Source organism: Mus musculus, chromosome 3 (assembly GCF_000001635.26).
Source record: "Mus musculus strain C57BL/6J chromosome 3, GRCm38.p6 C57BL/6J".
Lineage (NCBI taxonomy): Eukaryota > Metazoa > Chordata > Mammalia > Rodentia > Muridae > Mus > Mus musculus.
This window is the reverse complement of record NC_000069.6, coordinates 134,816,064-134,960,242: the sequence shown is the minus strand read 5'-3', so window position 1 is coordinate 134,960,242 and position 144,179 is coordinate 134,816,064. Positions and strand designations below refer to the sequence as shown.

General features: G+C 38.4%; 1 protein-coding gene across 1 annotated transcript; it reads right to left on the bottom strand.

Moving 5' to 3' along the window:
• Positions 1 to 25,661: 25,661 nt before the first annotated feature.
• On the bottom strand, positions 25,662 to 131,236 carry Tacr3 (tachykinin receptor 3). The gene is made up of 5 exons (NM_021382.6): positions 130,462 to 131,236; positions 105,244 to 105,432; positions 99,027 to 99,177; positions 30,161 to 30,357; positions 25,662 to 28,113 (listed from the first exon to the last, which is right to left on the bottom strand). Exons 1-5 carry the CDS (start codon positions 130,968 to 130,970, stop codon positions 27,801 to 27,803), a joined length of 1,359 nt encoding a protein of 452 aa, NP_067357.1. The 5' UTR covers positions 130,971 to 131,236; the 3' UTR covers positions 25,662 to 27,800.
• Positions 131,237 to 144,179: the final 12,943 nt, after the last annotated feature.

Genomic DNA, 144,179 nt, shown 5'->3' with positions numbered 1-144,179 from the left:
CGATTTGCATTCTTCTACATGCTGACCACCAGTTGAACCAGAACCATTTGTTGAAAATGCTTTTTCCCCCCACAGGATGGTTTTAGCTCCTTTGTCAAAGATCAAGTGACCATAGGTGTGTGGGTTCATTTCTGGATCTTCAATTCTATTCCATTGATCTACCTGTCTGTGATTGTACCAATACCATGCAGTTTTTATCACAGTTGCTCTGTAGTATACCTTGAGTTCAGGAATGGTGATTCCACCAGAAGTCCTTTTATTGTTGAGAATAGTTTTTGCTCTCCTGGGTTTTTGTTATTCCAGATGAATTTGCAAATTGCCCTTTCTAACTTGATGAATTGAGTTGGAATTTTGATGGAATTGCATTGAATCTGTAGATTTCTTTCAGCAAGATGGCCATTTTTACTATATTAATCCTGCCAATCCATGAGCATGGAAGATCTTCTTTGATTTCTTTCTTCAGAGACTTGAAATTCTTATCATACAAATCTTTCATTTGCTTAGTTAGAGTCACACCAAGGTATTTTGCATTATGTGTGACTATTATAAAGGGTGTAGTTTCACTAATTTCTTTCTCATCCTGTTTATCCTTTGTGTAGAGAATGGCCACTGATTTGTTTAAGTTTATATCTAGCTACTTTGCTGAAGTTATTTACCAGGTTTAGGAGTTCTTGTGTGGAATTTTTGGTGTCACTTAAGTATACTATCATATCATCTGCAAATAGTGATAGTTTGACTTCTTCTTTCCAATTTGTAGCCTTTTGATCTCCTTTTGTTGTCTAATTGTTCTGTCTAGTACTTTAATGAATAGGTAGGGAGAGAGAGGACAGTCTTGTCTAGTCCCTGATTTTAGCAGGATTGCCTCAAGTTTCTCTCCATTTAGCTTGATGTTGACTATTGGTTTGCTATATATTGCTTTTATTGTGTTTAGATATGGGCCTTGAATTCCTGATCTTTCCAAGACTTTTTATCATGAAGGGGTGTTGGATTTTGTCAAACCCTTTATCAGCATCTAATGAGATGATTTTATGTTTTATTTTCCTTTCAGTTTGTTTATATAGTGGATTACATTGATGGATTTCTGTATATTAAATCATCCCTGCATCCCTGGGATGAAGCCAACTTCGTCATGTGGATGATCGTTTTGATGTGTTCTTGGAATCAGTTTGCAAGAATTTTATTGAGTATTTTTGTATCGATATTCATAAGGGAAATTGTTCTGAATTTGTCTTTCTTTGTTGGGTCTTTGTGTGGTTTAGGAATCAGAGTAATTGTGACTTTATAGAATGAATTGGGAAGACTACATTCCTTTTCTATTTTGTGGAATAGATTGAATTAGGTCTTCTTTGAAGGTCTGATAGAACTCTGCAAGAAACCCACCTGGTCCTGTGCATTTTTTTTTTTTTTGGTTGGGAGACTATTAATGACTGTTTTTATTTCTTTAGGGAATATGGGAGTGTTTATATCATTCATATGATCTTGACTTAACTTTGGTACCTGGTATCTGTCTAGAAAATTGTCCATTTCATTCAGGTTTTCCAGTTTTGTTGAGTATAGCCTTTTGTAGTAGGATCTGATGATGTTTTGGATTTCCTCATGTTCTGTTGTTATGTCTCCCTTTTCATTTCCGATTTTGTTAATTAGGATACTGTCCCTGTGCTCTCTAGTGAGTCTGGCTAAGGGTTTATCTATCTTCTTGATTTTCTCAAAGAACCAGCTCCTCATTTGGTTGCTTCTTTATTTGTTCTTTTTTTGTCCATTTGGTTGATTTCAGCCCTGAGTTTGATTATTTCCTGCATCTACTTCTCTTTTGTGCATTTGCTTCTTTTTGTTCTAGAGCTTTCTGATGTGCTGTGAAGACGCTAGTGTATGCTCTCTCCAGTTTCTTTTTGGAGGCACTGAGCGCTATGAGTTTCCCTCTTTGGACTGCTTTCATTGTGTCCCATAAATTTGGGTATATTGTGATTTCATTTTCATTAAACTCTAAAAAGTCTTTAATTTCTTTCTTTATTTCCTCCTTGACCAAGTTTAGAGTGTTGTTCAGCTTCCACGTGTATGTGGGTTTTCTACTGTTTATGTTGTTATTGAAGACCAGCCTTAGACCATAGTGAGCTAATAGGATGCATGGGATTATCTCAGTCTTCTTTCATTTGTTGAGGTCTGTTTTGTGACAAATTATATGGTCAGTTTCAGAGAAGGTACCTTGAGGTGCTGAGAAGAAGGTATATTCTTTTGTTTTAGGATAAAATGTTCTATAGATATCTGTTAAATCCATTTGTTTCATAACTTTTGTTAGTTTCACAATGTCTTTGTTTAGTTTCTGTTTCCATGATTTCTCCATTGCTGAGAGTGGGGTGTTGAAGACTCCCATTATTGTTGTGTGAGGTGCAATGTGTGTTTTGAGTTTTAGTAGAGTTTCTTTTATAAATGTGTGTGCCTTTTCATTAAGAGCATAGATATTCAGAATAGAAAGTTCTTCTTGGTAGATTATTCCTTTGATGAGTATGAAGTGTCCTGCCTTATCTCTTTTGATTACTGTAGGTTGGAAGTTGATTTTATTCGATATAAGAATGGCTACTCCAGCTTGTTTCTTGGGACCATTTGCTTGAAGAATTGTTTTCCAGCCTTTTACTCTGAGGTAGTCTCTGCCTCTGTCATTGAGGTGTGCTTCCTGTATGCAGCAAAATGTTGGGTGCGGTTATGTAACCAGTCTGTTAGTCTATGACTTTTTATTAGGGAACTGAGTCCATTGATATTAAGAGTTATTAAGGAAAAAGATAGTTGCTTCCTGTTATTTTGTTGTTGTTGTTATTAGAGGTGGAATTATGCTTTTTTTGTGGTTATCTTCTTTTTTCGTTTGTTAAAAGAAGATTATTTTCTTGCTTTTTCTAGGGTTTAGTAGTTTTCCTTCTTGTGCTGGAGTTTTCCATTTATTATCCTTTGAAGGGCTGGATTTGTGGACAGATATTGCATAAATTTGGTTTTGTCATGGAATATCTTCATTTCTCTATCTATGGTAATGGAGAGTTTTGCTGGGTATAGTAGACTGGGCTGGCATTTGTGCTATTTTAGGGTCTGAATGTCATCGGCCCAGGATGTTTCAGACTGTTTCTGATAAGAAGTCTGGCATAATTCTAGTATGTTTGCCTTTATATGTTACTTGACCTTTCCCCTTACTTCTTTTAATATTCTTTCATGGTTTAGTACATTTGTTGTTCTTATTATTATGTGTCTGGAGGGATTTCTTTTCTGGTCCAGTCTATTTGGAGTTCTGGAGGCTTCTTGTATGTTCATGGGCATCTCTTTCTTTAGGTTAGGGAAGTTTTCTTCTATAATTTTATTGAAGATATTTATTGGCCCTTTAACTTGGGAATCTTCACACTCTTCTATACCTATTATCTTTAGGTTTTGTTTTCTCCTTGAGTCCTGGATTTACTGGATGTTTTGAGTTAGGATATTTTTGCATTTTGCATTTTCTTTGATTGTTGGTGTTAATGTTTCCTTTTTTATTTTTTGATTTTTAAAATCACTTCCAAAATTTTTTAATTAGGTATTTTCTTCATTTACATTTCAAATGCTATCCCAAAAGTCCCCCATACCCTTCCACCCCCCAAAGCCCCTACCCACCCACTCCCACTTCTTGGCCCTGGCGTTCCCCTGTACTGAGGCATATAAAGTTTGCAAGACCAAGGGGTCTCTCTTCCCAATGATGACTGACTAGGTCATCTTCTGCTACATATGCAGCTAGAGACATGAGCTCTGGGGGTACTGATTAGTTCATATTGTTGTTCCACCTATTGGGTTGCAGACCTCTTTAGCTCCTTGGGTACTTTCTCTACCTCCTCCATTGGGGCCTCTGTATTCCATCCTATAGATGACTGTGAGCATCCACTTCTGTATTTGCCAGGCACCAGCATAGCCTCACAAGAGACAACTATATCAGGGTCCTTTCAGCAAAATCTTGCTGTCATATGCAAAGATGACATCATTTGGAGGCTGATTATGGGATGGATCCCCAGGTGTGGTGGTCTCTAGATGGTCCGCCCTTTCGTCTCAGCTCCAAACTTTGTTTCTGTAACTACTTCCATGCGTGTTTTGTTCCCAATTCTAAGAAGGGGCAAAGTGTCCACACTTTGGTCTTCGTTCTTCCTGAGTTTTATGTGTTTTGCAACTTGTATCTTATATCTTGGGTATTCTAAATTTCTGGGCTAATATCCACTTATCAGTGAGTACATATCACGTGAGTTCTTTTGTGATTGGGTTACCTCACTCAGGATGATACCCTCTAGGTATCATCCTAGGAATTTCATAAATTCCTAGGTATCATTCCTAGGAATTTCATAAATTCATTCTTTTTATTAGCTGAGTAGTATTCCATTGTGTAAATGTACCACATTTTCTGTATCCATTCCTCTGTTGAGGGACATCTGGGTTCTTTCCAGCTTCTGGCTATTATAAATAAGGCTGCTATGAACAGAATGGAGTGTGTGTCCTTCTTACTGGTTGGAACATCATCTGGATATATGCCCAGGAGAGGTATTGCGGTATCCTCTGTTAGTACTATGTCCAATTTCTAAGGAACGGACAGACTGATTTCCAGAGTGGTTGTACAAGCTTGCAATCCCACCAACAATGGAGGAGTGTTCCTCTTTCTCCACATCCTCTCCAGCATCTGCTGTCACCTGAAGTTTTGATCTTAGCCATTCTGACAGGTGTGAGATGGAATCTCAGGGTCGTTTTGACTTGCATTTTCCTGGTGATTAAGGATGCTGAACATTTTTTTCCAGTGCTTCTCAGCCATTCAGTATTCCTTAGGTGAGAATTCTTTGTTTAGTTCTGAGCCTCATTTTTTAATGGGGTTATTTGATTTTTTTGGAGTCCAACTTCTTGAGTTCTTTATATATATTGGATATTAGTCCCCTATCTGATTTAGGGTTGGTAAAGGTCCTTTCCCAATCTGTCACTTGATTTTTGTCTTATTGACAGTATCTTTTGCCTTACAGAAGATTTGCAATTTTATGAGGTTCCATTTGTTGATTCTCGATCTTACAGCACAAGCCATTGCTGTTCTATTCAGGAATATTTCCCCTATGTCCATATCTTGGAGGCTTTTCCCCACTTTCTCCTCTATAAGTTTCACTGTCTCTGGCTTTATGTGGAGTTCCTTGATCCACTTGGAATTAACCTTAGTACAAGGAGATAAGAATGGATCAATTTTCATTCTTCTACATGATAACCTCCAGTTGTGCCAGCACCATTTGTTGAAAATGCTGTCTTTTTTCCACTGGATGGTTTTAGCTCCCTTGTCAAAGATCAAGTGACCATAGGTGTGTGGGTTCATCTCTGGGTCTTCAATTCTGTTCCATTGGTCTACTTGTCTGTCGCTATACCAGTACCATGCAGTTTTGATCACAATTGCTCTGTAGTACAGTTTTAGGTCCGCATGGTGATTCCACCAGAGGTTCTTTTATCCTTGAGAAGAGTTTTTGCTATCCTCGGTTTTTTGTTATTCCAGATGAATCTGCCAATTGCCCTTTCTAATTCGTTGAAGAATTGAGTTGGAATTTTGATGGGGATTGCATTGAATCTGTAGATTGCTTTTGGCATGATAGCCATTTTTACTATATTGATCCTGCCAATCCATGAGCATGGGAGATCTTTCCATCTTCTGAGACTCTTTAATTTCTTTCTTCAGAGACTTGAAGTTCTTATCATACAGATCTTTCACTTCCTTAGTTAGAGTTATGCCAAGGTATTTTATATTATTTGTGATTATTGTGAAGGGTGTTGTTTCCCTAATTTCTTTCTCAGCCTGTTTATTCTTTGTGTAGAGAAAGGCCATTGAATTGTTTGAATTAATTTTATATCCAGCTACTTCACTGAAGCTGTTTTTCAGGTTTAGAAGTTCTTCGGTGGAATTTTTAGGGTCACTTATATATACTATCTTATCATTTAAAAATTTGATATTTTGACTTCTTCCTTTCCAGGTTTTGTCCCATTGATCTCCTTTTGTTGTCGGATTTCTCTGGCTAGGACTTCAAATAGTATGTTGAATAGATATGGAGAAAGTGGGCAGCCTTGTCTAGTCCCTGATTTTAGTGAGATTGCTTCCAGCTTCTCTCCATTTACTTTGATGTTGGCTACTGGTTTGCTGTAGATTGCTTTTTCATGTTTAGTTATGGGCCTTGAATTCCTGATCTTTCCAAGACTTTTATCATGAATGGATGTTGGATTTTGTGAAATGCTTTCTCCACATCTAATGAGATGATCATGTGGTTTTTGTCTTTGAGTTTGTTTATATAGTGGATTTCATTGATGAATTTCCTTATATTAAACCATCCCTCCATCCCTGGAATGAAACCTACTTGGTCAGGATGGATGATTGTTTTGATGTGTTCTTGGATTCAGTTAGCAAGAATTTTATTGAGCATTTTTTCATCGATATTCATAAGGGAAATTGGTCTGAAGTTCTCTATCTTTGTTGGGTCTTTCTGTGGTTTAGGTATCAGTGTAGTTGTGGCTTCATAGAATGAATTGGGTAGAGTACCTTCTGCTTCTATTTTGTGGAATAGTTGGTGAAGAACTGGAATTAGATCTTCTTTGAAGGTCTGATAGAACTTGCATCTGGTCCTCGGCTTTTTTTGGTTGGGAGACTATTAATGACAGCATCTATTTCTTTATGGGATATGGGACTGTTTAGATCATTAACCTGATCCTGAGTTAACTTTGTACCTGGTATCTTTCTAGAAATTTGTCCATTTCATCCAGGTTTTCCAGTTTTGTTGAGTATAGCCTTTTGTAGAATGATCTGATGGTGTTTTGGATTTCTTCAGGATCTGTTGTTATGTCTCCCTTTTCATTTCTGATTTTGTTAATTAGGATGCTCTCCCTGTGCCCTCTAGTGAGTCTAGCTAAGGGTTTATCTATCTTGTTGATTTTCTCAAAGAACCAGCTCCTCATTTGGTTGATTCTTTGAATAGTTCTTCTTGTTTCCACTTGGTTGATTTCACCCATTGAGTTTGATTATTTCCTTGCCTTCTACTCCTCTTGGGTGAATTTGCTTCCTTTTGTTCTAGAGCTTTTAGATGTGTTGTCAAGCTGCTAGTGTGTGCTCTCTCTAGTTTCCTTTTGGAGGCACTCAGAGCTATGAGTTTTCTCTTCGAAATGCTTTCATTGTGTCCCATAAGTTTGGGTATGTTGTGACTTCATTTTCATTAAACTCTAAAAAGTCTTTAATTTCTTTCTTTATTCCTTCCTTGACCAAGGTATCACTGAGAAGAGTGTTGTTCAGTTTCCATGTGAATGTTGGCTTTCTATTATTAATATTGTTATTGAAGATCAGCCTTAGTCCGTGGTGATCTGATAGGATGCATGGGACAATTTCAATATTTTTGTATCTGTTGAGGCCTGTTTTGTGACCAATTATATGGTCAATTGTGGAGAAGGTATCATGTGGTGGGGAGAAGAAGGTATATCCTTGTGTTTTAGGATAAAATGTTCTGTAGATATCTGTTAAATCCATTTGTTTCATAACTTCTGTTAGTTTCACTGTGTCCCTGTTTAGTTTCTGTTTCCATGATCTGTTCATTGATAAAAGTGGGGTGTTGAAGTCTCCCACTATTATTGTTTGAGGTGCAATATGTGCTTTGAGCTTACTAAAGTTTCTTTAATGAATGTGGCTGCCCTTGCATTTGGAGCATAGATATTCAGAATTGAGAGTTCTTCTTGGGGGATTTTACCTTTGATGAGTATGAAGTGCCCCTCCTTGTCTTTTTTGATAACTTTGGGTTGGAAGTTGATTTTATTTGATATTAGGATGGCTACTCCAGCTTGTTTCTTCAGACCGTTCGCTTGGAAAATTATCTTCCAGCCTTTCATTCTGAGGTAGTGTCTGTCTTTTTCCCTGAGATTGGTTTCTTGTAAGCAGCAAAATGTTTGGTTCTTTTTTTGTAGGCAGTCTGTTAGTGTATGTCTTTTTATTGGGGAATTGAGTTCATTGATATTAAGAGATATTAAGGAAAAGAAATGGTTGCTTCCTATTATTTTTGTTGTTAGAGTTGGCATTCTGTTCTTGTGGCTGTCTTCTTTTAGGTTTGTTGAAGGATTATTTTCTTGCTTTTTCTAGGGTGTAGTTTCCATCCTTGTATTGGTTTTTTTCTGTCATTATCCTTTAAAGGGCTGGATTCGTGGAAAGATATTGTGCGAATTTAGTTTTTTCATGGAATACTTTGGTTCTCCATCTATGGTAATTGAAAGTTTGGCTGGATATAATAGCCTGGATTGGCATTTGTGTTCTCTTAGTGTCTGTATAACATCTGTCCAGGATCTTCTGGCTTTCATAGTCTCTGATGAGAAGTCTGGTGTCATTCTAATAGTTCTGCCTTTATATGTTTCTTTACCTTTTACCCTTACTGGCTTTAATATTTTATCTTTATTTAGTGCATTTGTTGTTCTAATTATTATGTGTCAGGAGGAATTTCTTTTCTGGTCCAGTCTATTTGGAGTTCTGTAGGCTTCTTATATGACCATGGGCATCTCTTTCTTTAGGTTTGGGAAGTTTTCTTCTATAATTTTGGCAATTTTGGAAATTTTCCAGAGTTAAAACTAGCAATACCTGTTGACCTATTGGATAACTAAGTAGAGCCTGAAGGTGACTTCTCTAAACCTCAATTCTGTTAATGAGATTCTAAAACAAAAATAGATTTGCATTCCAGTTAAAGATGTATGCATTTAAGGAAAATATGTTGCAATAGTGATAACTAAGTATTTGGTCTATATGTATTAATCTTCAAATTTCAATTTTTCTACTACTTCTTGGCTTCCTTTTCAAATAGATACAGCAAAGCATTCTGGTAACATCTATTATGCCTAAACTCTCTCCACATAGGCTAAATTGTGTGTGTGTATATATATATATATATATATATACACACACACACACACAATTAAGAATATATATATACAAGAAAGTATATATATAGAAATAAATACATATATATATATTTTTTAAAGAAAGATTTGTTTTTTCTCCCAATTTTAAAAAAGTAGAGTTTATGATGCCAGAGATGTTCCCAAGATCAGACCTCATGATGCAGAATCTAGAACTGGGAATCTAATCTTTATGTATTGAAAGATTAGGAAGAAGAGAATAATAAATGGTTGTATTATGCTGTCTTCTTCATTTTTCTCTTTAATTTAATATGTGTGCATCATCAAAGGATGGTCTATCTACATTTAGGGTAAGCTCTTCATCCTTTGTTAATCAGTCTTTTTTGTAAATGCCTTAACAGTCACCCCAGAAAGGTGTCCCACTAATACCATCGGCATTACTAACTTGTCAACACGGATATCAAATATAACCATAAGTAGTCTTTATTGGTTTGATATACAAACACAGAACTGTAATCCATAATTAATCCCAGCCCTAGTTCCCATAGAACCATGTGAAATAGTTCATATAGATGGCATCACGGCCATTTCATAATGAAAAATAAAAAAAACCCATTCAATCTAATTTTAAAATATCTGTAGTCTTAATACCCCAACTGTCCAAATTTCTGAGGTTTCTTCTGAAACTTAGTAATTCTCTCAATGTTGAACATCTATAAAATCAAAATATAACTTTTATGCTTCTAATACCCAATGGCAGTGTGAACTTTTCTCTCCTAACATGGAGGGACAAAAAAACAGCAGTAAAAGATGAGAACCAAATGAGGTATCATGGTGGCAGAGAGCAAACAGAAACTGTCAAGTATCTATAACTCTTAATAAAATTACCTGGGCTCCAGCAGACCTAAGTAGTCACATCCTTCTAGCTCTGTTGCTTGTGGTGTGTGTGGCCTCTCTTTTAGACTAGCTTCATTCAATCAGTACCTGTAGATTTGCTTGAAAAGCATCCTGCCTTCTGACCATTACTATTATTCTGGGACTCCACCATTAGTCTTAACCTTCACAGCTTCATACACAATCCTTAAATACTCATTGAAGGAAATCTCAACACGCTTCTCTCTGTTACTTTTCTAGTGGCTGAAATGAAATATACTGGAGAAACAAGATAGAAAGAGTAGAAAGAATTTATTTTGGCTCACAGTGTGAGGATATGGCACATCATGGTAAGAAAGAACTGCCATAAGAAGCTTAGGGTAGTTGTTCATGGATCCACTGTTAGCATACAGATCATGCTGAATACTAGTACTCATCTTGCTTTCTTCTTTAACTTAAGACTAGAAACTTATCACATAAGTCAAAACTGCCTAAATCTTAATAAATCTTTTATTAAGAAAAAATCTTAATAAAAGAACTGAATATATCAGATAATCCTGTGGGCATTACTATGTAGGTGTTTTCTTAGTTAATAATTGATTACGGAGAGCCCACTGTGGGTTGTACCACTCCTGGGCAGGTGGTCCTAGATGGAATAAGAAATCAAGGTAAGCAAGGAATGGGAATGGAGCCATTAAACAGTGTCCTTTTGTGAGGTCTGTTTCAGTTCTTTTCTTCAGGTTCCTGCTTTGAATTTCTTAATTGGCTTCCCTCAATGATATGGACAATCACCTACAAGCTTAGTGAACATTTTCCTCTCTCAAGTTACATTGGGGTTTGTTGTTTGTGAAACAGATATGAGGCCCACCTTTACTGAAATCCTCCCACGATCTTAATTCAGATCCTAAGGTCCTTTTCCACAGACAGCAAACAATCATTTTTGATGTCCACCTAATACCCTGACCCCAAAGACCATCGTGAAAACAAAAACAATTTTTAAAAAGTCAATAAAATGATTCATAATAATATCCTCTATACTTGTAGATAGGAGCTTAACATAATCATTATCATTGAGGTTTCATTCGCCAACTGCTTGAAACAGATCCAGCAGTCCACAGCCAAATACTATTAGGCAGAATTCACGGACTCCTGTGGATGATGGAAGTCATACACATAAGGGTAAAAACTACTCAACAGGAGTGTGTTTCGTGAAAAGAGAATCAGGAAGTAAGATGAGTTGTAAGTAGAGAGGAAAAGTTAGAGGAGGGAAAAATCTAAAAGAATTCATAAATGTGAAATGTGGAAAGGTAGCTAAAAATAATACAATTTTTCTGTTAAGATAAAACAATAAGGTGTTCCAGCTGACATAGATTTTGCAAGCAAGAACAGATAAGCTCCATTACTACAAGGGAAGTAGGAAGTGTTGCTGGGAGAATTACTTCCTCAGTGGCAGAACACACTCACACACATGCACATGCCCTTGGCCATCCTCACAATGTTAGCATCTTTTATCTGAGTGTTACACTGGGCACAGTTGTTCAGTCTACACTAGTATAGCATAAGTACTCAAAGTACACAATATGGAACAAGATTGACTATGTAGTCTATGGGTTTGTGCAGTTGTATAAATTCATTTGTCCTTCAAATTGATTTCACACATAGAGGAGTTCCAATGCATAAAAAAAGAATACTCTATGCTCCATTTATCCATCCCTTCCTTTACCGTCTCGAAAATACTCATATTTTGTTTTCCATGAAGGCACAAAGCTGCAATCCTACTGTATTTAACCCTTTCAGACTGCCCCAAAATTATGATACATCTAAGGTTCTTGCATACCTTTTTCACCTATTGATAACTAGATGAAATGATATACCAGTATTTGTGCCATGATTCATCAATTCATTCACCTCCTAAAAGATACCTTAGTGGCTTTTAATTTTTTGGACATTGGCAACAAATCTGCCATAAGCATCCCTCTGAAAGCCTGAGTTAAGATCGTGTCTCTAGCTGTGTATGTATCAGAAGATGGCCTAGTTGGCCATCTTTGGGAAGAGAGACCCCTTGGTCTTGCAAACTTTATATGCCTCAGTACAGGAGAACTCTAGGGCCAAGAAGTGGGAATGGGTGGGTAGGGGAGCAGGGTTGGGGGGGGAGGGCATAGAGGACTTTTGGGATAGAATTTGAAATGTAAATCAAGAAAATATCTAATAAAATTTGAAAAAAATCTTCCATCAGCATCATAAGATGTGATTTTTAACTCCACATCTTGCTTTTCCAATGTGTTGGGGAATGCAGGACTTGCTTTTGTTCAGAACTTTGTTCTGATGGCGCCAAGTAATCTTGGTTTTTGTTGGTAAAATTCTTATGTTTGCCTTTTGTCATCTGGATATCTCTGGTGTTGGATGTTTGACCTGTGTTCAATAGGCTGTGGAACAGCCTCAGCTTGCAGATCTAGACCTTATTTTTAAATCCCACATTTCCTCTATTGGTCCAAGTTTAATCCTGTTCTTGTGACTAGACATAATGGAATAAAATACTTATGAGAAACAGAGCCTAAAAAATTGGCCTAGAGTAATTCTTGAGAAGAGGCTATTTTTTCCTCAGTACTTTCCCTTTGAGCTTTGAGATGTTTAGTAGTTGTTTTCGGTGGTGTTTGTGGTTTCTAGGAGACAAGGAACTCTCACCAGACACATGGAAGTCTGGCATAAAGCAGGTCTCAAAGTCACCTCTGTCTTGCTGTGGGAAGTCTTGAGTCCTTGAATTCTGTTGATAAAGAAAGGACTCTGGAGAAATCAAAGTACCCTTTAATGCCATCAGAAGGAATAATCAATATGAGTTGCCTGGAAACAGTCATTTGGCCTTCATGCTCCTCCGTGGGCCCCCAGCATCTGACATCAGCTGCTCAAGTTCCCTACTTTCTTTTATGCTGCATAAGTTCTAATGCATTTCTCACTGAAATAACACAAGTGCTGAGGTTTATTACAGCCTCTTAGTGCACAACGTTTGCTGACAAGAGTTTACCTGTTTTTAGAAGACAGCAATCCTCTCTCTTCAACTTTCCATAACACTTCAGTGGGCAATATTTTCCCCCAAGCTCCACTGAAAGTGTTCAAGCAAAAATACACAGGTCCTGTGAAGTTTCAGATCACAGAGGGGTGAGCTCAGAGAATCAAAGCCATGATCTATCACATCTCGGTTCTTCTAAACATGTTATATTTAAGGCCTCTGTAGAGAGATTAAGAATTTTTATTATCTTTCAATTGTGAAAATGGAGCCAGCTGAAACTGATGAGTTCGTACATCCTTATTCCTGGCCGGTGGAATCTTTGCCAAAAGTTAATTAAGTTCACATAAAGTTTCCATAGCTTGATTGAATCTTTGGGGCTTAGGCTTCTTTTATTTTATGGCAATCAATGGGTTTTTATTATGGAAGACTGCTACCTCTGGGAGAAGCTACCTTTGTCCTGAGGAAAGGTGCCACAGCCATGAGGCTGTAAGCTCCCAGACACAGCAAGTGTTCAAATAAGGCTGAGACTCCTCACAGAAACATTATGAAGATTCAGTAAGTTAATTCATGGAAATTGCTTATAATTATAACTTACATTAAATAAAGATTTAATATAGTCTACTGAGTACTTGTGTTGGTTTAGGACCTATGATAGTAGCGACAAAGCTGTATAGACATAGTGATCTATTATGCATAGTTGAGGGAAAGAGACAAAATATTTTTTTGCAAAGTTATTTGGAAAGAAAAGAACACATACAATCACAAAAAGCAGAAGATACAAAGCTAGGTATGATTTTTTTTTAAGTTTATGAGAATCAAATCTTGACCTTACAAAATTAGCATTTATAAATAGGCATTAATGCATATGTCTTGCCCTGTTGTTGAGGCTAAGGCATATATAATGATTTAAATGAAAGTGCAACATTTGTCTTTGCTACCGTTTCACATACTTTTCTGATCTCTGGCTCTGAAAATCATAAATGAAACTGAGCTACAGAAGGACCTTCTTTGAAGTCCTGTGACTGTAGGCTAAGTGTCATGTTGCTCAGAAATTGGAGGACAGAGGGAACTATACAGACATGTAAGGGCTTAAAAATGTTTCAGTTTTAATAGTTATTTTAGACATTTTATTAAGGTATATTGTGTCACTGCCTTGAATTAGTATAAGTTATTTTTTCTGTGTTTCTCTTATGTTGCTGTTTCTGGGATGATGTTGGAGTTCTGATAGTGATCCAAATGATACCAGTTTTACCCCAAGTTGGTTCTTGTTGCATATGATGAATGTGAACAATAATGTTGACAATGGCTGCATTAAGCCTTCTCATGCAGTTCCTTTAAGGCCACTATCATTTTTGACATTTTGTGATGATGCAATCAAGTTTAAATTCAAATATCTTACTGATGAATTGATTGGTGAGAGTATCATGAAGGACTTTCTTTGTAATGTAAAATAAAATAAAATAAAATGAAGTAAAAGCAGTTGGTAATTAAGTTCAGTCTTAGCTTCAAAATCAATACAACTATGGTGACCTTTTAAAATCTCATTTCCATTTTTCTTAATACAAATACACACATCATCAAAAAATATAAAACTAGTTGAATATTGAGTTCTTTGGAAAATATCTAGAAAGTAATTTTAGATACGTTTTCACTATAGCGATGTTTAAGGAGTTATAAAATTTTGTGTGATAGAAATCAGGTATATTGTTTTAATAGGATTGGTTTGCTTTCAAAAATAATCAATAAGACAGGGGTAAACAACTGTAGATTTTATCTACAGTAAGTTTTACTGCTCAAAAATATATTGTATCTAAAAGCAAATAGTGAGCCCTGAAAGCATACTTATAGGTAACATTACCCACATATTTAGGATTATATATGTATATATTATATATGTATAACAACTAATGAAAAAAGAAGACATAAGTTTGAAAGAGAGCAAGAAGTGGTATTGGAAGGTGAGAAGGGAAGAAAGGAAGAGGAAAAGGATGTAATTATATTGTAAACAAAAATAAAAGAAATAATTAATAATACATTTTGAAGGAACTGCAAGAAGTAGCCTAAACTTATTCTTCATTGAGTTCTCAGGGCTGCTGGGCAGCTTTTGTTTATTCTGGGATTACTCTAGGTGAGAACACATTTTACCTAGACATGCTTCTATACTTGTATGGCTATGTTGGGTGGTTCCCAGTGGCCCAAGAAGAGCACCTGGGCAGCTATCCCCACATGGGTTCTAAAGTAAGCAAGAAGCCATGGTCAGTTTTTATCCTGAGTATGAATACAATACAAGACTCTTGGTAAGTCTTTGTGGGATGAACCTACACCAGATGGCTGGGGAAAGGCATGAGAGAGCAAGCATGGCAGTCATTTTACCGAACTCTGAGTGCTGTGAAGACAAGCTCTCTGCTGAGTTTATCTTTCACAGCATTTCTAGTTGATCACAAGGCCTGCTGTTGAGCAGACAATATATCTTTTCTGTTGTGAAATAAAATAATAACAAATAGGCAAGGGGTGTTTGAAGGAAGCGATTCAGTCTTTATCAACTTTATTTTCCCTTTCTTTCCATCTTGTGTGTGTGTGTGTGTGTGTGTGTGTGTGCAATGGGTGAAAAACCTTACCTGGCAGTGTTTGTCTCCTTTTGTTTTCACTGGTAGTTGGTTTTCTTAGAATTGGAAATATAATCAATAGATTAAGAAGTAGGGATAAAAAAGTAAATTGCATCCTACCTTTATCCTCAAATGATTGTTTATATCTTTTATTGAAAGAATTTCTCATGATGGGTCTGTTGATTTCAGTGCTGATTTTTTTTTGGTTTATAAATACCACTGCAAGCTTTGAACTGTAACATCTACTTAATAATAAGAAGAATATTTCAAGGATTAAATAAGTTTACATATCCTCTATAGCAAAAGTATATCTTTGTTTTTCTATTTACTCATTAATCAATAATTCTTCAATCCATCCATCCATCCATCCATCCATCCATCCACCCATCTGTCTGTCCATCCACGCGTCCATCCATCTATCTATCCATCAATTCTTCTGTCCATCCATCCATCCATCCATCCATCCATCATGTATCATCTATCTTCTCATAGTTAGTTTTAGAATTTAATGAATAACAAACATGGAAAGATGTTTTGTTAGTGGAATGATACCTCTGAATTATTTATTTTTCTGTGGTCCTGAGACAACAAACAATCTCATGACTCATCCCCTTTACTGTATACACATTCCTCATTCTCACCTTTACCCTGGACTAGATCTTATTCTATTCCTGTTTTTTATATTTTTCTTCCTTCTAGGTGGAGACCTTAATGTCCATTCTGGACCCTGATCATGTTCTCATTTCATCTCCTACCTTAAGTGGTACATTTCAGACATGAGACAAACACGTGTGTATTAACAAGTAGATGCCACTGAAAGGCTGGGTTTCTTCAGAGTCTTCCATGAAAGGAAGAGCATTGGCAGCTCCAGGCCAAGATGCTAAGTATCAAATGCTTATAGTAATTTGTGCTCGGCTTGTAGAGATTCACTACTTCTTTTATTTGCTGATCAGAATTCCCAGCCCCAGTGTCACAGACAGCAACATCCTTGATTGTTTGTAATTGGTTAGTCCTTGTTCACAGCAGTGTGATGCACAGCTGCAAAGCCTGAGAATTGCAAGGGATGCTGGCACTTATTCTTTTGTCTCTAAATTAATGTTATAGAGCAGTGGTTCCCAACCTTCCTAATAATACTTCTTTAATACAGTTTCTTATGTTGTAGTGACCCTCATCTTCCCAACCATAACGTTATTTTCTTTGCCACTTAGTGACTGTAATTTTGCTACTGCTATGAACAGCAATGCAAATATTTGATATATGACTCTAAAGTGTCGCGACCCACAAGTAGAGAACCATTGTTATAGAGGGTAATGCAGTATATCTGGTGGAGGGAACTCAATGTTTTGACCATAACGTTGCTTTCCACTTAACTTTAAAGCACTTCAGTGGCATGGTGGGGATTTTGGCCCCTTGTCTTCACCCATATTGTTTGCGATTCTTGGGGTTTTCTTTCCTCCAAGCTTTTCTACTCATCCTGTAAGCTGCAGTTCAGGAGTCTTCTCTGCTGAGAAAAATGTTTCATTCATCTCTTTCCTGGTTTCTCTCCCAGGTAAATAGAGGTGTCCTCCACGCCAGTTTCCCTATCAGAGCCATTGATTCTTAATCGCTTACTATATTACGCTGAAGTCAATTATTCACTCTAGTAGCTGAGTGTAGCCTGCCTTTTGATGATTCAGCAAGATGCGTTCAACAGTGACTGATGATTTATTAATCACATGTGTCTTTGTCATGGATAGCAACTGTTGTCAGGGGAACAATTAAAAAATTAATGAAAGAAAATGATAACGTGGGACATATCTGTCAAATATTCTGAGTAATTTTCTTTCCATATTGTAAGTAGAGGTAATAGCTGATATTTTTCTATTTTCTCCCATGAACGTCATAATGCCCTGATTTAGAATTGCCCTGGGCTACTCCAAGGCTGAGAATAATAATCAGAACTGGCCAGACTCTCCCCTGAGAAGGTTACACGCTGGGGAAAGTTTGGAGTTAGTAATCCTATCAAAACTACTGCATGAGATATAAAACACACACACTTTGAACATTAGAGTGGCCAGATCACTGTTTTCTTGGATTACTATTAGACTCAGAGACAGACAAATTCAGCATTTACTTCAGGTGGTTGTATTGCATACAGGTGTCAAAAGTGTAAGTTGGTTCTGGAGTCAAACTCTGGGCTCAGTGTTCATCAGTAACAAACTGCAAATTGAGCCAGATTTTTAAAGTTTCTTTCCTTATAAGTTAAAAATTGCATTAAAATTCATAAACAATGCACAGCATTCAAAATATTGATACTTATTTCTAGCCGAAAAGTAAACAGAGATGATAGGAAACAAGAATGCATTATACTTGCTGAAATAAATACGTTAAGTTAAAAATATTACTAAATTGAATTAGGTTTTTTTCTTTTCTTATATGTGTTTTTGTTGTTGTTGTTGGCAACATTATAATATAGATTGAGCAATGACTAGGAAAATGTCCTTGGAGTTATGGGCGCATTGTGGATATTTATATCACATATACATACTTGTTTCCTGGAAGAGTGTCACAATGACAAACTGAAATATTAAAGTTTGTCTCAAGCACATTCTTAGCAGTAAAATGTGATGTAACCCTGCTTGCTGCACTGTGCTTGGCAGTTTATCTCCTGCATCCATTAAGGGTCACTGTTACTAATCCAGTCAGTTATCAGGAACTAGGTGAACTGCATTCTATACAACAGGATTCACAGAGATTCCGGCAGGCACTAGAGAAATGGAAATCTTATTTATGAAGAGTTTTCCTCAATTCTTTTTTTTTTCTCAAGACAGGTTTTCTCTGAGTAGCCCTGGCTGTCCTGGAACTCACTCTGTACACCAGGCTGGCCTTGCACTCAGAAATCTGCCTGCCTCTGACTCCCAAGTGCTGGGATTAAAGGCATGCACCACCACTGCCTGGCTTTCCTCATTTCCTAAGTGGAGTGAAGAAATGGAATCTAAGGAAGGTTAATACCCAGAGAGAAAGCGACTCTCTCTTTGAACTTAAGACTAGATGATAGTTTTTCAGTCTGAGAGCATGTGTACTTTACTGAGAGGCTCCCAGGACCCAGTAGGGATTACCTTAGCTAAAATGCCCAACAGTGTGGAGATGGAACCTGAGGAGACCACCTCTAGTATATAGGTATAACTTCCAGTTGCAAGAGATGAGGCCACCTACCCATCTCAAAATATTTGATCCAGAATTGTTCCCATCTAAAGGAAATGCAGGGACAAAAATGGAGCAGCGACTGAAGGTCATGCAGAGACAGCCCCAATTCGGGATGTGTCCCATGTACAGGCACCAAACCCTGACACTATTGCTGATGCCATGTTGTGCTTCCAGATGGGAGCCTGGCATGGCTGTCCTCGAAGAGGCTTTACCAGCAGCCCACTGAAAGAGATGGAGGTACTTCTAGCCAACCGTTGGACTGAGCTCAGGGGTTCCTATGGAAGAGTTAGGGGGAGGGACTGAAGGAGCTGAAGGGGATTGCAACCCTATAGGTTCAATAGTAGCAACTAACTGAACCTCTCAGAGCTCCCAGGGACTAAGGCATCAACCAAATAGGCTGGTCTGTGGCTCCTGCTACATATGTAACAGAGGACTGCCTTGTCTGGTCTCAGGAGGAGGGGATGCACTTGTCCTGTGGAAGCTTGATGCCCCAGAGAAGGGGGATGTTACAGGAGTGAGGTAAGAGTCATGGGTTCCCCTCTTAGAGGTGAAGGGGAAGGAAATGGGGTGGGGTTTGTGGATGGAGACAACATTTGAAATGTATGTAAATAAAATAATTACTAAAAAAGTAAAAATTAATTTTTTTTGCTTTTCTATTTTATTCTTCAAAGCTACAGAGTCTTTGCTGGACTCGACCTCACTGGGGTTTTCCACTTGTTTTCTCCTTTATTTCAGATTCTTGGTGGATTATTGTATGCTTCAAATTTGATGCTACTAGTACATATTCTGAAATTAATTCCTTTCAGTTATACACCTTACAAAGCATCGCTACCCACTACACTTACATGTGAAATACTCTCCCAAGTAAATGCCATATTGTATGAAGCGACTTTCTTTCTGGGGAGTATAGTTGAAGCTTGCTTTGGGACTATTCTCAGCCTGGTGAATTTATACAATCCCATGTTGAATTCGTTGGAATATTCATTTGCTCTTTCAGAATCTTAGGGTAGCCCTCCAAAAATTTATTCTCAGTTACTTGGATGGTGATGGGAAAGGAACTTAATCTGATTGATGTTTTTTTGTAAGAAGCAGAGTTTTTTTTTTAATAATAACTTAAAAATTTATATAACCTTTTAAGCAACAATTTAAACATAACACATAAGCAAAGATTTTTTTTTTTTTACTTTTAAGATGACCACTTTTTTGTTTGTTTGTTTGGTTTTTTTTGAGACAGGGTTTCTCTGTATAGCCCTAGCTGCTTTTTTTTTTTCCATTTTTTATTAGGTATTTAGCTCATTTACATTTCCAATGCTATACCAAAAGTCCCCCATACCCACCCACCCCCAATCCCCTAACCACCCACTCCCCCTTTTTGGCCCTGGCATTCCCCTGTACTGGGGCATATAAAGTTTGCGTGTCCAATGGGCCTCTCTTTCCAGTGATGGCCGACTAGGCCATCTTTTGATACATATGCAGCTAGAGTCAAGAGCTCATTTTTTATTCGAAAAATAATAAATGTTTATGAGGTACAATGAAATCTTTCATATATGTATGTACCCTGTAGATTAGTCAAGATGCTTTAATAAGTAGGATAATATTCTAATATATTTTCATTCATAAACAAGGATTATTTTGTGGCTTTTGTGATACATTTAGAATGCCCTGTGATCATCTTGCTATAAGGTAAGGATATTGCACTATGATAAAAAAACGTATGGTCAAAGGAACTCTGCAACATGCCCTAAACTCTCAGAGCAAGCAGTTTTAAGTCCTTTAGGAGGAGACTAGATTGTTGATCATTGCCTGTGAGATGTGTCAGGACCATAGTGGTTACCTTTTAATTTACATAGTCCCTTTTTGAAAGCGACATTCTATTTAGAAGTAATCATGCTAATTGCCCCTAATTGTGATATCAGCTGCCTCTCAACAGCCAATTTTAACCTTTAAAACCTATAACAATTGTTTCTCATGTTTGCAAGTCAGGCTAAAATAACCTTGAAAAGCTGCATGTATTTTCCAAGTGTTCAGTTTAAACAGGATACGCACACCTCAGAATATTGTTTAATATTTTTGTTATTTGTATAGTAATGAAAGGAAAATATATAGGTTTAACTGTAGCTTAACATGAATGAATAAAAAGAAAATTAGAAGTTGGGATTCTGCCAGTTGAAGACACCTACTTAACTCTAATGTAATTTGTGTTTGTCCAGGCATTTATTACTGACTAGTTATTTTTGTTGAATACCCAACCTTCTGCATTTGGGGATTTCCCACTGTATGAGGCAGATCCTGCCTTTTAGTTTATAAGTAGAAACTCTTGGGGCAAGGGACAAACACATTTGCTTAGCTGCACTCGATTTATACAATGGACTCAGGCTTTGAAGTCTCACGAAGCAAAATAACAGCCACGCAGAGCAATGTGTTCCAGTAGCACTGGTGTAGCAGTAGATCAAGACCCAGGTTCCAGGCGTGGGACAACAGTGGTTCTAGCAGAAGACTTGGGTTTAGGGGATAAAAGTTTTGGAAACAATAGTGATTTTGACTCATAGTTGCAGAGGCAGTACAATTATAGTAACATCTTGGGATGTGACTTGGGTATGGCCAGGGACTGCATAGCCTGTTCTAATACTTGGGAAGAGTTTGGAGGTTGCTAGTATGTTCTATTAAATTCCACTAGGTTAAGATTATCAGAGTTATTATCTCCTTACAGATGAAAACACTGTTAGTGTATTATTAGTATTATTATCAGTTTGTGTACTGGTGTCTTTATGTACACTGAGTGTGGGTGCTCATGGAGGCCAGAAGTAGTTATTGTTTTCCAAGTAGCTGGAACCACAGGCTGATAAGAGCCTCCCAACATCAGTATTGGCAGCCAAACCCAGGTCCTCTGCGAGAACAGCAAATGATCTGAGTCGTCTCCAGTCACCAGAGGATTATTTTTGTTGTATGATGAAATTATAATGTGCTTCTGAATCCTGGATAAATTCTCTGTGGACTAGGGTTTTCTGAAGGAAATTTATGTCTAATTCTAGCTCTATACTCATAATAAGGGATGGACAGATTAATTTTGTGTGTCAGTTTTATTTGTGAAGAGGAGAATTTATCCTACTTTTTTGCTACAGTCTATTCAATCAACTTTTGCTTGAGGATTTGAAGGTGTTTTTAATAGAATTCTTTAGTAATGTAGGTTTTCTATACTGTCAGTAGCCCATTACTTCAAGAAATCCCTTTTCTTTTAAAAATAGTTTACTGGCAAATTCTCACATTTAAATGATCCAATCCAGTAGTTTTAAGCATATTTATGGAATTGTGCATCTAACCCAATAACTCAATTTTAGGATACTCTCATCAGCCTTCAAAGAAATTCTGTGCACTACAGCAGTCCCGGCCCCTTTCAGTCCCCTGTCTCCTCTCCAGTACCATCAGAGAAGGAGCTCAAACCTACTGATTCTCTGCAAATTTGTCTGTTTTACATACATCCATGTGTTGTCTTTTGCAGCTCACTTCTTTCACGAAGCACCATGGCTTTGAGAGTCATCTATATTTTGGCACATATCAGTATTTATACTCATTCTACATCTTGATCACTGCTCCTTCCCATTCCCCCTTCAAGTACCCTGTCCCCCATACCCCTCCCTTGCTCCTTGAGAGGGTGGGGCCCCCTGAGTATCCTCCCACCCTGGCACAACAGGTCTCTGCTGGGTTAGGTGCATCTTCTTCCACTGAGGCCAGAGAAAGCAGCCCAGTTAGGGGGAAAGCGATTCAAATCAGGCAAGAGATTTAGGGATAGCCCCTGTGCCAGTTGTTGGGGTACTCACATGAAGACTGAGCTACACAACTGCTACATACATGCTAGGGGCCTTGGTCTAGCCTATGTATGTTCTTTGGTTGGTCGCAGCCTCTGGGAGCACCCCAAGGGACCAGGTTAGTTGACTCTGTTGGTCTTTCTGTGGTGTTCCTATCTCCTTTGGGGCCCTTAATCCTTCCCCCAACTCTTCCATAAGAGTTCCCAAACTCCATCCAATGTTCAGCTGTAGGTTTCTGCATCTGTTTCAGTCAGCTGCTGGGTGGAGCCTCTCTGAAGACAGTTATGCTAGACTCCTGTCTGCCAGCATAATGGAGTATCATTAATTGTGTCAGGCATTGGTGCTTGTCCATGGGATGGCTCTCAAGTTGTACCAGTTATTGGTTGGCCATTCCCTCAGTTTTTGCTCCGTCTTTGTCCCTATATTTGCTGTAGATAAGACAAATGTGTGGTAAAAATTTTATGGGTGGGTTGGTATTCTTATCTGTCCACTGGGGGTCCTGGCTTGCTACAGAAGGTGGCCACTTCAGGTTCCAAATCCCCACTGCTAGCAGTTTCAGCTAAAGTCATCCCCATAGATGCCTTGGAAATCTCTTCCCCCATCTCAGTTCTCTGGCACATCCTAGAGATGCCCCACCCCGTGCCCACCCCCATCTTTCTGGATGCTTAGGATGGGTGAAGTCTTGTTATCTATTCATACTGAGATGGTTGGAGATGAGGTTTGTATCCAATGGAGGACAAATGACTAGATGAGGAAAAGTGTCCTTGCAACTTCTAAAATGGGATAGGCAGTGTAAGTCATTGCTGTCCCTGACATGAAAATGTGACCGGGAACTACTCACGGAATCATGATGGACACATGAAGGGAGGCAGAGAAACTTCTGAGTAAGCTTTAGAGAACTCTCTATCTTGATTATTCATCTATTATCACATGATGTTTGACATATTCTGGAAGTTTGACTTATTCTGGAACCCAAATATGACCGTAATTAACTGCTTCTTTCTGAAGAAAGAAGTTAGATTCATATGTTTCAAGCCACTTACTCCTTTATTCGTTGGCTATTGCTAACTATTCTCTTGTACAGCTTTCCCACCCAGGGGCTAGGGTACAAGAACGAAATGTAGGAACAGTTATATCCAGTGAATGGGACCTTATGAGAGCTCTGGAAACAGCTCCAGTGCAGTAACTGAAAGGCTCTGAAAACATTTAGCACAGGAAACAATGACACAGATTACAAAGGGCTTCCCTGTCTCCCTGTAGGCACCATATGAGATGTTTTAAATGTACTTCTCTGTTTAGCTCTGCCCTGCTCATGTATTAATGAATAATTCTCTCATCAATTCAATAAGGATATTGTTATTTTCTATTTTTATTGACAAGTTAAGTGTTAAACTCAGATCAGATAATGGCTTCCTCTACGTGCTAGAGAACTCTTAGCAGGCTTGGGCTTAATCCTAGTCTCTCATTTGGGAAAGCTTGGGGGCCACTGTTCTGAAACAGTGTTCCACCTTTCTGCTCTGTCTAAAGAGTGATCACCTATACGTTGGTAACTGTGCTTCTCCTAAATACCTTTTCTTTCCTGAGTCAAAGGAACTTAGGAAAACCATCTCAAGAGGAAAGGCAAGCAAGAAAATATAATATAGCTTGACAGCTGATTGCGTGTGCTTAGAATGTATTCATAAGATGTTTTAGTAGCCACATAGGAAGATCTTAGGGATTTAATAATGTTTGTATTACTTTAATAGATTTAAAGGAAAACATTAATTTTTCAATCTACTACTACATATGCAAAGAGTATGTACTTATTAAATATAGTCAGTATAATTATTACAACTTGAGAAATACTTCATTTACTAGTTACAAGGTGTATATGAATGTCTTATAAACAAAGACTTTTCATATATGTATATATATATCTCAGAAAATTAGTGGCCTTACTTAATCCTGATGGATATCTTCTCAATTCTTGTTTGGCCTGAAGTGAATTTACTCCAATCTTATTACTCTGCATGGCGAGAGCCAAGCTTGATTTCCTTAACATTTGGCACATAGTTAAAGACAAAGGAAGCCGGCTATTCCAGTTAGTTGTTACATTGCTGCCGTTTTAATTGACCAGACAGCAATGAGAAGTTTTCTGAGGGATTTATGCAGTCACAACAATTCTGAGCTGGCCAGCACTGTTTTCGCATTTGGTTTGTGTTTCTTGGGTTTGCTATCAAGCCTTCTGGCATTTGGCATAGGATGTAAGGATGGAAGCACTTTGAAGTTGGTCAGATGCCTGTTCCTGAGAGACTTTCAGACACTAAAGAGAATGCGAACTGGCTGCTGGGTTAGAAATGTTGGTGCCCTAACATTGGAGGTGGAATAATAACTACAGCAGCTCACTGAAGCACTAACAGTTATGTTAGATTGGATTCTATAGCAAGTAGGTTTGTTGCTTCCTCTGAATGTAAAATAACAAAACAGGATGCTTATTTTTGATTCACTTTCTCTTTTTCAAAAGAGAAACAAAATACTAATCAATTATTTTATTTTTTTCTGTATTTCTCTCATACTATTTTAGTTTCTTTCCTGATACTTAAATATAAAAGTCCAAGGTATTTTATCCACCTATCTAGGACTTTTTTAAGTCTGTAATGTCTGTAAACAGTGAAAAAGATTCCATCTGAACTTTAATATTAGAGGGTAGAGAGGATTTTGTAGGCAAAGTCATGTAAACTCTGTCAAATATGTAAACGCGGCCTTCTTTAAAGTCAGCACTGCAGAGGCCAGCCTCCATGTGCTCTATTCTGCAATTCAATGTTGGAATTCAACAAAAAGGGTTTATATCTTTTCTACCCATTGATTTAGCTTCTTATTGTTTAAAGTTCTAAGCTTAGCAATGTCTGCCTGGGAGTCATTATTTGCTTCACAGGAGCTGTGAGCAAATAATGCCAGCTTGCCTTACAAGGCCCTGAAAAGCTAGTGTGTGGGCCACAGAGGCCAGAGTGCCAGGAGAGGGAGCTGAACAAAGCAGCAGCAGATGAGTGAAAACATCCAAACTAAAGTAAAAGCAACTGATTGTGGCAAGAGCCACCCTGGAAAGGTCTTAGGAGATTCTCCTGAACTTGCCTAATATGAAAGCCAGGAGTCATGTTCTTCCAATGTGTTTGGGCGTGGATGGCTACATTGAATTTGAAGGCCAACTTCACATTTGCTGCCTGAGAATTCTAAGGCTGACTATGCTCCCATGACTTTAAACTAAACTACACCAGCCCTCTATACCCGTGAACTTAAGAAGAAACATGACACATACCAGGTTTTCATGATGATTTTACATTTGATAAGCACTTACATAATTTAAGAATAAACATTTTTCAAACACTATATTCAGATGATGAGATACAATTGCTAAGGGGAAACATGCACACAATGCTTCGTAGACATCACTGAGTGGCTTTTGGGGCAATCCTGTTGTGACCATCTGCCTTTTTGGTTTCAATTTTGAATTCAATCCTTGAAGCAATCACATTCATTTTTGATAGTGTTTATCTGCACACTCATATGTGTATTTGGTTGTCTGTTTGTTTATTGGAGTTATTAAAGTAAACCCAAGCATATATAATTTGGTACTTTAGAGAGTTGAAATTGTGTAACAGTCTGGTATATATGGTTTGGGCTTCAAATGAGAAAAAAGGACTAGAGACAAATGCTGTGATAATCCACTATGATTTACTACCAGGCAATTGCCTCTGCCCTGATCTTCAGAAATATTCTTATGTTGATAGAGCATACAAAGAAAAACGTGTTAGAGGCAAGTATTTTGGACAGATAGTTAATAAAACCCACTTGAATGTTGGGAAAGACAAGTTTGTAGGACAAATCTCATTCCCAGAAGGCTTGCGATTTTATGAACAGAATCAACAGTTGTAGTAACATAAGGAAAGATGACTTGTAAAGGATGTAGTCTGGAAGACGCATTCTACATTTCTAGATGTCTGTAATTTTGTTCTGGGCCTCTTAAATGTGCCTACACATGGCAGTTCCCCTAACTGGAAAGGAAGTAATCTCACAGTGTATTCCAAGCATAAATTAACAAGGGAAGCATTTATAGGGGTAAGAAAAGAGACTACCAAAAATACTAATTTCTATTAGATGAGTCAAACAAACTTTAGGAAGAGATACATAAACACACACACATACCAACACATTTCCTTCTAGAGGGATTTTCTCTTGACTAAGTACAGACAACCAAGTTTTGTGTCTGGGAGCATGTGTGCTGTCCTCTTCCTCATCTCTAGCTTATGTCCCCAGAGTCCTACACATCTTCTTTTTCTAGCCAGCTACTTATGGGCCTATGTCTTCTCTGATTTATCAGTACATATATTAATACTTTTCAATTTGTCCTGGGGCAACTCAGCTCACACTTGAAATATATTGTAATACTCCCCCAATGGCCTTTGTTTTTTTCTCAGTGAGGAAAGAAGAGAAGGATGCCATGATATAACCAGTAAAGTTCATGACTTTGATTTTCTTTGCATGGCAGTGGGAAGCAGCTGGCTCAGGGACTTGGAGATGCTGGTGTCTGGCTTGATGACGTCTAAGTACTATTAACTTGTTATCCAAATCAAGCAAGTGAGTTACCGAGGCAAATATGGATTTCTCTTTTTCCATTGGATGATAGCTTTAGTGTTTTTACAATTTTACTCAATTTTAAAAAGCATGAATAATAAGATAAAGAAGATGGTAAGAATTTTCTTTGTCTTTTAAAGCCCCAAATTTGACTGCAACTTAGTTTAGCACTCAAAACACCTAGTGGTCAAAATTAAATGAAATTATTTCCTTTGGAAAAATAATCAAGAGAAATACATGCTGTGTTTGGGCAATGCTTTGACTATCTCTCCTTTTCTGCTAAGTGTTTTGGAGGGAATTTCTGAAAGTTTTTATTTTATGACATAAATTTTCTTGAAAAGCCTTCTTCCTACCATATCTCCCTACTCTTTGAGGCTGAGTTTTCTATTACTTGTTTGGGAAGTCAGTCATTTGCCCTCTCCACTTCACAGCCACACAGAACTTCTGTTTTATGTAGGTCATGTTTCCCTTGCTCATCATAGCATTTTAGAGCCTCCTTATTCTCTTGGAAAACCCCTCTGCTGTTCGGAGGTCACAAAGACACATTGCCATTGTTAAATGACAGACACCGGATACTTAGAGCATCTTTCAGATTCACACTTTGCATATGATTGAAGACTCAGTTCTCTTTGTGCTGGCTGATATGTTGGTAGTTTTTGTTATGTTGGTATTCCACTTTTCTCAAATGAAGTATCCCCACCTAAGGACTGCCCTTCTGCTTTCCCAAAGTACCTAGAAAAGGACCTGGCATGGTTAGGAGAATGAGGGACCTAGGTTGGCCTCATGGTGGCCTCATGACAGCCTTTAGCTTGGGACATGGATTTAGGAATATTCATCCACAGAGGTATAGGGCGAGCTTATGAAACTTGATGTGGTGGAGGCAGATTTGAACTCTCTGTGGGAGCAGCCATTGGCACTGGGGTCTCTGGGCACCGCCCTCTTCTTGCGGCTGGACTTGGCCGGGTCCCCTTCACTGGGGTCATACAGCACGGTCACTGACTCCATCCTGCTCACGGTGTACAGGCTGCTCTGCCGTGTGGGATGAAACCTGGTGGTCTTGAGCTCCAGCTCATCGTAGCTGGAGACTTGGATGAAAGGACACCAGCGAAATGCTCTCTTGAAGCCTGCACGAAATCTGAGAAGCAGGAGAGAAAAAGGAAGTTTCAGGGGGGCATTTCACCCCCTCTCAATCCCTTCACCATCCCCACTCCCTTTCTCCTCTAAGTAGGTGGAGTCTTCCCCTTCCTCCGCCCCCTGGTATCCCTCCACCCTGACATATCAACTTTGCCCCCTGGTATCCCTCCACCCTGACACATCAACTTTGCGGGGTTAGGTACGTCTTTTCCCACTGAAGGCCAGACAAGGCAACAGCCATCTAGAAGAGCATAATTCCCAGACAGGCAACAGTTTTTGGGGTACTCCCAAGCCCCTTCCAATTGTTAGAGAACCACATGAAGAACAAGATACACAACTGCTACATAGGTGTAGTATGGCGAGGGGGCGGCACCAGGTGTGTGTGTGTGTGTGGGGGGGGGCAGCTCATGCTCATTCTTTGGCTGGTAGTTCAGTCTATGATAGCTCTAAGGGCCCAGATTAGTTAACTCTTGTTGTTCTTCCTGAGAAGTTCCTATCCTTATCGGTGCCCTCAGTCCTTCCCCCAAACTCTTCCATAAGCGATAAAATACAGGATACCTACGCTACACTCCACAGCTCCAAATTTGACTTTTTACATAGGCCTGTGTTTACAGTACAGCATCAGTCCTGTGAGTCTTGTTCTAAAAGTATCATTTCCCATCATTAGGGAAGAATTCAAGTTGAAAAAAGCATGGCCTGGGACTATCAATGGAGAAAATGGTTTTTTGGCAGTGATCCCATACATTTACCTACCTAATCACATGAGGCTGCCTAGTTAAGGCATTAGAAAATGGCGTACTCTATTCCAAAAACATTTATTGCAAATAATTGCACATTTACAAATTAGTCTCATTTAATGTTAAAATTATTAATCATAATGGTTTTATCTAATCATATATAAATGTGTGAAATTCTTGTCACTGTATGCTATTAAGTGCAATTGATCCAAAGCAGATTTATTACTTTATGCAGTGGCTTAAATTGAGACATGGTTTTTACAATTAATTTAAAAAGAGTTCATTAAGCATTTAACCAACTTAAGACACGAGTTTCTTGGTGTCTTCACAAGTTGAGAAGTTAGACTGTGCAGTTATTTATATCTTCACAAAGAACCATTTCTATTGGTGCACAAAGCCATTGCTTTATTGAGGGGACTATCTTGTAAAATTTAACCTTACTCCTCTATGTGTTCAACATACCAACAAAGTGGGTTTGGTTTTAGAACTTTCATATTTTTTAAAATATGGAGGCCAGAGCTAACCTTCTTTATAGTATTAAACTTGATTATAAGTGGTCCTACACTTTTTTTTTTGGACAGGATCTTGCTATGTAGCCCTAGCTCAAGGCAAATTCACAATCTTCATGTATTAGTTTCCAGAGAGATAATCGGCTCATGCAAGGCTATGTGGGAAGGACAGGGACTGTCCTTGCTCTGACAGCAATGAGAGTGCTTTTAACAGAATTCCTGTCATGAGGCCCATTATTTCCCCCTCTCATAGAAAAAAGTATTTTAATTGCATTGAAAAAAAACCTCATCCCTGGGAATATGGATGAACCTCCACTCATGAGAGTTTCTTTTTCACTAGCAGATAAAATTCTGAAGGTTTTAAGGGAAGAAATTAGCACACGTAAAATCCACCTTTAAAAATCTCTAATGTGTGCTCCTCAACTTGTGGGCTTTGACTCCTTTTGGGGGTCGAACAACCCTTCCCACAGTCACCTAAGACCACCAGGAAACACAGACATTTACATTACAATTTATAAGAGTAGCAGAATTACAGTTGTGAAGTAGTGACAAAATAATTTTATGGTTAGAGGTCACCACAACATGAGGAACTGTATGAAAGGGTCACAGATTAGCAATTTGAGCTGCTGCTCAGTGACACTTTTGAGAACTTAGGTTTTAAGGTGGGGCATTTAGTGAAGTCAGAAAAGCTCAGAAGAACATGCTCTGTTTTCTCTCTGAGTTCTTACACACTCTCCCCATTCTTCCACAGAAGGTGGAGGTGCTAAGAGACCCATGCACCAGCCAGCAGTATTGCTTTTACCTTTTGTTCAAACAGCAGTAGATGATGGGGTTGTACATGGTTGAGCTCATGGCCAGCCAGAAGCTAGCCAGGTAGACCTGCTGGATGTATTTCCACCTGTTTAACTGTTGGTAGATCGCAGTGAGAATGAAATACACATGGTAGGGTAGCCAGCAGATGGCAAATGTCACCACCACAATAATCATCATTTTTACAACCTGGAAAGAAAGGATAAAATTACTCTAAGCAAGTTAAAATGTCATTAGAATTGTTTAAATGTCCCTCCAAAAGTTATTTTTTAAGTAATGCAACTAAATGTATAAAATTATAGCACATTTAATGAATAACCAAAGCTCTGTAAGTGGTAAAGACAAATATATACTCTCTAGCTAACTAACTAACTAGCTAGCTAGCTAACTAAATACATACATAAATATATATGTATATCTATATAATATCTATATTTATATGTATACACATACATACTTATCTAAACGAAATATCAAAATGTATGTTATACCACAACTCCATCCCTACCTAATAGTAAGTGACATTAATACAAATATAAAAGTATATTTCATTGATCTGAAATAAGGCTAGGGTTATAGTTCAGTGTTAAAGTATTTGCCCAGAATGAACAATAATAGCCTGTTTGAATTTTCTGTACCACGTGCACAGACAAATTATCTCAAGAAGCTGTTTACAAAAACCCACGAAGAAGGAGGCAGGAGCTGGGTTAGGCTGTGATAGTCTGCAACATGTAATAGTGAAAATATATTTAGGGAAACTAAGTCATTATGGAGGTATATTATTCTAACAGGGATGGGCTGGTTTTTTATTATTTGTCATAGTCTTCTCAGACCTATAGACTATTTAAATTGTGTTATTATTATGTTTACTAGACAACTATATAGATATTATTTTAGTTCTATACATTAGAGACACTTTCTCGGATTAGTGATCATTAATATAATAATCTAAGGAAATTTTATTAACTTTCAATTTATGCACAAGTGATTGACTTATATGATTGGGTTGCTAGCACCTTTTACTAGGAGGCTGAGATTGATGCTGCTTTCAGAGCAAGGAGAATCCCTGTTCTTCCCACATAATCTTAAATCGAATCTTCTAGGATTCTGTTTCATTTTTTTTCTATAATTTTGAAATGTAATATCCTATAAAGTTCCATTTGAGTAGGATGCTATCGTGTAGGAATTTCCTGGGAGTTGAAACATTTCATCCTGAAGGAAGTCCCATTAGGGCTCAGAAAGCTCTAAGTGAAAGTATTTCCTCCAGGAAATAGAGTGGGAGGCTCATGGGACTCAAAACACAACAACTCACATAACCCAGAAAGTTGGAAACTGAAAGCTCTTGGGTTTCCTCCCTCCCTCTCATTATAGAAATACTAAACAGTTGCCAGAGGAGAAGAGATCTGACCTGCTAGCTGCTTGCAAGTCATGCAGAGTGCTCCTAGGGCGTAGCTTTCAGGGGCCAGTGTTTGATGATGACGTTTCCATGAGTTGTTTTTGCTCCTTCACCCATACTACTGTCAGTAACATGAATAAACTTAATGGTTCATCAGTTTGTAGTTTGCTGTAATTATTACTTTGATTGGCCATTTGTTCCCTATCCTGAGAATAAAAGTTTGTGTCATGCCTCATGCCCAGGAAATGTCCATATAACATTCTTGGTGCTTAAACCAGCACCAACAGAGCCAAAGATGGGTTGTGGAGGAATGGTTCCTCTGCTATGAGTGCTGAGACATGGAACTGAAGCTAATCTATCAAGGGTGGGGAACCCACAGGAAAAATCCTAGAATGGTATCTTTCCCTATGCAGCATGAAAGGAACAATGAGCCTTGCTTTGGGTGATAAGACCTGTAATCAAGGCTGGGCCTTATACCCACAGGGAAAGCCTGGGTTCAGAGTCCTCAGGGACAATCCAAGTGGGGCTGTTTTACATTTTGCAGCATACAATGTCATGCTTGCTTGAAATCAAGCTTGATGAGTGGAGTCTACTGCATGATCCCAGAGATGCCATGAGAACAATCAAAGCTAAGTAACAAATATTATATTTCCTGAAGGTAAAATATAAGTGACAAGATATATTGGTGAGGTTTCCTGGCTCATGTATGTGTACTAAGAAATGCATTTGAGACAACTGTGGCAGACCAAAGGGAACTAGTTCATATTAAGGGGGATTAGGAAGGGAAAAAGAAGGTGTGCTTAGCATCTCTGCAATAATCTATTATGTAGAAAGGATTGGATTACAATGAGGTGAAAGTATTGGCTTTTTATTCTGTAAGGTTAGCAGGATGCAAGGAAAAGAAAACACAATTTATATCGGTTCTAAAGAATGCTTCCTTGGATTAAAAACCAAAACCAAAACCAGCAAACAAACAAACAAACAAATAAAAACTCAAACAAAATAAAACAACCAAATAAAACTAAACTAAAGCAAACCAACTCCCCCCCCACCACCAAAACAAAACAAACAAACAAACAAACAAACAAAAACAACAAAAACCCTGATCCCAGGGGAAGAGTTGGGTAGTGAAAGGAATCTAATGATTTGAGGTGAGAGATAGGAAAGGAGATGGTGATAAGAAAAGCTGTGTTTGATGTCTAGTCCACCAGGCCACATAGAACCATGTTCATAGTTATAAAAGAGGAGATCACTGGACTGGTGTGAGGCTTTAGTGTCTTATTCTGAGTCCTGTTGTGGAACATGACTTTTATAAAGTAGCAGAGGCTTCAGTGGATTCTGGAGCCAAGTCTCCCTTAATTCATGGCAAGCTCCCAGAGAACCAGGGGACAGTGGCAATAGTGGTGAATATAGGATGGAACCATTCAGATCAAAACCAGCAGAAAGTATGCTGGGTGTGGAAATTGTTTGCCAACCTTGGGCTTCTGTCCAAAGCCACGTGTCTCTGAGGGCGAGACAATGGGAAAGGCTACAGTTATATTCAGACCAAGTGTCTACCAGATCCCAGGCACACGAGCACAGTCAGACTAGGGGAATAGCACCAAACAACGTAAGCCAGCTTATCAAGATATATGGGTAGGGGGTAATCCATGTGGCCCACAGAACGATGCAAGGATGAAGATCCCAGATAAGTGATTACATCTATTGGAACTATAGTAGACCTTGCTATCACGTTTTTTTCTATTTATATTTCCTTAGCTGCTAGATCCCAAGATTACTTTTCATTTGCTTGTAATGATCCATAGTGGACCTTCCCACTACTCTCTCTCAGTTCCTCTGTCATAGAATGCCTGGGATATTGCTTTGTCATCCAGTATATCTTCTGTAAAAAAGTCTCATTATATAGTTGACATGATGCTTTGTTATGAGTAATTTGAAGATTTAGAGAAGCTAAAAACATAAAGATATGTCTGAAGAAAGCTAAAAGGGAGATCAGGTCTTTCAAGGTGCAAAGGACAGTCATAGCTGTTATATTCTTGGGAGTATATGGTCCAATAATGTGCATATGAGACCTCATAACATTACTGCAAAAAAATCCTATGATTCTAAATATAAAAAGGCAACAAGTATTCCTGGGGATGCCTGGATATGGTGGGCATTCATAACATATTTTTCCCAAGTTGCCCACCCTCTGTATGACTTTATAAAAAGGGATTCCATATAGAATGAGACAGAAAGTCACAAGATACTTTTGAACACACTAAGATCTTTGTAGGAGAAGTTAAACATCTGTGTGCCTCATCTGTCGCTTTGTGTTAAGATACTCCAGAATCTAAGAAGACTGTAGCTGGGAGTAGCATCCTAAATAAATAGTTTTGGTCTTGGTCATAGATGGGGACAGAATCTCATTGTACAGTACTTAAAGTGCCGCAAGTGATAGAATCTCTCCCTGGCTCCACCTCTGTCACAGAACAGACAGCTTGTCTAATTAAGGGTTGGTGAAGCTTCTTTCAGTGGAGACACATAATCAAATCCTACAAAGGTGGCATCCATATTTATAGAAATATGGTCTGGCGTTTGAAAACCATGCAATTAATGCCACACAGGCTGTGTTGGGGTCAGTGGCATTTTAAGATACTGAACATCCTCAAATAATTGAGCCAGTGGCTAAGTCAGATGAAATGTTTGAAAGGACAGCACCCATCCCTGTAGATGTCTGGAACACAGATGTTATGAAAAAAAACATCACACCAGAATAGGTTCTCAAAAATTTTAACTCAAAATTGCTCCTGTCTAAAGGAAATAAAGAGACAAAGAGTGGAGCAAAGACTGAAGGAAAGGCCATCCAGAGACTGCCCCACCTGGGGATTCATCCCATATACAGTTACCAAACCCAGTCACTATTGCTGATGCCAAGAAGTGCTTGTTGACAGGAGCCTGGCATAGCTGTCTCCTGAGAGGTTTTGTCAGAGCCTTACCAATACAGATGCAGATGCTTGCAGCCAACCATTGGATTGAGCACAGGAAACCCAATGGAGGAGTTAGGGGAAGGACTGAAGGAGCTGAAGGAGCTTGCAACCCCATAGGAAAAACAACCATATCAACCAATTAGAATCCCCAAAGCTCTCCAAACCACCAACCAAAGAATACACATGGCTCCAGCTTCATATGTAACAGAGGATGGCCTTGTCTGGCATCAGTGAGAGGGGAGGCTCTTGGTCCTGGGAAGGCTTGATGCCCCAGCACAGGGGAATGCTAGGGTGGTGAGGTGGGAGTGTGTGTGTGTGTGTGTGTGTGTGTGTGTGTGTGTGTGTGTGTGTAACACTCTCATAGAAGCAGGGGGAAGGGGTTGGGATAGAGGGTTTTCAGAGGGGAAACCTGGAAGGGGGTAAATTTGAAATGTAAATAAAATAACCAATGTAAGTTAGAAAAGAATTGGTACTTCTAATAACATAAATGCAAAGAGATAACATGTAGCTGGAGAAATAATGAAAAAAGTAGCCAGTGAGCCTATGCTTGACCAGTGATGATGCTGCTCATGCAAAGGACCCTGAGTTCAATCCCCAGTAAGGTGCACATGCTGGTTAAGATAGTAGATGGCTTTCTACAACCCCTTCAAGGCTCCAGGAACATCATAGAAGAGAGAGCAGAAAGAATGTAAGAGCTGGAGGACGGGATAAAGTGTTGCATAGCAATTGCTTCCTAGTTGAAGTATTCTGTCTTGATGTGAGTCTCCTTGAGGCCTGAAAATCTCTAAGTGACAACATGGCTTCCAGGAAGGAGCGGGTGATTTTGAAGGACTCAGGAAGTAAACAAACTTCACATATCTAGTGAGCATGAACATTACAAGATTCATGAGCCTCCTTCCCAAGCTATAGAAGCACTCCCCAATCACTGAGTGCCTGTAAGTCATAGAGAGAGTACTTAGGAGTACAGTGTTCATGTGAGAGGCATCCCCACTGTTTTGGGGTGAGCTTTTCAGTAATGCAGCTGCCTTCGACTTGTCTCTTTTGTAAGTAATATTTTATCCACACTCCTATAAGTAACCTAAATAAACTCACTGGTTCACAAGTTGGTCTTCAGTGTAATCATTACTCTAGTTTCTTTGATTCTCTATCTGGAGTCTATCTGTTTTTCCTCCCCAAGAAAAGTCTCATGATAATGCCAGCATCTAACTCTCCTCTTCCTGTCTTTTTGTTGGTGAAAGTCAGAGAGAATCCAAGAGAAGATCTGTCTCTAATGGACTTGAAGCTAAATAAGCAGACGAAGAATGCATGTATGGTGAGCAACAACTGGATGAAAGGAAATGAAAGTTTTATGTGTCTATAAATGAAGTAAAATCATGTTTATGTGTTTATGAGATAGAAAAGTACCTCACACTGTGTGTATCATGGATATGATTATCTAATATTTCTCATTACTCAGACAGCATAAATCTCTCCGTACTTCCTTGGGAATTTAGAATTCAGAGTGAAATATATCCAACAAAACAATTTTGAGGCTTAACCACAGTGAGATTAACATAACTCAAAGGAAGATCCTGACGTGTGGCCCATGAGGCGTCTTCAATGTAGAAAAATACATTATTTATGAACCCCACTTGCCGTTTGACTGTGAGTTTTGAATTTAGATGTAAGTTGGCAAGGTTAAGAATCATGAGAGACATTATTCTAGAAATAGACAAAGCCTGAAATGGATCAATGTGGAAGGTAGCATTTCCCTTAGGGCCTAAAAACTACAGTACTGACCTGGTGGGAAATTGACCATTAGAGCAGAAAATCCAGGTCAATAGCTCAAAGAATGTTGTCATTGGCTCAACCATGTGAAGTCATTTGATTTTTTTGTCATTACTCCTTAAATTTCATTTTTACCTGGAGATCAAATTTCTGCAGTTGGTCTCATGTTTCTTAGTCATGTATTTAGAGAACCCAAATAAGGATCACAGTTTAATTAATTAATTAGTTAATTAATAATTAATTCAGCATTAAACATTGCAACAGGTTATGGTCTCTCTGTTGTTCATTAGGAAACTAAAGAATGGAAGATTTAACCGCTGTCATTTGTGGGATGAAGTTAGGTCTTCATAGTAAAGCTCTTATAACTTTGTTTTTTATTCAAGCTGGAAATAGTTGTTCTATTTCTTGAATTCAGAAAACCATCCTGGGAAATATAATGACAGAGGACAAGTGCATTACCTGGATGCTTAGAGCATAATGACAATAATAAGAATGTAAGAACCTTGTAAAATGCACAGTTCTGTGAGGATATGAACATTTGTCAATAAAATAAAAATATTTATGAACATGGACTTGATATTGCAATAATTAGCTGAATGCAAGATCTAGCTATATGCTGAAGGGATACTGGATTGAATGAAGTTGGGAATAAGAATATCCCACTATTCCTTGAACAAATGATGTGAGCTTCTACCCTGCACGATTCCTCTTGAAACTCCACCAGCAAAACACTCTGCCTCTAGATGTTTCCATGGTGAATGCTCTCGGCTTCCTGAAGCCTTCACACAGCTGTCAATCTTTTTCAAGACTCTTATTTAGTAATGTGACCTGCTGTCTTTCTAGCCCAACTAGAACCACTTTGTATGTGCCCAATTTTAAATCTTATTTGTTATGTTTTGCTCTTTATATTTTTACTCCTTTACTGATGTATTCTAGACACATAGATGGCAATTAAACATAATGAGTTCTTAAAACTTTAAAAATAAGAGAATGAAAGTGAATGTAACTGGGAAGATATTAAAGGGCACACTTGTGGGTAAATGGTGCCCAAGGTTATACTCAGTAATGTGGTCTGTGTCACTTAGTCATTAAGTTTTGAATTGACATAACAACATATAACAAGTTATTTATTGTTATTTCTTCTTTATGGGAAATAAACTTAGGTAAATAGAGAGAAAAAAATGAATATACAATCAATTTAAAATTATACTCTTTGGATGAAGCAATATATTTCATTGTGAGCAAACAAACAAACAAGAGTCAGAAAACCACCCTTGAGACTGGAATGTGGAGCTTACTGGAGTCCTTTATAGGGAACAAGTCACCAGAGAATAAAGTAGTTCTGCAGTAAAACTGAGTGAAGATTCATTAAGGCTATCAGTGTATCTGTAAGTGGATTCCTGCCATTGCAGGGGAAAGGACTTGAAAAAGATGGGTACAACTGAAATGTGTGTGGAGATGGAAGAGGGGCTTGAAATAATTTCCAGTTCACAGGCATAGTATAAGGGGAGGAGCTGATACTAAAATCTACACATAGTCCCTCAGGCCTCTTTGCAAAGGATCTAGAAGTGTATTTGAAGTGTATAAGAAATGGATCTTAGGAAAACCCAAAAAGACCATAACAGATTGTCCTAAAGTGAAATAATTTTTGTATTTTACCTTATTTATTTGTATAAAATACAGTTACCTAGTTCTCAGCATATGAAACTTTGAAGCTGCTGAACTCTGAAGACTCTAGGTTCATATGTGTATCCTTTTAGCATATATTTATTTATAAAGTGAATACATCTTTCTCTCTCTCTGTCTCTTTCTCTTGTGTGTGTGTGTGTGTGTGTGTGTGTGTGTGTGTGTGTGTGTCTGCATGTAGAGGTCAGAGGATAATTTATGGGATTTAGTTTTCTCTTTCCACCATGTGGTTTCCATGATAGAATTCAGGCAGTCAGGCTTAGAAATAAGCACTCATATGATGGGCCATCTCACCCATGATCTTGTTTTTATATAAATACAAAAGTAGTTTTATTGGTTTGGAAGGGAGAAATCATTTTGGTATATGAAGTATTACCAATATATACATTGTCTTCCTCATAAAATGGTAAGAAGTACAGACTAGGTAGATAATATTTATGTATGCTCATATAAATGCATGTATGTAACAAAAGTTAGTGGGAAAAGAGTCCGATGATTTGAACGAGAGCAAGGAGGAGCGTATGAGATGGTTTGGAGGGTTTGGAGGATGAAAACGGATGCTTCTAAGGCAGGGGGATTTTCCAAGGCAGTTTGTGTGGTTTACTGACCCTTGTCATTCTTTCAGGCTTTTAGGAACATCAGGAAAGATACATAGACAAGTGACATAGATCTTAAATGGCCCTGATACCTGTTTTTACTTACTTTCTTTAATTATATATCTGTTATCTATCTATGTATCTATATACCTATGTATCTATCATCTATCTTCCTGTGATCTATCTATCTATCTATCTATCTATCTATCTATCTATCTATCTATCTATCAATCATCCATCTATCTATCTATCTATCTATCTATCTATCTATCTATCTATCTATCTATCTATCATCTATTTTTGTGTGTTTGTATGTGTATGGGTACCTGTGTACCATGGCATAAATAGAAGTCAGAGGACATCTTTGAGAGCTGGTTCTCTCCTTCCAACATATGGGGATAAGGGATCCATTTCATGTCCTTAGGTTTGGTGGCAAGCACATTTACCAGCGGATCCATCTATTCTGTCCAGTGCCTGTCCTTAGTACTTAAAAGTCCAGTTTAACCACACATGCATAACTGAAACACAGATTATATGCCAGTTAGATAAGTACCCATTTTTCTACCTCTAACAAAGGGAAAATGAAAGGTTAAATTTCTGTGTCTCGTACAGGTTAGATGACATTGCCTGCAGCTGTTCTTATCTCTCACATTCGATTACAGCAGGATGGGTGATTTTGTGACTTAGGTCACAAAAAAGAGTCTAGGAAACAAACATTACTGACTATTAGTAAAAAACCACAGTATATTTTCTAGTGCAATAACATTTCTTTTTTTTTTCCTTTCACATTGGCTTATTTATTTCACAATGCCACAAAGAAGTCCCAAATCTTTACAATTCTTTGCAATAACATTTTTTTCTGAATATCTAAACAGTCAATCCTGTGTGAAAAAAAGACTTTCTGAATAGCATCTCTACAGAGCATATACTTTCTGAAACTAACCAGTAGACCACAGCCTATCCCTTCCTTTATTTGTTCTCCCGGTTAGAAACTTCAGTTGAACATTGTTTTGAAAAAATATAGACCTTTCTTATTTGAACTACAAAAGTAACAAAAAAGAAAAATATCTAAATTTAAAGTACTGTAACTATTGTTACAGTTATTTAAGCTAGATTTTGGCCTTTCAGTTTCAAAAATGGTGCTTAAAATTTCCATTCCAAGTTGGAAAAATTCTGCATGTCAGTGAGTTCAGAAAAGGTGAGGCGATAGCTGTATTATGAGCATATTACGGTAGTGATATTAAGGTCATCAAGGAAATCAGGCACCATTCCAAATCCAACTAGTTTTGAATATTGCCTATAAGAAGTTATATGAACCCCACATGAACAGAGACAGAATCTATGCTCATGTGTCAGATGAAACGTTTGTATATACGTAATGCACTAGCAACTTATTTTCTATACTTTATTAGACACAATTAATGTTAATGTCATGTTTATTTTCTCATTTAAAACATAGCCTTTGGGACAACTGTAATATTTTAGTAATATGAATTAAAATAATTGAAAGATGTATCCATAGTAAGGAGATGTGTGGCATTATAAAAATACGCGAAAGCAAAGGAAAGATAGATTAATTTCAGGGAATTATGACAGTAAATTACAGATAATATACAGAGGTTTGTCCTAGCCTGTCCAAATGTTATATCTTGAAATCTGAATATCAAATCATCAAATGTGATCCTATTTAGATAGATTTTCTTTTTTTTTGCAGATGTGATTTGGCTAAAAAAGCATGATGGCAGGTCACCATCACAACATGTGTTTTTCTGAGAAGAAATGATTTGACACAGACATCACCATGGGACCGGGCATGAAGGCATGGGGAGGAGATGGCCAGCTGACTGCAAGTAGGTCACCTTCAGAAGAAAGCACCCTGTGCTGCTCTTGTGCTTACACTCGTGACCTTCAGAGTCATGACAAGGTGACCCTTGTTATTTACATCTTCCAGTCTGGTATAACGTTGCCCTAGAAAAAATAAATGTGGAATTTGTTCATGGAAAGTGGGGTGCTGATGTAATAAATATTTTAAAAGTGCTCTGAGGCTTTAGAGCTAGGCGATTGGTGCTGGGTAAAAGAATTAGGCTATGTAATCAAGAGTCTGGATTTTATCTGAGAGACCATTGATTAAACAGTAACAATGAAAGGGAACTTTAGTGAAGGCTCATAAATGGAACAGCACTCCAGGAAACGCTTTTACAGTTGCAGAGATGATGTACATGTATAATGGTGGATCGAATATTCAGAATATTCACACAAATATTTCATCTGTGTCTGGTGAACTCTGGCATAAGATGCAAACAGTGTTACTGGACAATGGATGAAAGATAATTCTTCTTGTCCGCTGTAAAGAATATACACAGCTAATATGGAGAGCAGAGCTTGTGAGTGAGGAACTTGGATATTAATAGAAGGGAACTCTAACCAGTTTAAAGGCCTGGTCTAGGTTCCCTTGCTGCTTCTGACAAAACAGGACATAGATAAGGATAAACCATTACCAGTCTGTCTATATGACAAAAGGTGTGAAAGGGCTTTTTGGGGACCACATAGACACATGACCACACCATTATTTGCTGAAGTGGATACAGGAGATGATATAGGACCTAAAGTGGTATCTCAGTGGATAGTGTTTTTGCCAGTAGAGAATCAGTCAGCTTAGGTATGGAGACAGAGATGAAATTACACCAGGGAAGGCACGCGTGTGGTTCCCTTCAAGACAATGGAAGCAGGGCAGCTGAGAGGTCAACAGGGCTGCCTTGCCACCACCAGTCCAAAGAACACAGATCTACAGCACCTCAGTCAATCATTTAAATAAAATAGAATTTGTTCCACTAGTTCTCAAACTTTCTAACCCTCAAAACTCTGAGAAGGTGAACCTTGTTATTTGCATTTTCAAGTCTATTATTCTGTTACTCAGAAAAAAATGTGGAATTTGTTTATGAAAAGCGGGGTCTTGATGTATGTAATGAATATTTCAAAATGCTAAGAGTTTTGAGGCCCATCCCTGATATTTTCCTGAGTTTCCCCTTTAGAGGAGGGATATCTGCCATGTGTTCTTTCTGCCATTGTACTTTGGAAACAAATAACTTGTCTGGCATCACAGCTGTCATGTGTCAAACTTTTCATGGGAAGATGCAAAACACACACACACTCACCCCCTCCCCCCCCCGACACCCCCACTCCCCCACACACATACACACACACACTTATTCATCCCTGAAAGGGAAACTTAGAGAGCTCCTAATAGTGATTGTATCAATGTCCAAGTTGGAGAACCAATGTATATTTTAGAGGTTATTAACAGGAATATATGAGAGGAGTTCCTTACAAGAGCAGGGGTGCCCAAAAATCAGGTACACCATGAAAAACCCACCCTAATCTTGATGAAAACTCACAAAAGCTGGCTGCAAGCCTGGAGCTTTCTTGACATCTTGTAAGCAGTTCACAGGATCAGGGACTCTCTCCTCATAGTCACAACCTTTGTTTGAAGCTGACCAGTTGCCTTCCAAGGCAGGCATTTATTCCTTTGTATATGTGGGGCAGGGGCCATTAGGACTCTTTCTGGTCTTCTAGACATTTGACCTTTTGTTTATGTACTGTGTCTCATAGAGTTTCCTCCCCTCTCAGTGGAAGAAATGTGTCAACTAGGAGGAAACTGTTGTACAATAGCTTTAGAAACAATCTTTATCAGAACGCATGTCTTTATCCAACACATTTTAAGTAAGATTAGTATATGTATGTGTGTATACTTATATACATATATGCATATATGTGTGTAAATACTTATATGCATATTATGAATTTGAATTTAAGATTTGATAAGGTAAGTGTGTTTTGCAGGGTACTAGTGAAATATAGCTTGATGGTTTAGTTGCCTGTAGACCCTCTTTAGCAGTGTACAAAAAAAGAGCAGGGATTCTATTACTATCAATTTGACCTCTTTTAGGTTTGATATGGTCTTCCCCACAGGATCTGTTTTCCACACTAATTCCTGTATAGAAGAAGGAATGACAAGCGCACAGAAGGCTTGTTTTCTGAGTGGAGATAGATTAGTCTTGGTTTTCATACAACTCAGAAATCAAATTGAATCTGTCACTTGAGCTCAGGATGAAAAGTGAGTCCTTTTGACGCCGCCGAGGCTTCTTAGTGCTCACACTTAAGCATTCACCTCTGTCAATGTTGGTTGTTAGAGAAGAACTAAAATAGGAAACAGGCAATGAAACTTGCATGATTTTAAAGCCACAGACATAGATTTATTTACCAGTATTGTAGTGATCAGAATAAGATCCATTCAATAATACATTTTAGATGAAAACCCAAATATAATAAATATTATGGCAGATTCTTGTGTTTGAGGTATTTAATATTTTTAAATGTCAAATATAGTTTATAAGTGCTGTCTTTTGATGGTATGAATCTGACTAATAAATGCAAACATGTAATAAGTATACATTATCCATAGTGTATATAGTCAAAATATGTACAATTTATGTACATTTTATGTAATGTAAAATACACAACCCAGTATAAATGCATAGTCTTGTAATAGAAATAGTAGGTAAACCATGTTTTAAAATTTTTATTAGTTCTTTGAGAATTTCATATATTGTGTTTTAATGATGTCACCCACCTGTTATAACTCTTACTAGATCCAATCCCTCCTCCCCACATACATAATACTGTATCATTAAAAACTGTAACAAACTTCTCTATTTAAATATTCACAGACGTGTGGCATTCTAGTGGAACATGTCTAATTCACTAGGTGCTACTCTCTTAGAAAAAACTGGCTCCTCTTCTCCCACCTATTGGCTACCAATTGTCAATAGTTCAATATCTAGGTTGGATTTCATCCTGGGACTTGGTCTTGGGTTTGTACAGGACCTGGCATTCTGTCACAACCACCGAGTTGACATGTGTACCTACCCTGCTGTGTTCCTGAAATATTGTTTCTTTGTAGCCATCCACTGCCTCTGGCTCTTAGACTCTCTCCACTCTGTCTTCTTCAGTAATCCCCACGTCTTGGCAGAAAGGATTGTGTCTTCCATTTAGGGCTGAGCATTCTGTGGTCCTCTGTTTTTGTGCTTTTGCCAGTTGTGCATCTATATGTTAATCATTATCTACGTCAAAGAGAAAGTTCTCTGCTGAGAACTGAGAGCGTGTCTTGCCAGGAGTGGCTGACCATTTTTTGATCAGCGTCTCCCATCCTTCTGTATTGTTGGGGCAACATGTCCTTCTGTATCCCAGGCTGGTGTGACCACTTGTTGCTCCTTGTTTATCATCCCAATTGTTGATTTTACAGATGGGCTTCAAAGTTCTGTTTTACTTATGGCGATGGCTAGCTTGTTACGTGATATTAGACAAAATAGAGGCTCAGTCACTATTTTTTTGCCTTTGAGGTTTTTCTCTAATAAATTCACAATGAGCTAGCAATATTTTCATCTCATGGTCTATTTAAGGATTTTCCATTCCACTATTTAATCATTTATTACTACATTTCCCCTCTTAATATTTCCCTGAGAAAATTTCTGTTTATGCCTCTGTGCTGCTGAAGGTATTATTCAGTGCATAAAAAGATTCACTCTTCAGTCTAAGCTCAAGCAATATTTCAGTTATATATGGGTTTGTATGAAACCCAGTACTAATTTGTCTCTTTGCTCTGTACACCACCTGGTTCCTGTACCCCTTTAGAGAATCACCATAGAAAATCATGCTGGTAGTATCTTGGATATAGAAGACCATGACCACAATATCTTAAGACTCTAGAGTATGATCAAGAGACCAAACCTAGGACTACATAGACTATAAGAAGGATTTCAGCTTAAAAAGTCATAGAAAATATGATCTATATCTCCTTTATGAATATATATGTGTATATATTTAATGAAATTATAACAGAAAATGTCCAAATACTAAAGAAAAAAGTAAATACCTAAACACAAAAGGTATTTAGGATCTCCAAAACACAGGTCCGGAGATGAACCTCTGCATGACCTAGTTAAAGTGCCAAAATAGAAACCAAAGAAACAATATTAACAACTGCAAAAGATAAGGCTGACTCATCAACAATTACATTAGAACTCTTATCGGCAACTCAAAAAGCCAGGAAAGCATCAAACAATACAGTTCAAGGCCTGGAAGCAAATAATCTCCCAAGATTGCAATATTCAGCAAATCTGCCTCTTAAAATTAATGGAGTAAGTCAAGATGATCACAAAGTTAGGTAGATCATGACTGCCAATCCAGCACTGCAGAAGGCACTTAAAAGAATATTGTACAAAGAGGAGGAGAGGCTCTATCATAGAAGCAAAAGAAAGAATGGATTTCCCTAAAGGAGAATATTTACAAATCAGAGCAAAGAAGGAATGCATACACATCATAGGGAAGTGTTAATAAAGACCAGTAAAGCAGCCAATCACAGAACAATTAAAAAATTATCAGCAATAAATGAACATCTTTCAGTAATAACTTTAAAGGTAAATGTTCTCAATTCACCAATATAGACTCAGACTCATTGACTGGGCTAGAAAATAAGACCTAGCTATTTGTTTCTGTTAAGCAGCATGCCTGTCCAGTAAATACAACCACAGATTGAGAGTAAACTGAAGCAAAGGGTATCCAGAGACTACCCCACCGTAGGACCCATTCCTCCTGCAGACATCAAACACTATTACTGATGCCAAGAAATGCTTGTAGACAGGAGCCTGGAATCCTGAGAGGCCCTGCTAGCATCTGACTAAGATAGATGCAGATACTCACAGTAGTCAACCATTGGACTTAGCCTGGGGTCCACAATGGAAGAATTAAGGGAAGGACTGAAGGAACTGAAGGGGATTGCAACCTCATATGAAGAATAAAAAACTAGCTGGTCTCCTCAGAGATCCCAGAAACTAAAACAACAACCAAAGAGTATATATGAGTCTGTCTATAGCTCCTGCTACATATGTAGCAGGGGACTGCCTTATTTGGCATCAGTAGGAGTGGAGAACCTTGGTCCTGTGGAGGCTTGTTGGCCCAGTGAAGGAGGATGCTATAGGGTTGAGGTGGAAGTGAGTGCGTGGGTGGGGGAGCACCCTCTCAAAGGTGAAGGGGAGCAGGTAGGGAGTATGGGGTTTGCTAAGGGGAGATGGGGAAGGAGGACAACATTTGAAATGTAAATAAACAAGATAATTCATTTTACTAAATGATGTTAATCTACCAAATGGAGGGGCAAAAAGTAGCCAACATAGTTATTCTGATACCAGGAAAGCAGAGTTCTAGTCAAAACTATGCAGGAAAGAAAAAGGAGGCTGTTTCAGATTAATAAAAGAGTCATCAAGAAGATGCAAATTATAAATATATGTTAAATATTGGTGTTTCCATTTTCTTTTTCTTTTTGAGACAGGGTCACACTATGTATGGCTGACATAATCTCTGTGTAGACCAGGGGAGGGGCATCTAATTTTACGCAACAAATACTCATGTGACTAAAAAGGCAGATAAAACCTGCACAAAGCTAGTAGAGGACGTTAGTATCCCCAACTCATCTTTAGTTAGGTCTCTAAACTAAAAGACAACAAACTTCATACTTAAGTTGCACTATAGATCTAAAGGCCTAACAGATGTCTACAGATGTCCATGCAACAGATGTCCATCCAACAGGGACAGAATATATAATCTTCTCAACAGACAGTGGAACCTTTTCTAAAACAGACCACATTCTGGTCCACAAATCAACTCCTAACCCATAAAAAGATTCAGAATAATTTCTTCTTTCTTATTAGATCACAGTGCAAAACCCAGAACTCAGTAGCAAGAAAACTACACAAATACTTGGGAATAGAAGAGAACATTCTTGAAAGATCAGTACATCTTTGAAGAAATCAGGCAGGATATTAAAAAGAAAATCAGTGAATTAAATGAAAATGAAGAACCATTGTGGTATAGATAAGGCAGTTCTGAAGATGAAAGCTTATATGTATGTATGTTTACATTAAAATGTCAGGAAAATCTAAAATAGTTAGCCTAATGTTATACTTAAAATATTTAGATACATGGGAACAAGTCAAACTCCCAATCAGCAGAGACAAAAATAGTTTATAGCTTAGGGCACAAATTAATGACACAGAGACAAAAGAACAATACATAGAAATAAAGTTTTATGAATAAACAGGATTGACAAGCTCCTAGCTAAATCTACCAAAAAGGACAAAACTGAAATTAATAAAAGTAGAGATGATAAGGAGGTGGTTACAATAGATTCCAATGAAATTCAAATAATCATTAAAGAATACATTGAATATTTATAGTCCCCAAACTGGAAAATACAGAAAAAAACAAATAAATTTAAAGACATATGAAACCAAAATGATATGAACAGCATAGAAGAAGAATTAATGATAATGAAAGAACAATGTTTGTGCTGACAGGTTTGCCCCCAAATTCTACCAAACTTTTAAATAAGAGGGAATGAAAACTAATGCTTCTCAAAGCATTTTATACACTAGAAAGCTAAGGAACACTACCAAACTGATTCTTCAAAGCCAGCAATACTGCTGTATTGAAATTGGATAAGGACACAACAAAAACAACATGGATAGACCAATTTCTCTGATGAATCTGTGTACAAAATTCTTCTCAGTAAAGATCCTGTAGCTGCATTCAAGAACACAATAGTATCATACATTGTGACTATTTGTTATCATTCCAGGAATGCAAATCAATAAACTGAAAGTAGCCCATACATTAACATAAGGATAGAAATAATGAGATGACCTATCTTCAGCAAAGGCCTTGGACAAGTTTTACTACCCCTTTATGATACGGGTCAAGAAGAAAGTAGGGTTAGGGTCAACATTCCTCAGCATAAGAAAGGCTACATGTGACACGTCTATAAGCAACCCTATACTAACTGGTGAAGCACTCAAGCATTTACTTAAAGATCAGGAATGAGACAATATTCACTACTCTCTCTCTTATAGAGATGAGTGTTACAGCACTAAATCAAGAGAAGTAAAAGGGATTTTTATAAGAAAGTAATAAAAATTTTCTTCTTGGAAAATGCACAACAGTATCCTTAAAAATCCCCAATGGCTCTGCAGAAAAAGCTCTTGAGTCTGATAAATATTTTTACTGAATTATCATGGTACAAATAACATACAAAAATCAGTATTCTACATACCAATACTGAACAAGTAGAGAATAAAAAAAACCCTCAAATTGCTAAAACAAAACACAATCAAACTTAACCAAGGAGGATAAAGATTTTTTAATAAACATTTAAAACACAGGGTAAATAATTGAAGGCAATAGAAGATGGGAACACCTCCTGAGTTTATTGCTTGGCCAAACCAATATTGTAAGTGGTCATTTTGACAAAATGTACAGGGTCAGTACAAGCACCATTGAAATCTCAACTATATTCCTAAAGATCTGGAAAAAGAAATTCTGAAGTTCATATGGAGTCAAATATAAAAAAAAAAAAAAACCTGGAATAAGTAACTTGACCTTAATCAGAAAGAGCTATGTTGTTGGTGTCATAGACAACACCTGATCTTAAATTATATAATAATGTCATAGTAACCCAATTGTATGGTGTTAGCACAAATGAAGACATGCAGGCCAATCTAATAGAATAGATGACTGAAAAAAAAATGAAAAAAATCTATCCAGATACAGTACCTAGTTCTTGACAACAGTGTAAAAAATACATATTAGAAAAAGCACATCCTCTAGATGTTTATGTCTGCATGTTGAAAGATAAAACTGGATCCATCTGTCACCCTGCACAGGAATCAATTCACAATGCATCAAAACTTTATGACAGGATCTGAAAGTTTGAAACTTCTAGGGAAAACATAGGATATATAACTATAAAATGATAGCTCTCTAAATAAAACTTTCTCATCTGGGCTGACAATGCTCCCTCTAAGAGTTAAACACCACCTAACAGAAATTCCATCACCAGGCATGAGAAGCCCTCTTTTGAGTTGTTGGATAGGGTTGTCCAAGAGACTCTCAACATATTACAGACTGTTGCTGTTGTTCTTGGTTTCGAGAAGTAGAAGATAAGTTCCTATTGCTGAAGATACCATGCACTTCAGACCCAGGGCTCAGAGACCCCTGATATGGAAATGAGTTGAATGCCTCGTTCCAGAGGACTTAGCTTTCTTGGTATTGGATGATACCTTGCAAGCTTTAAAGGAGGGAAGCAACATAGTCTTAGCCAGCTATGAACCTATGGACTACAATAATGATCACCATGACATGATAACCCTAAAGGATAATCCTAAAGTGTCACCAACACGACTGCCTGAACATGAATGTAAACAAGGAACAACAACAGTAGACATGCCATAATAGACAGGGAAAAGACCGTGAGGCATTAACCCTATATAAAGAACTACAGGCAACTAAACAATACAGAAAATGGGAAAAATAGACTTCTCCAGGGAAGACCAAGCCTGAAGTTGGTTATTCAATATTAAATATCATCCTTGAAAACATTCATATGAGTAAAATTATACAGGTTGAGCAGGTCATGTATATTTAGGAACACCCCTCCCCCAAAACACACACACACACATGCACACACACACGCACACGCACACGCACGCACACAGACAGTTAACAATCAATGAAAAAAGAGTCCATGTATTTGAAAGAAAACAAGAAGAAATCTATGGGAGGGTTTGGAAGGAGGAAATGGAAGGAGGAAATGATATAATTATGATACTTTTAAAAATAAATGAAATATTTAAAAACTCTAGAAATGTCAGAGATGTTGCACCCATGAAGTTTCATTAAAATGTCTGCCTGAAGAAGACCTGGGTGAGGATGACACTAATGGACATGGTAACATTCAAATGTCACTTGGCCTCAGCCATAGACAAACATAGGCAACTAAGGAAAGATGAGCGTGGGAGTAACAGTCTTTCCCAGGGAAAAGCCTTCATTGTATAATACCAAGTGGTTAGCTTTCAAATCATATCCATGTAGATAACATTACATAGGGTGATCAAGTTGTATTTACATATTTAGGAATACAAACACACACATACACATATATTACATATTATATATAATATATGTTACATTGTATATTATATATAATATGTACATAAGAGTAATATTCTGAGTCCCCTTAGATAATACCATGCACTGCCTGAAGAAAGAGAGAAGTGATTCAGAGAGGAGACTTGAGGAGCCTCCCACAGGAAATGACTTCCTTGTGGCAAAGAGTAACGATCAAGGATACTGGAGAAAATGTGTGGGTGCATATCATATAGCTTTACTTCACTGTAAAAAGAAATAAAATCAGTGATTACACACTCTGCTGACTCAGTTCACTGGACACTGTAGAGAGTTCACTTTCTTTTCAGTGACCAACCTAATTTTCTACTGGATTCGGTGCAGGAAAGACTAATCTTAAATATCCTGTATTTATGCAACTTCAAAAGGCAAACAAAATTTACACTTTGAAGATGAAAGGCCAACTTCAAAAGCACATTGAAAATTTAAGCAACAACAATAAAGTCTAGCCTCCCCCCTTAAAGGAAAATCACACTAAAGTAGTGATTGGCTTAATATTGTGTTTTATACCACAACATAATTGATCATACTGTGTTACTAAGAGAACTAGCTGACTCAAAATCTCTAAGAGAAAGAAGTGTGATCTGTATGTTCTGGGTATGCCTGAACAGTGAAGTCTCTTTTAAAGATATTTTATTTTATTACTTTATGGATTTTTTTGGTATTTTGCTTGAACATTTTTGCAGTGCCGACAGAACCAGAAGACATTCGATCCCCTGGTACTGGAGGCACAGAGAGCTGTGAACTGCCTTGTGGGTGCCTGGGAATCGAACTCAGATCCTCTGGAAGAGTAGCAAGTGCTCTTAGCCATTGAGCCATCCCTGCAGCCTTATTCCATATTCTCTTACTCTTTGCATGTTGACCAATTGATAGTCTCCATATTACTGGCCATCTATTGCAAGAAGCCTCTCTGAGGATAGACAGATGCCTTGATCTATTCCAGTTAGATGACTGTAAGAGTCAGAAGTGGTAGATAACATCATGGAAACAGTATTTTCCTGACATGACAAGGCAGTAGCACATATGACCTCAAAGTGATGTTGACAGCAGTCATGAGGTCTGCATAAGGTCAAGACAGACAGAATTCCAGCTCAAATAGGGGGAAGTGTGCACAAAATCCCACCATTAGCTAAGGAGCAACTGGCATTTGATAACTGCTATGAGAGAGTCAATTTTCTTCAGTAATGTGAGCCCTGATAGATGGACCACATCAGGGAAGATCCCATTCTCAAGACTAGATGGGAAACACAAACTGGAATCCATTGAGGAAAGAAAAAAGAAAAAGAGAAAACTCAATGTCAAATGAAAAGGGAGAGGAAGGAAGCGGGGAGGAATAGTTAGGGGAGGGGAGAATTTGTTCAAAATGCATTGCACGAAATTCTCAAAGAATTAATAAGAACATTGTCTTTAAAAGAGAAATAGTTAACATCAACATATAGAGAAATAACCTGTGATTCTGATGCATGGTGTCAGCAAAGGCTTTTTCTGCCTATGTAAGCAGTTTTGAACTCAAAGATCTATTTATCTTTGTTGCTAAATAAAATGCCATTGTATACATGTACATTTCTTTATTCACAATGGCTGGTTCCATATTCCAACTGTTGTGAGTTATAAACACGGATATGTAAATATCTCTTTGTTTTGTGGTGTACTACTCAGTAGTATAGCTAGGTCATATGGAAGTTCTACTCTAGCATTTGAGAAAACTCCATGGTGCCTATGAGAGTGGCTGCGACAGTGTGTATTCCCAACTATAATGTGTAAAGTCCTTCCCTCCTCATGCCTTTTCCTAAAGTTACTGTCATTCTCCGTCTTCACAACAGACTTTCTGACTTATGTGAGATGGAATCTCATGGCAATTCTTTTAGGTTTTGTTTCCATTAAAATAGAATAACATCATTTCCTCCATTTTCCCCACTCTCTCAAATACTCCCCATAATACGTTTCTAACATGAAAAATATTTCCTGTTCCTCCAGTTAAGAGGAGGCTGCATGTATTACTCATCTTTGTGTCTCTAGAACTTACCAGACTCCATGATACTGAATAAATATCTATTAAATAAAACTATCTACTTGCTCCAAATCATGGTAGAAGCAGTGTAACTGAAAGAAGAATCATTTAGCAATACTTTATATCACCACTGTTTATCTGCATTATGTCCACTGCATGAACACCAAAATTATTCAAGTGAACAAAATAAGATGTTTCAAAACATTTTATAACTAAATTCAATTACTCTTTATTACTTCTTTGTTTTCAGTTATTTTGGCACTTGGAAAGAACAAATGTGTGAGCCACATAAGAGCATATATTAAAAATGAACTATTATTTTTCTATATGATTTTTCTATCATACCCTCAGATTATAATTTATTTCCTAATAATGCTGTATTTCTAAAGTAACAAAGGCCAGTTCTAAGAATACAGTAATGAATTTCAAAAAGGAAAAACTATTATTTCACTACTTCCCAAATAAAGACACTGGATTATTATTTAATAATAAATATATGAATGCATTTAAATTCATACTAAATTATTTAGGGAAAGTAATCATGTGTACACAGTAGGATACAGTATCAGCGTTCCTGGAGGAAACAATATTCAATTGAAACCCAGAAAATGTCCTGGTAGAAAAGACTTTCACATCACTGCGGGCCCTAACACTAATGTGAGTGACTAACAGGATGAAAGCTGCATGGAGCAAACATACCTGAAATGTGCTGTGTGAGAGTAAGGTATAACTGGAGTCCCTGGGGTCTTATACATTATTTTTTCAAAGATCAAACTGTATTTGGGTTACTTTGATAACTACCTTATAAAACCACTCAAAAACTGTAAACTGGTTGCACGAGTATGTGCATTTTAAGAATATCACTTTGGTTCCTGAACAATGAGTTTGAGAACAAGGCTGCCCCTAGGGAATGTGGCTGAGGAGATTTCTCTGATAGTCCTGGCATACAGTTGGATAAGAACTGCGACGGAGTTGGTGAGTACAAGGGATGACTGATATTTTCTAGGGAAGATAATCAAAAGAACTTAGTGAAGGATTGGATGTGGCTTAGAAAGAAGAGAGGATGATCCAGAGTGGGTCTTTTCTGAATTTGCTCCTGGATGACTACACTCGCTGGTGAGTGTAAATGCTACTTACAGATGTCTGGGTAGTTGCAAAGAGAGGAAATTTTCATGCCAGACATGGAGACTAAAAGTCAGAGGTCATTTTAAAAAAATATATATTTTATGAGTTTAAGATATGTATGAAAACCTCAAACCAAAGACATGAAGTGTGCAGCTGGCTGTGTAAATACATTGGTTACAAAGGAAAGACTGGATTGAACCATACATGTTTTCCCATCATTTACAAATAATAGTTATGTCAGAAAGGATGAACTAAATCACTCAGATAGTGAAGAGTGAGACTCTGCTCTGACTCCTCAGTAGTTCAGTTCTTTGGATGGAAGATTGAGGGAAAGAGTTGAAAGAATACAAGGAAGTAACAAAGGCTGCCTAGAAAGAAACTGCAACCTAAGAAAGTCAGTATAAGAGGTTCATTTTCCTGTAGGACAGAACACTGTCAACCTTGTAGAATGTCAGTCAAGCTATTGTTAGAGAAGAACGTACAGTTTCCACGATGACAAGATGACAACCTGAATAAGAGGGACAAAGGGATCCACATGCAAACGACTGTGAGTTTGTTTGCCTATAATAGAGGAAGGGAAATGGAATCAAAGGATAATTTTCTAAAATTCGTCATCTTGAACAATACTCGACCAACACTGTGATCAGTCTACAGGTCCTGAAGTAAAACTGGGCTTCCATGTTTACGAAGAAATTAAGTTTGAAAGCCATTTACAGTTTTATTGAGACCAGGTATTCCTCACTGTAATGGGATTGGTGAACGTAGATTAGAGGGCATAAGTGGGTAGATTTGTGGATGATGCAATGAAAAGATTGGGGGTTATTCCATCTGATGTCATCATGTTTCTTAATAACGTGCTCTCGGTATGTCTAGAAAAATTGATAGCATGTAGAGTATTCTCAACATAGTAGTTGATGAATGAACAGAAATTGTACAAAACTCTGAATTTACCCATATTATATATTTATAAGAAACCAAAAGTCACAGATTGGGCTCCTTCTAAAGGAGGTGATAAGATACAGGTTACACAGGCAACTGCACGGTGTAATAGGTAACAAAGTACAGCTTCAGCATGCTATTGGTTGGATTTTTGGTATGTTGCTAATAGAGAAGAATTGTTACTTATCTGCATTGTTCACTGTACTCTATCTCAGAAATCTGCACAAATGATCATTTTAAAGCACCAATTTACTTTTGTAAAATGTGATATTGTGTCAAAATAATTTATGTATGCTCCAAAGTATGTGTGATTCAATGTACATATTTTTAGAAACTTTCACGTCTGTTTTTTTCTCAATATAAGCAATGCTAGAAAGAAAGAAACTTCTTTTTTTCTGTAATGTGTGAGAAAGAATTCAGAAAAGGAGCCATTAGCATTTTAAAACTACTTACTGATCAGGATCATTCTTAACTGAGACCTCAAAATGCAAAAGCAAGGTGCTAGCTGATTGATACTTGTCTCTGGAAGCAGGAGGAATTTTAGACTTGGAAAATTAGGTAAGCAAAATGTATTTGATAAAATATTAATTGAAGCCAGGTGGTAGTGGTGCACACCTTTAATCCCAGCACTTGGGAGGCAGAGGCAGGCAGATTTCTGAGTTCGAGGCCAGTCTGGTCTACAAAGTGAGTTCCAGGACAGCCAGGGCTATACAGAGAAACCCTGTCTCAAAAAAACAAAAACAAAAACAAAAACAAAAACAAAAACAAAAACAAATTAATTGAATAATAAAATGACAAATTAAAATATTGTTACTATTTTAAATTTTGTGTAAGAGTGCACATGTGGGCAGGTGTCTATGAGTGTAGGTGCTCTCAGTCCAGAGGTGTCATACTCCCTGGAGCTGGAGTTATAGGAAACTGTAAGGTATTTGACATGAGTCCTCTGCAAGAACAATGTATGCTGTTAATTACTATTAACTCCAGTTCCAACAGTAAGTGTCTTTAAAAGTCAAAAAGTGAAAGGATTCAGTGGTCATTCAATTGCTAAAACTATATATACACCAATTGATTAGTATAAAGCACAAATGATCAGAGTCACTCTCTATTTGTATTTAAGATATTTGTTCTGATGTGTGAAGTTTGTCTAGGAAAAAGCCAAGATAATTGGTCTACTTTAGATGTACTCTGTAAGGTCATTACTGCCAAGAGTGAAAATCCTCTGCACTGACAATTCTAGAAATACATCTAAGATATCACATACATGATCTCCATACTATGTCAGGGAAACTAGAACGTTCCTAGCAGATTAAATGCCATAGAATCATGTGGATTAGAAATGTCAGAAATTAGATAACTTGAGGGTAACTTTGGATATATGGCACCCAATAATGGCAGATTAACATATAGTTGATATGTATATATTGTACATGTAAAATACAGAGTATCACACATAATTCATACTGAACAGCTTATTAATCTGAGACATATATACTATGTACATGGCTTTATGTGTGTGTTTGTATATATATATAATTACTTGTTTAATTTGTGTTGGTTATTGCTTATACACTATGCAGTCAAGCTTACAATGTTTTCATCTTTATTAAACATGCACAACCTTACTTTATTATTCTTTCATTATTGCTGGAGCAATATAATATAAAACTGATTTCTGCAGTACTTACATTGAACAGTTTTATAAGGAATATTTGGGTGATTTAAGGTATAGAACTTGATGGTTATATGTTATATAAAATACAATATATTTTACATAGTGGATTAGGCTATTTGAAGCTTTTGGTAACTATAGGGGGTGCCAGTACTTATCACACATAATTCATGAGAGACATATCAATCAATCAATGAATCAATCAATCTATCTCTCCCTCTTCTCCCTCTATACATATACACAAAGATGCTTACATACTGATATAATGTGCATATATATATATATATATATATATATATATATATAGTATACATGTCTCTATTCAGTTGGTAACCCACAAATTTTAATGTTCTGTATCCATAGATGAAATCAATTGTGTATTAAAATGTTTTAAAAGAAGAAGAAATCAAGCATCTATACAGAACTTATATAAACTACTCCTAAACAATACATTACAACATTTTATATAGTGTTTACACTGTATTAGGTATAAGTAATCTAGTGATAAGATACACAAAAGCAGAAGCAAATGGATTGTAAATACATCCTATTAACTGTTATATAAGAGACTTGAGAGTCTTATGATTCTAGTATTTGTGAGGGATCCTGGAACTAACCCTTGCTAATACTTAGGGAGGATTCTTTATAAAAAGAGACAATCTAGAGTTTCTATATCATTGATGAAATGATTATCTATCTATCTATCTATCTATCTATCTATCTATCTATCTATCTATCTATCTATTATATTATCTATCAATCTTTTATGATCTACCACATTTTGCTTGCAACACACACACACACACACACACACACACACACACACACACACATACATATAGAAAACATTAGTTACATTTCATAAGGTAGACAGAGTTTAGAGTTTGAATTCTATTAGTTTAAAGGGTTTCAGTAAAATCTTTAGCTTTTTCTCAGAAAGCCTACACATTAGAAATAGAACTAATGCTTTAAAAGATTGACCTTAAAATCAAGAGCAAAGTTAAACTAAAACAGTTATGCTCATAAGGTATAATTAAAATTTTAGTTGGTCTAGTGGTCTAGTGGCCTTAAAGAGAAATCAAAGAATTATACAGATAATGAAATGACTCAGAATTTCAACATTTGTCTGACAGTGTACATTAAGTGCCTTAAAAGTATTAAATATGAAAAAATAATAGAAAAGTAACTTAACACCCAAGTAAGTTTTACCATTATTTAGGCCTTTAAATAATTATGATTGTTTCATTAATGTAGTTATAGAAATAAAATGTAGTTCATCAATAGATAAAGAATTTCAGGTAGAATACAAAAACTGTTGAAAATAGAAAACCAAATATAAACCATTTAAAAACTTAAAAAATATATTTTGTAATATCTAATACTTTTTCCTAAGGACCCTAGAATTCTTATATCTTGAGAATAATATTTCTCCCATTTTTAGTGATCAAAAGAAGAGAAAAATAATATCAGACCTCTAAATTGGAAAACAAGATTTAACTATTGTTTTATTAACCATGACTTTTTCATTAAAGTTTACTCTTGATAGCAACTCACAAAACATGATAATTGCTATATACTTTCTGATAATAATGAATACCAGGTTCATAGAGAACAAACTGTCACAACCTTTAGACATATTTATGCACATATTTATGCATTTGGGTCATAAATATTAGAAGAACATGATTATTTGAGTCATTACTTAAGAAGATAGCAGATTGAGAAACATTTGGGAGTATTCTACTTTCTATGTTAAATGTTAGCTTTCACATTTTATAATTATTGTTAAATGATTTGTCCTTGAATAGAATAATGGATTTAATTTCCATCCCTACTTTGAAAGAATGTGTTTATCATTTATCCTGGAGAAACTGTAGTTAGGAAAGCAAAATATTCCCTAGGACCTCAAAATTCTTGGGAAAAATATAAGGGGTGAAAAAATTACGTAACATTCTGAAATTATTTGTCTGAAATCATAGAAAATAACTTTTGACCTGCTAGTTATACTAGGCTCCAGCTGAATCTCACCATCTAAAGGTGAATAAGATGTTGATCCTATCTGCTAGTTTTATGGAGTTTATTGAAAGGTACCTATAAAATTCAAACCTATTAATTACTCAGGTATCCACTAATAGCTGCTTCACTATGGAGCCATGTGGCTGACAGGGTAGTCAGAGGCAGAAGGGATTAACATCTAGGCCATGGGTAAGTGTGATCATTAGCTTTAAGGATCCACATGCTCAAAGCAAAACGAGGTGTTCTAATCTAAAAGAGTCAAGGCCAAAATTAAAGATGTGTTTGCCCGCCCTCAAAATTTGGGGTATATCAATCTTGGAAAACAGATTGAAAGTGAATACATGAAAGTTTCTCTCTGTCCTTAATTTACATAAACACAATTAGATGCGTCATTTCCAATCAAATGATATAGTTCTATACTTTTTTTTTTTACTTTAAGAGACTAAATATTTTTTTAAAATTAGGTATTTTCCTCATTTACATTTCCAATGCTATCCCAAAAGTCCCCTATACTCTCATCCCCACTCCCATAACCACCCACTCCCACTTCTTGGCCCTGGCATTCCCCTGTACTGGGGCATACAAAGTTTGCAAGACCAATGGGCCTCTCTTTCCAATGATGGCCGACTAGGCCATCTTTTGATACATATGCAGCTAGAGTCAGGAGCTCCGGGGTACTGGTTAGTTCATAATGTTGTTCCACCTATAGGGTTGCAGATCCCTTTAGCTCCTTGGGTACTTTCTCTAGCTCCTCAATTGGGGGCCCTGTGATCCATCCAATAGCTGACTGTGAACATCCACTTATGTGTTTGCTAGGCCCCGGCATAGTCTCACAAGAGACAGCTATATCTGGGTCTGTATTAGTCAGGGTTCTCTAGAGTCACAGAACTTATGGATAGTCTCTAGATAGTAAAGGAATTTATTGATGACTTACAGTCGGCAGCCCAATTCCCAACAATTGTTCAGTTGCAGCTGTGAATGGAAGTCCAAGGATCTAGCAGTTACTCAGTCTCACGAAGCAAGCAGGCGAAGGAGCAAGAGCTAGAGCTCGACTCCCTTCTTCCAATGTCCTTATATTGTCTCCAGCAGAAGGTGTAGCTCAGATTAAAGGTGTGTTCCACCACACCTTTAATCCCAGATGAAAGGTGTAGCCCAGATTAAAGGTGTGTTCCTTAAACTCGGAGATTCAATCTTCTGGAATCCATAGCCACTATGGCTCAAGATCTCCAAACCAAGATCCAGATAAGGATCTCCAAGCCTCCAGATAAGGGTCACTGGTGAGCCTTCCAATTCCGGATTGTAGTTCATTCCAAATATTGTCAAGTTGACAACCAGGAATAGCCACTACAAGGTCCTTTCAGCAAAATCTTGCTAATGTATAAAATGGTGTCAGCATTTGGAGGCTGATTATGGGATGGATCTGCGGGTATGGCAGTCTCTAGTGGGTCCATCCTTTTGTCTCAGCTCCAAAATTGTCTCTGTAACTCCTTCCATGGGTATTTTGTTCCCAATTCTAAGAAGGGGCAGTGTTCACACTTTGGTCTTAATTCTTCTTGAGGTTCATGTGTTTTGAAAATTGTATCTTATATCTTGGGTATTCTAAGTTTCTGGGCTAATATCAACATATCAGTGAGTACATATCATGTGAGTTCTTTTGTGAATGGGTTACCCCACTCAGGATAATGCCCTCCAGGTCCATCCATTTACCTAGGATTTTCATAAATTCATTGTTTTTAATAGCAGATTAGTACTCCATTGTGTAGATGTACCACATTTTCTGTATCCATTCCTCTGTTGAGGGGCATCTGGGTTCTTTCCAGCTTCTGGCTATTATAAATAAGGCTGCTTTGAACATAGTGGAGCATGTGTCTTTCTTACCAGTCTGAACATCTTCTGGATATATGCCCAGGAGAGGTATTGCGGGATCCTCCAGTAGTACTATGTCCAATTTTCTGAGGAACCGCCAGACTGATTTCCAGAATGGTTGTACAAGCTTGCAATCCCACCAACAATGGAGGAGTATTCCTCTTTCTCCACATCCTCGCCAGCATCTGCTGTCACCTGAATTTTTGATCTTAGCCATTGTGACTGGTATGAGATGGAATCTCAGGGTTGTTTTGATTTGCATTTCCCTGATGATTAAGGATGTTGAACATTTTTTCAGGTGCTTCTCTGCCATTCGGTATTCCTCAGGTGAGAATTCTTTGTTTAGCTCTCAGCCGAATTTTTTTATTGGGGTTATTTGATTTTCTGGAGTCCACCTTCTTGAGTTCTTTATATATATTGGGTATTAGTCCCCTATCTGATTTGGGATAGGTAAAGATCCTTTCCCAATCTGTTGGTGGGCTTTTTGTCTTATTGACGGTGTCTTTTGCCTTATAGAAGCTTTGCAATTTAAAGAGGTCCCATTAGTCAATTCTCAATCTTACAGCACAAGCCATTGCTATTCTATTCAGGAATTTTTTCCTTGTACCCATATCTTAGAGGCTTTTCCCCAATTTCTCCTCTGTAAGTTTCAATATCTCTGGTTTTATATGGAGTTCCTTGATCCACTTGGATTTGACCTGAGTACAAGGAGATAGGAATGGATCAATTTGCATTCTTCTACATGATAACCACCATTTGTGCCAGCACCTTTTGTTGAAAATGATGTCTTTTTTCCACCGGATGGTTTTTGTTCCCTTGTCAAAAATCAAGTGACCATAGGTGTGTGGGTTCATTTCTGGGTCTTCAATTCTATTCCATTGGTTTACTTGTCTGTCGCTATACCAGTGCCATGCAGTTTTTATCACAATTGCTCTGTAGTACAGCTGTAGGTCAGGCATGGTGATTCCACCAGAGGTCCTTTTATCCTTGAGAAGAGTTTTTGCTATCCTAGGTTTTTTGTTATTCCATATGAATTTGGAGATTGCCCTTTCTAATTCTTTGAAGAATTAAGTTGGAATTTTGATGGGGATTGCATTGAATCTGTAGATTGCTTTTGGCAAGATAGCCATTTTTACCATATTGATCCTGCCAATCCATGAGCATGGGAGATCTTTCCATCTTCTAAGATCTTCTTTAATTTCTTTCTTCAGAGACTTGAAGTTCTTATCATACAGATCTTTTACTTCCTTAGAGTCATGCCAAGGTATTTTATATTATTTGTGACTATTGAGAAGGGTGTTGTTTCCCTAATTTCTTTCTCAGCCTGTTTATTCTTTGTGTAGAGAAAGGCCATTGACTTGTTTGAGTTATTTTTATATTCAGCTACTTCATTGAATCTGTTTATCAGGTTTAGGAGTTCTCTGGTGGAATTTTTAGGGTCACTTATATATACTATCATATCATCTGCAAAAAGTGATATTTTGACTTCTTCCTTTCCAATTTGTATCCCCTTGATCTCCTTTTGTTGTTGAATTGTTCTGGCTAGGACTTCAAGTACTATGCGAATAGGTAGGGAGAAAGTGGGCAGCTTTGTCTAGTCCCTGATTTTAGTGTGATTGCTTCCAGCTTCTCACCATTTACTTTGATGTTGGCTACTGGTTTGCTGTAGATTGCTTTTATCATGTTTAGGTATGGTCCTTGAATTCCTGATCTTTCCAAGACTTTTATCATGAAAGGGTGTTGGATTTTGTCAAATGCTTTCTCTGCATCTAACGAGATGATCATAGGTTTTTGTCTTTGAGTTTGTTTGTATAATGGAGTATGTTGGGGAATTTCCGTATATTAAACCATCCCTGCATCCCTGGAATAAAACCTACTTGGTTAGGATGGATGATTGTTTTGATGTGTTCTTGGATTCTGTTAGCTAGAATTTTATTGAGGATTTTTTTCATCGATATTCATAAGGGAAATTGATCTGAAGTTCTCTATCTTTGTTGGGTCTTTCTGTGGTTTAGGTATCAGAGTAATTGTGGCTTCATAGAATGAATTGGGTAGAATACCTTCTGCTTCTATTTTGTGGAATAGTTTGTGAAGAACTGGAATTAGATTTTCTTTGAAGGTCTGATAGAACTCTGCACAAAACCCGTCTGGTCCTGGGCATTTTTTGGTTGGGAGACTATTAATGACTGCTTCTATTTCTTTAGGGGATATAGGACTATTTAGATCATTAATCTGATCCTGATTTAACTTTGATACGTGGTATCTGTCTAGAAAATTGTCCATTTCATCCAGGTTTTGCAGTTTTGTTGAATATAGCCTTTTGTAGAAGGATCTGATGGTGTTTTGGATTTCTTCAGGATTTGTTGTTATGTCTCCCTTTTCATTTCTGATTTTGTTAATTAGGATGCTGTCCCTATGCCCTCTAGTGAGTCTGGCTAAGGGTTTATCTATCTTGTTGATTTTCTCAAAAAACCAGCTCCTCATTTGGTTGATTTTTTGAATAGTTGTTCTTTTTTCCACTTGGTTGATTTTGCCCCTGAGTTTGATTATTTTCTTGCCATCTACTCCTCTTGGGTAAATTTTCTTCCTTTTGTTCTAGAGATTTTAGGTGTGTTGTCAAGCTACTAGTGTGTGCTCTCTAGTTTCTTTTTGGAGGCACTCAGAGATATGAATTTCCCTCTTAGAAATGCTTTCATTATGTCCCATAAGTCTGGGTATGTTGTGGATTCATTTTCGTTAAAATTTAATAAGTCTTTTATTTCTTTCTTGACCAAGGTATCATTGAGAAGAGTGTTGTTTAATTTTTATGTGAATGTTAGCTTTCTATTATTTATGCTGTTATTGACGATCAGCCTTAGTCCATGGTGATCTGATAGGATGCATGGGACAATTTCAATATTTTTGTATCTGTTGAGGCCTGTTTTGTGACCAATTATATGGTCAATTTTGGAGAAGCTTCCATGAGGTGCTGAGAAGACGGTATATCCTTTTGTTTTATGATAAAATGTTCTGTAGATATCTGTTAAATCCATATTTTACTTAACTTCTGTTAGTTTCACTGTGTCCCTGTTTAGTTTTTGTTTCCATAATCTGTCCATTGATAAAAGTGCTGTGTTGAAGTTTCCCACTATTATTGTGTGAGGTGCAATGTGTGCTTTGAGCTTTACTAAAGTTTCTTTAATGAATGTGGCTGCCCTTGCATTTGGAGCATAGATATTCAGAATTGAGAGTTCCTCTTGGGAGATTTTATCTTTGATGAGTATGAAGTGTCCCTCCTTGTCTTTTTTGATAACTTTGGGTTGGAACTCAATTTTATTAGATATTAGAATGGCTACTCCAGCTTGTTTCTTCAAACCATTTGCTTGGAAAATTGTTTTCCAGCCTTTCACTCTGAGGTAGTGTCTGTCTTTTTCCCTGAGATGGGTTTCCTGTAACCAGCAAAATCTTGGGTCCTGTTTGTGTAGCCAGTCAGTCTATGTCTTTTTATTGGGGAAACTGAGTCCATTGATATTAGAAGATATTAAGGAAACATAATTGTTGCTTCCTATTATTTTTGTTGTTAGAGTTGGCAATGTGTTCTTGTGGCTGTCTTCTTTTAGGTTAGTTTAAGGATTAATTTCTTGTTTTTTCTAGGACGTGTTTTCTGTCCTTGTATTGGTTTTTTTTCTGTTATTATCCTTTGGAAAGCTGGGTTGGTGGAAAGATAATGTTTGAATTTGGTTTTGTCATGGAATACTTTGGTTTCTCCATCTATGGTAATTGTGAGTTTGCCTGGGTATAGTAGCTTGGGCTGCCATTTGTGTTCTCTTAGTGTCAGTATAACATCTGCCCAGGATCTTCTGGCTTTCATAGTCTCTGGTGAATAATCTTGCATAATTCTGATAGGCCTGCCTTTATATGTTACTTGACCTTTTTCCCTTACTGCTTTTAATATTCTATCTTTATTTAGTGCATTTGTTGTTCTGATTATTATGTGTCGGGAGGAATTTCTTTTCTGGTCCAGTCTATTTGGAGTTCTGTAGGCTTCTTGTATGTTCATGGGCATCTCTTTCTTTAGGTTTGGGAAGTTTTCTTCTATAATTTTTTTGAAGATATATGCTGGCTCTTTAAGTTGAAAATCTTCATTCTCATCTACTCCTATTATTCATAGGTTTGATCTTCTCATTGTGTACTGGATTTCCTGGACATTTTGAATCAGGATCTTTTTCATTTTGCATTTTCCATTTTCTTTGATTGTTGTGCTTATGTTCTCTATGGAATCTTTTGCACCTGAGATTCTCTCTTCCATCTCTTGTATTCTGTTGCTGATGCTCACATCTATGTTTCCAGATTTCTTTTCTAGTGTTTCTATCTCCAGCGTTGCCTCAGTTTGGGTTTTCTTTATTGTGTCTACTTCTCTTTTTAGGTCTAGTATGGTTTTGTTCATTTCCATCACCTGTTTGGTTGTGTTTTCCTTTAAGGACTTGTAACTCTTTAGCAGTGTTCTGTATTTCTTTAAGTGAGTTATTAAAGTCCTTCTTGATGTCCTCTACCATTATCATGAGGTATGCTTTCAAATCTGGGTCTAGCTTTTCGGGTGTGTTGGGGTGCCCAGGACTGGGTGAGGAGGGATTGCTGCGTTCTGATAATGGTGAGTGGTCTTGGTCTCTGTTAGCAAGATTCTTACATTTGTCTTTCGCCATCTGGTATTCTCTGGAGTTAGTTGTTATAGTTGTCTCTGGTTAGAGCTTGTTCCTCTTATGATTCTGTTAGCCTCTATCAGCAGACCTGGGAGAATAGCTCTCTCCTGAGTTTTAGTGGACAGAGTACTCTCTGCAGGCAAGCTCTTCTGCTCTCCTCTTGCAGGGAAGGTGCTCAGATATCTGGCATTCTGACCTGCCTCCTGGCAGAGGTTGTGTTCCACTAACCAGAGGTCCTAAGATGTCGTGGAGAGTCCTCTAGGGACCTTGGGGGTGTTTGCTGACTCAGCGCCCATGGTGACCTGGTGCTGGTGCTGACCAGAAGGGACTTGTGACCCTGGTCAGGCCAGGTTTTTCTGCTTCCCTAATTAATGCTGGATTAAAGCAGAGGGCTTTAGGAATCCCATCTCAGAGGTTTATAGAAGACTGACACATCATTTTGGAGGATAATAAAATAACCAGACAGAAATAATATCAGAATTACTCTTGAGAACTAAAGGGGAATGAAGTATTCTCCATATGATTTTTAAATATAAACTAAAGAGAGGTTGGGAGGCATATGAATAATTTGACAAAGTTATGAACTTGGGAATGCCACAAGGGAAAGCTGGGGACATAGAAGGAGCTAGAGTCATTGGAGGATCTAATATTTAAGCAAAGCTGTAGAGGAAAATCTTTCTGATATCTGCTGAAATAAAATAAGAATACAAAAAAGTGTTAAAAAGACATCAGAAAGGAAATGGAGTAAATTCCTGTGTTCATATAAATAAAATATTTATGATAGAGAAATATGGTTTCTGGCTTTTTAGTCTACATACAGATTGAGGAGACTATAATTGGAAATACAGAGGGCATTTTTTTTTCCAAGCAGAGTAGTGAATCCACATTATATAAAGTATAGGAACACTTGCTGTAGTTTTATATTTGAATCACATGTTAAATTTTTAAAAGTAAAACCTTGAATTGAGTAATTGGGATTACTCAGTGGTTTAAAGCACTAACCACACAAGTGTAGGATCTGTGATTGAACTCCCAGAGACCTTGTAAAGCCAGGTATGAGAACATGAGAGAGGCAGGAGAATCCCTGCTGCTCAGGAGCCAGTAGTCTTAGGTATGTAGAATCAAATAACAAAAGATCATCTGTCTCAGAACAAGACAGAAGGGGAGGGAACTGACACCCAAGGATGTCTCTGACTTCCACATGAACACCATGGCTTGACTGTAGACTACATACAACCACATCTAATACAGAATACAAACAAAAAAAGATAGGAAAAAAAAATAGAGTTGAGCAATGGATCAAGATGGGCAACAAGAAGTAAAGAGGTACAGAGAAGAGATGGGAGAAGAAAATGGAGTAAGAGAACCTTACTCTCTCACATACACATTTGCTTGGTGACTGAGCTAAGAAAGTATGAAAGGAATCTCATGTGAAGATAAAACCAGGAAAGGGAATAACATTTGAAATGTAAATAAAGAAAATATCCAATAAAAAAAGAGAAATGTCTGTTTTGGGTCCATGTAAAAAATCCTCAATAAAACAAGCATAATTCCTTTCAGGACACAAAATGCTTAAAAACCATGGAATAGATGAAGTTAATTAAAATATGGTTCCTGGGTGCCAGAGGGTTAAGAGGTAAGAGACAGTACTTTCAAGGAGGAAAATATATATCATTAATTATCCAGACAATAGCATTAAAGGAATTGAGTTTATAAAAGAAATTTTACCTTGAGAATATATTGTAGAAAGGGCTAAAACATATATGTATCATGATTTTTTTCATCTTTAATTTTTATTATTTATTTTTTAAATGATTTTACTCTTTTAAAAATATTTATTTTATTTTATGTGTATTGGTGTTTTGCCTGCATGTATGTTTATATAATATGTGTGTGCAAAGTCTAGCTCATAGAGGGCATTGGCTCTTCTGGAACTGGTGTTCCAGATAGTTGTTAACTACCATGTGGGTGCTGGAAATTGAAGCTGGGTTCCCTGCATCAACAGCCAGTCGTTTTAAGCACCGAGGCTCTCTCCAGCACCACAGTTTTATCCCCAATTATGTGTATGAGTGTGTGTCTGTGTGTGGATAATGTACACACAAGCGCAGGTGCCTTAGGAAGCCAGAAGCATTGGGTAGACCTTTTTGGAATTGGAGTTTTTGGCAGATGTGAGTCACTTGATGTATTGTTGGTGCTGAGAACCAATCTGCAAGAATAGTGTGTGCTCTTAACCACTGAGCAACCTCTCGAGACCCTTTCCCACCTTTAAAAGCCCATTTCATATGCAGCTGGGAGGGGTGGGGGCAGAGGGAACCTCTAGAAAGTCCCAGAGACGTGATAGGCTTTCAGAACTCAATGGGGATGCCCTTAGTCTAAATGCCCAACAGTAGAACCTAAAGAGACCACCTCCAGTAGATAGACAAGGCTCCCCGTGGAGGGATGGGGTCCAGCCATCTACCTTCAGAAATTTGACCCAGAATTGTTCCCGTCAATAGAAAATGCAAGGATAAAAATGAAGCAGAGACTGAAGGAAAGGCCATCCACTGGCCCATCCAACTTGGGATCCATCCCATGCGTAGACCCCAAACCCCAAAACTATTGCTAGTGCCAAGAAGTACTTGCTGACAGGAGCCTAACATGGATGTCCTCTGAGAGGCTCTACCAGCATCTGACTGAGACAGATGCAGAAACTTACAGTCAACCACTGGACTGAGGTTGGGGACCCATATGGAAGAGCTGTGGAAAGGATCGAAGGAGCTGAAGGGAATGGTAACCCCATAGGAAGAACAGAAGTATCAACTAACCCGGACCCCTGGGAGCTCCCAGAGACTAAGCCACCAACCAAAGAGCATACATGGGCTGCTCTGTGGTCCCCCGGAACATATGTAGCAAGGGATTGTCTTGTCTGGTCTCAGTGGGAGAGAATGTGTGTAATCCTGAGGAGATTTGATGCCCCAGGGAAAGGGGATGGGGAAGTGAGGTGGATAGATTGGTGAGTGTGCACTCTCTCAGAGGCAAAGGGGAGAGGATGGTGTAAAGAGCAAGGGGAGGGGGGACCAGGAGGGGGCAACATTTGGAATGTAAATAAATAAAATAATTTCATAAAACAACTCATTTCTCTCCCATTTTTTTTCTGTAGATTCATTTTAACTATAATGTACCATAAAAGGAAGCAGAAAGGCATTGATCCTTTCCCTGACATTAGTGGTAGGATTCCAAACCTGTCTCCTCCACCTACTTGATACCATAATTGCAAGAAACTCACACATTGTAGAGGAATTTTAATCCAGTAATATAGCTACTCTGGCAAGAGATCACATCCAAAGACCTTCTAGGCCTGTATGATCTGGCAGAAAACAGACTTGCCTTTAATCCCAGGAGATAGAGCAAGCTGATATCTCAGTTAAAAGGTCAACTGGTATAGAGCAAGTTTCAGGTAAAGAAAAGCTTAGATCCAGGCATGGTAGTACACACCTTTAATCACAGTACTCAGGAGACTAAGGCATGCAGATCTCTGAGTTCAGTCAGTCAGTTGAGTTCAGTGCAGTGGAGTTGGTCTGTTAGTTGAGAGTCAGTGAGTTGACAAAGGCAATGCAATGGAGTGGAGTTCATGGCAATTCAGTTTATGGAGTTCAGAGACAGGTTGTACAGGGACAGGTTACAGAGAGAACAAGCTAGACACAGGGGAAGACAGTGTGAGCCAGAGAATAGGAAGGAGCAAAAATATTAGAACAGATTACCAGAGTTAGTTTGAGGCCAAGCAGAGCAAGTCAGTGAGAGGCTGAGAGAAGCCAGATTGAATCAGTCAGCATGGAGAGGAATTTGAGTCAGAACTGCTGAGTTAAAATAGCCTGCCAGAGTTCAGAAAGAACTAAAAAGGGTTAAATTATTCAGCAGTAAGACTCTGAGATCACAGTTGAATCAGGTGAATAAATTACTTTTACAAAACACTTTAAGCGTTTATTACACCATCAGCATAAGTAAAGTATTATCTCAATTATTAAATCTAAGAGGACATATATGACCAGCTGTGATTTGATATATAGTATCATTTTAACTAAAAACAGTTAAGGAAGTTGAACATCTGAAAAAAAAATCCAGATTTTATAATTCTAATGGCTAAATGGATAAAATATCAGAGGTTCATGGGATAGATTAGTACTATATTTAACAGAATAATTTGTATTGTTGATTGGGTCACTAAAAAAACAGCCAGATAGTTTCTTGAACTCAATGTAGTCTTGTGAATTAACTCTTGCATAGTTTAATTATTCTTGATCCATTTTGTGATCATAGATTTCCTCAAACTCAGTCAGTGCTTTACAAAAACAAAACAAAACCTCAGACTTTCAAAAATAGAAGATGAATAAAATATAAGGATATTAGTCAATACCAATCATTCTATCACTATGCTGAATAAACAGCCACAAATAAAATTCCCAGTGACAGTGGGCCATAAGTTAAGAGACAACATCCTGTTATTCACACAAACCATATAATTACCAGGCTAAAAAATGAGGCAGGTGATCCTTATTTCCGAAGAGTCCAAATAGCTGCACAATTATCAGTGATTAGTCCATGTTTTCCTAAGAATATTGTATAAACAGTTTCCAACTGGTAACCTCTATAATACAATTTTATCTAGATTTTATATATTGGTTGGGAATATTTCTTTTTACTTAATTATATATAAAAATGCATAAATAGTGAGAAAATACAAATAGTGTAGCACATTGATTGTTTTCTGTGCCTGTCTAAGGTGGACTCTAGGTGTCAGGAGGCTGATGAGCATATGTGAGTGAAGTGGTGTTCACGATTCCTAGTAGGCTAGATATTTGTCTTCATGGTTGCTTTGCAACTAAGGGGTGGGGTAGGAGGTTCTTATGAAAATTTCTAAACAGAGAACCGAATAGATACCATGAGCCTGTGTACACAGGTTACCATCAGTTTTCCTCTTGAAGCTGTAAAGTGGTATTTACTCCCATGTGTCCATAAGAATGTCAACCTTAGTGGATTCTCCTATAGTAAATTCATCTTCTCTGTCACCAAAACTTGCTGGATTATCTGACATACAGGTGACCTCTGTCTGGTTCTGTCTCTCTTCCTCCCTCTCTCCTTCTCCCTCTCAGTCTTTATTTCTATCTCTCTCATCTTTCTGAAGCTAAGACAATAAATTTTCTTCTCTCATCTTGCTAAATATTGGGATTGCAGGTATCAGGAAACACACTTGATTGGAGGTTTCGTCTTTGTGCCGGGGTGTGCTAATTTTCACAGTTGAGTAGTGAAAGAGAACACTTTCCTTTCCTCTCTCTGTGTCTATATCTAATTAGTCACCAAATTAGGACATTATTAAAAGTTTTCCAGTTCACCCAGTAAATGTTTTATCTTCCCCCTTTTACTGTACAAAAGATTTTTCAGTTTAGTGAAGTCCTTATTGTATATTTTTGGTTTTATTACATCTATTCTTAGCAGATAATGACAGAAGTCATTATCCAAAAAAAAAAAAGAAAAAAAAAACCCATCATTTGAAGCTTTTCTGCTACAGTTTTTGTGAGCAGATTCAGTTTCAATTCCTAAGTTTTTGTCCGTTTTGAGTTGATTTCCTTCCATTGATTTTGTGAATGGTATTACATAAAGTGTCCAGATTCTTTGTTGTTGTTGTTTCCGCATGTGGATATAACTTCATCAGTCAATTTTGAAAAGAACATTTTTTCCTCATGGAAAATTTTTTATGAGCACTTTTATTCATTTTTTAATTAATCACTTTATTTGTTTACATTTCAAAGGATATCCCCTACCATGTTACCCCACACAAACCTCCCATTCCAGCCCCACTCCCCTCACCCCTTCATCAGTCCAAACACACTGACCTGCAAAGCAATACTAAATGAAATCTGTAGGGTGTGTGTGTGTGTGTGTGCATTTGTGCATGTAAACATAATAAAAGTGTTCATAATTCAAATTACCTGGAGCACTAACAGCCACCAACCAAAGGGTATACATGAGGGGCACCATGACTCCAGAAACATATGTAGTAGAGGAGGGCCTTATCTGAAATAAATGGGAGGGGTGGGAGGCTTGATGCCCCAGCATAGGGGGATGCTAGAGGCACTGGTGAGATAGGAGTGGGTGAATAGGTGGAGGAACATCCTCATGGAAATTTGATGATGCATGTGTGGGTTCATTTCTAAGCTCATTATATATCCCACTGGCACATATATATTTTTATTCAAGTCTCTTATTATGACTGATCTAATTTAATGTCTTGTACTATGGTGTCCCCAGATTATTTTCTTAGCTTAAAATGTATCCCATCACTAACTGTCAGTGAATGTGATACAAAAACCACAGGGAACTCAGACCTCACATTTGTTATTACATAAAGGTTAAAATCAACAATGTGGAGATAAGCAATTTCTATATGACCTAAGTATGAATATAAATCTGTACAGTATTACAGAGATAGTATGTTGTCTCCATACACTAGAGTTACTGATATCATATTATTTAGCAATTTTACTTCTGTAGATATGTACACACATGCATGCACACACATACATGCATACACATGCCCACACAAGCACTCATGCACATGTACACACAAAGTAATTGAAAGCGTTCTTAGAATTTGGAATTCCTACCTCATTGAAGCATTGTTTACATCAGTCAAGATAAACAGTCATGTAATTATATATTAGTAGGTGAATTATTTAAAAAAATAGTAGCACACACACACAGTGGAATACTTTTATCCTGGTGAAAGAAGTATGTTGCTATTTTAGAAAACTATAGAATATTGTACCAGGTTAAATAAGCAAGCCACGGGAAGACAAATGACACACAATCTCTCCTGTGTGTGTAAGTCAAGCTTAGAAGTTAGGAGTTGAGTGTTTGTCACTGGAAGTGAGAAGAGGTTGGTAAGCAGAGACTTGTTAGTAAAAGGCTACAAAGTTTCAATTAGATAGAGAATATGTTTTAAATATCCATTGCACAGCCAGTGACTATAGTTAAAAAATATTATATTGTATGTTTCAAAATTGCTAAAAATTCAAAAGAGGCAAGTATATAAAAGTAATGAAGTAGATATAATATGCTAATTAGCTCTATTTAATCATTCCTTAAATATACATATGTCAAATACCAAAACATGTATTGCTTTAGTTAAGGTTTTATTGCTGTGAAGAGACACCATGATAATGGTACCTCTTATCAAAGAAAACATTTAATTGGGGTTGGCTTACAATATCAGAGGTTCACTCCATTATTGTCATGGTGAGAAGCAGTATGTAAGCAGGTATGTTGCTGGAGAAGGAGCTGAGAGCTCTAAACCTTGATCTGCAGGCAGTAAAAGGAGAAGAATGTCTTCTGCAGGAGGGGACTATCTTGCATACTGGGGAGGGTCTGGGCATAGTTGACCTCAAAGACTACCTACACAGGGCCATACTTCCTTCAACAATGCTACACCTCCTCATAGTCCCCTTTCCTATGGTCAAGCATTCAAACACTTGAATCTTTGTGGGGCAAACGTATTCAATCCACCACAGAGATTAACTAAGGGTAGCCACAAGTCCTTTGCAGTTCATAGTAGTGGAATGAGTATTATTTTGCCTTCCGTAGCATGGATGGAAGTTTGATTTCAAGTGACAGGAATGTGTGGATTTCTGAGTCTTAGTTTTCTGATCTCTTGAATGTATCAAAACAATCTCTATCAGGTCTGTGTCATAATAGGGCTTTTGTGAGGATCAATATAACATGTGAGTGATTTTTTGTGTTTTGTTTTGTTTTGTTTTGTTTTGTTTTGTTTTGTTTTGCTTTGTTTTGGTTTGGTTTGGTTTGGTTTGGTTTTTTTCTTTTTTTTTTTTTTTTTTTTTCCATTTTTTATTAGGTATTTAGCTCATTTACATTTCCAATGCTATACCAAAAGTCCCCCTTACCCACCCACCCCCACTCCCCTACCCACCCACTCCCCCCCTTTGGCCCTGGCGTTCCCCTGTACCGGGGCACACAAAGTCTGCGTGTCCAATGGGCCTCTCTTTCCAGTGATGGCCGACTAGGCCATCTTTAGATACATATGCAGCTAGAGTCAAGAGCTCAGGGGTACTGGTTAGTTCATAATGTTGTTCCACCTATAGGGTTGCAGATCCCTTTAGCTCCTTGGGTACTTTCTCTAGCTCCTCCATTGGGAGCCCTGTGATCCATCCATTAGCTGACTGTGAGCATCCACTTCTGTGTTTGCTAGGCCCCGGCATAGTCTCACAAGAGACAGCTACATCTGGGTCCTTTCGATAAAATCTTGCTAGTATATGCAATGGTGTCAGCGTTTGGATGCTGATTATGGGGTGGATCCCTGGATATGGCAGTCTCTACATGGTCCATCCTTTCATCTCAGCTCCAAACTTTGTTTCTGTAACTCCTTCCATGGGTGTTTTGTTCCCACTTCTAAGGAGGGGCATAGTGTCCACACTTCAGTCTTCATTTTTCTTGAGTTTCATGTGTTTAGGAAATTGTATCTTATATCGTGGGTATCCTAGGTTTTGGGCTAGTATCCACTTATCAGTGAGTACATATTGTGTGAGTTCCTTTGTGATTGTGTTACCTCACTCAGGATGATGCTCTCCAGGTCCATCCATTTGGCTAGGAATTTCATAAATTCATTCTTTTTAATAGCTGAGTAGTACTCCATTGTGTAGATGTACCACATTTTCTGTATCCATTCCTCTGTTGAGGGGCATCTGGGTTCTTTCCAGTTTCTGGCTATTATAAATAAGGCTGCTATGAACATAGTGGAGCATGTGTCCTTCTTACCAGTTGGGGCTTCTTCTGGATATATGCCCAGGAGAGGTATTGCTGGATCCTCCGGTAGTACTATGTCCAATTTTCTGAGGAACCGCCAGACTGATTTCCAGAGTGGTTGTACAAGCCTGCAATCCCACCAACAATGGAGGAGTGTTCCTCTTTCTCCACATCCTCGCCAGCATCTGCTGTCACCTGAATTTTTGATCTTAGCCATTCTCACTGGTGTGAGGTGGAATCTCAGGGTTGTTTTGATTTGCATTTCCCTGATGATTAAGGATGTTGAACATTTTTTCAGGTGCTTCTCTGCCATTCGGTATTCCTCAGGTGAGAATTCTTTGTTCAGTTCTGAGCCCCATTTTTTAAGGGGGTTATTTGATTTTCTGAGGTCCACCTTCTTGAGTTCTTTATATATGTTGGATATTAGTCCCCTATCTGATTTAGGATAGGTAAAGATCCTTTCCCAGTCTGTTGGTGGTCTTTTTGTCTTATAGACAGTGTCTTTTGCCTTGCAGAAACTTTGGAGTTTCATTAGGTCCCATTTGTCAATTCTCGATCTTACAGCACAAGCCATTGCTGTTCTGTTCAGGAATTTTTCCCCTGTGCCCATATCTTCAAGGCTTTTCCCCACTTTCTCCTCTATAAGTTTCAGTGTCTCTGGTTTTATGTGAAGTTCCTTGATCCACTTAGATTTGACCTTAGTACAAGGAGATAAGTATGGATCGATTCGCATTCTTCTACATGATAACAACCAGTTGTGACAGCACCAATTGTTGAAAATGCTGTCTTTCTTCCACTGGATGGTTTTGGCTCCCTTGTCGAAGATCAAGTGACCATAGGTGTGTGGGTTCATTTCTGGGTCTTCAATTCTATTCCATTGGTCCACTTGTCTGTCTCTATACCAGTACCATGCAGTTTTTATCACAATTGCTCTGTAGTAAAGCTTTAGGTCAGGCATGGTGATTCCACCAGAGGTTCTTTTATCCTTGAGAAGAGTTTTTGCTATCCTCGGTTTTTTGTTATTCCAGATGAATTTGCAAATTGCTCCTTCTAATTCGTTGAAGAATTGAGTTGGAATTTTAATGGGGATTGCATTGAATCTGTAGATTGCTTTCGGCAAGATAGCCATTTTTACAATGTTGGTCCTGCCAATCCATGAGCATGGGAGATCTTTCCATCTTCTGAGATCTTCTTTAATTTCTTTCTTCAGGGACTTGAAGTTTTTATCATACAGATCTTTCACTTCCTTCGTTAGAGTCACGCCGAGATATTTTATATTATTTGTGGCTATTGAGAAGGGTGTTGTTTCCCTAATTTCTTTCTCAGCCTGTTTATTCTTTGTGTAGAGAAAGGCCATTGACTTGTTTGAGTTAATTTTATATCCAGCTACTTCACCGAAGCTGTTTATCAGGTTTAGGAGTTCTCTGTTGGAATTTTTAGGGTCACTTATATATACTATCATATCATCTGCAAAAAGTGATATTTTGACTTCCTCTTTTCCAATTTGTATCCCCTTGATCTCCTTTTGTTGTCGAATTGCTCTGGCTAATACTTCAAGTACTATGTTGAAAAGGTAGGGAGAAAGTGGGCAGCCTTGTCTAGTCCCTGATTTTAGTGGGATTGCTTCCAGCTTCTCTCCATTTACTTTGATGTTGGCTACTGGTTTGCTGTAGATTGCTTTTATCATGTTTAGGTATTGGCCTTGAATTCCTGATCTTTCCAGAACTTTTATCATGAATGGGTGTTGGATCTTGTCAAATGCTTTTTCTGCATCTAACGAGATGATCATGTGGTTTTTGTCTTTGAGTTTGTTTATATAATGGATTACATTGATGGATTTTCGTATATTAAACCATCCCTGCATCCCTGGAATAAAACCTACTTGGTCAGGATGGATGATTGCTTTAATGTGTTCTTGGATTCGGTTAGCGAGAATTTTATTAAGGATTTTTGCATCGATGTTCATAAGAGAAATTGGTCTGAAGTTCTCTATCTTTGTTGGATCTTTCTGTGGTTTAGGTATCAGAGTAATAGTGGCTTCATAAAATGAGTTGGGTAGAATACCTTCTACTTCTATCTTGTGAAAAAGTTTGTGCAGAACTGGAGTTAGATCTTCTTTGAAGGTCTGATAGAACTCTGCACTAAACCCGTCTGGTCCTGGGCTTTTTTTGGCTGGGAGACTATTAATAACTGCTTCTATTTCTTTAGGGGATATGGGACTGTTTAGAAGGTCAACTTGATCCTGATTCAACTTTGGTACCTGGTATCTGTCCAGAAATTTGTCCATTTCGTCCAGGTTTTCCAGTTTTGTTGAGTATAGCCTTTTGTAGAAGGATCTGATGGTGTTTTGGATTTCTTCAGGATCTGTTGTTATGTCTCCCTTTTCATTTCTGATTTTGTTAATTAGGATTTTGTCCCTGTGCCCTTTAGTGAGTCTAGCTAAGGGTTTATCTATCTTGTTGATTTTCTCAAAGAACCAACTCCTCGTTTGGTTAATTCTTTGAATAGTTCTTCTTGTTTCCACTTGGTTGATTTCACCCCTGAGTTTGATTATTTCCTGCCGTCTACTCCTCTTGGGTGAATTTGCTTCCTTTTTTTCTAGAGCTTTTAGATGTGTTGTCAAGCTGCTAGTATGTGCTCTCTCCCGTTTTTTCTTGAAGGCACTCATAGCTATGAGTTTCCCTCTTAGAAATGCTTTCATTGTGTCCCAAAGGTTTGGGTACGTTGTGGCTTCATTTTCATTAAACTCTAAAAAGTCTTTAATTTCTTTCTTTATTCCTTCCTTGACCAAGGTATCATTGAGAAGAGTGTTGTTCAGTTTCCATGTGAATGTTGGCTTTCTGTTATTTATTTTGTTATTGAAGATCAGCCTTAGTGCATGGTGATCTGATAGGATACATGGGACAATTTCAATATTTTTGAATCTGTTGAGGCCTGATTTGTGACCTATTATGTGGTCAATTTTGGAGAAGGTACCATGAGGTGCTGAGAAGAAGGTATATCCTTTTGTTTTAGGGTAAAATGTTCTGTAGATATCTGTCAGATCCATTTGTTTCATCACTTCTGTTAGTTTTAGTGTGTCCCTGTTTAGTTTCTGTTTCCATGATCTGTCCATTGGTGAAAGTGGTGTGTTGAAGTCTCCCACTATTATTGTGTGAGGCGCAATGTGTGCTTTGAGCTTTACTAAAGTTTCTTTAGTGAATGTGGCTGCTCTTGTATTTGGAGCATAGATATTCAGAATTGAGAGTTCCTCTTGGAGGATTTTACCTTTGATGAGAATGAAGTGTCCCTCCTTGTCTTTTTTGATGACTTTGGGTTGGAAGTCAATCTTATCAGATATTAGGATGGCTACTCCTGCTTGTTTCTTCATACCATTTGCTTGGAAAATTGTTTTCCAGCCTTTCATTCTGAGGTAGTGTCTATCTTTTTCTCTGAGATGAGTTTCCTGTAAGCAGCAAAATGTTGGGTCTTGTTTGTGTAGCCAGTTTGTTAGTCTATGTCTTTTTATTGGCGAGTTGAGACCATTGATGTTAAGAGATATTAAGGAAAAGTAATTGTTGCTTCCTGTTATTTTAGTTGTTAAAGGTGGCATTCTGTTCTTGTGGCTGTCTTCTTTTAGGTTTGTTGAGGGATTACCTTCTTGTTTTTTCTAGGGCGTTGTTCCCGTTCTTGTATTGGTTTTTTTCTGTTATTATCCTTTGAAGGGCTGGATTCGTGGAGAGATAATGCGTGAATTTGGTTTTGTCGTGGAATACTTTGGTTTCTCCCTCTATGATAATTGAGAGTTTGGCTGGGTATAGTAGCCTGGGCTGCAGTTTGTGTTCTCTTAGTGTCTGTATAACATCTGTCCAGGCTCTTCTGGCTTTCATAGTCTCTGGTGAAAAATCTGGTGTAATTCTGATAGGCTTGCCTTTATATGTTACTTGACCTTTTTCCCTTACTGCTTTTAGTATTCTATCTTTATTTAGTGCATTTGATGTTCTGATTATTATGTGTCGGGAGGAATTTCTTTTCTGGTCCAGTCTATTTGGAGTTCTGTAGGCTTCTTGTATGTTCATATGCATCTCATTCTTTAGATTTGGGAAGTTTTCTTCAATAATTTTGTTGAAGATGTTTGCTGGACCTTTGAGTTGAAAATCTTCATTCTCATCCACTCCTATTATCCGTACGTTTGGTCTTCTTATTGTGTCCTGGATTTCCTGGATATTTTGAGTTAGGATCTTTTTGCATTTTCCATTTTCTTTGATTGTTGTGCCGATGTTCTCTATGGAATCTTCTGCACCTGAGATTCTCTCTTCCATCTCTTGTATTCTGTTGCTGATGCTCAAATCTATGGTTCCAGATTTCTTTCCTAGGGTTTCTATCTCTAGTGTTGCCTCGCTTTGAGATTTCTTTATTGTGTCTACTTCCCTTTTTAGGTCTAGTATGGTTTTGTTCATTTCCATCACCTGTTTGTATGTTTTTTCCTCTTTTTCTGTAAGGACTTCTACCTGTTTGATTGTGTTTTCCTGTTTTTCTTTAAGGACTTGTAACTCTTTAGCAGTGTTCTCCTGTATTTCTTTAAGTGATTTATTAAAGTCCTTCTTGATGTCCTCTACCATCATCATGAGATATGCTTTTAAATCTAGGTCTAGGTTCTCAGGTGTGTTGGGGTTCCCTGGACTGGGCAAAGTGGGTGTGCTGGGTTCTGGTGATGGTGAGTGGTCTTGGTTCCTGTTAGTAAGATTCCTCCGTTTACCTTTCGCCATCTGGTAATCTCTGGAGTTAGTAGTTATAGTTGACTCTGTTTAGAGATTGTTCTTCTGGTGATTCTGTTACCGTCTATCAGCAGACCTGGGAGACAGATTCTCTCCTCTGAGTTTCAGTGCTCAGAGCACTCTCTGCTGGCAAGCTCTCTTACAGGGAAGGTGCGCAGATATCTTGTATTTGGACCTCCTCCTGGCCGAAGAAGAAGGCCCAAAACAGGACCTTTCTCAGACACTGTGTTGCTTTGGCAGTTCCCAGGTGGTACAGACTCTCACCTAAGCAGACTAAATTCCTAAGTTCCTTGGAGTCCCGGGACCAAGATGGCGACTGCTGCTGCTGTGGCTTAGGCCGCCTCCCCTGCCGGGTGGGCACCTGTCCTCCGGTCCGGAAGGTGGCCGGCTGTCCCCGGCCCACACAGGGTGCTGCCTCAGCGCCTCTGTGCTTCTGCCTTTTCCAGAAGCTGTCAGGTTCTCTGGCGCACCCTCTCACCTGTTCAGACTAATTTCCTAAGTTCGGCGGGTCTCAGACCAAGATGGCGACCGCTGCTGCTGTGGCTTAGGCCGCCTCCCCAGCCGGGCGGGCACCTGTCCTCCGGTCCGGACGGTGGCTGGCTGTCCCCGGCCCACAAAGGGTGCTGCCTCAGCGCCTCTGTGCTTCCGCCTGTTCCAGAAGCTGTCAGGTTCTCTGGCGCACCCTCTCACCTGTTCAGACTAATTTCCTAAGTTCGGCGGGTCCCGGACCAAGATGGCGACCGCTGCTGCTGTGGCTTAGGTCGCCTCCCCAGCCGGGCGGGCACCTGTCCTCTGGTCCGGAAGGTGGCCGGCTGTCCCCGGCCCACACAGGGTGCTGCCTCAGCGCCTCTGTGCTTCTGCCTGTTCCAGAAGCTGTCAGGTTCTCTGGCGCACCCTCTCACCTGTTCAGACTAATTTCCTAAGTTCGGCGGGTCCCGGACCAAGATGGCGACCGCTGCTGCTGTGGCTTAGGTCGCCTCCCCAGCCGGGCGGGCACCTGTCCTCTGGTCCGGAAGGTGGCCGGCTGTCCCCGGCCCACACAGGGTGCTGCCTCAGCGCCTCTGTGCTTCCGCCTGTTCCAGAAGCTGTCAGGTTCTCTGGCGCACCCTCTCACCTGTTCAGACTAATTTCCTAAGTTCGGCGGGTCCCGGACCAAGATGGCGACCGCTGCTGCTGTGGCTTAGGTCGCCTCCCCAGCCGGGCGGGCACCTGTCCTCTGGTCCGGAAGGTGGCCGGCTGTCCCCGGCCCACACAGGGTGCTGCCTCAGCGCCTCTGTGCTTCCGCCTGTTCCAGAAGCTGTCAGGTTCTCTGGCGCACCCTCTCACCTGTTCAGACTAATTTCCTAAGTTCGGCGGGTCCCGGACCAAGATGGCGACCGCTGCTGCTGTGGCTTAGGCCGCCTCCCCAGCCGGACGGGCACCTGTCCTCCGGTCCGGATGGTGGCTGGCTGTCCCCGGCCCACACAGGGTGCTGCCTCAGCGCCTCTGTGCTTCTGCCTGTTCCAGAAGCTGTCAGGTTCTCTGGCGCGCCCTCTCACCTGTTCAGACTAATTTCCTAAGTTCGGCGGGTCCCGGACCAAGATGGCGACCGCTGCTGCTGTGGCTTAGGTCGCCTCCCCAGCCGGGCGGGCACCTGTCCTCTGGTCCGGAAGGTGGCCGGCTGTCCCCGGCCCACACAGGGTGCTGCCTCAGCGCCTCTGTGCTTCTGCCTGTTCCAGAAGCTGTCAGGTTCTCTGGCGCACCCTCTCACCTGTTCAGACTAATTTCCTAAGTTCGGCGGGTCCCGGACCAAGATGGCCTTGGTTTTTTTCAAAACAGGGTTTCTCTGTGTAGCCCTGGCTGTCCTGGAACTCACTTTGTAGATCAGGCTGACCTCGAACTCAGAAATCTGCCTGCCTCTGCCTCCCAAGTGCTGGGATTAAAGGCGTGTGCCACCACCATCTGCCTGTGAGTGGCCTTTTTTATTTCTGTTTAAAAAATAAGTAGACAGTTTTATACCTTCTTACATTTCTGTCACATGATGCGTTTAACCTCACAGTATAAACCTATAAATAGGAGCACGCCTAATATAATGAAACATTGCAGAAAATAATAATTAAAGACAATATAATAGGTTATTTTTTAGTGTGTATCATATAACACCCACTTAAAATCCATACAACTATGTGAGTATATGATTTCTTTTGTAATTTGGATACACTTTTATAAATCACATTAACAAATACTAAAAGTTATATTTGCGTTTTGTATATTACAAAACATATATAAAACAAAAAATCCAATGTTAACACTGACACTTTTCATTAATTTTAAAAGGGTTTTAAGCTTGGACTCAGTACATTATGCTATGTGTTTCTGCCAACATTTGAAGCTGGCACAATGACTGTAAGCTTCTGCTTTATTCTATGACATTCAATAATAACTTAAAGAGAGGCCCTTGGTCTTGCAAACTTTATATGGCCCAGTACAGGGGACTACCAGGGCCAGGAAGCAGGAGTGGGTGGGTTGGGGAGCAGGGCAGGGGGAGGGTATAGGGATAGCATTTGAAATGGAAATGGAGAAAATCTAATATCTAATACTAGAAAATATCTAATATCTAATTAGAAAATATCTAATAAAATTATTAAATTAAAAAAATAAATTAAAAAAAGAATGCTATGCATTTATCCTGTACCCACACATTCCATATTTTTAAACTTTTTAACTACATTAGAAATATATGTATTGTACTAAGAAGATAGCTTGGTGTTTTGTGACTCCTAACAATGGGAGTGGGTGTATGTCTGACTCTTTGCTTCCTCTTGAGACTCTTTTCTTCCTATTGGGATACCTTGTCCAGTCTTTTGCCTTGTCTTAGTGCATCATGTTTTGCCTTGTTTGGCTGTCATTTCTTAGAGATCTGCTCTTTTCTGAAAAGGAAATGAAGGAGGAGTGGATCTTGGGGAGAAAAAGAGGATGGAGGGATGGGAGTGGAAGGAATGAAGGTATTGTATGTGAGAAGAATCTAGTTTCAATAAAAAAGTGGCAGAGAGAGAGAGAGAGAGAGAGAGAGGGAGAGAGAGAGAGCATAGTACTCTGGCACAGGACCCAAGTTTGGCACCCAGGACCTATGCTGGGCAATTCACAACCACCTCTAATTTTCTAATTCATACCCCAGGGCATCTGATGCCATCTTTTGGATCCTGTGTTACTTGCATTCATTTGTATAGACACTACTCTACACTATGCGTGCAGGCACACACACACACACACACACACACACACACACACACACACACACACACACACGTGGAGAGCCGTGCCGCTAGCAATCGCCATTATAAGATGGCGCTGGCCTCTGCTGTGCCTAACTAGTAAATAAGCCTTGTACGCAGGTGCGAGAGTGAACTCACGCCTAGTCACTGCCCATCTCGCGGAGTAGTAATGGGGTGATGGGTGAGCAACGAGTCAGGAGCTGACATGCCACATCAGGGGCTGAAACACCATGGCTGAGGGCCGTATAAGCAACGCCATTTTTCGGGGTCGGGGTCTTCCCTCCTGAAGAAGCAATAAAGCTTGCCGCAGAAGAACCGGTGGTTGCGCCTTTCTTGCTGGTCGAGTGGGACAAGACAGACAGACAGACAGACAGACAGACAGACACACACACACACACACACACACAATTTGAAAAGTAAAATACATCTTCAGAAATGATTCTGTTTGTATATGAGGTTGTTATGTGTGTACTGATTTGTATGACTAGTGACCACAAAGGCCAGAAGAACTCTAGAATACCTAGCATTGGAGTTGTGAATGGTGTTCAGCCACCACCTAGGATCCTCTAGAAGAGCAACAAGAATTATTAACTGTTCAGCCATCTATCCAGCCCCATTAAATACATTTTTCTTCTGATTTTCCAAGAGAGGGTCTCTCTATGTGCCTTGGCTGCCCTAGAACTCACTCTGTAGACCAGGCTGGCCTCAAACTCCCAGAGATCTGCTGGCTTCTGCCTCGTTAGTGCTGGGAAGCTGTTGGATAGTGAGGTCCATTGTCAATGATATTATTCACTCTCCAGATCTTAACAGGGTGGTGGTGGTATACACCTTCAATCCCTGCACATACATGGCAGCTTGCAAACAGACATGATTCTGGAAAAGCTAAGAGTTCTACATCTTGATCCACAGGAAGCCAAAAGGGATTGTGTTCTACACTGGGCAGAGCTTGAGCATATACATGAAACCTCAAAGCCCATATACTCCTGTCCCCAGTGATACACTTCCTACATCAAAGCCACACATCATAATAGTGCCAAGCCATCACACACATGAGTCTATTGGGGACACATGTATTCAAACCACCAAACTAGCTTTGATAGTGCTGGAACTTGCTATGTATCTTATTGGAGGCGTAAAACAAACACCAACATTACCTATGAACCCCGGATGCTAAAGTGATGACAGACCTGTCAAGGCATGCCCACTGGTGCAATAGTGGCACAACAATCATGGGATTAAACAATCACTTTCTGATTGGATTTAAGGCCTGCTCTAATCCTGGCAATATCATCAGCCCAAGAACCTGTGGCTACTCCAAGAGCAGGTCATAGGTCCTAGGGGAAAACATATTGTTTTGTTATATGGACATAATATTGTACTAAGTCCTAGGGACTTATATACCCATAGACTAACACATCTCTCTGTCTTCATTAGAGAAACTTCTGCACTCAGTAGCAGTTAACATAGAGACTCTCAACTGGTCAAAGTACAGAGAATAAGAAAGTTATGCTCAGCTCTAAATTGGGCATCTCTATAAAAAGTCCTACTTTGCATAGCTCAAGGATTCCTGGGGAAGGTGGGAGAGAAGATTATAGGAGCCAGATTTGGTAAGTGAAAACAAGGGAACTAGACACAGTATGGCATGTATGAAAAGACACCGGTTTTGAGAGCATGCAGAAGGCCTGTGCAAGCTCATGCCAGACAACAGTCCCAGCATAGATGGAGGTCAAGGAGAAAAGTTCTACCTCTGTCTGAGGGGCTATTGGCAAAAGTGAGCCAATAGCTGAGAGAATAGCTATACTTTAAGATGTAGCCACTGGTAGGTTGACTGTTCCCTAGGGAAGGCTTCACATACAAGAATGAGTCTACAGTGGAAATTGGGCTTGATTTTAAAACCAAACAAACAGAACATAAAGGTGTTGGGAAGGGGCCTGCATCTGAGAAGAGTTGAGAAAGGGAAGTGAATCTAATCAAATATTTGTGATATTTTCAAAGAACTAATAAAAATGAAAAAAAGGTAGGCAGGAATTTATGGATAAAACGTGTTGATCAAGCTTGAGAAAGAAACTGAGCAAAAGAATAAGTTATAAGAGTAACTATAAGAAACAAGTCAAATATCCATGAATTTCCACCAGGTAAAGCTACTCATGGTGTGCATAGGAACAAGCAAGTCTGAGACTTTTCATTCTGTTCAAGTTTTAAATTTTACAGACACATATTCACAGCAAAAAGACCTGTAAATTTCTGACTGTTTAATCAATTAACTGAAAGTTTTAAAAATTCTACATGTCACTGATTTTGAACCTCATGAATAAATAAAGAAGTCATGTATATTTTTAAAAAGTTCATTACATAAAAGCCTAAGTTATCCAATACCAAATGGTCCTCCCTGAAAACACACATACAGGTAACACTGTACCGAATGAGCAGGAATATATATGTATGTGTACACACACACACACACACACACACACACACACACACACACACACACACACGTATGTAAAAACAATTAATGGAAGCAGCAGTTGTGAATTTGAAACAGAGCAAGGAGAAGTATATGAGAGGATTTGGATGGAGGAAAGAAAAAGGGGAAACAATATAACTGTATTATAATCTAAAACAATAGAAGAAGTAATAAAAAAGCAAAAATTGGAAAAACATAAAAGTAGTTTTGTATATCTGATTGAAAACAAATTATGTCAGAGGAGTCTACCTATAACTCTCCAGAGTAGTTACTCCATTTTTGTTGATCATTTTACAACACATTAAAAAATGAACTTTTGTTTCTAAGGATGGGATGTCTACTCCTTTCTTCTGATTTCTTTTAAAAATTAAAATGCAAGGTACGTAGTTCACATATCAGTCATTATCTGTTGACATTTTGTTTTCTACTATGCCTTAAATCATGTTTATGTTCAGAACTACATAAAGTAGATCAATTTTCTTCCTGACTTCAGCTGATAATTCAACTTGAAAATAATAGATTTGAGATTAGAGTTGAGGATCCAAAAGACTATATTACATTAACAGCCTAAAAGCATACAAATGATAAATCTAACAAAATTATGAAATATTTGTGCTTCTTTAGATGTATGTTGTATGTGTTTATTTGGGTAGGTATATTTTATCGTATCTCTACATGTATGCTTGCATTCATATAACATTTGCATGGTACCAAATTTGCTTATAGCTAAGTGGTCACACACATAAATTAAAACTTGTAAATTAGCTCAAACCCTTCCAATTTATATGACTTAAAATATTTGACAAATATGTAAACTCTGACTTTCTGGAAGAATAAGGATTTTTAAATATCATAGCTCACATCTTTAATTTCAACAGTCAGGAAACAGAAGTAGGCAAATCTTTGTGAGTTCAAGGTCAACCAGAGCTACATAGTGAGGCCCTGTTTCAGAACAGACAGACTGACAAACAAATGAAAGCAAGACATCTTCAGAATTGTTAACATTTGTTTACCTGTTCTGTTAGTTGGTATATATCCCTTTATTAGATGTTTAAATTATTCTGTTGAATGCTTTCCATGTTTCCAGACAGGAGATCACACCATTTGAGAGATAAAAGGTCTCTTCATAGTAGTTAAAAGAATATCCTTAAGTTTTATTGGGTGGGACTCATGTGTAGAGTTCATATGTAAATGATTAGGCAGACATCTCATTATTTTTACTGAGAAACAAGTTTCACCTTGTAAGCTGTTTCCTTTGGTTATCTGTTTAAAGCATCATAGGTCTGTGAAGGTCAGACTCCAGATGCTCTGGGCCTGCTCATTAAAGTATAAAGTCTCTAGGAGAGCCAAGATGCCATTGTCTGTAGCCACAGCTTGCAACGGTTAACTCTTTCTGAGTACAAAGCAGTCCTTCTCAAGGGCAATAGCATCCCTGCTCTGAGGCCAAGGTAGCTCAGCCTAGGCATTTTTCCCAAAATGGCATCTATAAGTAACCTTACCTTCTTAAGTTTTAATGAAGAAACAACATACATTTTGTCCTCTTAATAAATATGACATACTGTTGGCTTATATTGCTGACATATAGCTAAAATTGCCTCTCCCTTGGGACTTCACTGTTAATTATTGCTAACAACTTTAAATTCACATTGAGACAAATGATATATACAAGAAGCTATTAATATTGTAAAATATGTTCTGCTAATTTTTCCCATGGGAAAATGATTATGTCTTAATTGGAAATTTCTTAAAATGTTGCTTCAAAATATAAAATTTAAAATGTATCAAAATAAGGCCTAAATGACAAGTAAATAGAAAAATATAGAAAAGATTCAAAGATATGTAGTAAAGCAATTATCATAAAGTAATATTTTCCTAAAATAAAATGAGAAACAAGGCTTAAGTCAGTAAAATTTGATTATAAAAGATGGTAATGAGACAGTTCTAGAGACTACAATCTTACTTCAGATCTTTAAGGACCTCCATCTTAAACAAGAAAGAAAAGAAAGAAAGAACAAAAGAAAATTCCTTCTAGAGTTGTAGAGTCAAAAACCTGCCTTCTGATCTGGAAGAGAATGCATGTGGGGTTTGCCTTCCATTCTCCTCCTGGTAACTCCAAAGGAAAGAAGAAATTATCTTGAGTAAGTACCCTCAGCTCCCAGGGAATGAGCTGTTAGCTACCAGTAAGGCTGTGTCTATATCAGTGTGTACCCATTAGCTTGGTGGACACTAGAACTAGGAAGGGAGCCAATTTAATTCCTACTCTCTCCTTAAAGCAGATACAATTGATGTGGATGGAGACAGGGCTCCCCATTCCGTTGCTTTAGCACAATGTGGATCTTCTGTGAAGAGTCCTGGCTTACCATAATACCATAATACTTGTAAAAGTAATACCAATGGGTTGGTGAGTAGGGGGAGGGGATAGGGGATAGGAGGTTTTCAGAGTGAAACCAGGTAAGGGTATAACATTTGAAATGTAAATAAAGAAAACATCTAATTAAAAAAAAAGAAACTATCTCAAACAAAACAATAAATAAATAAAATAAAAAAATGATACCACTACTCAATTTTAGAAACACATACTCTATGTTGACTACCAAAAAGGACACACAACAGAGAGGGAACACAGTGTTGAGGGATAGCAAGAGAGGCAAGTTAAATGGTTTGTTGAGCCTCTGACTTGTAAAATTGGCTCAAAAGTCTTACAGCTAAGAGTTTTCCTGTTGCTGAGTGCCCACTTCTCAGATGCTTCCTTCCCTTACAGGGCAGTTATGACATCACACCCAGCTAATGTTCTCAAGCAGCTGAAGGTAGCAGTATCTGATCCAGATATCTGCTCCAGTCCTCCCTAGACAGTAAAACCTTGCTTAACAGTTAATGAGATGTCATCAGAGCTGCTAATGCATCATTTCCAAGAACTCATAAATTTGGCAAATTCAAACTAAATGGATATTCAGAATAAGCCTGTGAAGATGTTAAAATGTATGGTTGTCAGCTAGAATAATTTTATAATTAATGGCCCACATTGGGTTGATTATGCAGTGGTGTCTTCATACTGAGGCAAAAGCTTCTGATCCTCCAGCATTTCAGCTGAAATAAAATCTCAGACTTAAAAACACTTAAATTAATAAAAGGGAAGACATTAACTTTCTGTACTGATCCCAGATATGCCTTCTCAGTAATTTATGCTCATGGTACAACCCAGGGAGAGACAGAGATTGTTTCTCAAACCGAGCCCCAAAGCTTTGAAGCAGCTAACTGGCTCTTTCCAGTGGGAGTGGGGACTCAGGTAGACCCTATTATGTCGGGGGGGGGGCGTACAGAGCTAAACAAAGAATTCTTTTTCTCAATTATGTAGGGTAAGCCTTTTATGTCTTCTCTTTAAGGTCAGCTACTAGCTCTGACTTCTGTATGGCAGCTAAATATATCAAAAAATTTTAAGTTAATAAAAAGAAAACAGAGGTAGAAATTTTGTAGTAGAAGGATGTGTCCCTCTTTTGATTTAAAGATAGGTTCCCTGTCTTGGCAGGGCTATAGCCAATTCCTTTGGGCAGGAGACCACTGTTTACAGTGTGCCTTTTATCTCTGGGGGAATACAATGACATGTAAAAGAAATGATTTGGTTGTGGAAAAATGGGTCTGAGCAATTGCTAAATTTTCTCACAATTCATTCAACTTACTATAAAAAAGTAAATCTGCAGATTCAGATTATATCTATCTATTCAAATGACAATGGGTTTGCTTTTATTTCATAGGCAAGAGGTACAGTTTCCTAGATGTTAGGTATAAAATAAACATTACATTTAACATGAAGAGACCACTTGCACACCCAAGTCTACCTTGATCAAGCAGTATCAAAAGATAACAAAACCTAGTTAAAACTTTATCTATTGCTGTGAATTACATAGACACTGCCCCAAAGAGAACTGAATCTTAGGTCCTTCAAAATGTTATATATATATTTAAAAAAGGCCCCATCAAAGAAGGAGGAAGAGGAGGAGGAGGAGGAGGAGAAGGAGGAGGATGAGAAGGAGGAAGAGGAGGAGGAGGAGGAGAAGGAGGAGAAGAAGAAGAAGAAGAAGAAGAAGAAGAAGAAGAAGAAGAAGAAGAAGAAGAAGAAGAAGAAGAAGAAGAAGAAGAAGAAGAAGAAGAAGAAGAAGAAGGGATCTAAAATATACTCTGATGTAAAAATTAAGTTGATACTAGAACTTAGTCAATTTAAGTCAGAGGATGTTGATTCTACACATTCATGAAAGCCTGAAACTTTCTTCTACAGAGATAAGTTTCTTCCTCATTCCTGCAAATCAAGAGATTAAGAATATTAAAAACCTGGAAGATAGGGTCCTGCCAGGATTCATTGTCTCTATTTGGACAGCATTTATTTAATTTATTAACTATAAACTCTTTCTGAAAGTACAAGATGTTACTCCTTGAATTCCTCATACCAGGGCAAAGGGACAATAATAACTGACAAGACACAAGTGAGTCTCAAAGTCCTCATCCTCTCTATCAGAATCTGTGCTTACTCTAAAATTAGAAAGTAATAAGAAAATTGAAGCAATGATGATTCTTTATGCCCTACTATTCTAATCCACTTCTGGGTTTACAGTTTAATCTTCTAAATATGTAGAATCTTTTATGTTTTAGCCAATACTCAAAATGACATATAACACATTTATATTATAAGAGGTAGCAATATCTTCTATATCTTCTACTCTTTTAGCTCACCTATCTACTTCATTGTGCTTTGGCCCATATTCTCTGGTTTTGTCTATATATGTCATAAAAGTCAACTTACTTATAATTTATGATTTATCTAATATTTTAAATGTGCCTTAAATATTTTACTATATATAATATATAAAACAAACCGATACATGCAAACAATCTTCTTCCTCTATGATAGTAAGCTATCCTGACTGATTCTAACGCCTATCTTGGTTTAGCATCAGGAGAATTCAGTCTCCAGACCAGAAAGACACAGCATCCCTGCCACCACGAGGTAGGGTATCCCTAGCACACAGCATCTCCATTATCCAGGGGTAGGGTATCCCTATCATACAACATCCTTGTCATTCAGAGTCAGTGTATCACTATCATATACTATTCCCATGACCGAGAAGTAGGATATCCCTATCATAGAGCATCCAGAGGTAGGGTATCCCTATCATTCAAAAGAATGATAACTATCCACGACTTGTTTAAAGATGAGGAATAAAATGAGTTGGGGCCAATTGTTAGCCACTACATGAGGCAGACACTTTGAAAGGCAGACCCTTTGTATTAACTCACCAAAGTATACTTTCCTCCATAGCACTTTAATCTCTGCCATCTTAAACTGAGTATGCTTAGGGATAGAACAATCTCTATGTAGACATATGTGTATATATAATCCATGAATAAATCCGCAGGCTTTCAAGGAGAGTATTGCTTTGGGAATAACTTTTGTGTTCTTGATGGTTGCAGGTAATAAATAAATAAATAAATAAATAAATAAATAAATAGATAAATTCCTTTCCTATGTCTTAGCTATGCCTATTTTGAAGTTTCATTGACTAACATGAGAACACATTGTGTTTAGTTACAGTGTATCCTGAAGTACTGAGAATTATGGCAATTGATATATATCACACATGTTAAGATTTATTTGGGAGTGGTGGTGGTAGTGAGATATTGCACAGGTTAAGAGCATTGACTGCTCTTCCAGAGGTCCTGAGTTCAAATCCCAGCAACCACATAGCACACACAACCATCTGTAATGGGGTCTTTCCTGTGTCTGAAGACAGCTACAGTGTACTCATATACATAAAATAATTCTTAAAAAAGAGAGAGATGTTTTTAAAATGCTGAGAACCATCTTAGAAATCTTTTCAAGTCATTGTTACATGGCCAAGACATATACATATCTTCTCTTCATAGTGCGACATTAACAAAAAACTTTCAATAAAGGAATACACACTTTTACTTCTCAAGCATTACTAGAAAGCCTGAAAGAAACATGGAAACTTTCCTTGGCTTTTCAAAATGAATCTTTTCCACTGCATCGACGGAATGGAATACTCAATCAAAGGCTTTAGAGATGTGGTGTTGGCAGTCACTGCACAGCACAGCTGCAAAGGGTTCTCTGATCTCAGTGTGTAGCACGAGGTAAGGAGAGGAAGCTAGCCAGGGTGTGCAGACAGCTATTTGTTTGTAAGCTTCATTGTCTCAACTGAAAACACAGAGTGGTAATGTAATTCAGCCTTGTCAGGAACTTTAGATGTATATGGCTTGGTTTTTGTTTCTTTTCCAATAAAAGAGTGAAGTTTTAAAAGAACCAACTGCATGTTTCATCTTTCTCTGCTGGGTTAAGTTATTTGCATGGTTTCAAAAGATATGAAGTAAATATATTCCAACAGTGTTCACTGAATCAGCACTCTAAACAAAAACATTTTTCAAAGTAGCTGAATGAAAAATATTTGATAAAAATCACTATCACTAATTTCTATTTTAAATTCTTATAGTATTTACTTTTTCTTGTTGTTGGAAAAATACATGACAGAAAATTCAAAAGCTATTTTATAGTTCTTTGCTCCATTTTCCTAGAAAATTTACTCTTAAAATAGTTGGTATATGACTATATGAGTATATATGTAAACACATATGGTTATATATATTTAAAAGTAAGACACACAGGTATTTAACAGCAGATCTATTATGATTAAAAATAATAGAGGATATCACTACAATTTTCAGAGTCCCATGGGCAATCACAAAGGAGAAAACCCACTCAGAATAACATGACTACTATAAAAAGCAATAGTAAGAATAACAATACAAATATTTTAACAAACTTTCCGGCAAAATGAGCAATGTCCTATGAAGGCTTACAAATGTGACATAGCTATCTAAAACCATCTCCCTTAAGACTTTATAAAAGTATTGCTTCAGTTTTTAAATTTAATATCACAGTAGTGTTCTAAAGAGTCCACATTCTTCAAAGGAGAACTTTGACAGGATTATTAACCAATTACTACTTAGGGTAAACGCAGAATAAAAATGTAACCAAGCATTAGCGATTTTGGTAGATGTCTGATATTTATATTTTACATCTGGTTGAATCTATTTTTACTTGAAATGATGAGGTTATCCACATATGTGTATATGCATATACATATACACACATGTGTATTCATACAATTCATGCATATATATCATTCATTCATACAATTCATGCATATATATCAATTGACATACTTGTATCCCATAGGTATGTAATGTACAAAATTTTAAACCAGAATATTTATTGTAATTAGAGATATATTTAGTTATGTTATGAGATCTATAAATTTCTTTGAAACTATAGAATGTACACGGGAAGATTTATTAATGTACTATGTTGCTCATATTTCTTCCATTAAAGACCAGTTTTTCACATGTGAATCAAATGTTTGAACAATAATACATATTGACTTTTAGTTCGGTGTCTTTTTCCTTTGAATTCATCTTTTATTTTTTGAGATTATAATATAATAACACAATTTCCTCCTTCCTGTTCCTCACTCCAAATTCCCATACACCCCTCCTTGCTCTCTTTCAAATTCATGGCCTTTCCCCAATAATGGTTATTGATGTGCATGGATTCATATAATATTGCTAACTGTACATATAAGAATTCCTAAATACATAAATATAACCTGTTCAGCCTATATAATGTAACCTGTATGCATGTTTTCAGGGCCGGCCATTTGGTGTGGGATATCAATTAGTGTGCTCTTCCCTGGGAAAACTATTTCTCTTCCCGGGGCTGAGGCCTCTTGGGCACTCTTCTCTCCACTGAGCATGTCTATTGCCACTGTCCTCGATCAGCTTATGTTTAGGCAACCATGTTTGGGAGACTTTATGGATGTAGCTTTTGACGTAGTATGCCCCTTAGTTCTTGCTAAATTCTATAGGGCTCATAAAGTATAGACACCAATTTTCAGATAGAACACTATAATGTTAGTGATGTGTCGCTTTGTATGAGGGGGTGTTTTCTCATTTTCCAAGGCTAATATGTCTTTTACCCAGGGTTGATTACAGCCAGTGCTCTTACTCCCAAAGTTCATATACTTAGGTAATATACTAGTAGAATGTGAGAGGGGGTGGTCAATCCCAATTTATCTAAAAGTTTTATATCACTTGAAGTGCTGGACATATTAAGTCCTATAAATGTAAAAATACTATGTGTTCACTATTCTTCAAAGGATTTAATAGAGTGTAAATCTAAAGATTATGGGAGAAGAGATGGAAAGAAAGTGAATTGGGGTTCAAGATCTAGCTTCGACTGGAAACCAGGCTGTCTGCACTTAGCCCATTGCCCCACCAGTGGTGTCATCCTTCGGCTAGTAGTCCTGGGTTCTATAAGAAAGCAAGCTGAGAGCACTGGGGTACCTTGCCAGCGGAGTCACCTGACACCCGCAAGGGCCCACACAGGATTCCCCACGGGATCCTAAGACCTCTGGTGAGTGGAACACAGCATCTGCCCCAATCCAATCGCGCGGAACCTGAGACTGCAGTAAATAGGGAAGCAGACTACCCGGGCCTGACCTGGGGCACAAGTTCCTTCCGCCCCACTCGAGCACCGAGGTACCTTGCCAGCGGAGTCACCTGACACCCACAAGGGCCCACACAGGATTCCCCACGGGATCCTAAGACCTCTGGTGAGTGGAACACAACTTCTGCCAGGAGGCAGGTTCGAACACCAGATATCTGGGTACCTTCCCTGCAAGAAAAGAGCTTGCCTGCAGAGAATACTCTGCCCACTGAAATTAAGGAGAGAGCTAGCCTCCCAGGTCTGTTTATAGAGGCTAACAGAGTCACCTGAAGAACAAGCTCTTGCCAGAGACAACTATAACAGCTAGCTTCAGAGATTACCAGATGTCGAAAGGCAAACGTAAGAATCCTACTAGCAGAAATCAAGACCATTCACCATCATCAGAACGCAGCACTCCTACCCCACCTAGTCCTGGGCACCCCAACACAACCGAAAATCTAGACCCAGATTTAAAAACATTTCTCATGATGATGATAGAGGACATCAAGAAGGACTTTCATAAGTCACTTAAAGAATTACAGGAGAGCACTGCTAAAGAGTTACAGGCCCTTAAAGAAAAGCAGGAAAACACAACCAAACAGGTAGAAGTCCTTAAAGAAAAACAGGAAAACAAATCCAAACAGGTGATAGAAATGAACAAAACCATACTAGAACTAAAAAGGGAAGTAGACACAATAAAGAAAACCCAAAGCGAGGCAACGCTGGAGATAGAAACCCTAGGAAAGAGATCTGGAACCATAGATGCGAGCATCAGCAACAGAATACAAGAAATGGAAGAGAGAATCTCAGGTGCAGAAGATTCCATAGAGAACATGGACACAACAGTCAAAGAAAATACAAAATGCAAAAGGATCCTAACTCAAAACATCCAGGAAATCCAGGACAAAATGAGAAGACCAAACCTACGGATAATAGGAGTTGATGAGAATGAAGATTTTCAACTTAAAGGGCCAGCTAATATCTTCAACAAAATAATAGAAGAAAACTTCCCAAATATAAAGAAAGAGATGCCCATGATCATACAAGAAGCCTACAGAACTCCAAATAGACTGGACCAGAAAAGAAATTCCTCCTGACACATAATAATCAGAACAACACCTGCACTAAATAAAGATAGAATATTAAAAGCAGTAAGGGAGAAAGGTCAAGTAACATATAAAGGAAGGCCTATCAGAATTACACCAGACTTTTCACCAGAGACTATGAAAGCCAGAAGAGCCTGGACAGATGTTATACAGACACTAAGAGAACACAAATTCCAGCCCAGGCTACTATACCCGGCCAAACTCTAAATTACCGTAGATGGAGAAACCAAAGTATTCCACGACAAAACCAAATTCACACAATATCTTTCCACAAATCCAGCCTTTCAAAGGATAATAACAGAAGAGAAGCAATACAAGGACAGAAATCACGCCCTAGAACAAGCAAGAAAGTAATCCCTCAACAAACCAAAAAGAAGACAGCCACAAGAACAGAATGCCAACTTTAACAACAAAAATAAAAGGAAGCAACAATTACTTTTCCTTAATATCTCTTAATATCAATGGACTCAATTCCCCAATAAAAAGACATAGACTAACAGACTGGCTACACAAACAGGACCCAACATTCTGCTGCTTACAGGAAACCCATCTCAGGGAAAAAGACAGACACTACCTCAGAGTGAAAGGCTGGAAAACAATTTTCCAAGCAAATTATCTGAAGAAACAAGCTGGAGTAGCCATTCTAATATCAGATAAAATCGACTTCCAACCCAAAGTTATCAAAAAAGACAAGGAGGGGCACTTCATTCTCATCAAAGGTAAAATCCTCCAAGAGGAACTCTCAATTCTGAATATCTACACACCAAATGCAAGGGCAGCCACATTCATTAAAGACACTTTAATAAAGCTCAAAGCACACATTGCACCTCACACAATAATAGTGGGAGACTTCAACACAGCACTTTCATCAATGGACAGATCGTGGAAACAGAAAGTAAACAGGGACACAGTGAAACTAACAGAAGTTATGAAACAAATGGACCTGACAGATATCTACAGAACATTTTATCCTAAAACAAAAGGATATACCTTCTTCTCAGCACCTCACGGGACCTTCTCCAAAATTGACCATATAATTGGTCACAAAACAGGACTCAACAGATACAAAAATATTGAAATTGTCCCATGTATCCTATCAGACCACCATGGCCTAAGACTGATCTTCAATAACAATCATAAATAATGAAAAGCCAACATTCACTTAGAAACTGAACAACACTCTTCTCAATGATACCTTGGTCAAGGAAGGAATAAAGAAAGAAATTAAAGACTTTTTAGAGTTTAATGAAAATGAAGCCACAATGTACCCAAACCTATGGGACACAATGAAAGCATTTCTAAGAGGGAAACTCATAGCTCGGAGTGCCTCCAAGAAGAAACGGGACAGAGCACATACTAGCAGCTTGACAACACATCTAAAAGCTCTAGAAAAAAAAGGAAGCAAATTCACCCAAGAGTAGTAGACAGCAGGAAATAATCAAACTCAGGGGTGAAATCAACCAAGTGGAAACAAGAAGAACTATTCAAAGAATTAACCAAATGAGGAGTTGGTTCTTTGAGAAAATCAACAAGATAGATAAATCCTTAGCTAGACTCACTAGAGGGCACAGGGACAAAATCCTAATTAACAAAATCAGAAATGAAAAGGGAGACATAACAACAGATCCTGAAGAAATCCAAAACACCATCAGATCCTTCTACAAAAGGCTATACTCAACAAAACTGGAAAACCTGGACGAAATGGACAAATTTCTGGACAGATACCAGGTACCAAAGTTAAACCAGGATCAAGTTGACCATCTAAACAGTCCCATATCCCCTAAAGAAATAGAAGCAGTTATTAATAGTCTCCCAGCCAAAAAAAGCCCAGGACCAGATGGGTTTAGTGCAGAGTTCTATCAGACCTTCAAAGAAGATCTAATTCCAGTTTTGCACAAACTATTTCACAAAATAGAAGTAGAAGGTACTCTACCCAACTCATTTTATGAAGCCACTATTACTCTGATACCTAAACCACAGAAAGACCCAACAAAGATAGAGAACTTCAGACCAATTTCTCTTATGAATATCGATTCAAAAATCCTCAATAAAATTCTTGCTAACCGAATCCAAGAACACATTAAAGCAATCATCCATCCTGACCGAGTAGGTTTTATTCCAGGGATGCAGGGATCGTTTAATATACGAAAATCCATCAATGTAATTCATTATATAAACAAACTCAAAGACAAAAACCACATGATCATCTCGTTAGATGCAGAAAAAGCATTTGACAAGATCCAACACCCATTCATGATAAAAGTTTTGAAAAGATCAGGAATTCAAGGCCCATACCTAAACACGATAAAAGCAATATACAGCAAACCAGTAGCCAACATCAAAGTAAATGGAGAGAAGCTGGAAGCAATCCCACTAAAATCAGGGACTAGACAAGGCTGTCCACTTTCTCCCTACCTTTTCAACATAGTACTTGAAATATTAGCCAGAGCAATTCAACAACAAAAGGAGATCAAGGGGATACAAATTGGAAAAGAGGAAGTCAAAATATCACTTTTTGCAGATGATATGATAGTATATATAAGTGACCCTAAAAATTCCATCAGAGAACTCCTAAACCTGATAAACAGCTTCGGTGAAGTAGCTGGATATAAAATAAACTCAAACAAGTCAATGGCCTTTCTCTACACAAAGAATAAACAGGCTGAGAAAGAAATTAGGGAAACAACACCCTTCTCAATAGTCACAAATAATATAAAATATCTCGGCATGACTCTAACTAAGGAAGTGAAAGATCTGTATGGTAAAAACTTCAAGTCTCTGAAGAAAGAAATTAAAGAATATCTCAGAAGATGGAAAGATCTCCCATGCTCATGGATTGGCAGGATCAACATTGTAAAAATGGCTATCTTGCCAAAAGCAATCTACAGATTCAATGCAATCCCTATCAAAATTCCAACTCAATTCTTCAACGAATTAGAAGGAGCAATTTGCAAATTCATCTGGAATAACAAAAAACCTAGGATAGCAAAAACTCTTCTCAAGGATAAAAGAACCTCTGGTGGAATCACCATGCCTGACCTAAAGCTTTACTACAGAGCAATTGTGATAAAAACTGCATGGTACTGGTATAGAGACACACAAGTAGACCAATGGAATAGAATTGAAGACCCAGAAATGAACCCACACACCTATGGTCACTTGACCTTCGACAAGGGAGCTAAAACCATCCAGTGGAAGAAAGACAGCATTTTCAACAATTGGTGCTGTCACAACTGGTTGTTATCATGTAGAAGAATGTGAATCGATCCATACTTATATCCTTGTACTAAGGTCAAGTCTAAGTGGTTCAAGGAACTTCACATAAAACCAGAGACACTGAAACTTATAGAGGAGAAAGTGGCGAATAGCCTTGAAGATATGGGTACAGGGGAAAAAATTCCTGAACAGAACAGCAATGGCTTGTGCTGTAAGATCGAGAATTGACAAATGGGACCTCATGAAACTCCAAAGTTTCTGCAAGGCAAAAGACACTGTCAATAAGACAAAAAGACCACCAACAGATTGGGAAAGGATCTTTACCTATCCTAAATCAGATAGGGGACTAATATCCAATATATATAAAGAACTCAAGAAGGTGGACTTCAGTAAATCAAATAACCCCATTAAAAAATGGGGCTCAGAACTGAACAAAGAATTTTCACCTGAGGAATACCGAATGGCAGAGAAGCACCTGAAAAAAATGTTCAACATCCTTAATCATCAGGGAAATGCAAACCAAAACAACCCTAAGATTCCACCTCACCCCAGTCAGAATGGCTAAGATCAAAAATTCAGGTGACAGCAGATGCTGGCGTGGATGTGGAGAAAGAGGAACACTCCTTCATTGTTGGTGGGATTGCAGGCTTGTACAACCACTCTGGAAATCAATCTGGCGGTTCCTCAGAAAATTGGACATAGTACTACCGGTGGATCCAGCAATACCTCTCCTGGGCATATATCCAGAAGATGCCCCAACTGGTAAGAAGGACTCATGCTCCACTATGTTCATAGCAGCCTTATTTATAATAGCCAGAAGCTGGAAAGAACCCAGATGCCCCTCAACAGAGGAATGCCTACAGAAAATGTGGTACATTTACACAATGGAGTACTACCTCAGCTTTTAAAAAGAATGAATTTATGAAATTCCTAGCCAAATGGATGGACCTGGAGGGCATCATCCTGAGTGAGGTAACACATTCACAAAGGAACTCACACAATATGTACTCACTGATAAGTGGATATTAGCCCAAAACCTAGGATTCCCAAGATATAAGATACAATTTCGTAAACACATGAAACTCAAGAAAAATGAAGACTGAAGTGTGGATACTATGCCCCTCCTTAGAATTGGGAACAAAACACCCATGGAAGGAGTTACAGAGACAAAGTTTGGAGCTGAGAATAAAGGATGGACCATGTAGAGACTGCCATATCCAGGGATCCACCCCATAATCAGCATCCAAACGCTGACACCATTGCATACACTAGCAAGATTTTATCGAAAGTACCTAGATGTAGCTGTTTCTTGTGAGACTATGCCGGGGCCTAGCAAACACAGAAGTGGATGCTCACATTCAACTAATGGATGGATCACAGGGCTCCCAATGGAGGAGCTAGAGAAAGTACCCAAGGAGCTAAAGGGATCTGCAACCCTATAGGTGGAACAACATTATGAACTAACCAGTACCCCGGAGCTCTTGACTCTAGCTGCATATGTATCAAAAGATGGCCTAGTCGGCCATCAGTGGAAAAAGAGGCCCACTGGACATGCAATCTTTATATGCCCCAGTACAGGGGAACGCCAGGGCCAAAAAGGGGGAGTGGGTGGGTAGGGGAGTGGGGGTGGGTGGGTATGGGGGACTTTTGGTATAGCATTGGAAATGTAAATGAGCTAAATACCTAATAAAAATGGAAAAAAAGATAATGGGGCATATTTTAAAGATATTAAGTATTTTAAAGATATTAATGGTCCCAAGGTAAGATTGAGCGAACATATGAGCAAGAAATATGAAAAATTAATATGATCAAGTTGTATTATATGCAGATAAGATAAGAAAATGCCACAATAAAAGAGATTGCTTGTACAACAACAACAACAACAACAACAACAAGAAAAAAAAAGAAAGAAAGAAAGCAAGCTGAACAAGCCAGGGGAAGCAAGCCAGTAATAAACATCCTTCCATGGCCTCTGTATCAGTTCCTGCTTCCTGACCTGCTTGAGTTCCAGTCCTGACTTCCTTTGGTGATGAATAGTGAAATGGAAGTATAAGCTGAATAAAACCTTTCCTCCCCAACTTGCTTCTTGGTCATGATGTTTTTGTAGGAATAGAAACCCTGATTAAGACAACTACTTACTGAATTTCTCATCTTTTAAACATATGTATATGCTTGCTGATGAATTTAAGGAACAAAAGAGAAAGGGGGAAAATAGAAGAGAAGGAGAAGGCAAAGGAAAAAGGGGGAGTCAGATGGGGAAATGAGAGTGAGAGGAGTAGGGGAAGAGCAGAAAGAAAAGGACAAAGAGAGAAGGGGAAGGTCAGAGAAGGGAGGAGAGAGAGAAAGAGGAGAAAGGGAGAGATGGGAAAGGGTGGAAAGGGAGGAGAGAGAAAGGGGGATAGAAGAGGGAGAAGAGAAGAGTGAGGGAGAGTACACAAGGTGGATGAAATAATCCCAACATTCTAACTTTCAGGCAGCCATGTTACTCAGGATAAAAGCAGCTTTGAGCAGATTTTAGAGTACAGCAGAGATGCTCTGATAAAGCACTGTAAAACACAGCCACACATGCAGAAATACAATCAGCTAGATTCCATTTAAGAGACACTTTAAGAACTTCAGGTAAAGTAATTGAGAATGGGCCACAACAGGGACTGACAAAACAGCTAATCCTTAAGGATGTAACTGTTCTGCAGTCAGACATTCGCAGACCTTCCAAGGGCTGAGGTTTGCCAGGGAGAACAAAGAGGTTATGCAAGGGAAAAGTCCTGTCAAACAAAGGAGGATTCAGATTATGAGATATGAGAACATATTTCTAACATCAGTCAGTGCCTTCCTCCTTGGAAGTGGCCCAGTCTGCACCAACTTGTGAGTTATAGGGGTCAGTTATTTGGGACAGTTATACTGGTCAGTTAAATGGGACCATACCTTTCGTTTAGCCTTAAGCTGCTCATGGTACTTGTCACAGGTGTCTCCTGGGATCTCTCCTCCCCAGAGAGTAATTCCAACGATGGTGTAGGTGACACCCATGATGAGCAATGGGAAACAGTACACCAGGATGATAACAATGATGTGGTACCTGCAGAGAAATACACACACACGCTAAAGAATCTTATAGGATGAAATATACAGGACTTGGAATTTGTTGAACTTTCAATCACAATACAAATACCAGCCCTTATTTTCACCTTATGTCTAGGTCTTCATTTCACACACCTATCAAATCTCTTGTAAACATTGTAACCTAGAGTCATGTGTCAAACTTTTTAGTTGCTCCTTTTCCAACTGTATTTTATGAATAAAAATTTATAAATAAAGTCTTCTCTTAATTTCTACATATTCCCTTCAGATAGAATCAAGGCTGAATATCCCTGCTGCTTGGCTCTTTGTTTAATAATTGTTGAGCTAAACTATTCAATGGGATCCCGAAAGGTCATGTTATGTGATAGAATAAGCCTGTCATGATGTGTATTTTATTTTACAACAGACTATATTACTTATTCCTGTGACATCAGAAATTCATAAAATATTTTTTCTTCCACATAAGAAGAATTTGGCACTTTGGGCCATGATATAAATTTCTTTTGATTTTTCAAAAAAGAAATCCAGTAAACCATTAGCACGTGTGTCTCTGTGATCACGGTATAAACCTTGCCTTATTCCTGGTGGATTGCATACAACAAAGCATCATCAGGCATGGCAAACACACAGTTGTGTAAATTGCCAAATTTACACTCCACCCTTTACCACCAAAATGGTAACCTTGCCCTTGGGAGAAATGGGGGCAGAACATATAATATCCTGGCCCATATACAATTTTACAGAGTTTATGTGGTTTCTACCACCTTTTAGAGGCCTTAAATTAATGAGTTTATACCCAAAGTTTATCTTCTAAGACAAATCCTAAACCTCCTTGTCTACCTTCTTCCTGGTAGCTAAGTACTGATTTACAATGAATGATGATGTGACTCAGGATGCAATCATACCACAGCTAAGATTATTTATAATAACAGGTAGGCAAAGCACAATTTAATAACCCTGCCTGCCTTCCCTTTAGAAAGAGCTTCCTGTTTGTGTGAGAGAACCCAGAAGGAAAACTCCTTAAAAGAAGGCATGTCTGAATGAATGGTCAACTAGAAAGCTGTGGAGAGAGAGAGAGGAATGTTGCGGGTCTAGAGGCTCCTTTTCTTATCTTGGTTCTAGCCCTCCAGAACAGCTATTCCTGGCCAACCTCTGTGTCTGAACATCATTTTACTGATAGGTAAAAATGGGCTGGAATCTACAAACTTAGCAGACCACTGGCTTCCACTAGTCTAAAAGCTAAAACTGTCATCAGATGGTATCTTGGGCTTATAAAAGCAACTGTTATTCACCTACTGTAATTGTTGTCTTCAAGACTTATTGCCTATGTCTGCTAACCCATGCTTAGTCCTGGAAGCTTCTGACCACCACACAATCTTATCTAGGCCTAGAATGTTTACAGCCTTTGAGACTTATTTCTGAATAAACTCACCCTTTCTTGTTTCTGAACTCTAGTTGGCTGGTTCAACTTAGCTGTTCTGATTCAAACTCTTCTTCAAGCTGACTAATTCAAACTGACTTCTCTCTCAGCATGACTGAATTGCTCTGTTTGGCCTCATACTAACTTTGGCAATATGTTCTAATGTTCTGGCTCCTCATTCTCTGTTTTGTTTTGTTTTCCTTTGCATCTAGATTGCTTTATAGGAGGACCAACAATATGAACTAACTAGTATACCCAGAGCTCTCTGGGACTAAACCACCAATCAAAGAAAACACATGGCTAGCTGCATATGTAGCAGAGGATGACCTAGTCGGCCATCAATGGGAGGAGAGGCCCTTGGTCTTATGAAGGTTTTATGCCCCAGTATAGGTGAATGACAAGGCCAGGAAGCAGGAGTGGGTGGGTTGGGGAGCAGGGGGTTGGGGGACAGGGGATTTTTGGAGAGGAAAGTAGGAAAGGGGATAATATTTGAAATGTAAATGAAGAAAATATCTAATTAAAAAAGAGAAAAAAACTTTGTGTTTGGAAATGGCTATATATGTGTGTGCGTGTGTGTGTGCATATATATATATATATGTATACATATATATACATATATATACACACATATATATACTTGAAAGTTTGGAAAAGAACTGAATACTTAGAAATAAAACAATATTTGATCAATTATTTTAGAAAACTAGCTATACCTAGTAATAATATGCTGCATACTTCACAAACTGTGATTCAACTGAAATATAATATTTGTAAGAATTTATCTCAATTCAATACTATACTAAATAAATAACATAATTTTGATAATAACTGATTAATACTTTACTTATAGTAAGCTTATTAGTATTTAAGCATGTGGATAATGTTGAGGTTTTAGAGGGAAGAACACAAATAATTTTATACTCTTTGAAAAATCATGATAATGTTTAAATGATTTGTGTATATCATCATAAATAAAAATAATTATACTAAAAAAAAAAAAAGGTGTGCTCTTAGGGTGTGTCTGTATTTGAGCCAATGGATTAAAGGTGAATGCTAGGGCTGAGCCACACCACAACTAGAAACATGCTTTTTCAGCAAACAACACAATCTCAGGGTTTACAGTATCATCAAATATTCTGTAACATGAGCCTGTAAAAAAGTTTCCTCTGTTCCTGCTTCTCTTGTGTACCCACCAACGTATTGTAGATTTGCCTTAATTAATGACTTTCTTCACTCTGAAAAGCCAGAAAACTACATGAAACTATTTTCACATTGGAACATGGAATTCAGACTAACCTAAATTTGTGTTCATGTGTTACAGTCACTTAAAAATGGCTCCTGAATAAGTTATCTTTTATTTCTTTAAAAAAAAAATTCTGGACTCTTGGGGGAACAGAGTTAGATAAAATAACTGCTTAAAATGTGATTGTAGGTTAGGCATGGTTGCACAAATCTAGCCCTTGGGAGAGAGGCAGGAATATCTCTTGAAGTTGAAAGTCAGCCAGAGCTACATAAAGAAACCCTGTCTCAAAAAAAAAAATGTGTAGTTATTGGCAACATTTGTTATTTTTAAATGTCATTAAAAACAGGAAAAGAAACAATTTTATTGAAATGTACAGGAACAGAAAACAAATCAATTACACAATTATGTTGCCTTTCTCTTATACTTTTCTTAGATCTAAAATTCAAAATTTCATTTTTTTTCAAATGGCATACCCAGTTCCATTTTAATTTAGTGTCCAGGTTTCTTCATGCTGAAATGAACAAATACATACAAAAAAAAAAAAAAGCAAAACAAAATTCAAACACCTGCCAGGACCTCTTCCACTCCTGCCAGGCTTCCTAAAAGAGCAATCAACACATTGGGCTTCAGTTCCCACTCTGGAGCACCTCTGTCAATAGCACCCTGCTGTCTCTGGCACATCACCTCCAGCTTTTATCACTCCTGTTAGGAAATGCAGGTTCTTCTCCAACAGAAGTCATCCTGTCTCCAATTAAAAACCGCTTGTAGCTTTACAAACCAGCAAATCACATCGAAGTGTATTTTACATTTCTTTTCCCAAGTAATATATGACCATGCCTCCTGTACTGGCTAGTTTTGTTACAATGTGACACAGGCTGGAGTTATCACAGAGAAAGGAGCTTCAGTTGGGGAAATGCCTCCATAAGATCCATCTGTGGGGCATTTTCTCAATTAGTGGTCAAGGGGGATAGGCCCCTTGTGGGTGGGACCATCTCAGGGCTGGTAGTCTTGGGTTCTATAAGAAAGCAAGTTGAGCAAGCCAGGGGAGGCAAGCCAGTAAAGAACATCCCTCCATGGCCTCTGCATTAGTTCCTGCTTCCTGACCTGCTTGAGTTCCAGTCTTGATTTCCTTGGTGATGAACAGCAGTATGGAAGTGTAAGCTGAATAAACCCTTTCCTCCCCAACTTGCTTCTTGGTAATGATGTTTTGTCCAGGAATAGAAACCCTGGCTAAGACAATTTGGTACCAGCATAGTGGGGTATTCATGTGACAACCCGACCATGTTTTGGGGAGGGCTGTGGAAGGACTTTGGACCTTTGGGCCAGAAGATCCCATTCACTGTTAAGAGCTCTGTGAGATGTTGTGTAGGAGCTTGGAAGATAATGTTGAGAACAGTGCAGAAAATAGAGGCCTGGCTTGTGAAATTTCAGAGGGAAAATTAAAGACTCTTTTCAGGGTCATTGTTACTTTGATTGTGAAGATTCTGTGATTCCAGTTAGCTGGGGCTGAAGAATCAGCTGTGATTAACAAGATACCAGAACTACTAAAGCAAAAACTTTGCATTACTGGGACTATTGTTGCTGGTTATCTGGAGCTAAGAAAGTAGGTGTGATTAAGAAGAGACCAGCTTCCAAATGCTGACACCATTGCATACACTAGCAAGATTTTATCGAAAGGACCCAGATGTAGCTGTCTCTTGTGAGACTATGCTGTGGCCTAACAAACACAGAAGTGGATGCTCACAGTCAGCTATTGGATGGATCACAGGGCCCCCAATGGAGGAGCTAGAGAAAGTAGCCAAGGAGCTAAAGAGATCTGCAACCCTATCGGTGGAACAACATTATGAACTAACCAGTACCCCGGAGCTCTTGACTCTAGCTGCATATGTATCAAAAGATGGCCTAGTCGGCCATCACTGGAAAGAGAGGCCCATTGGACATGCAAACTGTATATGCCCCAGTACAGGGGAACGCCAGGGCCAAAAAAAAAATGGGAATGGGTGGGTAGGGAAGTAGGGGGGAGGGTATGGGGGACTTTTGGGATAGCATTGGAAATGTAATTGAGGAAAATATGCAATAAAAATATTAAAAAAAAAAAGAAAAAAAAAAGAAGAGACCAGCATCATTGAGGTGAAATCTTCTGGGAAGTGTTTTCTGAGAGCAAAGAGGCTGTGTTTCAGAGATAGCCAAGGTTTTACTTCATGCTTCAGAAGGACTTGGTAATGTGTAAGAGTCACCCAGGTGGTACTGGTTTTGGAGGCATGAAGGGGTCACAAAGAGCAGCTGAGGCTCAGCACTGTGAGAGGCCATGGAAGGCCATTGGTGAAGGTGCAGCCTCAGTTGCAATTGATGGCCCTGGACTGAAGAGTTCATGCAAAGGAGTTGAGGCTTGGCACCATGAAGAGAGCCTATGAGAGGCTATTGGTGAAGCCTAGTTACAGTGGAAGACAGCAGTGTTTTGGAGATGCCAGTACCATGAGATGACCACCAAGAACAGCAGCAGGAGTGGAGTACAGGCAGCTGGAGCCTAGAAGACAACGTGTGTGCTACAAAGGGCATGGCTGAAGAAGTGACCCAAGCCCTTGGAGGAGCCCAGAAGATCGTGAGTTGGATTCCAGACATTGGACAGTTGGAGTTTAATTTTTGCTTTTGATTGTGACTGTGCCCTAATATTTTTCCTTCTTGAAGGAAGAAAATATTTTAGTGGATCTCACAATTAAGAGACTTTTAATTGTAAAAAAGAATTTGGATTTTAAAAAATATTGGATATTTTGAAAGAATCGAACTTTTAATATGTAAAGTATGTGGGACTTTTAAAGTTATTTAAGATCTTGGGGATGAATAAGAATGTAAGGGTTGAGGCTTACTAGTGCTGTGTTTGTGTGTCAAGTTGACAAGGGGTCAATTGTATTGGCTAGTTTTGTGTCAACTTGACCCAGGCTGGAGTTATCACAGAGAAAGGAGCTTCAGTTGGGGAAGTGCCTCCATAAGATCCATCTGTGGGGTATTTTCTCAATTAGTGATCAAGGGGGAAAGGCCCCTTGTGGGTGGGACCATTTCTGGGATGGTAGTCTTGGGTTATATAAGAAAGCAAGCTGAATAAGCCAGGGGAGGCAAGCCAGTAAGTCACATCCCTTCATGGCTTCTGCATCAGCTCCTGCTTCCTGACCTGCTTGAGTTTCAGTCCTGACTTCCTTGGTGATGAACAGCAGTATGGAAGTGTAAGCTGAATAAAACCTTTCCTCCCCAACTTGCTTTTGTCCAGGAATAGAAACCCTGGCTAAGCCACCCCCCTACCCAGGGGAATGTCTTTGTCTTACACAAATAATTTTTCTCCCAATCTTCATTTCCCTAAGAGTTTTATAGATCAAGCTAAAAATCATCACAGAGAATTTACTTACGTGAAATGTTGCTTGGGACCTTCTGGCCACTGCACATAGCAAAGGGTACGGCCTGGCATGACTTTTATTTTGGAATAAAGACATTGAGGGAAGGCAAGTAGAAATGCCAAAATCCAAATACTTCCGATGACAATCTTAGTGGCTGTGGCAGATAGTCTGGGTTTCAAAGGATCGATAATGGCCATATACCTATGTGAAATAGACAAGAGCATTTTGTCATTTCCTTCATTATTGGAATTTAAAATTGAACCTCAAGGTGCTTTAATAGACATTTTTCATTGCTTAAGTTGATAAGGATTTTGCATCTAGAAGTAGCAAGATAGGTAATGATGTCACTGTCTCAGGAATCGGCAGATTTGGGGCCAAATCCTATTCTGAGACATGCTTAACCATTTGAAACTCAGCTTCATTATTTTTAAAATAGAAATAAGAACATCCACGCCTTAGGGGGTGCAGTGAGAATCAATGAAAACAATGTAAGTGGAAGTATTGATTACTTGGTGCTGTGCCAAGCGCACTATCTGAATTCATAAATGTCTGCTGGATGGAACTGAAAAGGTATCTACTGAATGCCTGAAAATACAAGCCTGATACCTCAACAGCTTCTCTCTCTGTCTCTCTCTGTCTCTCTGTCTTTCTCTGTCTCTCCTTTCTTTTTCTTTTGGCAGTGTAGAGTCAAGCTTGCTGCTGCTAGCCATGAAAGTGCTTTGCCACTCAGCTACATTCCCAGCCACCAACTGTCATTTCTTTTCTGTCTCTGCTGGCTTAACTTTTGAATAGAAAATTAAGATAAGATAACACGGGTAATATAGATTATTGGCAAACTAGAGAACCCCATGTGAAGGTTGTGGCCACACCCTCAGTTAAACCTGCAAAATAAAAGAAAATCCTCATTCAACTGGGACTAAAACTTCAGCCTGAATGGAGGTTTGGCCTTCATGATATCCAAAAAGCTGAGTTTTTATTGCAGCCTTGGAAATTTATGGTGTTTATTACATAATTGTCCACAGCCACATAGTTCGGGAATGCTCATTTGCAGCCCAAAGAGCATACTTACACATGGCTACTGCAGCCCACTCTTTGGATTTTCAAAAGAAGTCATTTTATTCCTACAGGCCATATAGTAAATGAGCATCTCAGAAAAACAATTTCAGCTTTAAATTGGGTAAAATATGGCTAACTGCCAGATTTTAGCTTATGAGTAGAGAAAAAATATTATTTATAAAATCAATTTAATTCATGTTTCTGCCAATGCAAATACATAGTGTTTCATTTTTACTGTGGTCCATTTTGCACTTTGCAAATATGGTTTTTATTTGTGTTCGTCAGATATTATGCTTGCGGTTTAGGAAGAATGTTGTTACTATTACAGAAAATATTACAGTATTGGCTTATGCACGCATACAACCCTAGACGCACTCCAAGATGTCCCCTGCCAATATATACTAACCATTGCAACATTGAGAATAAGGAGATTAACATTAGTCATTATTTACCTAAAGGAAAATTATTAATTCAGGCTATTTGATATATAATAAATATATAAGTCTTAGATACAAACATTCTACTTATCTGTGATTGTTCTACTTTGCTGCAAGACTGCATAGATAAGGAGCATCTAACAGCTAAATTCATAGAAGCAAAGAGCGAAGGATGACAGAAATGGGTAATTAATGCTTACTGGGCATGAAGTTTCATTATGCAAGAAACAATGTCTTAAAGATTGGCTACACAACATAGAATCTATAGCACCAAGTGACATTAGGAACTTTTCACGTTAAGTGTTTCTAACATGAAAAACAACACACCTCCCTCTATACACATAAAATGCACAAGGAATTTTGGAAGGTGTTGAATATATTTAGTAACTTGATTTTGTGGACATGGTTAAACACATTTTCTCAAACTCATCAGATTGTAATATATAAATATAAATATATATCTGTATATCAATTATAAATGATTATAGCTTTAAAATAGAAAAAGAAAAGACATGACAATAAAAATGGTACAGTAGGTTCAGAAAGCAAAGTGAACCACACAAGATAATATAATGCAACGTCGGAATAGAAGGCTACTTAAAATTCACCCCTCATGTTCTTGGTGATGAAGATAATACTTTCAGCAATCACTGATTACTAACTACACCTAGACACTTCACTATGCATATGTTCAACACCTAAAATACCCTCATCAATAGATATTACCATGAGGTAGATTCATAGAGAAGAAAAAGGAGGTTTAAATACATTAAAATTACTCGTAGTGCTCAAAAATGGAAAATCCTTGTAAGTTTTTTTATAGGGATAACAGAAAGAAGTAGAAATCTTTTATTGGGATATTCTGGTAGTTGTAAAAGTCCAAACAGAAAGAAATTATGGCTATAAGTTTTGTATAAATACTGTAGAAGAGTAGATAAATGGATATAAGCTGGAAGTTTATAGAGCATCAAAAGTAGCATTTTTTTAAACCTTGTAAACCCAAAGCCTTCATGTATAATGTTAAACGCTGAAGACTTGCTGTCACAAGAACTGTAGGCAAGCATGAGTTTGTTCTCACTGCTACTGCTTCTCAATTTCAAAGTATCACAGTAGATTTAGTTAAGGCTATGTTGAAGCTTCCAGAGCCAAGCACACTTATCAATAAAGTTTGCTGTACTACTGAACTGTGTGTTACTCAATTATGCCACAACTTGGCTTCTATGGTGCTTCTGAAAGTTTATAATTGCCATTTGGATATTCACACAATTAGTTATATATACTTACAGTGCTTTCTACGTCCTATAACACAGATAGGTCAAAACAAAGTCCAAAATCTTCATTGACCCTTTTGTATAGTTATCCTAACTTTAGATAAATTATTTCTTGATAGGTGGTAGACTATTATTTCACTTGAATTATGTGAAATCAACTTACATTCTCACAAAGTGGTATGAAATCTTGAAACATTAAAAGGCATTTTAAAAATTTTATTTTTATTTATTATTATTTTTTATTGTGTGAGTATGTAATATTATCAGAAGAGAACTCTGTGAAGTTTGTTTCTCTTTCTGCATTCATGCGTGTTCTGGGGACTGAATTCAGTTGTATTTGATGAGCCATCATGTCAGATCTTGACAATTAAAGAAGGTCCTTTTGCCCTTTTTAGTCTATTAATAAGTACCCAAGTTATTCATTGGAACATCAAATTAAACCTATTGTGGTATTCCAAACAAAGCACCAATATAGCCATGAGCACACAGGCCATTCTAATTACTTACAGTCTATGATCCAGACACTGAATTAACCTATTTTCTACTGATTTAAGTAATAACGCAATTGGGTATTTTATAAGGAAGAAAAGGTTAAGTAGCTTGTAATGTTGGAGCTCAAAGATATGGCCCTGGTAGCAATTAGTGAGATCCCCATAGGGCACCAGAGTGGTAGGACAGCTTGTGGAGCAGAGATCATGGGCTTGATGGGAGCAGCCATTGAGGGCCAATTCTGCTTTTGTCTCATTACTCTCTCCCAGACTTGAATTAATCACATCCCACTGTGCTCACTCGTAAAGTCTCCACCATCCTTTGATATCCAAGTATTGGGAGCTGAACTTCCAAGACATCAGTCTCTAGGCAACAAACGGTATCTAAACCACAGCATAATCTAATCAAACGAACTCACTAGGTATCAATTACAAATGTGACAGGGGCTGTAAAGAAAAGGCTGAGATAATCCATTGACTGGTTAAATTGTGTTTATATTGCATTTTTGGTATCACTAAGGAACTCATTTCATGTTAAAACTCTGAAGGATGAGTAGACAGGCTGAGCCCTAATTAAAAATAATTGATGTCATAAAGGAGTGGGGATAGGAAAATGCAGAGACACTGGGAAATGGATAGAAAGCATCCAGGTTTAGGTTGGAGTGAGACTTGTTGAGAGACTGGAGACAGTAAGTTCCGTGGAGATTGTTCTGCTCTCTACTAGATTATGTTTCAAAGGCAGGGTCTAGTCACTGATGAAGGTGACGGCATTTAGGAACCAGCGTGATGAGAGTAACAAAATGACAGGATACAGAGGGAGACCCAGCAGGACAAAGAACAGTAACATTTTCTCATTGCTGAAGATCAGTTTGAAGTCGATTCTGTTCTGTACCTCGTGCCAGTGATAGTAACTTGCTCATCAGTAGGAATGGAACAAATACATGCTTAGGCTCGTGGGAACAAAACCCCTCTGGACCTTAACAGGCAAAAGATCAAACTGAGAAATATATTATTCTAACAGTTGTCCTCAGTAATACACCTTTAAAGAAACTCAAGCCTGTCTCTAAGCACACCATAATAACAGTAATAGTGTCAGGTCTTGGAGCCTCTCCTTGAGATGGATCCCAAGTTGGGCCTGTCACTGTACCAACATTTCCTCAGTCTCTTCTCCATTTTTATCCCTGCAGTTCTTTTAGACAGGAACAATTCTGGGTCAGAGATTTGACTGTGAGATGGCAACTCTATCCCTCCACTTGAAGTCCTGTTTTTTGTTTGTTTGTTTGTTTTTGTTTTACTGGAAGTGGATTCTACAATAGTTCCTCTCCCCACTATTGGGCATTTCATCTAAGGTCCCTCCCTTTGAGTCATAAGTGTTTCTCACCTCCCAAATCTCTGGTACATTCCAGAGGGTCCCCTCACCTCCTGTCTCCTGAGGTTGCCTGCTTCCATTCTTTTTGCTGGCCCTCAAGGCTTCTCTTCTGTTCCCTGAACCCTGCCCCCATACCTGATCCTGTTCCCCTTTTCCTCTCCCCCGCACACCCAGCTCCCTTCCTCTCTTTGCCTCCAGTGATTGCTTTCTTCCTCCCAAGTGTGATCTGAGAGGCCCAACAAGCAGCTGACTGAGACAGACACAGATACTTACACTGTGTGTGTGTGTGTGTGTGTGTGTGTGTGTGTGTGTGTGTGTGTGTGTGCAGGCACATGTGTGGCATGGCAAATGTGTAGAGGACAGAAAGTAACTGTGGGGAGCAAGTTCAATGGGTTTCAAGGATAGAACGCAGGCCACTGAGCTTTTGTTCCAAGAGTTGTTATCTGCTGAGCTATTTATCAGCCTTGTGAGATTTTAAAGTCAATAAGTATTGACTAAAACACACACACACACACACACACACACACACACACACACACACACACACACGTACACAAACACATGGGGGAGCAGAGATGTATGTGAGCATTAATAAGTTAAAAATATTACCTAGGAAGAAGTGAATCAGTTATTCACTTATATGATTCTTAGATTACATTGAAGAAGACATTATATTAAAAAGAATTAGATGACATAACTGTAGTAAACATTCAACATAAAGTATTCTAAACAACTCTAAACACGTTGCAATTAATATTTGAAAATAAAAGGGCTATAGGGGTAACCTTGACTGGAAAATAAGTGTAACTTATTTAAAATGAATCTTTTGTACAGTGATTAGCATGGAAAGAAAAATACATTTTCTAACTAAATTCTAAGGATTAAAAGAAAAATCTGCTTTTAATGTACTCCATATCTCTTCGGTCCAAATCTATTTCATTAGGATGATGTAGTGTAGTGGACCTTCCTTCTAATCTTTCCTCTTAAAATAACACTTTTTTAATGAAGAATAATGCGACCTTTTGTGCAATTCCAACAAGTGCTTCTAGTGTTCAGTGATTCAATGGAAATAACGTTACACCTGAAAACATTGTAATTTCATTGGACAGAGAGGGAATCAATTCCATTAACTTTGCTTGATCTATATATATCAAATTCCTTTCCGAAATAAATAGCAGCCTGTCATTGTCACTGTGTATTGTCTTAAACTCACAGAGCTCATGGTCATCCGTAGAATTTCCAAATTGTATTAGTTCTTAGGTTGTGTCCTACAAAAGTTTATTTAAATGTGCAAATGGAGAAAGCAGGCATTAAACATCTAAACTCAGAATAAGGGTTCGAAGTGGACGCAGTTCCTTTAGTTAATTTTTGTCTTTTTTTTAAAAGATTTATTTATCACTATATCTTAAGTTAAGAACACTGTAGCTGTCTTCAGATGCATCAGAAGAGGACGTCAGATCTCATTATGGATGGTTGTGAGCCACCATGTGGTTGCTGGGATTTGAACTCAGGACCTTCGGAAGAGCAGTCGGTGCTCTTAACCATTGAGCCATCTCTCCAGCCCAATTTTTGTCTTTTAATAATATTTTCATATCGTCTAAAATTGAGTAGAGCATACATCTTAACAAAATAATTTAGAAAATTGCCTTCAGTCATTCACTCATTTACATCATTGATAGTTTGAGGGGGATAGTGAATCTTGTTTCCAAGAACTGAGAATTGAAACAGATTGTAGTTATATATATTCTGCAATTATATACTGTATACGCATGTGTAGAACAATTATAAGTAAAGAATGAGAGAGCTTGGGTTTGAGGAATGGGAGAGACACAGGAGGAAAAGTAGGGGGAAGTGGGAAGGGGAATGATGTAGATTCAATATTAGTATATGAAAATTTCAAAATATCAATAAAAAGGTCAATAACAACTATAGCGTAGAGTTTCTTGTAAGTTTGGAGAAACCTGAATCATCTACACAGAGTTTTGTTTGATGACCAACAGCAATATAAAATGCTTTTAAACTTTATAAGCTCAATCTTAAATTAATGCAATGGCAGCTTTAGAGGATTATGCTAAGAGAATGTAGAATGATGATTTATGATGAAAATTCTTCCTTAACAGAAAGTAAGAGGTTACATGTGATTTTTCTAAAAAATATCAACCACAAAGAATGCGGGAGTTGAGGCAAATCCCATCATATTATGGAGTTTGGTGGTAGTCTGCTGTTGTTTTATTATTTTTTTTTCTTTTACAATATGGAGAGTAGTTTTGAGTTATGGAGTAGGGTTTGTAGCATCTTAAAATCCATTCAAGGTGCACACTATTATATTGATAAGAAACTCAGTTCTTTTCTGCCTCTCTTAACCCGTTTAATTGAATGGTTTCTCTAAGGTCTCTCAAACTATGCATACATTATGCCATCAGAATACTTCCAAGGCAGGAACTTGAGAGCAGAGAAATGAAGGGTGATCTTCATGGGGCCTAGGGAGGACTATGGAGCAAGAGGGGATATGCTAATCATTTTCTCTTGTGTAGTTTATATAGCAAAAGAAATCCGGTAGTTATTTATCTAGTTCTACCTTTAATTTTTAATTGCATATTTGTAGATTAAAAGCTTCAAGCACCCAAGGAGCTGAAGGGGTCTGCAACTCTATAGGTGGAACAACAATATGAACTAACCAGTACCCCCAGAGCTCATGTCTCTAGCTGCATATGTAGCAGAAGATGGCCTAGTCAGCCATCATTGGGAAAAGAGGCCCCTTGGTCTAGCAAACTTTATATGCCCCAGTACAGGGGAACACCATGGCCAAGAAGTGGGAGTGAGTAGGTAGGGGTGCAGGGCAGGGGGAGGGTATAGGGGACTTTTGGACTAGCATTTGAAATATAAATGAAGAAAATATCTAAAGAAAAAAAAAACAAGTTTCAAGCAATTAAGATCCATGGTGATTGATTAGCTTGGAAAGGTTGCCGTATCTATTTAGTAAAAATTACACATCGTACTCAGCCGCATAATTTAGCCACTTTCATTTAGTCAGTGAGCCACAGTTTGACATTTGACAAAAGTTTTCATTTTTGATATCTAAGTCTTTCCCATTTTCAGGAGGGAGGATGTATGGATCAACCATAGCCCACAAGCGCTCTTGTGTAAACTGCTGATCATTGCTGACCAACCCCTTTGTGCCTTTGTAGATAAAATGGAGGCTTCTGTGACAGAAAGGCAGTGAGTTCATTAGCAATTAGAAAACTCTACCATATTTTCATACCTTCTATAATACAGAATATTGAGACATACATATTAAAATTGGAAAATATCTTGATGCTATTGCCGATCAAATATTTAAAGCTGTTTGGGTTATACGATAAGTGTCTCTTACTATAATACACATCCCTTCATGAACATCTGTTGGAGGGTTTCCAGATTAACTTAAAGAACATATCTCTCTCGGTGTCACTAAATGAGCATGTCATCATTGACGTATACACAATAGCATTTCATCTATTTTTTACAGTGGGGCTAATAATGGAACCCTGATTAGGAGGCCAATTTCTCAGTTCACAGTTGCTTTTATTTAACAGATCTATTACCTGAAATTATTGATGAGAAATATAGATTTTCCAGCTTTGTTTTTCTCACCATGTGAGGACTTTTTTTTTTAAACTGTCTAGAATAAGACCAAACAACTGTCTCATTTGTATTCTCACTTACTGTTAATAGAGCTATTAGGACGTTGACAATCATTCTGTGCAGCCATATTCTGCTTGATACCATAGTCTGAAAACTTCTTGTAACAAGATTTTAATTCGTTGGTAGCTTTCATAGTTCAGTTCCTAAGTTTATTTTCTTTCTTCCTCAGATGTTTTATTTTAATTGATTGTGTTTCTTGCTATGCTTGCTTTCAAGTATTACACACAGAATTGTCTCCCTTTTTATTTGCATTTCAAATTGATGGCATGGGATATTTAAAAATTAACTTTCCAGACGAAGGATGAAGCAATCCTAAAACACAAGAAGAGTTCATGTTCCATATACTATGTTATGCTTTCCCTCACACTGAGGGATTATTTACTTATTGATATTATAAAACTTATCCAGAATATTATTTACCTTGTGTTCTAAATATACTAGTGGAAATTTATTACACACATTCATCTTGTTAAGTCATGAATTCTGAAATGAATGCATTCTAAGATGCATGTGTCGTTTCCAAATTTTCATGCGTCACAGTGTACTTGCACACATGTAGAAAGTAAAAGGTAACTATTCACATGTTCACATGAGGCTGTTGACAGGTGTCTTAGGGTTTTTCTGCTTTGAACAGATACCATGACCAAGGCAAGTCTTATAAAAAACAACATTTAATTGGGTCTGGCTTACAGGTTCAGAGGTTCAGTCCATTATCATCAAGGTGGGAGCATGGCAGTATCTCGGTAGGCATGGCGCAGGAGGAGCTGAGAGTTCTATGTCTTCATCCAAAAAAAGGCTGCTAGTGGAAGACTGACTTCCAGGCAACTAGGGTGAGGATCTTATGCCTACACCCACAGTGACACACCCATTCCAACCAGGTCACACCTATTCCAACAAGGCCACACCTTCAGATGGTGCCACTCCCTGGTCCAAGGATATACAAACCATCACAACAGGTAACACGATGCACTGTTTTATAATAAACTTTAAAATTTTCTATTAGTATTCTCTCTCTCTCTCTCTCTCTCTCTCTCTCTCTCTCTCTCTGTGTGTGTGTGTGTGTGTGTGTGTGTGTGTGTTTCTGTGTATGTGCACATGCATATATGACATGGGGATCAAACTCAGATAAGCAGTCTACCACTAAGATATACCCCCAGACCATAAATCTTTTTAATCAGTAGAAGGATTACACTCTAAAACAAGAGTAAAGAGTATAGTTTGGGGAATATGTAAGCTATTAATATAGTCAAATATAATGCACTGAACATTGGTATATATTCCATAAGTTTATAAGTCTGAAATCTTAGAAAATTTCTTTATCTCAGAAACACATTAGTAGTGTGCTGCACTGGCACTATTCAACTTTTTATACTCTTATAGAATCACCAAATGACCACAACATCTCATGCAATTAGAGATGAATTACATTCAGTTGTCTGTGAGGTTATGAGAACCTTAAGAGATTGTCTCATAGTCCTCTGCTCTCCCTCCTTCTAAACAGAATGTCAATGGTACACATCCTCAGTATCAATACCTCTTCCAAGTAGTCACAATTGGCTTGATAAAGATGGAAACTCTGATTCTTGGAGGATCATTCTACAATACAGGAAACTCTCTAAGCTTGGGAGTTTTACAAAACTCTGCTATAACCCAGTTGAGATGAAACACACTGTCACTAACTCAACAATTTATAACTCAGTTTTATGTGATGTGCAATAAACTGTCAGTAACTCAAAGGTTTAAACAACATAAATTCAATAGGGTACAATTTCTATGATCCATAAATCTGTGGACAATGTCGCTGGTTCTTCTACTTAGAGCTTAGAACTGAATGCTGAGTATTAGGAAAATAAAAAAATCTTTAAACAGAGGCTATAAGGTTAAGAAAGTAGAAAACAGTAAGAGAAAAGCGAATTCAGTAAGAGGAAAGAAAGGAAATCAAATGAGAGAAAATCAATAAAGGCCCAACAGAACCACAGAATAAAATTGTGAATGTGACAGTGGACTCTTTGGAAAAATACCTGAAGGTGATAATGTAATAATGGGAATTCTTGAAAGAGCAAGTGACCTATAAAATTCTAAAAATATAGATGATATTACTGTGGAGTTGTGTTCCAACAACAGAAGAGAATTTTAGAGGTATTTTCTGAGAAGAAATAGAGAAATTGCTTAATACTATAGATGCTCCCTGAAAACAAAGCCCATGTTGGTCAAACATCTACCTACCCATCTAAGAGTGGATGGGTTCACTCTCAGACACTATGAAAAATTCAAAGAAAATAACAGTAAATGAGGCACAGTGTAACATAATCAAAAACTAGAGACGCTATATGATTCGTATAGAGGCTAATATTAGCCTGATGCCAAAGGCAGATATAGACAGTAAAAAATAATGTTACAAACCAACGTTTAGTATGGAACTAAACACAAAGCCCTAATATAAATTCCAATCATTCATATGATTCTGTCTGTCTGTCTGTCTGTCTGTCTGTCTGTGTGCCTTTCCCTTCCTCTTCCTCCCCACCCCAACTTGACAGAGACATATTCCACTAACAAACAGTATTTATTCTTGGAATTCAACTCTGCATATGTCTATACATGTATTTGCATGTTTCGTGGGGTCAATTCTAGAGTTATGAACATGCTCAGTGTAAGTTATACCACTAAGCAAGACTCTCAACTCCTCAAGACTTGCTTAATAATGATGGCAAAATCAATTCAATTAGCAGACTCTTTTCTACTTCAGACATGTAAGGGTCTGCTTGCCTGAAGTCAGAAAAACCTATCTTTGCTCTTTCTTCTTCCTCTCTCTTTTATAACCATGCTTTCCCAAACACTTTGATCTTTCCCTAATGCTTTTATCATGTTGGGCTTCCTAACTGCTTTTTCCAAAGTGTTCTTCCCCACTCCCCTGTCCCACCAGTGTGGCTGCCACCCATGTCACTCCCCTGCCCCATCATGAACTGACACCCATGTCCCTGGAACAACATGGCTTTTTCCTTCTCATCTCCATTTTCCTCTGGCAGCAGCCTAGATTTTACACCTTGCCAATCTTGAAGCTTTTCTTATAGAAGCCCACAAAATTATCCTTGTGTTTCCACTTGAGTCTGTACTATACACATCTCAAAGAACTTCTATACAGGCAGCATTGCCATTCTGAAACTGGAGGCTCACTTTGCAGTTTGTGCTTTCAATGTCAGTTAAGTTTTTTATGAGTTAAATTATTCTATTTATGTAGATTCACTTGTGCATTAGTACTACCATGAACCTTCACATCTAGTTTCTTTTTTATTGGTTATTTTATTTATTTACATTTCAGATGTTGTACCCCTCTCTCACATAACCCTGCTTCTCTAAATGGTAGATGTTTGTGTGTATAATGTGCAAACAAGGTGCAAACTTAAAACTGACTTAAACTATGAAACATGACTCAGATAGGGGCCACCTATACACTTGTTTTGCCTATGTCTATCATGTGGGCAAAATGGTAGCTCAGGTTCAGCCAAGTGGGGGATGTAATGCCTGGGCTCCACCTTGTAATCCAGCACCAAACTTCAACAACACAAGAGCAGAAACCGAAGAGGGACATTTAGTAAATGTTTATAGCAATTTAGGCAACATTATGTCTATCATTTGTAGTTGTGATAGGTAATCTTTATTCTGGGTTTGACATCATCTAGAATCAATTAAAATCTAAGCTGCTGGACAAACCCAAGAGGAAATTACTTAATCAGAGGAATTGAAGGACCCAACTTAAATCTGGGTGTTATTTTTTGCTACAGCCCAGATTAAGAAAACACAGAAGAAGAAAACTTTGCTTTGTGTCTGTTTGCCCTTGCTCTTGCTGGAAAGGCCATTTATCCTGTTTCCCATAGCACTCTTTTATTAATATTAGAGGCAACTTATATGGATTTTCAACACAGACTGGAAACCAGCAGCTCTCCAAAGAATTTTCTACCCCTTCAGGGCCATGTTGAAACTGCTGAGACATCCAGTCTTGTAGACCAAACCACTAAGATTCTCAGGCTCTCCAGTGTGAGCTTGCCATTGTTGAACAACCCAGACAGCATCCTGTCAGCCAATCTAATAAATCCTTTTTAATAGAGACTTTAATTCTATCATATTTGTTTTTTTAGAGAACCCTTACTAATATACTACTAATAAAATATTTGGCTTGTACTTTATTGAAAAATTAATTATCTTAATCTAAACTAACTATTTGAAAACATCAAGTGATACAGAAAACATATCTGATAAAGTAAAAAAAATGCATGCATTATAAATTCCAGCACATTAAAACATAAAATAATTTCTTAAATATTTCATAGTATATAGCATCTCAATATTATAATATGTTCAATGATAAAATTCTGTACATTTCTCTATTATAAGGATAATTTAAGAATATCTACCTTTATTACCTTTATTCAATATTGTGTTTATGGTGAAAAAAGTCACAAGCAAGGATTGGAAAACACATATGTTCAAAGGAAAAAAATTCTTCTTGCAAAATACTTTAGTGATGCAAATAAGTGCACAAAGTCTCTACTTAAAACTAACTAGTGAGTTCATCAAGGATCAGTAAAGAAAATATCAAGAATAGTTATATATTAGCAATAAACTACTTCAAACAAACTATCATCTTACATGCTAAAAACGTTTACACATAAATCCAACAAAATGAAACAGGATCTATTTCCTTGAGAAATAAAAACTATTGCCTTAAAAATTCTTAAATATGATGAAGAGAGATAACATCTGCAAGATTTAGCCTGATAAATGTTAATCTTCAAACTGACCTAACAGATTTAATGTGGTTATTATAAGGTAAAAGTTTGTTGTTACTACATGAGCTCATTCTGAAATTCACATGGAGAGAGAGAGAGAGAGAGAGAGAAAGAGAGAGAGAGAGAGAGAGAGAGAGAGAGAGAGAGAGAAAGAACAGAAAAATAAGTGCAAACAAGATTGAAGTAGAGTGAATCACACTTTCAGATTTCAGGACCCAGTCTCTGCTCAGTAATCAAGCCTGTGGGATTTGGTACACACAAAGATCAATGGAGCAAAATCAAGAGTCCATAAATAGACCTCCAGAAATATGCCTCATTGATTCTCCACACAGGTGAAAAGGAGACTAAATGGACAAATGACAGTCACTTCACCAAGTGTTTTGAAACAATTGGGCTTCCATATATATATATATATATATATATAAACACTTACCTTGATCTCAATCTTGTACATTACTGAAAAAGATCCACCTACTTGAACGTAAAACATAAAATATGCACTGCCAGTGGAATTAGAGAAATTCTTAGATAAACAGAACTGAGAGGATTTGCTCAAGCATATCCACCTTAAATAAATGCTAAAAGATGTCCTTCGGGCTGAGAGAAAGGAACATCAAATTTTGTCTCAAATCCACATGAACTAAAAATTAAACTTATATAGACTAGTGGGTTGAAAGTAGAAGCAGAGAAGAGAGTCCTCTCCAAGCGTTGGAATAAATGAGTTAAAATAAAAGAACCAGACTGACTATACTAATATCAGACCAGATAAACGTTAGGATGAGACGAAAATGAAGACTAGCTATGAAATATCTGAAAGTGAACTTTAGCATGGGAATGGGATAGAGACATTCGCTTGGAGACGGGGAATGAGGGAGAGAAATGGGATGAGGAACTGTGAGAGGGCTGACCAGGATGGAGGTAAAAAAATGGACTGGTCAAAATAATATACATATATATGTGTGTGTGTGTGTGTGTGTGTTTAAAAATGGTATTTAAGAAACAACACTTAAGATAAAAATTAACAAAAAGGAATGCCATGCTCATTTACTGAGGTCTACAAAGCACTGGTGACAGTAAGTAAAGAGGAGCTGGATGATTGAAGCACAAGAAATGAAGATGGACTGGGAGGTTCAATCGTCTTTAACCAACAGTGTCCTCCAAATCAGAACATGTAACATTATCCTTATAACCTTCCCAATCCAATTCCTCAACAGAAACTCACCCTAAAGTCATATAGGATTCAAAGTTTCCAGAAAAAAAAAACATACAAAAGAAGAAACTATTAGAAGACTTAAATCTTGTGAAAAGAGCATTCCATTCCATTCAGAGTGTGGTAGTGTAGATGGATAGCCCAGAAATAAAAGCCCACATTTTGCTCAACTGAAAGTTGACCAAGGCTCAGAGATGCTCAAAGCAGCTCTCCTTATAATTACTCATAATTAGGAAACTGTAAATGGCCCACAGAGAGTGGACAACTGCATAATGGGATGCAATAAAAAGAATATTTGAACAGCTTTGTGAGCTATTCAGTCCATTAGCTAATACCAGAGATGTTCTGGTGAGCAAAAGTACCCAGTATCAAAGATCATATACTGAGTGCTTATGTTAATATGACCTTTTCACAGAAAGACTAAGCAATGGAGAATGGATTAGTTACTGCTAGGGTTCAAAAGAGGTTGAGGGTGTGAATATAATATAGCTGGAAGTAGTTATTTTGTGATGATGAAAATATTCTATGAAATGATGGTGTTGATAAGGTATTTGTGTATTAAGCAGCCTAGATTTTTACATCAATCATAACAAAATGTAAGTGGATTATATTTTGGTGGATATAGTTTAGATGGTGTCCTGTTATAAAGCAAAAGATGCCTTCAAACTCATTATAGCCATAGTTGACCTGGGAATCATGGTCTTTCTACCTCAGTATTCAAATTTATGAGATTAAAAAGTGTAAGGTACTAGGTTAGATGAATTTAGTGGATGTAACTTAAAATAGAATAAAATGCTATCATTTGAAGTTACATGACACCTCAAAAAATGTACAAAGCAAGGAGAGGAATAAAATGAGTAATAATCCTCAATTACCAGCTAATAGAAGCAGAAAGCGAGATAATAAAATTAGTAAATATGAAAAGCATTGTACATAATAAGCAAGCTTATTATGAAAGGATATTGATGATGATGGTGGTGGTGATGGTGGTGGTGGTGGTGGTGGTGGTGGTGGTGATGATGATGGTGGTGGTAGTGGTGATGGTGATGGTGGTGATGGTGGTGGTAGTGGTGGTAGTGGTGATGATGGTGGTGGTGGTAGTAATGATGGTATTGGTGGTGATGATGATGATGACATTGACAATGAGGATGACATGTGTGTCAACAAATTTGTTCATTTTCAAATGCCATATTGTGTTTCAAGTACAAAGTTTTCCCTTAATTCTTTAGTCTGTTTTTTTTTCTAAAAATGTATAAGCCAATAGTTGAACCATAACTATATAAAAATAAGTGGAAAATAGGACACTGTATGTCATTACATATTTTAATTCATAATTTCAGAAGTGTGTAGGAATGGATACACAGGGTCATTTGTAAAGGCAAAGCCAATGTCATTGCTTGACATTCTAGAAGTAAACTGGAGACATGATGAATAAAAACAGACATGTGAACTTTCAGTTTTTTGTAAGTTTGTGGAAAAATAACCTATTGCTTATATATAGTTATACTCACTGTCACTACTAAACTTATGTTTTTAAAATAAAGAAATGCATATGCAAGAAAATAAGGCTCCTCTCAGTCACCCACACTCTCTACACAGACCCTGAGAAGTGTCCAGATCAGAAATCCAGGAATGCCAGTCAGACCAGTTTCCTTGACTCCCTGTCAGTCATATGTCCACTAACTTCCCGGAACCAACAAGTGCAAAATCCAACTCAGAATTCTAGGTTCTCCTACAGAATCCAGGGAGACATCTTCAAACTTCTATGAGGCTGGGAGCTGTATTCATGCCTAAAATCCTATGCCCCTTTGTCAAAAATGTCCTTAACAATCTAGGGTATGTGAGAGCATCTCAGCATCATAAAGGCAATATACAACAAAGCCACAGACAACATCATGTAAAATGGAGAAAAATTCAAAGCATTTCTATAAAAATGAGAAAATGGACTAAAATTTCACTTTCAAATCCTGTTCAATACACTGCTTGGTTCTGTATCTGGAGAAATAAGATAGATGCAATGGATGAAAGTAAATCAAATAGGAAAAGAAATCAATTATCCTTATTTTCCAAGCATTTAGTTCTCGACATAAATGCTTCTAACAATTCCAGAAAACTCCCAGAGCTGGTAAATCCTTTCACCCAGGTAGCAGAATTCAAAATTAGCACGCAAAAATCAGTAGTCTTCCTGTATGCAAATGGCAAACATATCAAGGGATAAATCAGAGAAATAATCCCTTTCACAGTACTCTCAAAAAATATATTGGAACAATTCTAAGGGGGTGAAAGACTTACATAATGAGAACCCGAAGACACTAAAGAATAAAACTGAACAGGATACTAGAAGATGGAAAGAACTCTTATGCTTGTGGGTTAGTAAGATTAAAATTGTGAAAATGGTTACCCTACAAAACCCAATGTATAGATTTCAGTGCAATAGCATCAAAATTATAAAGCAGTTTTTCACAGAAGTTGAAATAATGCTTGTACACTGAATTGTGAAACAAAAGAGATATCTAAAACATCCCTGGAATAGAAGAAACTGTTGAAGTATCATCATCCCCGATACCAAGTTATGGTACAGAGCTATCGTAATAGAAACATCATGGTACAGATATATTGGTCATAGAACCTATGACCACTTGACTTTTGATAAAGAAGCCACAACACACACTGGGAGAAGAGAATATCATCAACAAATGGTGCTGGTAAAATTGGATAGTTATATGTGGAAGAATGAAATGTGATAGTTAAATGTGGAAGGTTCATATCTATCATCTACACAGAACTTAGATCAAGAAGCTAAACATAAGAACTGATGGCCAACCTAAATATTCTTGGGTGTAGCCTTTCACACTTGGAGTATAGTTGACTTATTTTAGAGACTCCACTCTTAGAGAAAACCAATTCTTTCCCAAGAGTGAACAGTTGCCAATAGTTCACTGGCTATGGAGGGAACTTCTGCCCAGCTCTCTCCTTGCTTGAGTTGCTGTGCCTTGTGCTTGATGGCTCTTGTGCTTTGAGAGCATGTGTGCAGCTGCCCTACTGTGTCCAGAAGACTGTAGATCTTTATAGTCATCTATCACCTCTGGCTCTTATGTTCTTTCTATTTCTTCTTCTGCAGTGATCTCTGAGCCTTCATAGGAGGGGCACAGAATGTATTTTTCCCTGTACATTCCACAGTACCTGATTCTTTGCACCTTGGACAATTGTAGGTTTCTATGTTGATAAGTTTTCTTTAAGGATGTGAGCCCTGGGTAGGTTTACCACACCCCAGGACAGGTCCCACTCTTGAGAATAATAAAGTAACCTAAACTGGATTCCATACCCAAAACAATGAAAATTCAAATTTGGCTAGATATGGAGGTGAAGATCCCCATTTCTCTGACTTTCATCAGTGTAGATTAGTTCCAGGCCAGTATATACTGTAGAGAGAAATTCTATCACAAGGAACACACACATATACACATGCACATGCATACACACACACAGAGCACCCCCACTACACACACTACAAACATACAATTATTATTTCACTACTTTTATTATGCTACTCTTAACAGTGAACAAATTTCAATATTACCATGGGAAAGTGGATTCATCAGGATGGCAGTCGGAGACCACAGTGAAGATGGTTTAGAATGGTTTGGCCTTGCCCGACGGTCTTGATTTTCCTGCTTGTCATGCTGTGTTCAAACTGAAGGCAAGACACATACTTCTAGAGAAAACAGTACTTTGTCCCCCTTTTCATTTGCCCTTGGGTCAGATGAGATTACCCAGAAACTGCAAATGCTCCATGAGCTTTTTACTGAGTTCTGGTTGGTTCTATGCCTTTGTCACCAAGATGAACCTCTACATAAAACCTATAGAGTATATACTTTCTATCAACGATGGCTTTGGAAAAAGATGCTGTCCTTTTTTCTTTATTTTTCCCTTGGTTATTTTATTTATTTACATTTCAAATGTTGTCCCAATTCCAGGTTTCCCCTCCACAAACCCCCATCCCATCCTCCCTTCTCCTTTGCCTCTACAAGGGAACACCCCCACCCACCCTTTCCCACCTTACCACTTAAGCATTGCCTTACGCTGGGGTATGAAGCCTCCACAGAACCAAGCACCTCCCTTCCCATTGATGCCAGACAGGGCATCTTCTGTTACATATATAACTGGAGTCATGGGTCCCTCCATTTGCACTCTTTGCTTGGTAGTTTAGCCCCTGGGAGCTCTAGGGGGTCCAGTTAGTTGATATTGTTCTTCCTATGGGGTTGCAATCTCTTTAAGTTCCTTTAGTCCTTCCCCTACCTTTTCCATTAGGGTCCCCAGACTCAGTTCGATGGTTGACTGTGAGTATCTGCATCTGTATTTGGTAATGCTCTGGCAGAGCCTCTCATGGGACAGCTATACCAGGCTCCGGTCAGCAAGCACTTCTTGGCATGAGCAATAGTGTCATGGTTTGGTGTCTGAAAATGGGATGAATCCCTAGGTGGAGCCATCTCTGGATGTCCTTTCCTTCAGACTCTGCTCCATTATTTTGTCCCTGTATTTTCTTTAGATAGGAACAATCCTGAGTTAAAAATTTTGAGATGGGTAGATGGCACCATCCCTCATCTGGGGGCCGTGCCTATCTACTGATATGGTCTCTACAGGTTCTATCTTTCCTTTTTTTGTGTATTTCAGCCAATGTCATCCCTGGTGGGTCCTGGGAGCCTTTTGCTTCCCTGGCATCTGGGACTTTCTAGATGCTGTCCCTTTGACAATACATTCCTCAAAACCAAGTATCAGAGACCCTTCAGCACTTGATGCACGTGTGCACTCTGTGAATGGACAATGTCAGCCATGTTACTAATTTGTTTACTTTTGTATATTGTTATCAAGAAATGTAGGTTGTTAGAACATCAAAAAAGCCTCAAATATGAGACCAAGTAACAGAAGAATATTTGATAGTGAAGTTTTCCAAGGGATTAGGACTCTTTTCTCTGATAAACAGTGTTACATTATCCTAATCATACTTTGTTTGCAAAGATGTAGCATATATATATGTGTGTATATATGTATATATATATATATATATATATATACACACATATATATATGCATGTATACACACATTATTTTTCTTCACACCCAATTTTTAACTAATTTAATTAATATATATGTACTTGCATTATATCTGTGTACAATGTATAATCTGAAGAAAACTAGTTATAGATAACGAATAGACCAACCATTTTGTTCCAAAGTGATAAATGTAAGCCCAGGTTTGGATGAGATATCTCTTACACAAACAAGAAAAGAAAGAAAGAAAGAAAGAAAGAAAGAAAGAAAGAAAGAAAGAAAGAAAGAAAGAAAGAAAGAAAAGAAACAGATTCAGTGTTTGGAAATGAAGAGCTTAAAATGCAGCTGTTACATGGAGGGAGAGTTTCAGAAATGCAGTCAGGGAAGAAGGAAGGGGCCAAGTGAACTGGAAACTGAGGTGAGACTTGCAGGCAGAAGCCCTTGGATGAGCCCCGCTGAATGGCCAGGAAGGTCAGAGAACTGACATGCCTGCTGGGACTTATCATAGGACTCTTTGAATAGAAATAGGAAAAGAAATGGGGGTTGAGTGCCTTAATGAGCAAATAGCTGATAAGGAAACACAAATTTTGAATACCAGCAATGGATAGGATTGATGCTTGCTAGATATTTTTATTTAATAATTTATTTTTCGTTAATGTTTTACGTCTCTCTCTTTGTTTTGCATTAGGGTCGAATTGGTATAACACGCTCTATATTAAGGACTTGTTTTTGAAAGCTGTACCCACTGGAGGGCAGCAAGCAATGCTGCCCATTTAATGCATAGCTGGAAGGGGGTTGGGTATGCTACCTACTGTTGTTAGTGTAACCATGGCACAGACTGGAGTTCTTATTACATAATAAATACCTGAATGTAGCTTAGATGCACTGACCTTACTTATTCATCTAATGAATTAATATGCATTTGTTGCTTTTGGTTCACACCCATGATAAATTTTGTAAGAATTTTGCAATTATGGCTTGGTGAGATGGCTCAACATTTGAGTGCTTGCTGAGTTAAATTCCCAGAACCCAGGGATTCAGTGCCTCTGGCCTTTGTGGGCACATGTCACACACACGTGACACACACACCCATCACATACACGTGACAAACACACGCATGACACACACATGTGACACACATACCCGTGACACACACACACACGTCACACACACGTCACACACACACACCCGTGACATACACACGTGACACACATACCCATCACACACACGTCTCACACACACACTCTCTCTCTCTCTCTCTCTCTCTCTCACACACACACACACACACACACACACACACACAAATAAATCTTTAAAAACTTGGCACTGTAACAGAACTTTTACCATTAACCATCATTTCTATAATCATTAACCCATAATTTCTATATACAAAAAGGCCTTTAAAGTGCTTATAAAAGAAGTACAGGAGAACACAAGGGTTATGATATTTCCTGAAAGTAATATTACTCAAAACATAGCTTTAATTACTATTTTGTAAGTAATTTGATGATATTAAGTGATTGATCTTATGCTGAACATCAAATTCACCTTATGGACTAAGTAATGAATCGCGTGTTACTGGAATAACAGTTATAGTGATAAATGACTGTAACTGCAGAGAATGTGGCTTTCTTTCCCTGAGAGTAGAGTAAAGGTGGCTCAGAGCTCTTCACTCAGAAAGATAAAAAGATTTCTAGAAACATTTGCAAAGACATTAAACCTATATTTTCTTTAGCAATAATGTAAAGTTTTTCATACACTTAGAGTCAGCTATGAGATCAGCTCTTCACTATTTTCCAATATTGCCATTTGTTGAATCTGTCTTAAAAATCCTCCCTAAACACTTTATGAATAATTTGCATGAATTAATTTTATAAAATAGTATAACAGAAGATAGCAAATAGGTTGATTTTTTTTTTTTACTTATTTGGATAAATACTATTTCTTGGTTCATTTAAGTGTTCCTTTCAATAATTATGAATTTTGGCCATTTTTGAGTCTAAAGAACATAAACTATTGTTTGCTGTGACTTTGTTTTTGAACAGTTACATAAAACATATGAAATCAACTCCTTTACGTTTACCAGGAAGAAACAGTGAGTTGAATTTTATAAAGTTACTTTCATATTCAGATCAAACAAGATCATGAATGCTCAGGTAATCCTTTACTATGTTAATAAAACTTACTGAAATTTCTAACTTAATTTCAAAATACATGTCTAGAAAATGGAAGAAAATATTTACTGCCTATTCACTTCCCTAAATTAAGTGCTATATGCAATAAATGAGCAGAAATCAAAATTTATTGCATTAACTGTTCTATTAATAATTTTCTACCTCCTACACTCTCTACTAAAACACAGGTAACAAAAAACTTGTTACATGTTTCATGCAATGCTCAGTGTTTAAACAAGTTCGAGATTCCAACAGTTCTCTAAAGCTAATCCTAGTCTAGCTAATTCCAGGCTTCACAGGTAACCAGGCACAATAGCATAGACACTCAGAGGGGCACAGCCCTAATAAATGGTTTGCATCTTGGCTCCTCAACATGATCTTGGAAAGGTTTTGTATTTTTAAAGAGGTGTGCTATAACCAAATGTTTTGTTTCAGAAAGGCAATTTGGAGATAACGATATTCAGATCGGTAGAAGAAGTAATTATACCTTTCACTTGGGATCTGGGTATCAAGGTGGCGATGACGATAGAGAAGTGGTCTTTCAGGCAACAAAACAGGCTTTCAGGAATTGCTAATAATGTAGTAAGTACCACATGTCAGTAGAAAACTAACACCTGTGATGTCACATCCACGATTTTGGTGGAGTTATTTACAAAGTGGAAAAAGAAATCAATGCTATTAGTGCAGAATGCATTTCAAAAAGACACATTTTTTTTTATCAAATAAATATGTGATCATTACTGCCTGTTGCTTATTAAGGGAACAGCCTTTTTCAAGCCTGTGTTTTCTTGTGAACATTTGCTGCAGTTGATGGAAAGCCGTATGCTTAAATCAAAATTTATTCTCAGTCCACACTCGGGGGATCTTTTAATTTAGGTAAAGAAACAGATTAAAATGAATGTGCTTTCCAATCAGGGTACAATCATATAAACCAGTTTATATTATATTAGTGATGCTGACTGTCATTTCCAAAAGTATTGAGCCACATACCCAGCTACCCTGGGATGCATGAAGCCTGACAGCCTCTGGTTGGGCATGTCCTTTATGAATTGGAACATTTTGCATATTATTTATTTTTATAGTTATTTTAAGAAAGCATTAATTATACAGGAAACTATACATTCTGGGTAAATACATTGTTAGTAATGATGTCAGCTACACGCAGCAGTATGTCCTCGAAATTGTAACCTGAGAATCCATGATGCCTCAGAAGGACTATTCTTGCAAAGTTTATCTTATGATAGGGCTAAGCTACAGAGTCAGTTCCTAGTCTGTGTTTGATATAATACCATCGTTGAAAGGGTCCATGGAGTGGCAAAAAGGAATTTGACTAACTGTTGTACTCTCTGATATAAAAGCTATCTCAGATAGGGTTTCTTCACACATATAGTTTTTAAATCATTTGTCTGCTCAGATAAGAGTATTCTTTTCAATAACAGTTTAAGCAAAAGAGATCCGCAATTTTTAATCTGTTCTATTAATAATTTTCTACCTCCTACACTCTCTACTAAAACACAGGTAACAAAAAACTTGTTACGTGTTTTCATGTAAGGCTCAGTGTATAAACAAGTTCGAGATTCCAACAGTTCTCTAAAGGTAATCCTAGTCTAGCTAATTCCAGGCTTCACAGGTAACCAGGCACAATGGCATAGACACTCAGAGGGGCACAGCCCTGATCAAACTGACATGGTTTGCATCTTGGCTCCTCCACATGGTCTTGGAAAGGTTTCGCATTTTTAAAGAGGTGTGCCATAACCAAATGTTTTATTTCAGAAAGGCAATTTGCAGACAATTGAGCTCACTTTGATTTCACAGCAGAATGTGTGCTGTGGGGCTTTTATTTAGATTTAGGTTTATGATGTTTTCTGTGAAATAAATGAAGAAGAAGAAGTAATGAATCAACGATATTTCCAAGTACTCAACATGACAAAGTTGCTCTGCATTATCAGTTATGCTAACCCCAAAGTTACATCAGAAGTGTGAGCCAGGTAAAACTAAAAAATAAATTGTTTCCTCCTCAGAAGCAAATTTGACACACACTAGAATTCCCATCAAATTGTACGTTGCCTCATTAAGACTTAAAGAAGATATTGATTATTCATGGCATCATATACTAACACATCTTTCCCCAAGACAACAATAAAAACTCAAATATGAGAAATCTGTTTAAAAAGAAACAAGAACAAATCAGAATGATCTGCAAACCCCAGGAAACATTTGCTCTATCTCTGTGAGGCAAGGTTTAAGGGAAATTTCAGTTTCCCAAACACGATTTTGTTCAGTCTTGGCCTCCAAGTTTATCCCCAGCAGAGATGTGCAAAAGATCAGAGCTAGAGGGGAAAGTGACAATATAGTATTGAAGACCTTTAAAAAGTGGTTTTCTTTATGTTTGTTTATCCTAATTAGAGACATACACTGTTCCTTCAGGTTAGCACTGTGGACTTGGCAAGTGAAATATTTTTATAGCTTTATGCTATTAAAAATTCTTTGTTCAATATTTCAAAAAAAACAAGATTTTTTTTTCTCATAATGCTAGGTGAATATAGAAATAATTAATATTTATTAAGTCCTTTTGACTTTATAATAACTTCATTAATGTAAAAGAGCAATCTTTTCACAGAAGTTGAGACTGCTAAATAGGCATTAAGTCCCAGGCAAGTGTCAATCACTAAGGGGATTGCAGAATTACGTCGATATGTACTGTTCATCTTCATCATAACATCGAATTTAAATGGAACCATCTTTCATTGGCAGATAAGGGCTCATCAGTGTTTCTATAAGCATGTACATACATTTCCTAGTGTTCTATAAGAGGAAGCAAATGCATGGAGAGTTTGTAAAAACTTGAATACTGTAACAAAGATTTGAGACTCAGTAAGCATTTAGTTACTTAAACGTTTCGGAGTTTCTACCTTAGGTGAGAAACATACTCCCTGTGTGTGTGTTCGTGTGTGTGTTCGTGTGTGTGTGTACACACACACACACACACACACACACACATATACATATAATATATATACAGGTATACACACACATATACACATATATAGATATATGTATACACACACACACACACGTGTGTGTGTGTGTAACCACTTATTCTGTGGGTGTAATTTTTATATCTTCTGAAAAATTCACTTACATGCTTCCAGGCACAATAGTCTTCCTTAGATTACTAGACTTTAATTCTAGCCAAGAATGAAATGGAAACTGACAAGAGTTTTAGCAAGAGCTTGCTGCCTCTGTTGGACACCAGTAGTGATGGCAGGAGAGAGCTGACTTTGGGTCACGTGTAGAGAGCAGAGACTGACCGCTTCTCCAGAAAGAAGGGGAGTGGGTGGGTGGCTCTTTGTAAGTTTCTTAACCAGCATAGTGACTAGACAACAGAGAAAAAGAAGACAAGACAATTTTCCTCGGAACACGAATTCTAAACATTAGTTCAGTCATCCAGCTGACTGCCTACTTGGAATGATGGATCTCCACAGCTCTCATTTGCCTTCTGCCGTCTCTCCAGATGCCCAAATGCCAGGGAGTCAGGACTGGAGAGGGAGAGGTCATGTGAACAGAAAATGGTTCACAGTTCCTATACCTTTAAAATCCCGTTGGGTCATCGTTTGTTTTATACTGCTACTGACTGACTGTTTGCCCCATTTTGCTCCCCTCTCCTTGCCTCACCCACTTCTTGTCCCCTCCTCCCCTTACCTGTCCACTGCAATGGCTGTCATAGAGTAGATGCTGGCAAACACCGCTGTGATGGGAAAGAAGTTCTGGAAGCGGCAGTAGTTGGCGCCAAAGTACCACTCGCTGTGAACACCATAGATGAAATTGACCAAGGTGTTGAAGGCAGCCACGGAGGCGTCGGAGAAAGCCAGGTTTACCAGGAAATAGTTGGTGACGGTCCTCATGCGCTTGTGGGCCAAGATGATCCAAATAACGATGAGGTTTCCGAAGACTGCCACCGCCACCACTAAGCCATAGGCCAGCGACCAGAGCGCGATTCGCCAGGAGGGCTGCACGAACTGGTTCGTCAGGTTGGCCCGGACTTGGGAAGGTGCCTGGGATGTCACTGGCAAGCCCAGCGCGGAGGAGAAGTTGCCAGCCTGGAGCGCAAGCCACTCAGTGATCCCCAGCGCAGCGCTCAGATTCCCTGTATGGGACCCCACGCCCGCCGTCCCGTCCGTCCAGTTTTCGCCGGTGGGAACCGAGGCCATGGCCAGCGTCTGCAGCTGGGGACCTGTCACACTCCGGAGGCCAGCAGGAGCCCGCTCCCTTGAAGTTCTTCACTCCCTGGGCACGTTGTTTTGGGGCACTACCTGGTAGCCGGCAGTGATGGATGGTTCCGCCCCCCTGGGATGCGGTTGTGGGGCAAAGGCTGCAGAGCTGGAGCCTCACTCCTGGGAGTTTGCTGGGCAGGAAAGAACCAGACTCCTCGCTTGGGTCCTGCCAGGGAGGAGCTCCCAGGCAGCAGCAGGAGAGCTGAGATCTGCGCTGAAGGCACGCTTTATAGTCTCCAGGAGTCCCCAGCTTCCGTGACGTCGCGGGTTGCAAGACTGGCGGAACACCTCCTCCTTGCTCCCCACCCAGCAAGCTCCTGCTTCTCTAGTCCACACTCTGGGTTTCATCCCTTCTCTGCTCCTTCCCTGGCAGCTGACAGCTGACAGCACAGGAAAGATGTGCTTTCTCCCTGGAATCACAGTCTTTCTGAGACTGTCTTCCCTTTTTTTAACTTTAGGAATTGCTCTGAGTTTTAGAGTAAGATCTATTTTCCTGAAACGACTGTTCACTAGGGAGAGCTAGGGAGTAGAAAGCAAGATGACAGGTGAATTTGGAGACAGTGTGTAGGAATGTGGTAGCCAACTATACTTCCGTGTCGCTGGCTTTGGGATTTAATTCAACATTTGGGTCCTGTTTATATTTTCCGTCTGAGATTCCTTTTCTTGCTCCCACTTTCAGTGTTTACCCATTTTCTTTCGACTCCGATTTTTTTTTTCTTTTTGGTTTTTGGTTTTTGTTTGTTTGTTTGTTTGTTTTTCGACACAGGGTTTCTCTGTATTGCCCTGGCTGTCCTGGAACTCACTCTGTAGACCAGGCTGGCCTTGAATTTAGAAATCCACCTGCCTCTGCCTCCCAAGTGCTGGGATTAAAGGCGTGTGCCACCACTCCCCGCATGACTCCTTACTCTTGTCACTGGAAATCTGTACCCCCCCTCACTTTTTTTTTTTTTTTTTTTTTTTTTTTGGCTTTTCGAGACAGGGTTTCTCTGTGTAGCCCTGGCTGTCCTGGACCTCACTCTTTGTAGACCAGGCTGGCCTCGAACTCAGAAATCCGCCTGCCTCTGCCTCCCGAGTGCTGGGATTAAAGGCGTGCGCCACCATGCCCAGCCCCCACCCACTTCTTGCTTTGCTTCTAGTCCCCTCAAATAGATCCACACTTCTGTCCTGGAATATGCTTCTCAGATTAGTAAATGTCCCAGCACTCAGAATGTAAATGTTCTTAAAACCGTGGGCAAAAATATCTATGCAAAACGCACCCAGTAGGGAATGTGAGTGTGTGCCTGTGCTTGTGTGGCTCCAGACATCTGTGCTCAGAACTTAACCATTAATTTCCAAGCCGACCTGTTGGCCCGGCTTCTGAGCTTGATGAAAGTTGGTGACTGAGAGCGCTTTGTGGAGTAGAAACCACAGACAATGGTTTGTACTTCTGTAGACATCTTAGGAAATGTATCAAACCTTGTTGATTAATCTCTGAACAGGTGTAGGAAGATTCAGTTGTAAACATTTCCTCCCGCATGCTATGCCAGGTACTGGGAACGGGGCATGAAAGTAGCCAGGCACGGTGGAGCCTATAGTCTAAGCAGTAGACAAAGAAAGATACAGACATATATTGGAATATTTAAAAGCATGGAAGAATGCTAAAAACCAGAGGTTCTTGGGATTCTTTCAACTTATCATAGTATATTACTTTGTGAGGATGGAATATGTTCTTGAAATACAGAATGTCATAAATTACAGATGTGTGTGTGTGTGTGTGTGTGAGTGTGTGTGGTGTGTGTGAGTGAGTGAGTGTGTGTGTGTGTGTGTGTGTGTGAGTGTGTGTGTGTGTTTGTGTGTGTGTGTGTGTGTGTGTGTAAAGGGTTTTGAAGATAAAAAGTAGCTTCAGATCCCCAGTCCTGCTGTTATCTGAGCCCACTCACCTGCTTTTTAAAAAATATATGTTCTTCCTTCTCTTATCTTACAAACTTCAGTTGAAACACAGAGTGAGTGGTAGAACATCAGAAGCAAACTCTGTGAACAGGACCTGGGATTTGAAACCTTTGAGCATCCGTGCATGACCTGTGTGTACCTCATGCATAGGTAAGATAAGAGATTGTCAGAAAACACAGCCAAAGTGGGAGACAGCACCACTTGAGATGTTAATAGGCTCTACCTGTTTGCAAACTAAAATGATCTAATTACATAAGTAGAATGAAGCATTCTATCATTTATGTGAATATTACTACTTACTGCTAATGGTCAAGAAGCTTTTATGCATTTTATTATGAAGTATTACATCTAGAGTATATTTCGACCAGGCTTTATTTGCTAGCCACATTTTTGCTTAGAATGGAAATGGGGTCTAGCTGTTTGTCAACCATATATAAGAGAGAATGAACACTTAGGTGTTATTATTTCCTGTCTTAACCGGTTGACACAGTGTCATATATTTCATTTGTGAAATTTTATTTTAGCAGGCCTTCCTAAAATGAACATAATAAGATAGTATTTCAGGTAATGCTGCTGGCTAGTGGAGGAACTGCTGTTTGGAAAGGAAAATTTTCTCTAAATTCCAGATTTATTTCTCTGTCAGTAACCTTCAATTTGACATCTCTTGCACACAATTCCTTGTCAGAATATTTGGTTTATTCCCCTGTGTTGAAATATTTTTATCTTATCAGTGTCAGATCTGTTGGTCCTTTATTTACACTTCTTTCTTTGTTATTGCAATAATACTGATTCATTTCTTGTTTTTGAGTTCTGGAATGCTCCCATCAAGCTAATGAATACTGTTGGTAGCCAAGCTGTTTCCCATATTCTCAGGTATTTGCATACTTAGTTCCCAGTTGATGGCTATTTGGGAAGGTTTACAAGGTGTGATCTTGCTAGAGGAATTATGCTACCAGGGTCTGGCTTTAAAGTTTCAAAAGCCCCTTACTCTTTCCAGTGCCTTCTCTTGGCTTCCTGCTTGCATTTCATAATATAAGCCCCCAGCTCTCAGCTTCCAGCTGCCACTTTAATGTCTGCTCCCTGCTAACCTGGCCATTATTGACCTAATCCTTTGTAAGCATATTTCCCAAATAAACTTTCTTCTGCAAGATGCCTTAGTCATGGTGTTTTATCACAGCAATAGAATAGCAACAAAGATATTCAGGCAACCAGTATAGCTCCATTCAATTGTGCAGACAGGTGCTCCTTAAGAATTCTTGATCTAACTACTATATTCGAAATGGAATTTGCAGATAAATGGATGAACCCAGGAAAAATCATCCTGAGGGAGATAACCCAGACCCAGAAGAGCAAATATAGTATGTATTCACTTATATGTGAATGTTAGCTGTTGTTACTGTAAGTAAGCTACAATTTTTATAACCAGAGAGGTTAGGCATCTCCTAAGATGGGAAAATAGAACAGATAGTTATGGGATGTCAGACGCAGATGGGGAGGAAAAAAATGGCGAGGTGAGGAAGGGAACATCGGGAGAGGAAACCAAAACTAAGGGCCATTTGAGGGGTTATATGGAAATCTAATACAATAAAAGATTCCTGGGCTGGAGAGATGGCTCAGTGGTTAAGAGCACTGACTGCTCTTTCGAAGGTCCTGAGTTCAAATCCCAGCAACCACATGGTGGCTCACAACCATCCATAATAAGACCTGATGCCCTCTTCTGGTGTGTCTGAAAACAGCTACAGTGTACTTACATATAATAAATAAGTATTTTTTAAAAAAGATTTCTAAAATATATACACATATGAAGGCAAGCTAAATGAAATAAGCAAATAACAGGGAGACAGAGCCCCAGCTTAACCTCTCTTGTCACCAGATGAAGCTTCCAATACCAGGATTGGATTCCATCTAATCTAGTTGTTTACCAAAGGAGTTCCATGGGAAGTACCCTGCACCCCACCCCACCCCCAATTCTAGGCTATTGCCGAGGCTATTGACTGCGCTCCACAAACTGATAGACAGCCTTCTTGATGAAGATAGCACTTACACAACTCATTCAACATGGAGAAGTGCTGGTGTCTACATAGAGCCATTATCTGTATGGACTACTGCTCAGATCATAGTGCTGGAAAATTCCCTACCTAAGGAGAAACATAAATTCCAAGCCAACTACAAACCCTTCAGGCTACATGGTGACCTGTATGCAAGATATGCTGATGCAATTGTGGGACAGAGATTGGGGGAGTTACAACCAATATCTAATTTGACTTGAGGATCACTTCATGGGATAGGGCCCATGCCTGATGCTACTTGGGTAGCCAAGAACCTGAGACTAGATAGCCTAGGGACCTAGGGTAAAACCAAATACTACGGTTCTGCTCAAGGAGCATAGTAATAACAACAACCAAAGCAAGGACAGGCTGGACCTACTCCCCCCAACCCCCGCACATATGTAGCAGATGAGCAACTTGGTCTTCATTCCGGTCCCCCAAACAACTGGAGCAGGGGCTGTCCCTGAGCCTGTTGCCTGCCTTCCTCTGGATCCTGTGCTCCTAAATGGACAGCCTTGTCTGACCTCAGAGGGAGAGGATGAGTGTAAGTCCCACAGAGACTTGATGTGTGGGAGTGGGGGGTGGGGTAGGGGGATGGTAGGGTTTGACACCCAAAGGGGCCTTCTCCTTCTCAAAAGGGGAAGAGGGGAAGGGAGGAGATATTGAGAAGAGAAGATAGGCTGATATTATATTATAAAGGGAATGAATAAATACATTTAATTAAAAATGAACTCAATGACATATTTGGAAGTTCTTTATCTCACAATTTTAAGTCATGATTTTTTTTTCCCTTACAGGTCCTTTCTGTATATATTATGGTTTCTAGTTTTATGTTTTTATGGAAGTCCTGTGTATGCAAATGCCTGTTACTGTATCTATATTTTTCTTGTGTTTTCCTTTGGCTGTTTTTCTTCTGCTTATTTTGTCTATTCTAATTTGTTTGTTTTGTTTTATCCTATTTTAATTTATCATTATTTCTTAGATGCTTGTTTATTTCCTAAGAAGAGACAGAAAAGGTAAGGGTGTGTATCTGGGTGGGAGGGGAAGAGGCAGGTGTTGAAAGGAGCTGGGGGTGGGGAACCATAATGAGAATATATTGTATGTAAAAGCCCTATTTTCAATAAAAGGAAAGATAATTTTTGCTCTATACCAGTCTCTCCAACTGTGCTAAGATTAGGTTCTTAAATATAAACGACACATATTCCTTGAATCTTCTATTTCTCCTTTATGTTCGGCCAGTTTTGCTGTCTCGGTTTCATTTAGCAGAATTAAATACATTCATTCATCTAAGAATTTCAACACTTAGATGTAATTGTTTTCTTCTTTTTTTAAAAAATTTTTTTTAATTAGGTTTTTTCTCATTTACATTTCCAATGCTATCCCAAAAGTCCCCCTTACCCTCCCCCCTACTCCCCTACACACCCACTCCCATTTCTTGGCCCTGGCGTTCCGTTCCCCTGTACTGAGGCATATAAAGTTTGCACTACCAATGGGCCTCTCTTTCCACTGATGGCCGGCTAGGCCATCTTCTGCTACATATGCAGCTAGAGACATGAGCTCCAGGGGGTACTGGTTAGTACATATTGTTGTTCCACCTATACGGTTGCAGATCCCTTTAGCTCCTAGGATCTATCCAAGAGCTGACTGTGAGTATCCACTTCTGTGTTTGCTAGGCCCTGGCATATCTCACAAGAGATAGCTATATCAGGGTCCTTTCAGCAAAATCTTGCTTATGTATGCAATGGTGCCTGCATTTGGCGCCTGATTATGGGATGGATCCTCGGATATGGTAGTCTCTAGATGGTCCATCCTTTTGTCTAAGCACCAAACTTTGTCTCTGTAACTCCTTCCATGGGTGTTTTGTTCCCAATTCTAAGAAGGGGCAAAGTGACCACACTTTGGTCTTCGTTCTTCTTGAGTTTCTTGTGCTTTGTATCTTGTATCTTGGGTATTCTAAGTTTCTGGGCTAATATCCACTTATCAGTGAGTACATATCATGTGGGTTCTTTTGTGATTGGGTTACCTCACTCAGGATGATGCCCTCCAGGTCAATCAATTTGCCTAGGAATTTCATAAATTCATTCCTTTTAATAGCTGAGTAGTACTCCATTGTGTAAATGTACAATTTTTTTTTAATCCATTCCTCTGTTGAGGGGCATCTGGGTTCTTTCCAGCTTTAGGCTATTATAAACAAGGCTGCTATGAATATAGTGGAGTATGTGTCTTTCTTACCAGTTGGAACATCTTCTGGATATGTGCACAGGAGAGGTATTGCAGGATCCTCCAGTAGTACTATGTCCAATTTTCTGATGAACTGCCAGACTGATTTCCAGAGTGGTTGTATAAGCTTGCAATCCCAGCAGCAATGGAGGAGTGTTTCTCTTTCTCCACATCCTAGCCAGAATCTGCTGTCACCTGAATTTTTGATCTTAGCCATTCTGACTGGTGTGAGATGGAATCTCAGGGCTGTTTTGATTTGCATATCCCTGATGATTAAGGATGCTGAAGATATTTAAGGTGATTCTTAGCCATTTGGTATTCCTCAGGTGAGAATTCTTTGTTTAGCTCTGAGCCCCATTTTTTAAAGGGGTTATCTGATTTCTGGATTCCACCTTCTTGAGTTCTTTATATATATTAGATATTAGTCCCCTATCTGATTTAGGATAGGTAAAGATCCTTTCCCAGTCTGTTGGTGGCCTTTTTGTCTTATTGATGGTATCCTTTGTCTTACAGAAGCTTTGCAATTTTATGAGGTCCCATTTGTCAATTCTCGACCTTACAGCACAAGCCATTGCTGTTCTATTCAGGAATTTTTCCCTTGTGCCCATATCTTTGAGGCTTTTCCCCACTTTCTCCTCTGTAAGTTTCACTGTCTCTGGTTTTATGTGGAGTTCCTTGATCCACTTAGATTTGACCTTAGTACAAGGAGATAGGAATTGATCAGTTCGCATTCTTCTACATGTTAACAGCCAGTTGTGCCAGCACCATTTGTTGAAAATGCTGTCTTTCTTCCACTTGATGTTTTTAGCTCCCTTGGCGAAGATCAAGTAACCATAGGTGAGTGGGTTCATTTCTGGGTCTTCAATTCTATTCCATTGGTCTACTTGTCTGTCACTATACCAGTACCATGCAGTTTTTTATCACAATTGCTCTGTAGTAAAGCTTTAGGTCAGGCATGGTGATTCCACCAGAGGTTCTTTTATCCTTGAGAAGAGTTTTTGCTATCCTAGGTTTTTTTGTTATTTCAGATGAATTTGCAGATTGCACTTTCTAATTCGTTGAAGAATTGAGTTGGAATTTTGATGGGGATTGCATTGAATCTGTAGATTGCTTTTGGCAAGATAGCCATTTTTACAATGTTGATCCTGCCAATCCATGAGCATGGGAGATCTCTCCATCTTCTGAGATCTTCTTTAATTTTTTTCTTCAGAGACTTGAAGTTCTTATCTCTTTTTTTTTTTCTCCATTTTTTATTAGGTATTTAGCTCATTTACATTTCCAATGCTATACCAAAAGTCCCCCTTACCCACCCACCCCCACTCCCCTACCCACCCACTCCCCCCCTTTGGTCCTGGCTTTCCCCTGTACCGGGGCACACAAAGTCTGCGTGTCCAATGGGCCTCTCTTTCCAGTGATGGCCGACTAGGCCATCTTTTGATACATATGCAGCTAGAGTCAAGAGCTCAGGGGTACTGGTTAGTTCATAATGTTGTTCCACCTATAGGGTTGAAGATCCCTTTAGCTCCTTGGGTACTTTCTCTAGCTCCTCCATTGGGAGCCCTGTGATCCATCCATTAGCTGACTGTGAGCATCCACTTCTGTGTTTGCTAGGCCCCGGCATAGTCTCACAAGAGACAACTACATCTGGGTCCTTTCAGTAAAATCTTGCTAGTGTATGCAATGGTGTCAGCATTTGGAAGCTGATTATGGGGTGGATCCCTGGATATGGCAGTCTCTACATGGTCCATCCTTTCATCTCAGCTCCATACTTTGTTTCTGTAACTCCTTCCATGGGTGTTTTGTTCCCACTTCTAAGGAGGGGCATAGTGTCCACACTTCAGTCTTCATTTTTCTTGAGTTTCATGTGTTTAGGAAATTGTATCTTATATCGTGGGTATCCTAGGTTTTGGGCTAGTATCCACTTATCAGTGAGTACATATTGTGTGAGTTCCTTTGTGATTGTGTTACCTCACTCAGGATGATGCTCTCCAGGTCCATCCATTTGCCTAGGAATTTCATAAATTCATTCTTTTTAATAGCTGAGTAGTACTCCATTGTGTAGATGTACCACATTTTCTGTATCCATTCCTCTGTTGAGGGGCATCTGGGTTCTTTCCAGTTTCTGGCTATTATAAATAAGGCTGCTATGAACATAGTGGAGCATGTGTCCTTCTTACCAGTTGGGGCTTCTTCTGGATATATGCCCAGGAGAGGTATTGCTGGATCCTCCGGTAGTACTATGTCCAATTTTCTGAGGAACCGCCAGACTGATTTCCAGAGTGGTTGTACAAGCCTGCAATCCCACCAACAATGGAGGAGTGTTCCTCTTTCTCCACATCCTCGCCAGCATCTGCTGTCACCTGAATTTTTGATCTTAGCCATTCTCACTGGTGTGAGGTGGAATCTCAGGGTTGTTTTGATTTGCATTTCCCTGATGATTAAGGATGTTGAACATTTTTTCAGGTGCTTCTCTGCCATTCGGTATTCCTCAGGTGAGAATTCTTTGTTCAGTTCTGAGCCCCATTTTTTAAGGGGGTTATTTGATTTTCTGAGGTCCACCTTCTTGAGTTCTTTATATATGTTGGATATTAGTCCCCTATCTGATTTAGGATAGGTAAAGATCCTTTCCCAGTCTGTTGGTGGTCTTTTTGTCTTATAGACAGTGTCTTTTGCCTTGCAGAAACTTTGGAGTTTCATTAGGTCCCATTTGTCAATTCTCGATCTTACAGCACAAGCCATTGCTGTTCTGTTCAGGAATTTTTCCCCTGTGCCCATATCTTCAAGGCTTTTCCCCACTTTCTCCTCTATAAGTTTCAGTGTCTCTGGTTTTATGTGAAGTTCCTTGATCCACTTAGATTTGACCTTAGTACAAGGAGATAAGTATGGATCGATTCGCATTCTTCTACATGATAACAACCAGTTGTGCCAGCACCAATTGTTGAAAATGCTGTCTTTCTTCCACTGGATGGTTTTGGCTCCCTTGTCGAAGATCAAGTGACCATAGGTGTGTGGGTTCATTTCTGGGTCTTCAATTCTATTCCATTGGTCCACTTGTCTGTCTCTATACCAGTACCATGCAGTTTTTATCACAATTGCTCTGTAGTAAAGCTTTAGGTCAGGCATGGTGATTCCACCAGAGGTTCTTTTATCCTTGAGAAGAGTTTTTGCTATCCTCGGTTTTTTGTTATTCCAGATGAATTTGCAAATTGCTCCTTCTAATTCGTTGAAGAATTGAGTTGGAATTTTAATGGGGATTGCATTGAATCTGTAGATTGCTTTTGGCAAGATAGCCATTTTTACCATGTTGGTCCTGCCAATCCATGAGCATGGGAGATCTTTCCATCTTCTGAGATCTTCTTTAATTTCTTTCTTCAGGGACTTGAAGTTTTTATCATACAGATCTTTCACTTCCTTCGTTAGAGTCACGCCGAGATATTTTATATTATTTGTGGCTATTGAGAAGGGTGTTGTTTCCCTAATTTCTTTCTCAGCCTGTTTATTCTTTGTGTAGAGAAAGGCCATTGACTTGTTTGAGTTAATTTTATATCCAGCTACTTCACCGAAGCTGTTTATCAGGTTTAGGAGTTCTCTGGTGGAATTTTTAGGGTCACTTATATATACTATCATATCATCTGCAAAAAGTGATATTTTGACTTCCTCTTTTCCAATTTGTATCCCCTTGATCTCCTTTTGTTGTCGAATTGCTCTGGCTAATACTTCAAGTACTATGTTGAAAAGGTAGGGAGAAAGTGGGCAGCCTTGTCTAGTCCCTGATTTTAGTGGGATTGCTTCCAGCTTCTCTCCATTTACTTTGATGTTGGCTACTGGTTTGCTGTAGATTGCTTTTATCATGTTTAGGTATTGGCCTTGAATTCCTGATCTTTCCAGAACTTTTATCATGAATGGGTGTTGAATCTTGTCAAATGCTTTTTCTGCATCTAACGAGATGATCATGTGGTTTTTGTCTTTGAGTTTGTTTATATAATGGATTACATTGATGGATTTTCGTATATTAAACCATCCCTGCATCCCTGGAATAAAACCTACTTGGTCAGGATGGATGATTGCTTTAATGTGTTCTTGGATTCGGTTAGCGAGAATTTTATTAAGAATTTTTGCATCGATGTTCATAAGAGAAATTGGTCTGAAGTTCTCTATCTTTGTTGGATCTTTCTGTGGTTTAGGTATCAGAGTAATAGTGGCTTCATAAAATGAGTTGGGTAGAATACCTTCTACTTCTATCTTGTGAAAAAGTTTGTGCAGAACTGGAGTTAGATCTTCTTTGAAGGTCTGATAGAACTCTGCACTAAACCCGTCTGGTCCTGGGCTTTTTTTGGCTGGGAGACTATTAATAACTGCTTCTATTTCTTTAGGGGATATGGGACTGTTTAGAAGGTCAACTTGATCCTGATTCAACTTTGGTACCTGGTATCTGTCCAGAAATTTGTCCATTCCGTCCAGGTTTTCCAGCTTTGTTGAGTATAGCCTTTTGTAGAAGGATCTGATGGTGTTTTGGATTTCTTCAGGATCTGTTGTTATGTCTCCCTTTTCAGTTCTGATCCTGTTAATTAGGATTTTGTCCCTGTGCCCTTTAGTGAGTCTAGCTAAGGGTTTATCTATCTTGTTGATTTTCTCAAAGAACCAACTCCTCGTTTGGTTAATTCTTTGAATAGTTCTTCTTGTTTCCACTTGGTTGATTTCACCCCTGAGTTTGATTATTTCCTGCTGTCTACTCCTCTTGGGTGAATTTGCTTCCTTTTTTTCTAGAGCTTTTAGATGTGTTGTCAAGCTGCTAGTATGTGCTCTCTCCCGTTTTTTCTTGAAGGCACTCATAGCTATGAGTTTCCCTCTTAGAAATGCTTTCATTGTGTCCCAAAGGTTTGGGTACGTTGTGGCTTCATTTTCATTAAACTCTAAAAAGTCTTTAATTTCTTTCTTTATTCCTTCCTTGACCAAGGTATCATTGAGAAGAGTGTTGTTCAGTTTCCATGTGAATGTTGGCTTTCTGTTATTTATTTTGTTGTTGAAGATCAGCCTTAGTGCATGGTGATCTGATAGGATACATGGGACAATTTCAATATTTTTGAATCTGTTGAGGCCTGATTTGTGACCTATTATGTGGTCAATTTTGGAGAAGGTACCATGAGGTGCTGAGAAGAAGGTATATCCTTTTGTTTTAGGATAAAATGTTCTGTAGATATCTGTCAGATCCATTTGTTTCATCACTTCTGTTAGTTTCAGTGTGTCCCTGTTTAGTTTCTGTTTCCATGATCTGTCCATTGGTGAAAGTGGTGTGTTGAAGTCTCCCACTATTATTGTGTGAGGCGCAATGTGTGCTTTGAGCTTTACTAAAGTTTCTTTAGTGAATGTGGCTGCTCTTGTATTTGGAGCATAGATATTCAGAATTGAGAGTTCCTCTTGGAGGATTTTACCTTTGATGAGAATGAAGTGTCCCTCCTTGTCTTTTTTGATGACTTTGGGTTGGAAGTCAATCTTATCAGATATTAGGATGGCTACTCCTGCTTGTTTCTTCATACCATTTGCTTGGAAAATTGTTTTCCAGCCTTTCATTCTGAGGTAGTGTCTATCTTTTTCTCTGAGATGAGTTTCCTGTAAGCAGCAAAATGTTGGGTCTTGTTTGTGTAGCCAGTTTGTTAGTCTATGTCTTTTTATTGGCGAGTTGAGACCATTGATGTTAAGAGATATTAAGGAAAAGTAATTGTTGCTTCCTGTTATTTTAGTTGTTAAAGGTGGCATTCTGTTCTTGTGGCTGTCTTCTTTTAGGTTTGTTGAGGGATTACCTTCTTGTTTTTTCTAGGGCGTTGTTCCCGTTCTTGTATTGGTTTTTTTCTGTTATTATCCTTTGAAGGGCTGGATTCGTGGAGAGATAATGCGTGAATTTGGTTTTGTCGTGGAATACTTTGGTTTCTCCCTCTATGATAATTGAGAGTTTGGCTGGGTATAGTAGCCTGGGCTGCAGTTTGTGTTCTCTTAGTGTCTGTATAACATCTGTCCAGGCTCTTCTGGCTTTCATAGTCTCTGGTGAAAAATCTGGTGTAATTCTGATAGGCTTGCCTTTATATGTTACTTGACCTTTTTCCCTTACTGCTTTTAGTATTCTATCTTTATTTAGTGCATTTGATGTTCTGATTATTATGTGTCGGGAGGAATTTCTTTTCTGGTCCAGTCTATTTGGAGTTCTGTAGGCTTCTTGTATGTTCATATGCATCTCATTCTTTAGATTTGGGAAGTTTTCTTCAATAATTTTGTTGAAGATGTTTGCTGGACCTTTGAGTTGAAAATCTTCATTCTCATCCACTCCTATTATCCGTACGTTTGGTCTTCTTATTGTGTCCTGGATTTCCTGGATATTTTGAGTTAGGATCTTTTTGCATTTTCCATTTTCTTTGATTGTTGTGCCGATGTTCTCTATGGAATCTTCTGCACCTGAGATTCTCTCTTCCATCTCTTGTATTCTGTTGCTAATGCTCAAATCTATGGTTCCAGATTTCTTTCCTAGGGTTTCTATCTCTAGTGTTGCCTCGCTTTGAGATTTCTTTATTGTGTCTACTTCCCTTTTTAGGTCTAGTATGGTTTTGTTCATTTCCATCACCTGTTTGTATGTTTTTTCCTCTTTTTCTGTAAGGACTTCTACCTGTTTGATTGTGTTTTCCTGTTTTTCTTTAAGGACTTGTAACTCTTTAGCAGTGTTCTCCTGTATTTCTTTAAGTGATTTATTAAAGTCCTTCTTGATGTCCTCTACCATCATCATGAGATATGCTTTTAAATCTAGGTCTAGGTTCTCAGGTGTGTTGGGGTTCCCTGGACTGGGCGAAGTGGGTGTGCTGGGTTCTGGTGATGGTGAGTGGTCTTGGTTCCTGTTAGTAAGATTCCTCCGTTTACCTTTCGCCATCTGGTAATCTCTGGAGTTAGTAGTTATAGTTGACTC

Excerpts from the sequence above, each read along its gene's own strand:
- Tacr3 (NM_021382.6), bottom strand. The coding sequence starts at position 130,970 with ATGGCCTCGGTTCCCACCGGCGAAAACTGGACGGACGGGACGGCGGGC. Across the intron at positions 105,433-130,461 it reads ACAGCCATTGCAGTGGACAG|GTATATGGCCATTATCGATC; the intron begins GTAAGGGGAGGA and ends TATTTCACATAG. Across the intron at positions 30,358-99,026 it reads AGCTTAAGGCTAAACGAAAG|GTTGTAAAAATGATGATTAT; the intron begins GTATGGTCCCAT and ends CTTTCTTTCCAG.